This window comes from Carettochelys insculpta, chromosome 3 (genome assembly GCF_033958435.1).
Source record: "Carettochelys insculpta isolate YL-2023 chromosome 3, ASM3395843v1, whole genome shotgun sequence".
Classification (NCBI taxonomy): domain Eukaryota; kingdom Metazoa; phylum Chordata; order Testudines; family Carettochelyidae; genus Carettochelys; species Carettochelys insculpta.
Genome location: NC_134139.1, coordinates 164,116,976 through 164,261,154, shown reverse-complemented (window position 1 = coordinate 164,261,154; position 144,179 = coordinate 164,116,976). Strand labels below are relative to the sequence as shown.

The following is a 144,179-nucleotide window of genomic DNA, read 5'->3' as shown; positions in this document are numbered from 1 at the left end:
TCATGGGGGGGGAACACACCACACCCATCATCATCCTGCGGGACAGGGGATGGGGACCCAGCAGCAGAGGGGTGGGGGGGGTGGGCCACGGGTCAGGGCCCAGACTAATGGCTGTCTCTGCTGTTTCCCACGCTATTCTGCAGCCGCACCATCTGAGGGCCACAACAGCACAGGCGCTGCATCCGTCATGCCGGACAGCCCAGTGGGGATGTTGCACCGTGGCAGCCAGGTGCGGAGCAGGGACTGGCCCCCCCCCCAGGATGAGCCCCGCCACCTCCGGAGCCGGCTGCGGGCAGCAGCTGACCCCCAGCTCCTTGCCACCCTCTGGCATCAGGTGGAGGTGTCGGAGTGCTGCCTGCAAGTGGAGGAGCACCAGCTCCACTTGCAGGAGAGAGCGCTGGCCTGGTGCCAGGAGGCCTGGGGGTCCTTCATGAGACATTCGAGCGCATTGCTGAGCAGATGGCACTCACTGCCGCTCCGGCTGCTGTCCCTCCCAGCCACCCTCCACCTGCCCAGGAGCCTGCCGAGAAGGGGGACCACGGGGCTCAGTAGCCACCCCGGCCATACCTGCTGGTTCTCCCGGCCCCCACCCAGCCTCGACAGGGCCTCCGGCCCAGACATGGGTCACACCGCCCCCCCACACTGAGTGCTGGACATATTCCCCCCCGCATTATTGTACATAGTTTCCTTGTTCCACCCCCCCCCCCTTTAGTAGCTGTCCCCCCGCCAAGGTACATAGTTCCCCCATTCATGCTGAAGTTCATTGTTTGGTTTCAAGAATGTTCAGTTTATTTAAAACAAAACAAATGTGTGTTGTGTGCTCTTTGGTGCGCAGTGGGGTGGGCATGGGGGCAGTGTAGTATGTTGTGGGCGGTGCAGGGGGGCGGTGGGTGGCTCACCAGGCTGGCCCTGCCGGTGTTCACTCCACAGCCTGGTCGAAATGGGCCTGCAGGGCCTCCCAGACCCGGATCCCCTCGTGGTTGGCTTGGCGGCTCGGTGCCGCGGGTGGCTGGGGGTAGGCCAGCCCTGCACAAATGCTTCGCTCTTGCTCTGCACCAGGTTGTGTAGTGCACAGCACATGCCCACAACGTGGGGGATGGTGGGGAGTCCCACATCCAGGCAGGTGAGGAGGCACCTCTAGCGGCCTTTGAGGCGGCCAAAAGTCCTCTTGACCACCTGGCATGCATGGTTCAGGCAGGTGTTGAACCGCTCCTGCTTGGCGCTGAGGTAGCCTGTGTAAGTGCGCATGAGCCAGGGCTGGAGTCGGGGTAGGCCGCATCCGCCACAAGGCAGAGGGGCACAGTGGTGTCCCCCAGAAGAGGGATCTCCCGGTGGAGGGATGTAGGTCCCCGCCTCCAGCTGGTGGCACAGGCCCGAGTTCCTAAAAAACCTGCGTGTTGTGGGTGCTGCCAGGCCAGCCAACATATATGTCCAGGAAGCAGCCTCAGCTGTCCACCATGGCCTGGAGGACCACCGAGTGGTAGCCCTTCCTGTTCACGAAGTGTCCTCCGCTGTGCTCCAGCGCTGGCTGGGGATGTGGGTCTCATCCAGTACCCTGAAACAGTTAGGGAACCCCATGCCGGCAAACCCCGCAATGGCCGCATCCAGGTCCACGAGCCGCACAAGCCTGTGGAGCAGCAGAGCATTCAGCGCGCAGACCACCTGCAGGGGGAGGACATGAGCACCAGTGAGGTGTGTGCAGGGTGTGCCTGGCCCTCCCCCAGGGTTCCCCTCTCCCCTGGGCGCCTCCCAGGCTCCCCCTGGGGTCCGCCTGCGCTTACCCCTCCCCCCCGTCCCTCTCCCCCTCCCCCCGGCATCCCCTTACCTCCATGATGACAGCCCTGACGGTGGCCTTGCCCAAACCGAACTGCTGTCCTGTGGCTCAGTAGCTGTCTGGAGTGGCCAACCAGTTTCTTGAGGGTGAGGGCACGGCGCATGGGGGGGTGTCCTGGTGCCACAGGGCAGGAGTGAGCCACTGGCAGAGCTTGAGGAACCTCTGCCAGTGCATCCAAAAATTCTGGAGCCAGCGGTCATCGTCCCACTCCCCAAGCACCAGCCGCTCCCACCACTCTGTGCTGGTGGGGTACCTCCATAGCCGGCGGCGTGCCTGGAGGGTGGGTGGGTGGGGGAGGCTGGGAAGGCTACATGGTGGTCTGGGGCGGCTCCTTCATCCCCCGAGGAGGGCAGCTCATCTTCTAGGAGATGCTGGACGGCCTCCTCCATGGCACCGATCAGGGCAGCCACGGCCCCAGGGGGTGGCTGTGTGGGCTTCTGGCTGTTGCTACTGCTGCTACTGCTGGGGGTCCAGGCTGCATGCACAGGGTCTGCGAGTGGTTGTCGGCTCTGTGGACCTGTGCTGTGCAGGCCGAGTGTGCCTGGGAGGGGCCCTTTCAGGGAATGGCTTGCTGTTGCCCCGGAAGGGCTAGTCCGCCCTGTGACCCTGTCCGCAGGCTTTCCTAGCCCCCTTATTCAGTTTGGGGCTGCTTTTGTGTGTAGATGCTCCCCTGCGGGGCCTATTTCGATTTAGTGCTTTCCTACATTGACGTTGAACGTCGACAGCACCAGCCCTGGAGGATGTGTGGACGCAATGCCTCGAAATAGCTTATTTTGATTTCACTAAATCAAAATAAGCCATTTTGATGTAGCATCCCAGTGTAGACATAACTTCCGTGTAAGTGCATTATCTAGGTTAAAAATGAAGTGTGAGGGCTGGCTACCATCTTCTCTACAATGGCATACGAGCTGGAGCCTTGTAACTGTTTATACGCTGGAGAGGCGTCAGTCTGCCTGTGAGGATGATACCAGAGTCACCGGTTTTCCCAGTAGCAGTGTAGAAAGCGGCATATGGCAATTCTCACAGCTGGTAGATGCTACCAGAATGCGGATTTGCCAACAGAGTGTTCCCTGAGTTTACATGTTAACTACTTCAACTTAGCTTTGCCATCAATAGCTGCAATTTCACACAAGCGTGAGCAGAAAGAGGCAATGATTCTTATGCACAGAATTGATGGGGAAAATGATGACGGGTATGGGGCGGACAGATAGTCCGACCGACCATAGTTTTATTGTATCCTATGTTTGTTTATATGCTTTCATATTTAGCATAACTCATGAGATAAGAAAATTACAGAAGCAGGAAAATGTGAGAGAGGAAAATGATCAAATGCTTTAACTCCCTTTGCTCAGCAGAATTGCTCCTCTTGGGATCTCTCCAAATAAGTATCTGTGCGCGTGTGTTTGCGGCTTGTGCATGAGCACTGACACAGATAACATGTTTTCCCGGTTCTGCTTCAGATAGTTTGGAGGAAGCTGCTTCATTTTCCTCCGGGCTGTGGTATCTTCCTGAAGTGCACTGCACTAGTATGCGGAACCATGTGGTTACGCGGTGAAAAACATTCAGACCAGAATCTCATGAACGGATGTGGTTTGAAGGCTCCCACTAACACCTTTACTTAGAAAACAAACACTGTGCAGTTAGGGGTTTGCATTCTACTACCGGCCTCAGTGACAACACATACCAAACTGAGCCTTTCTTACAGTGCCAAGGCAGACAAAGGGTGGGAGGAAAAATAGGTACAGGCAAGCGGAGGGGGTCAGCAGCCAAGCCAGGAAGAGAACTCGGGTATTCAAATTCCTCCCTGTGCCCTATCCATTGGACAATGCTGCTGTCCTAATGTTACTCATAGCTCTCCAGCCTCTAGCTGTTTTCAGCCTGGTTTGTTTATTCCTTCAGACATTTCCGTCACTCTGGGTGATTTGCTGTGAAATTTCTCTTGCCTTTGAGCCCCTGTGTTGATTTTTAAGTTTGTCATTTTAATCCCAACTTTCATCAACACTTTTTCCATGTCTAACCTGCCATGTAACAATGTTTTCTTCTCTTTTGGTTCCTTTACAGGACTAGACAATCAGGCACTCTCTCCCTCCCTCTCTGTTATGGCCAAAATTTAGACTAATAGAAGGTATTGCTTCACTCACCTTGTCCCTCTAATACGGGGTGGGCGAGTGCTGGGCTGTGGAATGCATTCAGTCTGTCAGACTGGTCCTTATAAGCTGGCCCTCAAATTCCTAGTGGGGTCAGGGGCTTCCCCCACTCCAGTGCTCTATCTGGGGAGCAGGGTCAGTTGTCCTTCTCGGCAAGCACCATGGCTCCATGTAGTTGCTGGAAGCAGTGGCACGTCCCTCCCCGGCTCCTGTGCATACAAGTGGGCTCCACATTCTGAGCCTGCCCCAAATGCCGGCTCTGCAGCTCCCATTGGCTGAGAACTGTGACCAATAGGAGCTGTGAGGCCAGTGCCTAAGGATGGGATGGCAGGCGGAAACATCTAGCTGCACCACGGTGTAGCAGCCAAATGGTGGATATACCCCTTCTCTTGGGAGCTGCTTGAGGTAAGCACCTCCCAGAGCCTGCATCTCATCCAAGCTTCTGCCCCAGCCCTAGTCCTACTGCCACACACCAAGCCACTGCCCCAGCCCATAGCTCCCTCCTGCTCCCTAAAACTCTTCATTTCTGGCCCCACCCACAGAAAGAGTTCTCATCCCTTCCCATACACCAACACCCACACTTGTGAGCATTCATGGACCACCATACAATTTCCATATCAAAATGTGGCCTTCAGGGCAAAAAGTTCACCCACCCTGCCCTAACATCCTGACCCAACACAGCTACAACAGCACTGCATACAATTATGGATGGTTTTTAAAGTTGCTTATCTGTTAAACTGATTTGTACATGATGCTGCATTCCAGGCAGTAGAGTAACATAGATGCATAGAACAATTCCATCATGCACTGACTTCCTGCTCAGGGAGATTAGGGTCTTGTCATAAGCAGACAATGAAGTGAACTAATTAGCAGCCCTTACGAAGTAAGAGGAATCCCAAGTCAGAGAAGAAGTTACATTCAGTGCAATGCAGAAGTCATTGCAGGCATTTGAAGTCAAGTGCCTTTGAAGATTTGCTAGTTCAGAAAGAGTCCCCATGAGCCAAGAAGATCCATCATGTCCTCTTCAAGGCAAAAGCTTAAATGGCCTTACCTCACTTGATGGGGAACAGGGTTATCCTACATATAAAGCTGTGATACACTGAGTCACCTGGGAGCCAGGTGAGATCACTCAATTAGGTCATACTGCAAGAAAGGAGATGGCCAATCCCCAAAGCTGGTGGTTATTCAGATGTTTATATTCAGCAACCCAGCACAAAACAACTTCTCTATTACCTTATTGATCAATTGGAAGTCCAACCCACACAGTTCCCTTAAAAACCTGGCTCAGGCCATCACTCGGATATCCCAGCCAGGTAAAGTTCTACCAATCCCAGAGGATCAGACACATCACCTTCAGGCTAATGGATATTTCAGACCTGATCTTTACATGCTTACAGCCAATTCCTATTCATTAAACTTAAAAGTATTAAAAAGAAAAGAGAGTGTGGTTTAAAGGGTCGGTATACATACAAATATGAGTTCAATTCTTGAGGTTCACTTATGTGACAGAGATGACAATTCTGTAGCTTCAAAAGTTCTTTTGGCATCTAGTTATAGTCCAAAATCCATATCCAGGAGGATTCCAGCCAAGGACTTGGACCTCAGTCCTTGCAGCCTAGATTTCCCCATATGAAACTTCAAGCAGATCTGAGAGCATGTCAATATCCATTAAGGGGCACTAGGGGTGCGTCTACACTTGCATTCCTCTTTCGAAAGAGGCATGCAAATAAGGCTAAATCAAAAGTGCAAATGAGGTATAAATTGCATAATTAGCATCTCATTTGCATATTCTAATTTCAGAAGAGCTTCTTTCGAAAGAAGAAAGCCAGTGTAGGTGCTGCTGTTTCAAAAGTAAACCCCATCTTTGAAAGAATCCTTTTTCCCATTAAATAAATGGAAGAATGATTCTTTCAAAGATGGGTTTACTTTTGAAAGAGCAGCACCTATGCTGGCTTTCTTCTTTCAAACAAAACTCTTTTGAAATTAGAATATGCAAATGAGGTGCCAAGTATGCAAATTTATGCCTCATTTGCATTTAGATTTACCTCATTTGCATACCTCTTTCAAAGAGGAATGCAAGTGTAGACGCACCCTAGGAGATCCTGGAGTCTCACGTCTGATGGCTTGCAGATTTCCCCAGGAGCATCCAAACAGATATGAGCCAGAAGTGATCCTGTCCAAAGGGACTTTATACCTTTGTAGCAGCCTCTGGGCCTGGGAGGGCACCATGGGCTTTTTGACACAACCTTCTGGCCCCCCCAAACATCCGGGTAATTAGCACAAGATAATTTATCCATTAAACAATTCACACACAGTTTATCAAAACTTTCAAAGTGCCATATAAACAATACTACCCCTTCAATCAAGTTTCATCATAAAATTAATATTCCCTTCACAGAATCACAGAATCATAGGGCTGGAAGGGACCTCAGAAGGTCATCTAGTCCAGCCCCTGCTTCAATCAGGATCAACCCCTACTAAGTCATCGCAGCCAGGACCTTGTCAAACCAGGACTTAAAAACCTTGGGGGATGGAGAATCCACCACCTCTCTAGGCAACGCATTCCAATGCTTCACCACCCGCCTGATGAAATAGTTTTTTTCCTAATATCTAACCTACACCTCCCCCTCTTCAACTTCAGACCATTAATCCTTGTTCTGCCATCTGACACCGCTGAGAATGGTTTCTCTCCATCCTCTTTAGAGCTCCCCTTCAGTAAGTTGAAGGCTGTTGTTAAATTATCCCTAAGTCTTCTCTTCTGTAAACTAAACAAGCCCAAATCCCTCAGCCTATCCTCATAGGTCTTGTGCTCCAGCCCCTTGATCATTTTTGTTGCCCTCCGCTGAACCTGCTCCAGCAAATCCACATCTTTTTTATACTAGGGGGCCCGAAACAGGATACAATGTTCAAGATGTGGCCTCACCAGTGCCAAATAGAGAGGAATAACTACTTCTCTAGCTCTGCTTGAAATGCTCCTCCTAATGCACCGTAGTATGCCATTAGCCTTCATGGCTACAAGGGCACACTGTTTACTCATATCCAGCCTTTCACCCGCCATAACCCCTAGGTCCCTTTCCATCATACTGCTGCTGAGCCAGTTGGTCCCCAGCCTATAACAATGCTTGGGATTCTTCCACCCCAGGTGCCGGACTCTACACTTCGCCTTGTTGAACCACATAAGATTTCTTTTGGTCCAGTTCTCCAATTTATAAAGGTCCCTCTGGATTCTCTCTCTACCCTCCAACGTTTCTACCTCTCCCCCTAGTTTTGTGTCATCTGCAAACTTGCTGAGGGTGCAATCCAGTCCCTCATTCAGATCACTAATAAAGATGTTGAATAACACCAGCCCCAGAACCAAGCCTTGCAGCACTCTGCTTGAAACCAACTGCCATCAATATTGAGCCATTGACCACTACCCGCTGGGCCCAAACATCAAGGCAGCTTTCTATCCATCTTATAGTCCAGGGATCCAATCCATATTTCCTTAACTTATGGACAAGCATGTTGTGGGAGACCATATGAAAAGCTTTGCTGAAGTCAAAGTATATCACATCCACTGACTTCCCCATGTCCACAGAGCTTGTCACCTCATCGTAAAAGCTAATCAGATTGGTCAGGCATGACTTGGCCCTGGTGAATCCATGTTGGCTACTTTTGATCACTGTCCCCTCTTCCAAATAATCCAAAATGGATTCCTTGAGAATTTATTTTCCCAGGGATTGAGGTAAGGCTGACCTGTCTATAGGTCCCTGGATTGTCCTTCTTTCCTTTTTTAAAGATGGGCACTACATTTGCCTTTTTCCAGTCATCCGGTGTCTCCCCTGATCTCCAAGAGTCTTCGAAGATAATGACAAAAGGTTCAGCAATGACCTCTGACAATTCCCTCAGTACCCTGGGGTGCATTAAATCCAGACCCATGGATTTGTGTACATCTAGTTTTTCTAGATAGCTCAGAACTTGTTCCTTCCCCACAGATGGCTGCCCTCCACCTTCCCATACTGCACTGTCTAGGACTGTCATTTGGAAGTTGACTTTGTCTGTGAAGACTGAGGCAAAAAAGGCATTGAGTACTTCAGCTTTTCCTGCATCATCTGTCACTAGGTTACCTCCCTCATCTAGGAACGGCCCCACACCTTCTCTGATAACCCGTTTATTGCTAACATGCCTGTAGAAATCTAATCTAGTATCAAAATTATAGTCCTAGACATCATAAGGCCTGAGTAAACACCTACATTCCAGTGCTCTAACAATGCAAAATTGCATTTCAAAATTCTGTTCTTCCCTAATGTAATAGCCCAATTATCATTTACACATGTTTCTACTAAGTCATGAAAGGTCAACCCTGGGTCATACAGTGTATGAGCTGTTAATTCTTTCTGGCTATGTGTCATGTTTTAATCTGACAATGTCACAGAAGCAAACCCCAAATTGTTGCCTGCAACACCATCACAATGCTTTCTCTATATTATAATGCTCCTCCAGATTGTCTAGAAAGCATTGAACAAATGCTTTAGTTTTCTGTTTTATTTCATCATAATGACTTGCCTTGCAGACTAATGTTCAGCTCTTTATTTGAATGGAATATTGTGGGATGTAGACTACACAAGGATGTAATATATGAATTGTCTACTGTCTATTTCAGCAACTTTGTGCGTGTGTGTGTGAAGGAGAGAGTGTACCTGATAGTCCATCCATGAGTCCTTTCTGTTCAATAGCTAGGACCACTAAATTTGGCATACAGCTGCTTCTTATCATAACTTAAAGCAAGGTCAGGGTTTGGTTGCGTCAGGACAAGGGGATGCGCCTGGAATCTGATTGTTTTCCATAACACAATAAGGGAGGGGTCAGTTAGCAGTGACCATTTTCCTTTGGAATGATCACGGGGGCAGCAAGTATGGGGGACAGCTATACTGTACAGTGACCACAAGGAGGTGGCTGCACCTGTAACATAGTGTCTAGCCTTTGAGGGAGGGCTCTGCATGTTGCAACCTATTGTCCACAGGTAAGTGGCCCCCTTCCTCATAGCCAAAACTCAAACCTTCGGCCCCAGCACCACACACTGTAGGGGAGGGGAGTCAGTTGGCAGGCCAACCAGGCCACTCCACTGCCATGGCCACCCTGGGGAGCACCTGCTGGCCAGGTACCAGAGCTCTTGTCACGATGCTCAAAGGAAGAAAAGCATTGTAGACATGGCTCTTTCAAAAGTAAACCCCATCTTTGAAAGAACCCTTCTTCCAAAAAAAGAAAAAATAGGAAGAAAATCTCTTTGGAAGATGGGGTTTACTTTTGAAAGAGCCATGTCTACAATGCTTTCCTTCTTTCAAAAGAAACTCTTTTGAAAGACAAATATACAAATGAGGTGCCAGATATGTAAATCTACACCTCATTTGCCTTTTTCATTTCCCTCATTTGCGTGCCTCTTTTGAAAGAGGAATGCATGTGTAGACACAGTGACAGTAAATAACAGTTCATGCTGCAAAGAGCTTGTATTCTGAAAGAGAAGATGTAATAGGGACCTGAAACAATCAAGCCTGCAGGGTGAGGGCAGGAGTGATGTGGCAGCAAAAATTGTAATGCTTAATGAGTTAGTAGTATGGATTGCACAGAGGTGTGACGGAGGTGAGCTTTGCAGGGACAGTTGAAGGCAAGAGGGTGGTTTTAGGGATTTAACTGGGCGTTGCCCCCACTTGTAAGGAGTGGGACATGAAAAAGCCTAGAAGTGCTCAAAGATGCAGAGAACTGGCTTCTCCAACCTGATATCATTAACAGACAAAGGTGGGCATTGCTCTTGTGATTAAATATTAGGGAGATAGGCTGGATTGTGATGGCCTTTGTGAGTCAAGAGGAGCCTGTGACAAAATGAATGTCAGCTGAACAAACATGTATGGAGCTGGGAATTCACGTGTCACGCGCCAACTCTTAAAGAGAAGAGCCATGCAGGGAAGTTATTCTAGCAACGACTATGTGGGAACAAGGTACAAAGGAGCCTGGGGAGCATCTAGAGGACATGACCACCACCCGAGAGAGGCATGCAGAGCCCTCAGAAGGGCACACAGCATGTGCTGCAGCAGTCAAATTATTTTGATTGTATCACTGTTTGGCTCTGGAGCAAAGTTCACAGCTGTGCCCGAGTCAAGAGAACATGTGGGCTGCTGGGCTGAGCAAAATCAAATCAAGTCTCAAACTGCTTGGCGATTGTAATTTAAGCCTTTTGGCCTGTGTTCAGGCAGCCTTTACTCAGGGCTAGAAGTCTGGGTCCGAGTAGAGACTGCCCTGAAATACTCAAAACTGAGAGTGGGAGCCATTTTGTGCCAACCTCTGCTCTTCAGTTAGGGGTTTGGTCCCAGCTGGGTGCCAGGCTGCACTGTACTGGTACACCTTGATCTCCTGGCAGTAACACGAAGCACTCTTTACAAAGTCTATCTGCTTATGGATGCTGTTCATTTATTTCTCTCCTGTGGCCACTTCAGGCCTTTTTCTCCTCTTCCTCCTAGCCCAGACTCAGGCACCCCTTTGTCCCCTGAGCACCACCCCAATGCAGCACTGATCCTGACACAGGGAAGATAAGGCAGCATGGATGCTGGCCAATCTGAGTCAGTAGCCACCTCAACAAGGTGGTGGTATAATAGAGCTGCCAGCCTATTCACTGCACTACTCAGTCTGACTTGACCTGATTGTACGTATGGAGGAAGGCTGGGTTTGGGCCTTCTGCTAGAAGTTCCGAAGTTCATTAGAAGGTCGGGGGAGGAGAAAGGGTAGAAAAATGGGATAGGCAGGCTTTTTCATACGCAGGAGCTCAGCCAACTTTTTGTCAGCTTTACCTCCTTGGCTTGCTGGCAACTGCTTCCAGCAGCCAGCGTTTAGGGAAACTTGCTACAACCCAGACGGCACTCTGCTTTTAGTAATACTAGCTGAGAAAGGTGCTGAAAACTGGGATGGCATTCCCACTTCAGAGACCCTAAATAGATCAATCACTCTTCCTGGGGGGTAGATGGGAACCCTACAGTATTACAGTAGTGGATGGGCTGTTACGGCACCATCTAAGGAATTTTTTTGTTTTTGTTTTGTTTTTTAACTTCAGAAGGAGCCATCAGGAACCACAGCACTATGGGGAAGCCACTAAACCCACCAGGACATTCCTAGTAAGTCAGCTGCTAGAAGAGCGACAGAACAGCTCAGCAGAGTTCCGGACAGGCATGAGAGATGTGCAAGGAGTGGAGCCCGGCAGGAACTAGAACTGGGAGACTAAAGATGGCCAGGAGGCAAGGGAGGAGAGTCAGCACCTGAAAGCTTTTGGGGTTGAGCTAGGGTTTGTTCTGTTGCGCATGAGCAACCAGGCTGGATTTGAGTCTTGTTTTAAAATGGCAATAAGAGAATAAAGTAAAATGGTGTTAAAAGATGGAGATTAGTTCCATCATGTGGCTACAGCTGAGAGTTCACATGCTGAGTCAAAGTGATAATAATTAGAGGAGTGTGACTCAGTAGTTGGAGGCTTCCAATTAGCATGGGTCATCTCCTCGGAAGCTTGGCAATGGTAGAAGAGAGGGTGAGAATCAGTAAAGAATGGGGTAGAGTTGTGCTTTAGATCCATAAGAATACACAGTCTTACTGTGTCCCCTTCTTCTTCCCCCCTTGCCCCTCCCCCACCACAGCCCCCTATTAGCTGGGGACATGCTCCTGAAAAAATAATAAAATATTGCAAGTTATGGCTGGATCTAATACACAACTCAGCTTCCAGGGTACTGCTAAGAGAGATCAAGAGTCCAGCCCACCTCCCAGTACAGCAGTGGCTAAAACAGCCTGCTCTTACCCTGCTTGGCAAAGGAGGTTCCATTCTTCTCCTTTCAAAATTACTCCTTCACTTCAAAATAAGCAGGGGCCATACCTTGCCGAGCACAATATGGAAGTATGTCTGCACATAGCAATACCTACCCAACAGAGCAACTGTGTCACATTGTCTATGGAAAAAAAGAATACATTTCCGTAATTGGCAGGAAAAAATTTAAGGACTCCAGCCATTTTATGTGCTGTGAAACTACTTTCTGTACAATTCCCGGCAAATTTATCATACTGATACTCGTACAGGGCTTGATCCAAATTCCCAAAGAGTTGCTGGAAAGACTCCCATTGACTTTGGTGGATTGGGAAAGAGACCACACTTTATTCACTGTACTCTTGGAATGCTGCTTGCACATAAATGCAGCTTTTGCTATTACATGAACCTCGGGAAAAGGCCAAAACAGGCTCTGATCTGGGATCATTCATTTCCAAGGACAAGAGAGTCAACCCAGGGTGTCCTCTAAGTTTGCGTCTTGCAGAGCTCTTCATTTTCTGTCAGGATTACGTTATTTTTAGAAGGCACTCGGCCTGTGTATGACTTGATTTCTTAGCACTGGCCGCTGAAAGATTAGCCTACCTCTCAACAGCCAAAAACCTTATTGCAGTTCTGCAACTGAAGACCACTTCTGAGCCAGGTGCCAAGTACCTTTGTCATCATTATTCTGATAAAATGTTGCTGTACTAAATGTGATTTGATCTTTCATCAGCCTCCAGGACAAAGGTTTGCTTTGTAGGTGATTGCTCTACTGTGGTAAATGTTGAGCAGTCTTTCCTGATACCCAAGACGCTGTGTCCACAAGGGATTTGACACCCTGGCTTTTCAACAAATGCTAAAGTTATATCTGCACAAAAAGTTATTAACATGCAAGGTCAAAAGTAGATTACATAAAAGAACTTTTCAGAGTAAACTCATATCTTGCTAGCTTTTCCAGTTATTTTGTGGTGCAGCTGATCAGAATATAGGTTTTATCCTATGGTTAATGTCACAAATGAAAACTTGTAGTCTCAGAGGGGTAGCTGTGTTAGTCTGTAGCTTCACAAAAAACAAGCAGTCCTGCAGCACCTTAAAGACTAAGCATTTTATTTATTAAGTAATGAGACTCTGAAAGAAGTGGGTCTTACCCACCAAAGCTCATCATCTAATAAGTCAAGAGCCCCTTCTTCCCTCTACTAGCATTCAGAAATTGTCATGCAGATTCAGAATCTATACAGCCTCAGGCCCATACGTGCGGGGACGGGGGGAGGCGCTGTGAGGATCCCAACCAGGGGAGGAGAATGAATGTGATAAGGGTGGCATGTAATGGGAGTGCCTGGAGTGACTACAGGGATACAGAACACTGAGTAGGTGAAGGGAATGAGCATGGATAGTGGCATGTACTGGACAGGTGGTTTAGAGTTCATGGATTTTGATTTTTCAGCCACTGCTTCCATGATCTCAGTCTGCCCTGTTACTATCAACAGGACTGAAACATTCATTTGTGCTTGATTGTTCACTATATTTTCCCTCTACTCTCTCAGCTCTTGTTTTTCCTTTGTTGCCACTGCAAAATAATTCTCTGTCATTTCTTGATGTGATTTCTTCCTCCTCCACATTCCTGGCAACCTCATTTCAGGGGGACTGAGACCTCTACTTCTGGTTCCAAGGCCATTGCCTTAAAATAAAAAGTTGAAATTTTAAGGGCATTGTGAATAGCAATGTTTTTGTCTTTACTCGGAGCAATGAGCAGACTGACAGAATGGATGGCTGTCTCTATGGAAGAACACACTGCCACTGCAAGGTCGTGCTGAGAACTCCTAAGGCTGAAGAATACAGGATTTCAAGCAGAACGATTTAAGCTCTTCTGCAGCTGACATTTACTTTCAACACAATGGCAAATCTCTTTGGTTCCTGGGAAAAAAAGATTTCATCACCTGTCCAATTGGCTGCCAGCATGGCCCAAAGGGGAGGGAAGGGCCTGCCGCATGGGCTTCTTAAAACAGTGCCTTGACTGACCCAAGGGCATGCTGGGGGTTCCAGATGGGCTTCTTAAAGCAGCACCTTGATTTAAAAGCAGGCTGCTCCAGGAGTTAAAAAAATAATTAAAATCATTAAGGCTACATCTACATAGGCAGCCGCTGTAGCCAGAGAAACCTTGGCAATACATCTGTTGACAGATCACATTTACGCATACAAGTGGCCCTGTCAACAGAACAGCTGACCTCTGCAAACAGGGCTGCCTGGGGAACCAGAAGCCATCTCTGGCAACACAACTGTCTACACGAGCACTCTGTTGACAAAACACTAGTCAACAGAGCTGTTAGCCCCAATTGGGGAGAGGTATAACACTGCGGCTGAACAGCTGACTTTTGTCGACAGACTCTCGATAGAGTGCTTTTGACTGTGTAGATGCTTGTCGAGTTTTGTCGACAGAGGCTGCCCTTGCAGATATAGCCTAAAAGTCCCTAGCCTAGGGGAGTGAGGGCTTGCTATGCCATGATTTAAAAGCCAATCAGTGGGGCCATGATTCTAGATTACTTACTGGTGGCTTGGCACATCCACGGACATATTAACAAGCTGTCCTAAGGGAACAGGGCACAGATCCTCCCCACCCCACTAATCGCACCATACTATTACCAGTAGGAAAAAAAAAAAAAGCATGCTTACCAGAAATGCCCTTTCCAGCATCCTGGTTTACCTCCGAAGCCTTGTTTGGTGGTAAGGAGATGGGCTTCAAGCTGAGAAACATCTCCTGGCTTGCAGGATCAGCTTCTGCACTTGACTGGATTCTGCTGTTGTCCACCTCTTCCTCACGCACCAACTCATACCCTGCCTCATCACTCTGCTGAGCAACTCTGTTTAATGAGGAGTTGATGCGTCTTCTTTGGGAAGAGGTTGTGTCTGTCTTCAGAGTAGCATGAAGTTCATCATATCAACCTTTCTGGGGAGATACCACTGACTACCCATTAGCTTCTTTGCACTTTTGGTAGCTTTGCCTCAGCTCCTTGATTTTAATGCAGCACTACTTGCTGTTCCTGGTGTACCCTTTCAGAATCATGTCTTGCAATATCTTCACATAAATATCGGCATTTCTTTTGCTGGCTTTGAGCTGAAGGAAGATAGGTTCTTTGTCCCACACTGTGATTAAGTCCAAGATCTCCTGGTGACTCCATGCTGGGACTCTTCTGTGACCCTGGGAACTCATGGCTACTAGGTGTGCTCCTAATGTCTGCTCACCATGCTGGCCAGAGAGGAAAGGAAATGGATTCAAAATTCCAGGGCTGATGACCACTGCTTCCTGTCACCTACTCCCTGCTCCCCTGGACAGCAGTGGAGGTGAAGGGATGACCAGAAAGGACACACCAGGGGGCATTATGGGATAGTTTCTGAGGCTAATGAAATTGATTGTAATAGCACCGGCCTCAGCCCTTGCATAGGTCAACACTGTAAAATCAACTTTTAGGAGTTACTCCTGGTAAATTTGGTATTACAAAAGTCCAGCTTAGAGCCCCTTAAAATCAACCTATTGAGCCTATTGCATGGCCATTTCAAAGTTTTTGACTAATGTAGCCATAGCCTTTGTGTCAACCTGGCCTGAGTTTGCTGAAGTCTGCCTTTTGGAAATACATTATCTTTATTGTGCTGTTCTCCCTCCTACCATTGCTAAGAATTATGAACTCTAATCATCTCATGATCACTTCAAGTTGCCTTTCAAGTTCTCAACCAGTTCCTATATGTCAAAAATCAAACATAAAGCAACTTTACTCCTAGTTGCTTTCTCTACTTTCTAAAATAAAAAAATATTATTGCCAATGAATTCCAGTAATCTGTTGGACAATGTGTCCTACTTTTGCTATTTTCCCCACACGTCTGTGTAGTTGAAGTCCCCCATCACCAGGTACTGTGCTTCGGATTATTTTGTTATTTTAAAAAAGCACCGCCACCCACCTCTTCATCCTGCTTAGGTGGTCTACAGTAGACCTCTACCATAACATCACCCTTCAGCTTTTATTTCTTTTATTCTTACCCAGAGACTTTTATCAAGTCTGTCCTGTATTTTCGTTTCAACCTTAGTCCAAGTATAAAAATGAGAAGTCCTGTGGTACCTTATAGACTAACGGATTTTTTTGGAGCATAAGCTTTCATGGGCAAAGACCCACTTCATCAGAGGCTTCCAACAAACTGGGTCTTTGCCCATGAAAAGCTTATGCGCCAATATATCATGCATCTGACGAAATGGGTCTTTGCGCACAAAACTGATGCTGCAATATAGCTGAGAGTCTGTATCTACAAAACCAACAAGAAGTCCTGTGGCACCATGGATACTAACACAGCTACCCCACCCCCAACCGATACTTGCCATCAGTCCAAGTACATACAATCTTTGATATACAAAGCAAAAATCATACCTCTTTTTTCCCTGCTGGTCCTTCCACAGAAAAAACTTTCTAGTGCCAATAGAAGGTTAACTAATGAAGACAAGTTTGCTGCTTAGAGTGACTACCTGTGGAATCAACTGCACAAGGACTTCACCATGTTCTGGCCTCTGGTGCTGGACAACACCTGGCAACTGGCTGAAGATGGAATGATGCTATCAGTTGCTATTCCAATAAAACAAAAATGACAGCTGCGCCCAAGGTGGCAGATGTAGTTAAACTATTTCTAAGTCACATAAGCTATGTCTACACCTGTATGCTACATCGAAATAGCTTATTTTGATGTAGTGACATCGAAATAAGCTATTTCGATGAATAGCATCTACACGTCCTCCAGGGCTGGTGCCGTCGACGTTCAGCGTCGACGTTGGGCAGCACCACATCGAAGTAGGCGCTGCAGGGGAGCATCTACATGCCAAAGTGGCCCAAATCGAAATAAGGGTGCCAGGAACAGCTGCAGATAGGGTCACAGGGCGGACTAGCACTTCCGGGGCAACAGCTAGCCGCTCCCTTAAAGGGCCCTTCCCAGACACACTCAGCCTGCACAGCACACGGTCTGCAGAGCCACAGGCACGCACACCCCGTCGAGGCAGCATGGACCCCCAGCAGCAGCAGCCACCAGAGGTCCACACACCCGCCCCTGGAGGAGCAGTGGTTGCCCTGCTCAGTGCTATGCAGGAGGCAGCTGACCACCTTCTATTCACAGAAGAGGAGCTGCTCCCAGGGAAGGAGGAAGCAGCCCCAGACCTTGCTGCCCTCCGACCCCCGCCCCCCCTGCCGCACACGCCGCTGGCTGTGGAGCTACCCCACGAGCACTGACTGGTGGGAGCGGCTGGTGCTCGGCGAGTGGGACAACGACCGCTGGCTCCAGAGCTTTCGCATGAGCCGGCAGACATTCCTGGAGCTCTGCCAGTGGCTCACCCCTGCACTGAGGCACCAGGAAACCTCCATGCGGCGTGCCCTTACAGTTGAGAAACGGGTCGGCATCGCTGTCTGGAAGCTGGCCACTCCAGACAGCTACAGATCCATGGGGCAGCAGTTTGGTGTGGGCAAGGCCACTGTCGGGGCTGTCCTCATGGAGGTAGGAGGACCTGGGGCGGGGGGGAGCCCTGGGGTGGAGGGCAGCCCTGGGGTTGAGGGCCAGATACACCCTGCACACCCCTCACTAGTGCTGTCCCATGTCCTTCCCCTGCAGGTCGTCCACGCCATCAATGCCCTGCTCCTCCACAGGCTCGTGCGGCTTGGGGACCCGGATGCTGCCATCACGGGGTTTGCCAGCCTGGGCTTCCCAAATTGCTTTGGGACTCTGGATGGGACCCATATCCCCATCCGTGCTCCAGAGCACAGCGGAGGATGCTTCCTGAACAGGAAGGGCTACCATTCCGTGGTCCTCCAGGCCTTGGTGGACAGGCAGGGCCACTTCCTGGACATTTACGTTGGGTGGCCTGGCAGCACCCATGACACCCGGGTGTTCAGGAATTTGGGCCTGTGCCACTGGCTGGAGGCAGGGACCTACATCCCCCAGCAGGAGATCCCTGTGTGGGACACCACCATGCCCCTCTGCGTCGTCGCAGACACGGCGTACCCCCTCCAGCCCTGGCTCATGCACCCTTACACGGGCCATCTCTCAGCCAGCCAGGACCACTTCAACACGCGCTTGAACCATGCACGCCAGGTGGTTGAGCGCACTTTTGGCCGCCTCAAAGGGTACTGGAGGTGTCTCCTCACCCAACTGGATGCAGGCCCCACCAACATCCCCCAGGTTGTGGGTGTGTGCAGCGCACTCCACAACCTGGTCGAGAGCAAGGGGGAGGCCTTCTTCCAGGGCTGGGCTGTGGAGGCTGGCAGGGCTGACGTGCAGCCACCCGCTGCCCCCAGTCTCCAGGTGGACCCTGAGGGGATCCGGGTCTGGGAGGCCCTGCGGGCCCATTTCAACCAGGCCGCAGGGTGAACGCTGGCAGGCCCCCCACTGCACCCCCCCATCCTCCACAACACTCCCTGCCCCCACGCCCACACCACAGAGCACCAAGAGCACCCCCCCCCACTTTTCTTGCAAATAAAAATGGACCTGTTGTTTTTGGAACCAAAATCAGTGAATTCTCTTATATTAATACTAACAATATATATAAGAACAAAAGGGGGGAACTATTTACATGGGGGGGCAGGTACCATAAAAGAACAGGGGTCTAACACAAACTATATACATAAAAATATGATGGGGAATATATACAAAGGGGGAGGAGGGGGCCACGTCCTGGGCCCTGCACCCCTCTACTGTCCAGCACCCGGGATTGGAGGGTGCGACCCTCGCCTCGGCCTGAGCCCTGGCCAAGGCTGGGTGGGGGCCGGGCGAACCAGCAGGTATGGCCGGCGGGTGTCAGCAGGCCCCAGGTCCCCCTCGGCGGAAGGCCCCACGGTGGCGGATGGCGGTGGGACGGCAGGTGGAGCAGTGGGCAGGGCGGGCGGAGCGGTGGGCGGCACGGCATGGGGAAACCAGGTGTTCCACTATGCGCTCAAATGTGCACATGAAGGCCCCCCCATGCCTCCTGGCCCCAGGCCAGCGCTCGCTCCTGGAGCTCCAGCTGCCGCTCCTCCACCCGCAGGCGCCGCTCTGACACCTCCGGCTGATGCCGGAGGGTTGCGAGTAGCTGGGGGTCCATGGCCGTCCTCGGGTGGTGGCTCCGCTGTCAGCCCCATCCTGGGGCTGGTCGGTGCTCCACCGAGGGGCTGGCCTGCAGCGATGGCGCCGGTGGGCTCTCCGGGACCATGGGGACCTCGCCGGCGCTCTCTGGGCCCTCCGATGGTGCAGCTACAGAACACAGGGAAGGGAAGAAGAGTGGAGACAGCCGTTAGTGTGGGCCCTGAGCTGTGGCCCTTGTCCCCCCACACCTCTGCTGCTGGTTCCCCATCCCCGTCCCTGGGAGATGCTGCTGCTGCTGCTGATGGGTGTCCCACCCCCTCCCCCCACGGGGGACCCTAGGTTCCGCTCCCCCCATCTCCAGGGATGGGGCATGGCGCTGTCCTACTGGGGGGCAGGGGCTGATGCACTCTTCTGAGGGACATGCCACTGCTGTCCTTGGGGCCATGGTCATCTGGGCATGTGGGGGGCCCTGGGCATGTCTCTTGTCCCCGCCCCTTAACCCCAAGGCTGTGCACCAGGGGGGTACATACCTGACGCTCCGCTCCCACGGTCAGGGGACACCCTCTGGGTGGATGCTCTGCTGGAGCTCCGGGATGGCATGGCGATGTGGAACACCCCCTCGCTGGAGGAGAATTCCCCCTCCTTCTCCTCCGGCGTCCCAGGGGTGGGCTCCTGAGGGGGCCCCTGGGGTGCGGGACTTGCCTCCGGGGCGGACTCCGCCGCTGGGGCTCGTCGGCCGAGGTGTCAAGAGGGGAGGAGGTGTATCGGGGGCCCAGGATTTCCCTGAGTTCCCTGTAAAAGGGGCAAGTGGCGGCCATCGCAGCAGGGGTGGTGGCTTGGGGCTGCAGGGAGGCATGCAGGCTGGCAGCGTGTCAGTGCTGCCGCCTGCACGCACTCTCAGCTTCCTGCACAGGAACGCAGGGGGCAGGGAGATTTAAGGGGCCGCTGCACGCGGCGACCATAGAGCTCAGGGGCTGGAGAAAGCGTCTCTCAACCCCTCAGCTGATGGCCGCCATGGCGGACCCCACTCTTTCGATGTTGCGGGACATGGATCAGCTACACGTGCCCTACTTCGACATTCAACGTCGAAGTAGGGCGCTATTACCATCTCCTGATGGGGATGGAGACTTCGACGTCTCGCCGCCTTACGTCGATTTCAACTTCAAAATAGCGCCCGCCCCGTGTAGATGTGGCGGGCGCTATTTCGAAGTTGGCGCGGCTACTTCGAAGTAGCCGGCGCGTGTAGACGCGGCTATAGGGTGTATGATCAGGGATAGGTGAATCAGTTCATACCCAAAGCATAGAACCACCTTCCTTCCTCTTGTTCCCCCTCAACTTGTATCTATTTTCTAAACCAAATGCAAAAGGAACTTCTTTGGAGTTTCTGAAACAATCCGGTAATTCTCTGCCATGTCTCCTCAGGGCTGCACACTGCCATGATGCTTGGGAAAAGCTCAGCTGCCTGGCTCTCCTGCTTCTCCGCTTTCCTGACCTCCCTGACTTCCCCATTCACAGACCGTGAGGGAGAAACTGACCTGTTAGCAGAGGACATGTTCCCCCACGCCCTGCCAGGGAGCTGAGGGAGTGGCAGGGGCAGGCGCCAGCTGCTCTGTACCTTCTGGGTAGTTTCCCCTCATGGCCTGTGTGGTGAGTCAACAGAGGTTGGTCCCTGCCTTCCCCTTACACACCTCGCATGGGCAAACTGACCAGTAGGCGCAGTGTACCTTGAGCCACATTCCCACGCCCACCCCTCCACACCCCCGCCTCCACTGTTCTTCCACAGAGGGGCAGCAGGGCTGTGTATGGGCAGCAGGTGATCTGCCCTATTTCAGGGGAGCTGTTGCCTCTGCCCCACCCCTTCTGCCTCAGGCCTCTCTGCCTGCAAGAGCCATGAGCCCTCCTACCACTGCAGCTGGAGGAACCCCAGCCTGTCCACCCCAGGCTGGTCCCACCCCAGCACCACCATGGTCATTGGTGAACTGGAGCTTTCATGCAGCTTGTTTGGTCTGCACTCCCCAGAGGGCTCTAGGGTAGAGGGGAAGAGGGGCAGGGCCTCCCCCAAGACCGTGGGCAGGGCCACAGCTGAGTGGGGGGGAAGCTTAGCCTGTCCTGGCCTTTGATACCTACCAACCTTGGGGTCTAAGAGAGAAGGTTAGGTGCTTCTCTGCAACGTACTGTTTGAGGCTGCCATGTCCCTCATTCAGTCTATGCCCCTGGTGTCTGGGTGTGAGAACAGGGAGCAAGTTACAGAGGAGAACTCACAGCTGAACCCAATTAAATCTGCAGTGATGACAAAAGCACAACAACCCTCTCTATGCACATACCATTCTGCACGAGTCACAAATGATGCTCACCTGGCCGTCTCCATGGCACTCACATGCTAAGGCAGATCGCAGACTGCGTGCCTACTCTTGTTGGTTCTACCCACGTTGGATGAGAAGGAAGGGTGATCACTGGAATGCACAGCACTGATGTGGTGCCTGCTCTTGCTTTCAGAAGCTATTTTCCATTTCTAGAGCTTGGTCCATTCATCTCCCCTCCCCCCAAAGTGAATTCCCCCATCCCAGCATCCAAGTGAACGATAGCAATCCCTCAAGCAGGGGTAGCAGCCGTGCTAATGTCTCAACACTCAGGGATAGCCACAGATTCACACTGGCATTACAGTTACATTGCATTCCTAGGCAACTTGTAGGTCAAATGTAGTGCAAGTCAGGGAGCTGGAAATCGGACCAGTCACTTTCCTGGCTCTTCTGACTGGCAGAGCGCTGTGAACCAGGCAGCAGCCTAGTTCCCACCTCCACATCACTCCTTGGAGCCAGGGAAATTGAACAGCACACCAGTGGAGGGGAGCCAGGAGCCAGCCTGTCACCACATTCACAGCTCCCCACCACTCACCATTTCGACTTGCGTTAATCCAAGTAACGTGCAAGTTGAAATTGCGTAAATAGGGGTTTTACTGTACTGAACTCAGACCAGCATGTTCTAGGAATTCAGCAGCCGTTCCAGCCATTTGCTGTTTATTTACAAAAAGCACTCAAGTCTGAAACTAACCTGAAATGCAGCAAGATTTGGATAGCGTTGAAGCAATGTGACAAGACCACATGTATTTGCTATACAGAAACCTAACTCACTAGATGTTATTCAAGTCATTCGGTACAATTTCAAGTAGATGCCAAAGCACCATGTAGAACCCCTCGCCAGTACCAGCTGCGGGCCCCCTGCTATGTCCAGTCCACACGGAATCATCCACAGAAACTGGCTCTTTATCCCAAGTTGTTTTAGAGGTCCCCACTTAACTCCTTGCCAAGGAGGCACCAGTCACAGTTGCACCTCTTCTTAAAATTGAACTTAATTGCATAGCAGTGAAATCCTCATGATCCCATGTCACAAGCAGGACAATGGAGGCAGGCTGGTGCAATGACATATCTACGGCCACAAAACCCATCAGTAGCAGAGCTGGGAAGATGTACCAAATTTCCCAACTCTGCCTGCTACTAAAGTGCTAAGCTTTTCCTCTCAATCTGTTCACTGATCAGTACAGCACAGTGAAGACTGATAAGGTTCTACGCACCCTCTCAAACCTCACTCTACTATTGCCCAGCGGGAAATGACTGCAACAGATAGAGACCCATTGTGTACCTCACAGTGATTTAGTTTGCACAAGGAAACCTCTGTGTAGAAGGGGGCGGGGGAAGGACGCTGGTGTTCCCTGGAGAGAGTCAGCATTGGAGGTAGAGTATGGCGGTGAGGTGCCATGAGGGGCCATGTTGCTGAGTATCAGGATTGCTGTGTTCTGAACTAACAGTACTTTATAGGGTCAGTGGTTTCATACCTTGTTACAAAACAGCAGAATAATCAAGCTGCAGCAGTCATGACTGCCTGGTTCCCTGGGGCTTCATCCAATGCAACAAGAGAGAATGCAGCCTTGTGGCCAGCTGTCAGTGGAGGAAAGTGAAAATCAGAGCATTCCGTTTCCAGTTTTAGCCTTCATCTTGAAAGCGCTCCTTGGAAGCGGCTAGTTATTTGAGGGGCTGAATTGCCCTGTCTGATCGAAGCCTCCCAGTACTGCTACATTCCACACAATGAAACTGTCAACCTCAGGAGGAAACAGAGTTTGCTTAGCTACTGGCCCACAAACCTGGATCTCACTCCTGAAAGGAATCAGAATAAACTGGTCATTCAAAGCAAAACCCTTCATTTTCTTGATCCAACCTTCTCACAAAACCTGCCTGCAGACTGGAGGGAAGAGAGTTAGTGCTTGTCTATACATGCTTCATGAATAGCTCTTCCCAAATAACTCCAAGTTTAAACAAGCCCAAAAGTATTTTTTTTTTAAAACACCTTATGATTTTGTGAGGTGTCTAGAGATCATGGTAATGGGCATAGTGTAAGAGCAACTAAATGCTGTAGGTACAGCTAGGGCACAGAAAAATGAGCAGCAGAGACTAGGAAGGCTTTCCAAACAGTGATTTTGAGATAGGAACTATTGCTGTTTTAGACATTGGGTTTATCATTTAGGAAGATTAGCTGGCTGGGACTAATTTTTATTCTTTGCCATACCACACATCCCATTCTACACGTATAGAGGCAGTAATTCCTCTAAGGGGTTTAACTCCACACTTGTGGGTATCATTTCTACAATTCTAGCCATGGAACTGCTAAGTGTTTAGTTGCTGCCAATGTTTCCTGTGAGGAATTTGTTATCTGATGAATGTGCATGTTAAATTTCTAAGTGTTTGTAGCTCTCCCATATTTCTACAGACCATGAGAGTTCTCACTTGGCATTATACAAAATAAGGTGCAGTATCGAGCCCATAAAAAACCTTTATGGAATTCAGGCAGGGATAATCAAAGATGTTTTAATGATTACACAATGTCAAACATTAACAATGTAGGTATATTCAGATGAGCTAAGGGTTTATTTGTAGCACACTTAGCATTTTTTGAACATTACAGCTGCTGTATTGAAATATGTAAAGACTGTGCAAACCAGTACCTACAAATGAAGACACACAAGCTTTGATAATGTAAATGTAAACAGGTGGTGTGTCTCCTTCGAAAGAGGAAAGAAAACCCCTAAGGTTAACAGGCAAACTTATTATTTCCCTAAGAGATGTGCAAAAAAATTAAAAATGTTAAACATGGTAAAACTGGTATTTATATAAATATCAAACAAAATAATTAACACACAGACTTAAGCAAATGACCAACAAGATGTCTTGCATGATTAGTTAAATGTTCTCAGAGCTCAATGAATAAACATATTCATAATCTAAACTCCACCACAGTCAACAACATACCAGCTATAGACGTCTGCTTTGCAACCAACTCTTCACATGTGCAAGGCAAAAATTTTACATTAATGGGCATTTTAACAAGCAGTTCTAAACAAATCTGTAGATAACAAGCCAAAAAAGCTTAAGTTGTATAGATCACCTTTCACTCAGCAAACACACACTCATCTCCAGTACATTTCCATGGGTTTATTTTTTGAACTTTTTACCTGACAGTCTGTTTAATTCTACTTTCTGGGGGGAAAAAAAATATCTGTGCGAGCTTGGCACATTTTAAGAATGTCTTAAAATATGCTAGATGAATAGCAATACAAATGCCGACATATATGAATAACTATATTTGAAAAACATCCTTTATCTTCATTTTAAAATGAACTTTACTGAGATCATGGACTGTCCAGTCACTTTTTGAAACATGAACAAGGCTACAGTACCACAACACTTGAAAGTGGCATGGTTTCCAGTATTAGAAACTGCTTTGCAATTTAGCAAGTCACTGAAATAAAAAAAGGAGGTACCCTCGCTATATATTCCCTAACTCTTAGAGACAATTAATATTTAAGTCTTGCTGGACTGCTTAAGCATTAATGACATATGCAAAATAAAAAAAAATAAGATCTATTAAAAAGGTAAAATAAACTTCCATCTCAATTGTGACTGCTTAGTCAATTAAAGCCAAATATACAAAATTAAAGGCGCCATTTCTGATTTCACTGTAACATGTAGGAGATACTTAACATAATGTGTCACGTACAGTACAGTAAAACAATCAATGGATTTTTCTAAATGACTATTATTAAAAAGTCAGTCAACTCAGAGTTAAACATACTCTAATTTCCAAACCATTAATAAGCTTTGGGCCCTGCTTTTTAAAAAATTTTTAAGGCATGTGTGTTTACCTACTGAAACAAACATACAAATTACATTTACAGTCACATGCATAATCTACAGTAAAAAACATGAGTTTGGATTACAGTGTTTTGAAACTGTGAATCAGCACCTATTATATTGACTAGTAAGGCAACAGCAGTGTCATATACTACAATATTACTCCCTTCCACAGTCCATAGCAGGGTCAGTGATGCCCAGAATTAACAACTCTAACCTACTTTTCTATTCTGTATACAGGTTCTAGGGCGTTTGCACAGGTTAAGTCCTACATAAATCGCACTATTCTAGGCAGGAATAGTTACAGTAGCTGTTAGGGTGTCAGTGCACAACTCTTATTGTGCTTACAATCAGATTATTTTGTTGTCTGTGATATCAAGATGGCTCCTCATTTTGGTCTTCAATCCTTTCTTTGTTTTCTTTGTTTCACATTGTTCTCAAGGGAAGGAAAGCTGTTTGTGTACCCATTCACAGCAGCTGCAGAGCCATTCTGATATTCTTTCCTTCTGGAGGATGCCTTCTTTTTGTAAGTCTAAAAAACACACACATGCACACAGAGTTTTGCTTAAATTCAGCTCATATATAAAATGGCCCATTCCCTCAGAGCAATTAAACAGGACTTGCACATCCTAGCACAGACCCCTGATCATTGTGATAGGCACCAAGGCCCGAACACCTTCAGAGAGGAATTTTGCAGGAGGTATTATACTCAATTTTTGAACCAGAGGCTTAATGCTGGCCTGCTTGTGTTCTGTACTGGAGAAAAAAAGCACGTGTGAATGCAAACGTTTCCAAACAGCTTTATGCCTTTCAGTCAAAAAATAATTTTACAAGTCGAGATTTGGAGCTATTTCCTAAAGGCTGTTATGATCAGGCACAACATCGAGCCACTGCTTGTGCAGCTTTGATAATGCAGGATTCCTCTTTACATTGGTCCCTGGCAAAGTGACTTTAAGGGTCACTACTGTAATTTAAATTGGAAAGCTGCTCCTTGAACAGAGCACCATTCCCTACACACATACACTTTACGCTACTTTACCACCCAAAATGCTTAGCTATTTGTCAACTTCTTATCCAAATTCCTCATCCCCCTGAGCTGCACATTGGGCATATAGGGTTGCAATGAGCTGAAGGGCTGGTAAGTGTCAATAGTGAAGAAAACAACAGGGAAAAAACACATTTCAAGGCTTTCAGGTAAAACAGGTGCAATGAACTAATATTTGTGTTACCTGAATGTAGAAATTTGTGAAGAGGATAATCAAAGAGATCATATAGGAAATCTGGAAATACAGCCACCCCATAGGGAAGGCACACGGCCACACCACACCACAGCTTGTCTGGAAGATTGTCAGGACAAATTGAGTCTGAAAGAGGAAAAATAATAGAACACAATAGTGAAAAGAAGGGGGAAAAACATGACCGAGCAAGAACTAGTGAAATTATTTCTAAACAAGTCACAATGGTCACTAAAATGAGTCTGAAGAGACTTTGACTTTGTGCCAGGAATAAATATGTGATTAAGCAGTCATTGACAGACCTTTGTTTGGACCACAAATTTATTTTTGAAAGTTTTTCCTTTTATAAATATTGCCTCACCTCAAAAGAACTTAGAGAATCCTGGGCAGGAGAAATTATCTTAAATGGATTAAAGGGTAAAGGTTACCCTTTCAAAAGAGGTATTTAGGCTCAATGTTGGTGGAGAATGAAAGCCTGAGGACTGAAATCCACTGCGACGTGAGCTTGGTACCATGGCATGTGATGGCTGTCCTGGCATTCTCTTCCCTAGGACAACTGTGCTGGCCTACCTGAAGCGCACAGGAATCTGCTTGGTCTTCTCAGCCTGAGGTCGCTCCATGCAAACACTATTCATGAATTAAATGCTGCGGAGGCCCTGAAGCGAGTTTCATGCTCACAGGAAAGAAGTTAAGGATAATTGCATTTACAAACTGAGAGTTAGTTTTGTCTATCTTGCAGGGAAGTTGAGCATTCCCAGGCTGGACAGTGGAAATAAGGCTGCCTTTCCAGTCACCTTCAGGCAGGGTTGTCAACCCACAGAGATTTCATTTATGGACAAAATGGGAAAAATTTAAAAGCACAAGTTTTTTTACGGTCATAATTTTATACTATATTAAGACAACACAAATGGCCAAAAGTGAAAAGTAATCGTTGTCACTCATACATCACCAGAACAATATGCGATTTAACTCACTTTCATTTAGTCAGTTATGGTCCTGGAAGCTTTCCATTTTGTGATCATATATCTGAACACGGACGCTGTTTATTACAGCTGAAGTAATTGTCCCAGATCCATTTCTGACAGTTATTAATCCTTCAAGCATAGGAGTGGATAATTTCTTTATTTGTTTTGACAAGATTAACAGCTGAGAAAATGTGTTCCACTTCTGCAGTTCCATGGGGAAGTGCATATGCTATTTTTTTGAAATCTCGTCAGACATGGAAATTGAGGTTGCTTGTCATGCCTAGTAATTTTACTAATTCAAAGCCAATATTCATCAAAGGCATCTTGAATTATGGTCATAATATGGCTTAAATCTACAGCTTGGTATCAATAAACTCATTTTCTAAGTGATCAAAATCTGTGGCAAGTACCATTTGGGGAAAACCCTGAGCCAATTCCAAATGTTGGAAGCTTCCATTGTTGGTCTGTTTCCACGTTTGAACACCGCAATAAGCTTCACAATTCTGTTACCGATGGACATTCTCTTCTTCACCGCACTTACTGCATTCATACAGAATGTAACAACATCAGCCAGGAACTTCTTCGCCGCTTGTAAGTTATGTACATTTGTCAATTGTTGTCTTGTTTCAAATCCTATGAAAATGGATTCTGCTGGTTTAAAATATGCCCTATTCAAGTGATCGAAGTCAGTTAGTGACATCTCATCAAGCGACAGAAGCACTTTGGGTCTGATATAATGTCCCATTTGAGTTTTCAGCACCTGTGAAGCCTCTGAATGTAAGTCAGGTAGAATGGGAGAATTTGCATGAAATAGTTTGTTAAATTGTGTAAATAATGGCAATGTTGCCTGCAGAAATAGGAAATAACATTTGATGGCTGGATCTTGCAGCTGGCTGCTAATTTATTCCACTGCAACCAAACAGTCACTATCACCACTTGACTGAAAATAGCTTGTAAGGGCATTGTATTGATTTAATATGCAATTGATACAGTCCAGCAGACTTAGCCACCTCGCTGAGCAAAACTGTAATACTTGCAAATAGGCTGCTTCTACACTCGTCCCCTCCCATTGGAGGTGGGATGGTAGTGAGGCAATTTGAAGCAGGCCAATGAGGTGCTAATGTGCATATTCAGCACCTTATTAGCATAATGGCAGCCACATGAATTTCAAAGTGCAGACTTCGAATTGCAGATTGACAGTGCAGATGGGGGCAGCTTCAAAATACGTGCCCCACTTCGACATTCCCTTACTCCAATCTAGTTTTATGGGACTAAGTGAATGTCAAAGTGGGGCGCTTATTTCAAACTTGCCCCCATCTGCACTGTCAATCTGCAATTCAAAGTTTGCACATTGAAATCAGCACAGCTGCCACTATGCTAATGAGACACTGAATATGCACATTAGCGCCTCATTGGCCTACTTCAGATTGCCTTATTACCATGCCACCTCTGCCAGGAGAGGAACAAATGTAGAAGCCTCTAAAAACTCCTGAAACTCTTTGTAAACTTGCATTCGTTTGCAGCTGTGTGCAAAATGGTTATGAATCTCTCTGCAAAGCTGGTCAAGTACCTTTGGCAATGGTTTGTGTGCATCAGCTGCACATAAAGCAGCAACATGACAAGTGCAATGAATATGAAAAATATGAGGTTGCTCCGTCCTAAAATGTGAAAGCACTGAATTTCTGGTGCCCACCATAAACATTGGCTCCATCAGTCCCCACTGCCATTACATTAGCAATTGGTATTTCATCTTCAACAAGACACACCTTGATGGCATCAAAAATAGCTTCTGCCATTGCCTGCTCCAAATCGATTAAACAGTAAAATTTGTATTGAACTTTATCGACATCACTATCAAAATATACACTGACTAGAGCCATTTTCTCATTGGTAGATTTATCAGTTGACTCATCAACCAACTGTGTAAAATGGTGAGATTTCACCTGAGTACACAAATCCTCTTTGGTCTTTTTTTGCTACAATATTTTAAACACCATGGATGCTTCAGTTCTTCTGAAAGCAAAATCTTTTGCAATTTTGGAATCAGCAACATTATCCAAGATTCGTCCATCAAACTCAGTGGTGGGCGTGGTCTGGCTAACCTGGTTTGCTCTGTGACCATTTTCTGATGGATTAGTCGTTGCTGCATTTACGCTAGCAATGTAATTCATAATTCCAGGGCTACATCTTCTTGCAGGCATTATGCTTTTGTGCTTCCCACTTGCAGCATCGCTACAAACATCTTGCAGTCCACCAGAAGCTACACTGAACGCCTTTTTACACCAAATGCATTTGGCGCTACGCTTGCTTTCACGGTCTACGCAAATCCAATCTTTGAACTCAACAATCTGCTCGCCATTTGGATGAAAACATGCATGCTCTTTTGACTTCTTAGTAACTAGCTCTTCATGGCTGTGTCTACACGTGCCCCAAACTTCGAAATGGCCATGCAAATGGCCATTTCGAAGTTTACTAATGAAGCGCTGAAATGCATATTCAGCGCTTCATTAGCATGCGGGCGGCAGCGGCGCTTCGAAATTGACGAGCCTTGCTGCCGCGCGGCGCGTCCAGACGGGGCTCCTTTTCGAAAGGGCCCCGCCTACTTCGAAGTCCCCTTATTCCCGTGAGCTCATGGGAATAAGGGGACTTCGAAGAAGGTGGCGTCCTTTCGAAAAGGAGCCCCGTCTGGACGCGCCGCGCGGCGGCAAGGCTAGTCAATTTCGAAGCGCCGCTGCCGCCCGCATGCTAATGAAGCGCTGAATATGCATTTCAGCGCTTCATTAGTAAACTTCGAAATGGCCATTTGCATGGCCATTTCGAAGTTTGGGGCACGTGTAGACGTAGCCCATGAGGCAACAATTCACCTGAGTCAGACCTGTTATTCTCTTTGGCACAATCCATTCTTCTCATGGATTTTGACTTTGTAAATTTTAATGGTAAACAATATTAAAATTGAATAAATTGCCAACATGCTAACGCTAACTCGGCAGGACAATGTAGATAACATCATGTGGATCACATGATTCATGTTACGTCACCTCAACCACTGAGCTAAACAAACAACTAAAATGCCCAATTTTAGCTGCTCTGCTGTAAAATGGCTGAAGCAGCACAGAAAAAGTTTAATTGCTATAGAATAATTGCTGTTTTTTGAAATTTTAGTGCATTTTTTAACCAAATTTATGGGCACCTAAATTTTTTTTTTAAACTGACTTTATGGACATGTCCAGTTTTGGCTAGGGTTTTTTTTTTTTTTTTTTTCTAAAGGACTGTCCGTAAATTTACTGATGGTTGGTAACCCTGCCTTCAGGCAGTGGGCACTGACCACGCGGTCACAAACTTGAGCTCTATTGTCATCAGACAGGGATGAGGAGAAATGGTGCGTAATCCCAGGAGAAGGTTGGTGCAGTCAGCCTCATGCGACACAGCAATCGTCCACTGGATCAGGAATGAATGCTGACAAACAGACACAAGGATGCAAGCTCTGTCTCGCAAATATTCTAGCAATCTCTGGGAGAAACCCAAAGGGGCACAGTGCCTGTTTTCGCATTTTGGCAATGCTTGAACAAGTTGTCATATCAATAAAGTCCCACTGAACTGAGCTAGTGACAGTTCTGCCAATGACCTGCTTGGGCAAACCACTTCTCTCTAGTTCCTTTTCTATGCAGCGGGCTAATACTTGCCAGTCTTTCTGTGATGGTTTGATAGCTCCAGATACAATCTTACAGTGTCGCTGAAGGGTGGAACTACTTGACAATATTTTGAGAACCATTTATAACTGCACATAAAAGCCATGTAGGAAAACAGCTTTTTGCAGAATTAGAATAAAATGCCTCATTCACTGTGACTGAGTCACACGCATCATTCAGTCTGTCATCTCAGTACTGATCAATGACTAACAAATGCTTTAGAAGTATGCATTAGCTCAGAGTTGTTGCAAAGACACTTCATTTTTCTATGTATTCTCACTACAGAATCACAAAAAAATCCAGGAGCTATAGCACAGGAATAAATTTGGCTGCAAATCAGAGAAGAGTGGACAAAGCCACCACGAACTCTCTCTTTGCAAATTACCATTGTTACAATCACCATCCTGCAGCCCCCATTATTCTGGGCACAATACTTAGTCAAGAAATTAAAATTCCTCCCCTTTATTACATGCAGTGAAAAACAGCTCCGCTGGATCCCGAGAAGTCTGGCAGGGAGCCAAAATACTGAATAACTCACCAGCTGCCCCTGAGTAATGTATTTCTTCCACCACAGATACGGACGCATAGCTGGAATAGCAGACAACCCGTAGTAGGAGTACATGAGGACATGGATAAAGCTGTTAAGAGTGGCACCAAAGTATGCTAAAGGGAAAGACAGAAGGCATTTTAAATACCAAACACAAATCGGTGCATAGAACCTAAACAGTGCTTAGGAAGTGGGCAGTCAGAGATGGGGACATTTTTAAATGTTAGCAGGACCTTTTTAAATAATCATTTCCCCAAAATTAGGATGTCAAAGAAAGAGTCAGACTCTCAAAAACGGCAATAAGCGCAGGGCCCAGGACTCTTTGCAATTGTGCACGCAACCGGCGCATTTTGTGCCCACGTTCTCCACCTACTTATGAGGTCCACTGATCCAACCAAGTATCAGAGAGGAAGCCGTGTTAGTCTGTCTCTTCAAAAACAACAAGAAGCTCTGTGGCACCTTATAGATTAGCAGAAATTTTGGAGCATATGCTTTCATGGGCAAAGACCCACTTCATCAGATGCAACTGACAAAGCAGGTCTTTCCCACAAAAGCTTATGCTCCAAGATTTCGGCTAGTCTATAAGGTACCACAGGACTTCTTGTTGTTTAATCCAACTAAGGTTCTTGTGCATTTTAATGTTCAGGCTGCTCAGAAAAAATGAGGTGGCAAGAGGGTAGAGGTGCACAAACACATCCAGAAGCTAAAGTTTCACAAGACTACTTTTAGGGATATCCCCCTTAGCTAGGAAATTCCACTGAAACTAGCATCTGCTTTTGGTTATAAGAGACGAAGTTCTGAGAATTTTCAAACCCTTCAGAGGGCCCATTTTATTTGCATTTGTTTACAATGGCTTCTCTGTCAGTACAGGATTTAAATTTTAGCAGCTGATCACTAAATTGCAAACTGCTATCAAAGCCCAAGCAGAACAGTTAGCTTGACACAAACACAAAAACAAACCAACCCCCAAATCAACAGGGAGTAATTAAGCATTTTAAAGACCATTTTAACATGTGATATCTTAGCTTTATGACCACAAAAACCACACAAAGAAGTATGTGACTTCTCTCTAAAACTGTGGTTTTTAGACCCCTATGTTTAAGATTTCTAACAGGGTCTGCACCTCGATTTGAAATTTTTGGGAGCTCTGCAAATGAAAAACAGCTGAAACTCATTGTTCTAGAAGAGCTACACATGCACATTACTGCAGTTTCTGTCCTGTTCCGTTGTGCTCAGAACTCAGAGGAGGTTTGAAGAATGCAGCTTTTCTATACACACAGGTGGTATTTCTTATGCACACCACACTGGTAAGAGAGACTGGTCCTGTACAAACTTTCCTTCAGCAAAGCTATGCTAATGTCTATCAACACAGCCACTGGCCCACAAATAAACAATGTTAGTCCCCTACATTTTTGTCGCTTCCCCTGTATTTTTATGCTGATGTATTTAGGAAACAATCATCAGTTAAAAGCAACTGAAACTATAAAAAGAACCCAAGGGAAATTGCCAGAGGACAGCAGTATTTAGTAAGGTTTTAAACAAGAGGAGAGATGGGAAGAGAGACAAAAGCACTCCGTCTAGTTCAGGAGCACCCAAGAGACACAGACTTTAACTGAAATAGTTATGGCCACCCCCAGACAAGAGAACAAACTAAAGGGAAAGACACCCTGACTAAGGAAGTTTGATGGATTCAGATAATGGTTTGATTTTTAACAGTTATGGGCTTCCAAGCCTGAATTAAACTCCTCTTTCTCCCAGGAAAATTGGCTTGAATATTTCCATGTGCTGTCTAAGCAAAGCTGACACAGGTGTCAGAGCCACTCCACAGCAGAGGGCAAACGGACAGTACCTGCTGCAAAACTTATTCTCTGTTTACACTGAAACACTTTCACTGTTCAGCCATCGCAGCAAACTCCTACAGGCAGCGCCATACCTCCTAGTACTGGTGCTGCCTGTAATTTAATAGAGCAACTTAATTTTTGATGCGTTTTAAGCAAGATGGATCAGATCTTGAGACTGAAGTCAATGAGAATTGTATAAATTCTGTGGCAGAATTTAGCCTCAAGCAAATCAACATATGTCTGTTGTAGGTTCTCCCCACCACACTACTTACAGTGACCACAAGGCACCCAGTTCATAACAAACCACCAGATGTTCAGCATGGTTGCATGGTGATAGACATGAAGAACAGTGATTTGGTAATTATTTTTCCGCAAAATAAAAAAGAAGGTGTCCATGAATTCGATGAGTTTGGAGAAGTAGTACCACCAAAGGACACGTATAATCTAGACAGAGAGAGGGGAGGAAAAGAAAAACAAACAAACAGTCATAGAACACTTGAAGGGGAAGGGAACTCAAGGGGTCATCAGTAAATTCAGGGAGTTGTGTTCTACAGCTATTAGGTGTGGTTTACCCTGCAGTTCTCTGAAGTCAACATCATATCTAACTACTTTTAAATATTTAGGGTGATCCACTGGGAAGTTCAGCACGTTTCTTTTATCAAGTTTTCTTTAAGAGGCACAAGTCTAAGGAGGTCACTATCAGTGAGAGAGAGAAGGATATGAGAGGATATTTTTTATGAGGCAACTGAAATGCACTGAATTACAAGACGGAACGTCTAATCAACGTATTCCTGTTATGTTCTGTGGAAAACACAATCAGAAGAGACTCTACTCCACTTATCACAGAAGTGGTTTTCTGAGCATGGGGGAAAAACAATTCACACCAGGATGAGCAGGTAGGAGGAAGAGAGTAATTTTTAAACATCAGTTTATAACAACTTGAATGTGCTCAGATGCCACAGTAAGGGGATAGCATATGTTAAACATACACCCAGCCTGAAGATGTCTTTTCAAAGCAGGATTAGATCACAAGTTTTAACAAGTACTTCTGGTGCACTGACTAATGTGAGTTGGGAAGGGGGAGGAACTGCTTAAAATGTGGATATGAGTAAATATTGCTCTGCTCACCACTAATCTGCAGAGGCATTCTGAAGTAGCAACTGAGTTATAACAAGCAATGTTACCTTCATATCAGCTTCACCTCCACTGTGTGTGTCCTGACAGAAGAAATTGTATCTTCCTTCCCATACGCCTGTCACCAGCTGCCAAGATGAAAGAAATAAGGAGAAATGTCATGAAAATGCTGCAATTTACAATACACCTGAACCCTGCCTGCAGCTTTACTGAACAATTCTGGGACATCTAAAATGGGATATTGCATCAAAATTTATACTCCAAATAATGACGAAGTCATGGTAGCAATTAAAAACAAAAGTTCATAACAATTCCATCTTCCTCCCTGCCACCCAGCCCACTCCATTTACTCTGCCTGGGACTAAACAAACTGGTAAAGGTCCCATCTTTATCATCCGAAAGATTTCTGTGTGTTTTTGAATAAACCGATTTTAGAGTACAAAATCTTTAGACAAGTGCCACAATTCTGTAGAAAGCAGCCCAAAAGTAAGGTTTTTTCCTCCTGACTTTTTGAAGATACTAACTTCTGTGTGTACGGATTATGAACTAGGAAATGAAACTGTTGGAGTTTTATAGCCCTTATACTGCACTCGCAGTGCCTTCTGATGGCATAAGTACCAGATGAATGTTTCCTTTGTACCAAAGGTTGCCTCATGCCTAATACTCCAGAAGGAACTGAATTCAAATCATGATGATGGTTTTACTTGCTTGGAAATAGTTCACCTTTCCTACATTACTATTATTATTATTATTATTATTATTACTCCTCCTCCTCCTCCTCACATTTTCAAGGATTATGTATTGTCTGAACTCATGAAGAGTTAGTACTCTGCTCCATTGCGATTCTCCAAGATTACTTTACACACCAAATCTTCCAATGCTGGCATGTTCCAGCCAAGCAGATGACTACCTGTATAGCATGGGTGATTGTTCACCTCTTGGCATTGTGTGGGGTAGTAATTTGTGCCTACAACTCTTCTGACAAAAGGTCTGAGCACCCCCATCACATGTACATTAACGCTTTGAACCAGGCAGTAAGTTTTCACTCCTTTTTTCTGTGCCACTATGTTCCCATTACACCTGGTGAACTCTTGCATCTGATGTCTGTTTCTAGCCTTGTAGGGTAGGTCTACACTGCAACTGGACACTTGCAGCTAGCCTTGGCCAGTAACTTGGGCTAAGAGGCTATTTAACTGTGGTGCAGATGTTTGGGTTCAGGATGCAGCCTGATCTCTTTGGGCTCTCCCACCTCACAGGATCCTAGAGCCGGGGCTCCAGTCTGAACTCCAGGAGCCTGGATCAGCTGCCACAGACTGCTGCTTGCTGTATGGACATAACCTTAGATTCCCAGCAGTCTTCCCCATCCAACATTAATGTTTCTATTACAGTATCCACACTAGTATCAAGTTTGGCATTTTGGACACATTTTGAAATAAGAGTGATAATTAATTTAGACAATTTCCAGCTACAAAAAAAATAGTTCAACCCTATCTCAGAAAAACAGTTCTGAGCAATCATTGATGAACAACAGTTGTCCACTTCTGGCCCCAACTACTGGGTTAGCAACAACACTTAATCACAAGTACTTGCCAAAAAAATGCTAAGTTGAGAGTTTCCCCCAGCCAGTGTCACTAGGAATGACTTGTGTTTCAAGGAGTTTTACACAGCCGCTTAAAATGATGTAGTTAAATAAAGAGAAAGATAAAAAAGTGTTAATTTACTTGCACATACCTAAAAATTGAAAAAAAGGCAGTCAAGTAGCACTTTAAAGACTAACAAAATAATTTATTAGATGATGAGTTTTCGTGGGACAGACCCACTTCTTCAGATCCAAGTCCAAAGTAAGCTTGTCACCATTTTTGATATTCACCACTACCACCACCACCACCATTTAAAGCCTACACTTAGCTATATGCTAGTCTATTCTACACTTAAGAATCCTCTTATGAATGGCATGTATGAAAGCATCAAACTGAGCATCCCCATACCACAAATGAGAACGTCTTATTGGAGAAGGCTTCAGCCTTGCATGCGACTACAAGCTAAAAGAACCAAACACTACACCCATGTAATCTATTTCGTTAGCTTAAGCAATTGCTCTCCCTTCAGCAAAAACCACAAATCTACTGTTATACTTCTCACCAAAGAAGGGACCCCCGATCTCTGAGCGCACACACCCCCCGATCTCTGAGCACGCACACACCCCAACCCCCAAAAACATGCCAAAGAATCACACATCATTTTGGACAGTGAGTGATGCACTGAAACCATAAATTATGGCAGCATGAAATGAGCTTGGACTAACTGAAGCCTGAAAAGCCTGTACAGATTCTTCAGCTCAGGCAGGTTAGTCAAGTAGCATAAAACCTTGTAGCAGCACATTGTGTGGAAAAAGTTTATATAATTTTCATTGTTCAAAGGGCCATTAAAATGGAAGAATAATCACAATATTTACACTGTAAATATTTTAATAAGTGAAGATTTGCTTCAGTCAACAACCCTACATACCATAGCTTATTTTTTTCCAGTATGTTGAAGTTGTGCAATCCAAGGTAGGTTTGGTTTTTTTTTAACCTTGTAATTAAACCTGGTATAAAGTTTTTTTTTTCACTTATGTAAAGTAACCAAAGCATTAACTTTTTAGTCATTTGTTTCCAGAACTGCTCACAATACACTCTGCTTTTTTAAGCATGAAAAATAATTGGCCATGCTTAGTTTTTTCTAAATTACTCAAGTTTCTTTTAGCCACATTTATTAGCTCTACATTATTCCAGCACATATCAAAAGGACAATTAAGAAACTAGTCACAGCTGGGACACACTGACCTAACCAGTAATTGTTCCCAAATGTACTATTCATCTAGCTGCAAGCACTGAGATGACATGTTGTTTATATTAATGTTACTGTCTGCAAAACCTGCACAATTTTGTGCTATCATTTGATGTACAACAGCTTACTAACTCGTCTCCCACGCCTCCTCTTGGTTTACAGGAGACAAGACCAGTGCATCTTACTGCTGATATTGACTGGCTCTGTAATGAGCCTTGACTCACCTGGGAATCGCTAATGTTGTGCTTACAGCATAAGTAGGTTCCCTAACGGCTTAGGGCTCAAGATCCCTGTACTTCTCAGTTGTAACCAGGCAAGTCCTGTAGCTTTACCTTCAATTTGGCAGGAGCCCGAATGGTGTTCAACTCTCTTTTTCCCCTATGGGAACAGTCAATGCTGGATCACAGACATGTCTTTTCTTGGCAAACACTGCAGTGTACAATAGACTGACTAAAAGAATGAAAATGCAGTTACCAGCAGAAACAGAGAGTATGTGACGTTAGCCACTCTAACATGGGTCGTGGGTAAAGCTGCTGTTTGGGGAGACGAGCTCCCCAGACGTCGCCCTGCTCATACTCCGCCCCCGCTTTGCCCAGGCCCCACACTCTCCATTGTCAACCTTTTCTCTTCCCTCCCACCTCTTCCAGCCAAACCCCTGAACCCAAATGTAGCAAGTATCTGAGTGGTAGTGGTGGTGGTGGTGGTGCGGGGGGAACAAACACACACACACTCACTCTCTTAAAAAGTCTTTCTAAAGAAAATGGAGCATGTTTTCCACCGCATGCCAGATTGTGAAGACTGGATGTGCAGAAGGTTAAAGTACTGCATTTGGGAATTTAAAAAATGCCACTCATGGGTTTTTTGATATACACTGAAGTTGGTCAGATTTATTTGCAAAAACTTTGTAGTAAGGGCAAGTCAGTTGTCCTGCTGGATACATTAAATATTATGGAATACCTGATGCAGCACTTTGTTTTACATTTTTTCTATTTTAAACTGATTTTACATTTTAAATGTGCTCTTAAGCCCTCACAGAGATTACTATGTATTTAACACACTGAAATGAAGACATTATTTTAAATTAAATTAGTCCAAATGGTTTAGTGCATTCATCACAAAGTTCATTGCTTTTAAAAAAGGCCACACAAGTTCACCTGAAATTTCATAAGCTACCTTTGCAATGATTTTAGGTGTAACAAAGGATTTTCTCTCTTTCTAAAGGTACTGATTTTGGTGGAGGATTTGTTCCATAGTAATTAAAATTAAATCATGTGTTTTTACATAAGGGTGGTCTTTTGAAAAAAGTTATTTAAAAAACTGATTTAAGCATTTAAGGCTAAAGCTGAATATTCAGCTTGTGCATCTAAAAACCTACACAAGATTTTTTAAAAAAAGAGAGATGCAATTTTATAACCTTCAGCAACAAACTAGTGAACTATCTAAAGCCAGTTTTAAGCTTAGGTCCTGCAGATATAGTAATACACAAGTATTTTTGTCAGTAAATCAGGGTTGGCATATGCCCGTTAAATGGCTTCCGTACCACTTAATGGCGCCGACACAGGTTTCACGTTATGCTCATAGGTCTGGCACACTGGAAGGCTTTTCACTTTGAAACAGCTTCACTTCCGAGGAAGTGTCACTTGTCTGAAGGCTGCAACATCCTGTTGTGAGTGTCTTCAGGAACAGTCAGAATAGGGATAGGAAGAGGGGAGGAGTCCAACACCAACACCCTGGGGAGGCATTCTCTCTCATTGCCTTTTACACCTGCCACCCATGCACTCAAGCAACTTTTAAAATTGCCAGTCAAAATTAACAATACCATAAACCCTCTAGTTTCGCAGAGGTTGCACTGGGTAACTCAAAATTTTTGCGCGAGTCGAGGGGAGACTGGAACCAGGCTTGCAGGAGCAGAGAAACTGACCAAGGCAGCAGCCCTGGTCAGTTTTCTGGCTCCAAGGAGTGGAGGGGAGCTGGGGGTCAGGGCCTTGCTCTGCAAGTGGAGAAGAGCCGGGACCCAGGCTGCCGATTGGTTCGCAGTTCCCCGCCACTCCCGGGACAGGCAAACCGCACCTGTCATGGGCAGCAGCCTGACTCTTGCCACCCTGACAGGAGCAGTTTCTTGCTCCTGTCAGGGGCGGAAGCTGCTCCAGTCAGTGGCGGCAGTGAGTCAGCTGCTGCCACTGCCAGGAGCAGGAAATTGCTTCTGTCAGGGGTGGCAAGAGTCAGGCTGCTGCCCCCACAGGAGCCGTTTCCCACTCCTGTCAGCGGTGGCAGTCATGTTAACCCTGACACACACACACACACACAAATTTGGTTGCGCATAGAGGGTTTACTGTATGGTCATTTAGTACTGAGGAACCAGAGTAGAACCTTTATTAACATGAAGCAAACACCCTTCAGTTAAGACTTTGTTTCTGTCCTTACGTTATAGCCTGTACTTTCTCCCCATCTGCTTTCATTTTTGTTTTGTGTAATTAGGTTATTGAACTTTTTAAACTTGAACGTTGTAGTTTCCATTTGTGTCAAAGACCCCCTGAACAAAGTAAGAGTGTTCAGTCAGTCAATCTTCCCTGACAATGTCGGGATTGAGGCACCTTAGTGAGGCTATGGGTACGAACTTGCTGCTCTATTGGTACAGAGACAGAAGTTCAGCCTCCATGCTGTCAGAAAGCTTTTCCAATTAAGATAAGGGACCCAGTGACAGCATGTATTGGCAAATAAGGAGTGAAGAGGGGGACTTCAGAAAAATAAGGTTTCAATTTCTGCCTCTTCTCCATTTTTAACCTAAAATTCTTGTGATCTGATTTTAAGAAAGCAAACAGCAGGAAAGTCAGTAAACATTTGTCTTTCCCAATATAAGCATCTCCAGACAGATTGTTTCAAAACCTAAAAAGGAAGCAGTCACTTCTCTCCTTGGTTTACAAGACCTCATAAGCGATGCTGTCTCTTGAGTGCAAAAGAGAACTTTGCCTTTGCAGTAGGAGTCTCTCAGACTACTCACAGGCCCACCTACCAGTTGCTGACTGTATAAATCTTTTGTCCATCTTAGATAAATTAAAAGAACACCATGTATTGATTAAGGTGGTCACTTATACGTGATAGAGACTTCACCATGGACTAACTTTCTCTTATTTCGTTCGATTTGTCCATCACTTGACTCGTTTTGCCAATGAAAGCCAAAAAAGTTAACTAGCTAGTTATACAATAAGAAAACAGGCTATCAATTTAACGAAGGCCATGTCTACAGGTCTACTTATTCTGCTCCCCAAGCAAAAACCATGTACAGTTTTGCAGGTAGAACTGTGTATAAATTAGTGACTTCTGCTGCACAGCTCTGTCAATTAGATATCACACCTCCTCACATCCCTGACCAACACAGCAATGATGGAAGGGGTCTATTCTTGGAAAGAAAGGGCTTGGCGATCTACTGATGGAAAGTGGTACATGAATTAACTTCATTTTTATACAAGAAAACATACTATGTGAAATGGTGAAAATTTCTAATGCAGAAGGATGTTATAATTTAAGGGCGTACCCTGGGTCCCACTGAAATTAATGAAAATTCATAACTTGTAAAACTTAATATTTCACATTCTAAGAGTGACTGGATATTTTCTAAAAATTACAAAAATTTGCAGGGTAGCTCTCAATGACTTGTCACATTAAGCTTGTGTAAGTCCAAATGATCTTCAGAATGAAGCTGTTAAAATAGATCATGAAAAATAGAATATGAAAGATTTGCCTGCCCGGCATGGGGTGGGGGGTGGAATCAGGCATAAGGGGCTACTGACAAAGGGGTTTTTTGCCAGCAGAACCACGCCTACACTGCTTGATTTTTGCGGCAAAAATACAAAAACAGTCTCATGAATATGTACATTAGCTGCACAAATATGCACATTTTGTATTTTCAAGACTGTTTATTTGCATTGAACTGTTGGCATTTGGGCTCAGTGTAGAGACAGCCTTAGTGTGTATGAGTTCAGGATTTTATTTTCAAATATCAATGAAATTCAAACCTTTCTAAGCTATAAAATATTTTAAAATGTTATGATATTAAAGTGTTATAGCAACATATATGTCCTCAGTTCTGAAGAGCTACGTCTACACTGGTATGCTACATCGAAATAGCTTATTTCAATGTAGCGAAATCGAAATAAGCTATTTTGATGAATAGCGTCTACACATCTTCCAGGGCTGGTGCCGTCGGCGTTCAACGTCGACGTTGGACAGCACTACATCGAAGTAGGCGTTGCAGGGGAGCATCTACACACCAAAGCGGCCCAAATTGAAATAAAGGTGCCAGGAAACGCTGCAGACAGGGTCACAGAGCGGACTAGCACTTCCGGGGCAACAGCAAGCCGCTCCCTTAAAGGGCCCCCTCCCAGACACACTCAGCCTGCACAGCACGTGGTCTGCAGAGCCACGGGCACGCACACCCGTCAAAGCAGTATGGACCCCCAGCAGCAGCAGCAGCAGCAGCAGCAGCAGCAGCAGCAGCAGCCGCCGCCGCCAGAGGACCACACACCCGCCCCTGGAGGAGCGGTGATTGCCCTGCTCAGTGCCATGCAGGAGGCAGCTGACCATCTTTTATTTCAGGAAGATGAGCTGTCCTCGGGGGATGAGGAAGCAGCCCCAGACCTTGCTGCCCTCCCAGCCCCCTCCCCACCGCACACACCGCCGGCTGTGGAGATACCCCACAAGCACGGACTGGTGGGAGCGGCTGGTGCTCGGCGAGTGGGACAACGACCGCTGGCTCCGGAACTCAGAATGAGCCGGCAGACATTCCTGGAGCTCTGCCAGTGGCTCACCCCTGCCTTACGGCACCAGGACACCCCCATGTGACTTGCCCTCACCGTAGAGAAACAGGTCGGCATCGCTGTCTGGAAGCTGGCCACTCCAGACAGCTACCGATCCGTAGGGCAGCAGTTCAGCATGGGCAAGGCCACTGTCGGGGCTGTCCTCATGGAGGTAAGAGGACCCACAGTGGGGGGGGGTAGCCTGGGGGGGAGGGCCAGACACACCCTGCTCTCTCATGTCCTTCCCCTGCAGGTCGTCTGCACAATCAATGCCCTGCTCCTCCACAGGCTCGTGCAGCTTGGGGACCCGGATGCTGCCATCGTGGGGTTTGCCAGCCTGGGCTTCCCAAATTGCTTTGGGGCTCTGGATGGGACCCATATCCCCATCCGTGCCCCGGAGCACAGCGAAGGACGCTTCCTCAATAGGAAGGGATACCATTCTGTGGTCCTCCAGGCCTTGGTGGACAGCCGGGGCCACCTCTTGGACATTTATGTTGTCTGGCCTGGCAGCACCCACGACGCCCAGGTGTTCAGAAATTCGGGCCTGTGCCGTCAGCTGGAGGCGGGAACCTACATCCCCCGGTGGGAGATCCCTGTGGGGGACACCACTATGCCCTTCTGCCTTGTCGCAGACGCGGCGTACCCCCTCCGGCCCTGGCTCATGCACCCTTACACAGGCCATCTCACAGCCAGCCAGAAGCAGTTCAACACACGCTTGAACCATGCACGCCAGGTGGTCGAGTGCACTTTCAGCCGCCTCAAAGGGCGCTGGAGGTGTCTCCTCACCCGCCTGGATGCAGGCCTCACCAACATCCCCCAGGTTGTGGGCACGTGCAGCGCACTCCACAACCTGGTCGAGAGCAAGGGAGAGGCCTTCTTCCAGGGCTGGGCTGTGGAGGCTGGCAGGGCCGATGTCCAGCCACCCGCTGCCCCCAGTCGCCAGGTCGACCCCGAGGGGATCTGGGTCTGGGAGGCCCTGTGGGCCCATTTTGACCAGGCTGTGGGGTGAACACTGGCAGGGCCAGCTGCAGGTGAGCCACCCACTGCACGCCCCTATCCTCCACAACACTCCCTGCCCCCACGCCCACACCACAGAGAACCCGAGAGCACCCCCCACACACACTTCTGTACAATAAAAAAATGGAATTTTTTTAAACAAAACCCTGTAACCCTTTGTATTATTATTAATATGAAAAACAGAAAAATAAGGGGGGAACTATGTACATGGGGGGGGCAGTTACAAAACAGGGGTAGAACAAAAACTGTTTACACCGACATGGGGGGAATGAGTCCAAAGGAGGGGGCCTTGGGCGGCAACGTCCTCGGCCACGCACCCCTATTGTCCTGCGCCTGGTGTTGGGGGGGGCGCGACATACGTCTCAGCCGGAGGCCTGGTCGAGGCTGCGTGGGGGCCAGGAGAACCGGCAGGTACAGTCAGGTGGTGTCCGGAGGCCCACGGTCCCCCTCACTGGCAGGCCCCAGAACAGCCAGTGGTGGAGGGACAGCAGGCGGAGCAGCAGGGGGGGCCAAGTGCTGCGTGATGGCATCGAACATGTGCATGAAGGCCCCCCAAGCCTCCTGGCGCCAGGCCAGTGCTCGCTCCTGGAGATGGAGCCGCCACTCCTCCACCTGCAGGCGCCACTCGGACACCTCCAGCTGACACCGGAGGGTGGCGAGCAGCTGGGGGTCTGTGGACGCCCGCAGATGGCCCCGCCGCTGTCGGACTCATCCTGGGGCTGGTCCATGCTCCGCCGAGGGGCTGGCCTGGGGGGATGGCCCCGGTGGGCTCTCCAGGACGACAGACGCCGCGCCGGTGCTCTCCGGGCCCTCCGAAGGTGTAGCTGCGGAACAGAGGGGGGAAGAAGAGTGGAGACAGCCATTAGTCTGGGCCGACCCGTGGCCCTTGTCCCCCCACCACTCTGCTGCTGGTTCCCCATCCCCATCCCCCAGAGATGCTGCTGCAGATGATGATGGGTGTCCAACCCACCCCCCGCCCCGGGGGACCCTAGGTTCTGCTCCCCCCATCCCCAGGGATGGGGCATGGCGCTGTCCTGCTGGGGAACAGGGACTGATGGACTCTTCTGAGGGACATGCCACTGCTGTCCTCAGGGCCATGGTCATCTGGGTGTGTGGAGGGCCCTGGTCATGTCTCTTGTCCCTGCCCCTTAACCCCAGGGGTGTGCACCAGGGGGGTACATACCTGACGCTCCACTCCCACGGTCGGGGGACACCCATCGGGCGGACACCCTGCTGGAGCTGTGGAAGGGGAGGGCGATCTGGAGCCCCCCCATCGCTGGAGGCCCCTTCCTCTTCCTCCTCCTCCGGTGTCCCAGGGTGGACTCCTGGGGGGGGCCCCTGGGGTGCAGGGCTGGCCTCCGGGGCAGACTCTGTCTCCGGGGCCTGCTGGGGCTCGTCGGCCGATGTGTCAAGGGTGGTCGGGGGGAAGGAGGTCTACCGGGGGCCCAGGATGGCCCTGAGCTCCCTGTAAAAGGGGAAAGTGGTGGGGGTGGCCCCAGACTGGCTGGCCGCGTCCCGGGCCCAGGCGTAACCCTGCCGCAGCTCCTTTACCTTACTCCTGACATGGTCAGGAGTGGGGGCAGGGTGACCCTGGGCAGCCAGGCCCTCGGCCAGCCGAGCGAACACATCCGCGTTCCGCCTCTTGCTCCCCATTACCGGGAGCACCTCCTCCTCACTCCAGAGCCCCAGCACGTCCCGAAGCTCGGCCTCCGTCCAGGAGGGGCCCCGCTGCCTCTTCCCCCTCTGGCTGGCAGGCTGGGAGCCCTGGGTCCCCTTCCCCTGGGCTGGCTGGCTGCCATGGGGTGCAGGATGGTGGGCTGGGGCTGCAGAGAGGCGTGCAAGGCTGTGCATGTGGCTGTGCTGCTGCCTGCACGAGCCCTCAGCTTCCTGCACAGGAAATAAGGGGGCGTGGAGCTTTAAGGGCTGCTGCACGCGGCGACCATAGAGCTCAGGGGCTGGAGAGAGCGTCTCTCAACCCCTCAGCTGATGGCCGCCATGGAGGACCCCGCTATCTCAATGTTGCAGGACGCTGATCGTCTACACGTGCCCTACTTCGACGTTGAACATCGAAGTAGGGCACTATTCCCACTCCTGATGAGGACAGCGACTTCGACGTCTCGCCGCCTTACGTCAATTTCAACTTCGAAATAGCTGGCTAGTGTAGACACAGCTGAAGGACAGAGGCCCATAGTGGTTAGCCTTCATTGCACCTTAGCTGGAATGTATGGACTTACTTGTATGCTGATCTCATTATCTGAGGTTGTAGAAAACTCATTCCTTTAAAAAGGATTAGCAAGCAGCTTTCTTGTCATGACTTGAAAGTACTGCAACAAGACCCCTCATAAAATATAGGCAGAGTAACTACAAACTGCTAAAATTCTGTTGTCAAGCTGTAGTCATAAGTGTCAAATATGAATAGACAACAAAGTGTCCATAGTACATCACTGGTAAATTTCATATAAAAACACTGCATTTTCTAACAGGCTGCTGGATTGGACAAATATTCTGATATTATTTGCTCGCAACAGAAATGCATATAATGCAATTTAGCTTATAAAATGTTAATAAATAAATATTAAATGTGATGACTTAAAACATGCCCAGGTTACGGAGGCCAATAACATTGAATATAATGCTGAAGCTTTGTGGGTGCCAGTTTATAAGAATAGTTATATATTGTTCTGGCAAAAGACCTCCCGGACACCCCCAGTTGCGCTACAAAGATGTCTGCAAGAGGGACCTCAGGGAGGTAGACATCGAGCTGGACAGCTGGGAGGAGTTGGCAGACGATCGCAGCAACTACACAAGGGCCTTCAGAAGGGTGACATCGGGATCAGACAGCTTGCAGAGGAGAAGTGAGCCCACAGAAAGCACACTAAGGACCTGCCAGACACCCATTACACATGCAACAGATGCAGCAACGACTGTCACTCTCGTGTGGGCCTTCACAGTCACAGTTGACACTGCAAGCGATGATCCCAAATGGAACTACAAAGGGCGCAATCCATAGTCTACGTAGACTGAAGGATGCTACTACTACTACTACTATATATTGTACTCACCAGACAGGGTAAAGAAAGAATAGTAACAGAGAGAAAGCTGTGCTAGCCTATATACTATCAAAACAAAAGAGCACTAAAGTAGCACTTTAAAGACTAACAAAATAATTTATTACGTGAGCTTTTGTGGGACAGACCCACTTCTTCAGACCATAGCCAGACCAGAACAGACTCAATATTTAAGGCACAGAGAACCAAAAATAGTAATCAAGGTTGACAAATAAAAAAAAACAATTATCAAGGTGAGCAAATCAGAGAGTAGAGGGGCGGGAGAGGAGGAGGATTTTCACAACAGTCTTGAAAGAGAGGCTGCTGAACTCTCTTTTATATTCAAATTTGACACATTAACACGTGGTTTGAACCGGGACACAAATTTTCTGGGTCTTTATAGGGGCCCTTTTGCATACTTGGCTTAATCTAGTTCTTCACTCACTCTCTCTCTCTCTCTCTCTCTCACTCACACACACACACGCCGCCTTCTACTCTGATTTGGTCTCCTTGATAATTGTTTTTTCTGATTTGTCAACCTTGATTACTGTTTTTGGTTCTCTGTGCCTTAAATATTGAGTCTGTTCTGGTCTGGCTATGGTCTGAAGAAGTGGGTCTGTCCCACGAAAGCTCACCTAACAAATGTTGTTAGTCTTTAAAGCGCTACTTTACTGCTTTTTTGTTTTGAGGGTAAAGTAAGGTCACTGTCTGGCTAGCTGGAAGACAAGGGATATTATCCCTTTAAGGGCTCCTCTACAACAAGTACGGAGAAGGAAAGATTTGCAGTGATAGACAGGAAAGGCAATATACTGCTGAGGTAATGCCAGGAGAAGGCTACTGCACTTCCCTTCCTGCTGGCTGAAAGTGTATTACTGTGGTGAGTATGCCTATCCCCATGCAGCCCCAGAGAGCACCCTCTTTTACTGGGATCAAGCTGGCAACATCCACCCATGAACTTGACAGAAGGACCAGGTTCTGTCTGATCTGCTGTGGGCATTCTGTTCTTTGCCCTCTTCCTTTGAGGGGAGGAAGATGGGAAGGAATCTTTCGGTGCCAAAGTGTATGTGTGCGGAGGCTTTTTCTCCTTCCCCACAGTAAGTCTGGGACCCAGTCAGTGGGCACAGGGCAGCTTGGTGATAATGCTGTGCCCTTAGCGCACAAAACTCTTGGCAGATATTCTTTATTGAAAGGACACAGTTACTGGCTATGATGGATTGGGAAAGGATTTACAGGGAAGCATCCCTTAAGGAACTGAAGAAGGGAGAAATCTGGAGCACCCACATCTGAAACGGCAGAGAGAACTCTCCTCCCCGGTTCATTTCAAGCAAGGGGAGGGCAGTGGCATCCCAGAGCAGGATAGCTGGGACCTGGTTGGGGACTATTTGGATGTTAAGTAAAGGCTGTTGAGCTGCACTATGCTGGGCACTATCCAATATTTTAAGTGAATAAAGCTGTGCCTTGGCCAGACCATGCCAGATGGGTAATTTCTGTGAAGACAACAACACCGAAAACAAAGTTGCATTATACATGTGTTCAATGACATTCTAGTTTTTAAGTTTAAGCTCTTTCAACTGATTATGTAGCCTATAGGTGAGGTTTTATTTGTCCCTTCCCCATAGCAAAGAACTCACACTGACTGTGTGAATTTATGGCTGTTTTCCAAGCCACATGAGTAATGCCAAGCAAGGATTTAAAAGAAAAAAAAAAAACCCCAAAAAACCGAAAACATGCATTTGATTAAGCAGAGATGACAAGACAATTAGTGCTTAAGAAGTGGGGAGAGCACCATGTAAAACAGAGGCAGTTCCACTGCAATACAACTGTAGAAGCTTTATATCATATCAAGTTTATGAAATATTGCATATGGACTAGTGTGAAGGAATAATGTCTAAAGAAAGCAATAAATAATACCACTATGCATAGCTTGTATAGTGCTTTTCATCAGTTACTTGTTTTACTAAAGGTCACTATCACTACACCCATTTTACAGATGGAGAAGCTGACACACAAAAGTGTCAGTAAATTGTCCAAGGTCATTGAGTTGGCCAGTGGCAAAGGCAAGAACTGAACACTGGTCCTCTGAGTCTTAGTCCAATGCTCAAGTTTCACAAAATCAGACAGACATTAGTGATGAAAAAAGACTTAATAATTAGTAAGCCATCCTCCCATCCCATTATAAAAACTTCCTGGGGAAAATATTTTTCTGAGTGCTGGAAAGAAAGAGACCAACTGCAATGGGAATTTATCTATGCTTACTACAATACCAAAGAAATCTGCATTTGTGTATTTGTCTTAGATTAAGATCTTTGTCATAAGTCTTCAGTGATATTCCTTAAACTTAAATTTATCAGTAAACATATTTGCATGGACTAATCACATTTACATCATTATTTCCACAAACGTGATGCTTAAGATGTTTAATAAATTACTTCAAACTACATACTGAAAAAAATTAATTAACCTCAGCATACGTGAACATTCTTATTGACCTTGTTGATTTTGAGAAGAATGGAAATGAAAGTTTCTGAATCTTTATCTTTTTAAATAAAACAGTGGAAAGTGCCATTCCAAGTTGAAGGAATTATATTAACTAGTCTCAGAGAGGTAGCTGCATTAGACTAACTTCATAAGAAACAAGCAGTCTGGTAGCACATTAAAAAGACTAACAAATTTAATAAGTTACCTAATAAATAGTCTTGAAGGTGCTACCGGACTGCTTGTTTTTTGTCAATTATTATTAAATAATCCAATTTTAACTTTGTAAAAAAATGAAATCCTAAATGTGTTATTTCTGTTTTGGAACAAAAGTTGATTGAGACGAGGTGATTCTCAAAGGCACAAATGCAAAGATTAAGATGTGTATTTAAACAAAATTATATTCCACGTTTCCTGGTGAGATGTGATGTAACCACCCCCTTTTTAGAACAGCCTGGCTGTGGTTCTCTCATAGGTGAATAGTTAGGAACCACTCTAATAATGACAAGGCTTACCTGTAGGCTATCACACATCAAGAAAGTTGAGTTTTCCTCTTCTATTGTGAGCTGAGGGAGAACTGCACATTGCAGAACAACTTATTTAGCTGTTGAGCCTGTACAGATCTGCTATACCATCCTAGGGAAATAATGTAAGTGCCCATATGACATTAGTAATAATAATGGTGATACTCTTTGGAGAAGTGACCAATGTAGAACTGTTGCAACACTTCTGCACTTAATTTTACCAAGTCTACCAATATGCACAGACAGGTTTTTGGTGTAAGTGGGGGTTAAAAAGAATACTGCAAAAACAAGCCAAAACCCCCTCCTACCTCATAAAACATATAAAGTGACAGTAGCGTCAGTCCAAGATTATAGACCACTAGAATTCCCCGGCACGAGAAGGGTTGTTTGTTTTGCATGTACTTTGGTCCTAGCCATACGATTAATAAGTACAAGACAGAAAAGATAAAAGTAGGTGTATAGTTATCCAAAAGAAGCCATCCTTTTACTCTGGGATCTGAAAGAGAATGAAAAAAAATACAAAAATTACTCTCAAATTTACCAAATGGAAATATTTAAAAAACCTTGAGAAAAAATGTTTTCCTGACAAGACATACAGTAAAAAAAAAAAAAAACCAAAAAAAACCAAAACCACCAGATACAAAAGAAACAGCAAATAAACTTACTAGAAATGCTGATTGTTTTGAATTACACATTAGCTTTCATACATAACAAGGTTATATTTAATCAGAGTCTTGCTTAGAAAAATGCAAGTAACTTTGTTCTCAGTGAAAACAATGCTTTTTAAAATGGAGTTATTGTTGCTAAGCATTTTAAACTATTACAAAATAAATTTTAAAGAAGATCAAATTCAATATGCTGGTTTTCTGTTTCTTTTGTTTCCTCCTCTCTCCCTAAAAGTCTCAACATAGCTATCTTTGCAGAGTCATATCTGCTAACTGTATTAATAAAAGCAGTATATTCTTACCATTTTTATTTATGCTAGTCCTTAGAAGCCAGGATGGTTAAGAGAAGGAACGGGATTCCTTATTGTGCCTCACACACTGTATCCAATCAATAGGTTATACCCATGCAATGCTAAAGAGGACATTGACTTTATGCAAGCGCTAGCATGCTTTTGTTTTTAGAGATGATGTATAAGAAGAATGGACAAACATGTGACAAGCTGATTTGGGGCGGTGGGTTGTGGGGAGGAAGTTTACAGGACTGGCAAGCAGAAGACCTTTTTAAAACCAGTAAACTGAACAAATCTGATATGGATACAGCATTCAGACAAATGTGATGCCCATTTTACAAAATCACTATTTCAACTGAAATGCACCTAAAGAAAGGGGTCAAAAGATGGTTTAATACAAAATTTACACCAATTCAGCTTGGAGCTTCTTCATTGTCAAAGGGTGGCTGTTTCAGTGGAGTCCAGAAGCCATACTATAGTTTCAGGAGTGGGGGAGGAGAATCTAAACTGCAGTCATAGGATGCGACTGCATCTCACAAAGCAGCGTCATTCCAGCTGAACTAGCTGTACTCGCAAAACACTGACCCTGAAGCAGGACAGGCTACAAAAGCCCCCTGTTCCCCCACAAACCTTCAGCCACTATTCAGGCAGTTAGCTCATGTGGGTGCTGATGCAGCTACAGCTTCAACTCATCTGCTTTAGTTGTGAGATCCGGTACCAATCTCAGGTTTGCCCATATGAGTTGCAATCACAACCCACAGCTGAAGTGCAGACATGTTCCAAGATGAGGCCTTCAGGCTTGGTGGGGATTGGTTTAAAGGTGCTTCTTTTCAGAACACTGTTTTCAAACGTGACAAACAAATGCGCAGCATGAGTATCTCTCTCCTTTTGGCAGTCACTCAACAATGGAGTAGGATGTCTTCATGTCACCTTCCTATTTGCGAGTCCGTCGATGGCTGATCAGCCCAATTTTGGAGCCGCAGGTCTTATCACAGAAGGGGCAGGTGTTGGTAGTCCTTCTGCCATTGAGGACTTTTAGGATTGTTCTTCATTTGGACCCTCCCGCTTGACCTTGCTACCATGGGTGACCCTACTGGGAGTACAAGATTCCCTATAGCATTGCTCTTGCGTTCATTGTAAACTCGTCGTAGTGAGTGAGCTTGTGTGTTCCAATCTGGAGAGTGAGCATGAGTATATACAGATGTGTATAAAGCCAGTGCACAGACAGACAGACAGACAGACAGACAGACAGACAGACAGACAGACAGACAATCTCCCTCAGCTAAAATACAGCATTTTGTTACTTTATCTCACAAAGAAAAGAAAAAGGATCCAACAAAGCTGAGCAAAACTGGATTAGAGGCATGAGACCATAGTGATGTTAAGAAACATAGAAGATAAGAACTAATTCATTTGGAAAGGAAATGATCTGACCGTCATTTTAATTCATGAAGTTTACAGAAGACCAAAACACTTCAATTTATCCTCCATTACTACAAGAAAATACTTCATAAAAAGAAAACTTAAAGCAGGGTACTTTTCATGCAATATTTAATTAATATGTTGAGTCAATTCATAGAGTAAACCCAAAAAGCAGGTCGACACTTACAGGAACTGCAGTACGTTAACTCAAATAAGGTTTCAAGGCCTGTCATCCCAGGCTCTTCATTCAGTAGCATCAGGTGCACCCTTCTGTGCAAAACTGGTGTTCAGAATTTGGTATTTATGAGAACCAAAGCAGCCGACAGCAAATACTATCCTCTGCAGGATTCTAGAGAGCCACTATCTTACATTATGGAAGTTTCTCTACTCCAATATCTGCATTGGAACTTTGATTCTAGAAATTACATGTACATGTTTATAAAATGAACAATTTACCTCTTGGCCCAAGCCAGACATCCAGGTAGCTATTGATTGTTTTATCCAGGGATTCCATCATACAAGCTATAAAAAACAGAGAAAGTCAGAAAAGTGTAATTTCTGTACCCGACAATGTTCACAGAAAACTGGGGCATAAATCCACCAACACTAGCTCATGATGAGTTGAATAATTTTTTGAGGAAAAATGTTTTAAATTGGCTTTTTGATGGTTATTTAAATAATTATTTTCCTTTTAAAAAAATCAACCTGCTTAAAATTAAATATATTAAATCCCTTTAAAATAGTTCAATAAAGAATACACATGCTGAATCCAGGAGCCACTATGAAAAAAAAAAAACCAAGAGTTAAAACTGCTTTTCTATAATAAGCAGAAAAAGACATCCAACTTTTGAGATCCTGCTTTATAAATACAGCACAAAGCTTGTGTGCTGTATAAAGGACTTCATCCTGGTGTGTGTTTTGTGGTGTGTGGTGCAAAAGACTTGACAAAGTTACCACTGGTGTTGCAAACCACTCTCCGATTCCAGGGATCATCCCCTGATCTCACTTGGACTGCCTCATATTGCCATTTTATACGTTCTCCTTAACTGAATTCTGACTGGCTCAGTTCTCAGCTCATGAATATTTATGACTCTGCCCACTGTTTAACTTGCTCTTCAGCAAACAGGGGCTGGAGGGTGGGGGAATAGTGACATTAACATATGCCCAACATTTAATGATGCTTTGCTCAATAAAGAAATTGTATATGATGCTGTATGTATTTAATTAAATTCTAGTTACCATCCAACTGCTGCTTTACACAACTCATGAACAAAAAGTTCATTACATTATTCATAATTTTCTAACATACTATAATTAAATAAAAATCTTAAAATATTAAGCTATATAAATTGTTCATCTAAATTATATATAACAGCTTTTCCTCCAAGGTAGAAAAAAGCTACTTAGTTCAGTGCAAAGCTTCCATTAGACGACACCTAAATACATATTAGGGCTTCTCCACACTAGCTCCCTACTTCAAAGGGAGGATGGTAAGTAGGGTGTCAGGAGATTTTGAGGAGTAAAGTGCCCAGGCACTTCAAAGTACCAGCGGTTGAGCCACAGCTAGACACGAGCCAGCACTTCGAAGTTTAAACACTTTGGAGTTGCCGTGGGGGAGAATTAGCTTAATGAAGTGCTGCACATGCACCGCAGCACTTCCTTAATAATCTCCCGACACTCTACTTACCATCCTCCCTTCAGAGTTGGGAGCTAGTGTAGAGGAGCCGATTAATGTACTTGTCAGCAACCTTTTCAAGGCAGAGTGCTGACATTTGGACCTCCATGTACACTCCGAGTGCTGGTGATACTTTTTAAAGTCACTAGTAGTGCTAGTTACAACAGCTTCATTAACAACAATGCATTAACAACAACAATTAACAACCATTTAATAAGGGGCACATCTGGACCTACCTGTGCCCAAGACGTGCTGAAAAAACTTCCACCCTTACAGTCACCATATGTGCAAACCCCCCTCCCATGCCTAACAGATACAACTTCCCCTTGCATTTGTGTACAACCAGCTTCTTCTTGCACCTGCAATGCGTACAAACCAGCACATTCCCCCTTCTTACTTGCTGTACACTCCCAATATGTAATTACCTCAACTGCCACACATGCAAAATGGTTATTTGCAACCACAAACCAGGCAGTTATGCAACCAGCTCTCCACAAAGCACAATGCAAATCTCAGCAGAGGAAATACAGAAGGGAATCAACAAAGTGAAATAGTCAGATTTGGAGAACAGAGCATTGTTTGAGGGTGGGGTGGGGTTTAAGGGTCAAGTGCTCCCAATCCTAATAGTCCCCAGTGCCAAGTGGGGGGGGAGCTGCCCAGTTATATTCTCATTAAATGCTCATCTCAGTGGGGGGAGGGGCAGCCTAGTTACACCCCTTTCCTCGTTAACTGAAAACTCCAGCTTCAAAACGCAGGGGGAAGAGACGTGGGGCTGCACAGGCAGCATGCTCCGCCTCCCCACCCCGCCTTGCTGCGAGCTAAGGAGTGAATTACGCCCCCCAGCATGCGTGTGCACACACAGACCTCGTGCCCCCATTGTGACAAGGGAAGGGGACCTCCCTCCAACACTGAGGTCCCAGGACTGGGCCCAGCAGTATTGACTGGGGTTACCATACACCCTGTGTTTCATGGACATGTCCTCCCCTTCAGTCTTTAAACAAACTGTCCACCTGGGCTTTTAAAAAAAACATCTTAAAAGGTGTCCAGGATTTTAATATAGGTTGAACCTCTCCTATCCCCCGTTCTCTCTCTCTCATCCCTCTCTTATCCAGCAGGAGCACAGACATTGCTGAACCGGAGACGGAGCTGCCACCGCCAGGCGGGAGCACCAGGTGGATAAAACCTACAGCAGCCTGTGGGGGGGATACATAGGAGGAGAGGCAGGGAGGAGCCAAAGCAAATCACATGCCAGAGAAAATCAGCTCGCGTGCCGCTCTTGGCATGCATGCTGGGGGTTGCTGACACTTGCATTAATGGCGCTGTGAACCTATGAGAATACACTTTCCTTTAGAAAGTAACTACAGCACAAATGGAAAGAGGTTAGAAGCTTGTTATCTAAGGCTTTCCACTTGTTGATTTAAAATCAGTGATTTTAAAAAAAAATCAGCCTTGATTTGATTCAACCCACCCTCCACTAGCCTGCTGCAGATACAGCATCCTCACGGACCCTGATGAAAAGCACTAACAATTGCCTGGCATGCTTTTGTAACCCAGAGGCACGCAGACCACTGAGAGGGACAGTGAAGTCTGCAGCCTTCAGGGGTCAGCCAGTTGGCTTTTAGCTTATGCAGTAGAGACTTGTGGGTTTGATGCCTAAGGTCTGCAGACATTAAAGTATGGTCTACCTTACTTTGAGCAACCTGATGCGCCCTAAAAAGCTTCATCAGCAGGGTCTAGACCCGTGGTTCTTAACCTCTACTGTAGCCTGCACCCCTTTGGTTCTCAAAATATGTTCTCACACGCATCTCAAAAATGGAGATGGGGGGCCTATACGCTTTTAAATGTATATAAAACTATTTTACATATATTTAATGTTATTACTCTTCACAAATATAGTACATTAGGCCTCCAAAATTAGGCAAGTACTACCCAGAGATGTTGTGGAGTTTTGCTGTGGAAGCAAACTGTAACCCACGCGCGAACAGTTAGCGGCTAACTGAATTCAAACAAAGCCACTGCGCTGCCACATTATCATCTGCACACATATCAGGAAATGCCCCGCAATGAGGCAGTACACTGTATTTTGTAGTGAGATAATTTCACTACAATTAGCTTAAAAACTTGAACAAAATTTGTTTGTATATTACAGTAATCATTTAATAATGTATAATGTTAATAAATACATAGGTCTGATGAAACAAAATAGTTGTATTTACATGTCTGTGCTTAATTTGTGTTTGATAATTTACCTTCTTAAAACAATCTGGCATGCCTCGCACCCTCAGATAGGCATCGTGCACCCCAAGTTAAGAACCAATGGTCTAGACAGATACTTAAGAAATACATCTACACTACAACAGAACACCCATGGCTAGCCCAGCATCAGCTGACTGGGGTCATGAGTCTTCTGCTGCAGGCTATAAAACTGAAGGCTCTGGGATCTTTCTGCCTTGTAGAGTCTTAGAGCCCAGGTGCTATCCCAAGTGTAGGCACCTACACTTACAGTAAACCCTTAACATATGCACAGCTGGGAGAAGAGGATTTTAGGCAGCTGCAGGCAGCTAGGTGAGCTAAAAAGCCTTCCCCCAGCAGTGCAGCTGTCAGTCTAAAAGCCATGCCACTGGGGAAAGGCAGGGAGAAGCAGCCAGGAACCCGACCAGTCCTGGTGGGCTGTTTAGTTTCCCACGTTCACAAGCAGAAGGGAGATGGGAACCAAGTGGCAGCCTGGTTCCCCCATCTCCCACCCACAACTTGCACAAAAATTTGATTTATGCAGGGGTTGCAGGAACACAACCCCTACTTAACTTAATTGAGGGTTTACTGTATGGCCCCACAGCCCAAGTCAGCTCACACAAGCTACCTGTGGGTGTTTCACTACAGTGCATGCATATCCTCAGTGCATTGCAGGCTAGTGTGGGGTTGGCTCATACCCCATTTGTTGTAAACAAAATGTTTGCGTATATAAATCCACAGACTGCTTCCTTTGCAGAAAATTTTAAGCATGGTATTGTCAAACTCGTGTTCAAACACTGACTCCCACCCCAGGAAAATCATGAGATTTCTTCTCAATACCTTTAAGCCAAGAAATAAACAACTTTGGGGTTCTTCTTGTTGTGGGCCCTTAGCGTATATTCAGATCATCTTTACTCTGCAACCACAAGGACTAGAAGGCTAGATTCCCACTTTATTATTATCCTCCAGAAGTTGGAGTTTTATGCAATTTATGTGACACAATAAAAGTCACCAGAGCTGGCAGTATTAAGTGCTGCATTTTGGATTGACCTTACAATGCATCTGACAAAGCAGCCTTTGCCCATGAAAGCTTATACTCCAAAATATCTGTTAGTCTATAAGGTGCCACAGACTTCTTGTTGTTTTTGAAGATACAGACTAACCCGGCTACCCCTCTGACACCTTACAATGAAAGGCTTCCACAACATAGCCAGTCCCTTGTAACCAGTATCACCCCCACAACCCCACCCAATAACCCATGTAGAAAACAAATGGAACACGAGATAGTCTGTATCTTCACAAAACAAAAAAGAAGTCATGTAGCACTTTAAAGACTAACAAAATCATGTATTAGATGAACTTTCATGTAGTTGACTATTCTGGATCTGAATAAGTGGGTCTGCCCCACAAAAGCTCATCACCTAATACATGATTTTGTTAGCCTTTAAAGTGCTATATGACTGCTTTTGTTTTGTGACTGAACAAAGATACTCTCCCAGTCAGAACCGCCACAATAGAGAGGAAAAGCCAGAGACTCAATGGTGTCCAGTAAATCTTTACTACTGATACCAAAGTTACATGGAAGATGCTCAGTTTCTACTGTGATTGCAGCATAAATCAAGGCTTTTTTTCTGCCTGGCGCCACCATTTTGGCAGGCGGGTGGACAGCTATGAGCCCCATGTGGCTCTTTAAGGAGCCATTTGTGGCCCCTACTGCTGCTGCCACCGCTCTCTCCTGGCTCCCTGCCTGCTGTCCTGAAAGAGGATTTAATTGGTTTAATGGCTGTTAAGTCAATTAAATAGAGTCCTTTCATCACATCAGGGCCCTGGGACCTGCCCCTGCCATACTCTGTAAGGGGTGGGGGGAGAATGACCCAAAGGGCTGGGGAAAGCTATGCACCTGTGGTGAAGAGCAGACAGCCAGGTGAAGAAGCAGCAGCGGGCAGCAGCACATGGAGCTTCTGGTCTGGGTAAGGTAAGTCACTGAATCCTGGGTGTGGGGCAGTGTGAAGCAGTTTGGGGCTGTGGGGTGGGTCAGTGAGGGACAGCGAGAGGTTGAGCCTCAGGGTGGGAGTGGGAGCGGTTTGGGGCTGCAGGGAGGTCTGGTACCTTTCTTCCTCTAGGGGAAAAAAAAAAAACTGAGTATAACATTTATTTCAGTTAACTTTAGTGTGAAAGAACAGAATGGTGTGAAGGATTTTGAGAAGTAGTAAGTTGTCACTTAGAGGAACAAATAAAAGCTCCACTTCTTAAAAACTTCTACAATGGCAAAAAATACTGAGAATAAAGCCAGATCAGAAAGGGAAAGGGGTCAAAATGTAAAACATATTCCTAAATATAAAGACAGTGTTACTGGCATCTTATTGTAAAAGTAACACTTTACATTTCAAAGCAGAAAACCTGAAATCTGCACAAGATTTTGTTAACTGAACAAAAAAAAAAATTTTTAAATCAATAGAGTGTAATCTGCTCACTGTTTACCTGCTTTCTAAAGTAGGCTTTTCAACATTATTTCATAAAGGTTTCAAATTTCAATTTTAGTGTGAGCTGTCATGGGTGGAGAGGGAGGGAGAAAGAAAAGCCAGTGCTGGAGGGGATGCATTACTTGTTAATCCAGTAAGCATCTTTCCAAATGACTGCTTGAAGCAGCTATACAAGGACCAGTCCTTAACATATGAAGATCAAGAACAGCCTTACCAGAGATGGTTAAATCCCACTGCTTGAGGTCAGAGACAGGGTGGGGGGGGAGTCTAGTGGCATACTGTACGTAAACACTGAAAAAAATAATAAGAGACAGCCCAAGAGCAAGGGCTGATGCTAAAATAGCTCTGGCAAGAGAACTTCTAAATCAGCTAATAAGAGTCATCCCAGGAAATGTTCTGTAAACATTTAGAACAAGTCTATGTGAACTGCAAAGTTTACAAAACTTTCGAATATTTAAACAAATCTCAACAGGTGGCAGCATCTCATTGTGCTTTCAGCACCAGGCCTCCAAAATAGGGGAGGATAATAACCCAACAAGGAGGCAAATAGTGAGAAATCCTTTAGTGGTTTAGGTTAGTGATTCTCTTCCAACCCCAGCTGGGGAAAGTCATCTCTTCACCCCACTCAGCATGTTAAGTAATAGGCTGAGAGAGTGTATAAGTAAGATTAACACCTGCCTGTTTTCTTTGTTTTGGGGCTGCTTTTGTGTTTTAAATAGATTCTCTCTCTCCCTGATCCCAAGTGATACAACACTGCTTTTTTAACCAATAATGTTTCAAACCCAGCACTTAAGAGGGAAAAACACAAGTCTTCTCCCTCATACTATTCCAAAGAATGCTATTGACCAAACTGAGGAAGAACATGATATATGGGCTCCATCTACATTACAGAGATCCTTCAAAACAAGTTCTTCTGGAAGATCTCTTCCAAAAATAACTTCTTTCAAAAGAGCGCGTCCACAGCCCCAGCTCTTTTGAAAGAGGGGACAAGGGATTGAAATATCCAGCGCCATGAGGACTGATCTTTCGGAAATAAAAAGGACCCACAGAGCCTCTACATACACTTTTTTCGAAAGCAGCTCACAAAAGGAGGTGCTATTCCTGATCCCAGAATGGAAGCTGGTGTTCTTTTGATTTCAGATTGAAAGAGCACATTTTGTGTGTGGATGCTCCATGTGTTCTTTCAAGAGGAGCCTGCTTTTCTGAAAGAACTTGTTAGCATACATGCAGCCATGCTTTCTTCTGCCCCAAGTCCTGAATGCTGGTCCGCAAAACATATTTCAAACTAGCAATATCTGCTTAGAAGTCAAGTAGAAGCTGGAATTTCATTTTGACAAAGCAGCTTCTAATTCTCCTTTCGCAGAGGGGGAAAAAAAAAAAAAATGAAATTTGTCCTCTTCTAATTACACTGTATTTTCTTTATTCCAGATCCCTCTCCATCGTATGGCAGAAGAGTGGGAAGAAATCTCAGGTCTAACACACGCACGCACAATCAATTTTTCCCCACAGCCTCTCCACTGCACCACAGACAGTATGTTGTTTGAATATGGACCACATACAGCTGCAGAAGCCTGACTTGGATAAAATGATGGCTAAACTAATTTTAGGTGTTTAGAATGGCACTAGTTTCTCCCTTTTCCAGTAATATTTTGATGAGTTTTTACATTTCAATGCAATCTCCTTCAAAATTCTTGAACAAACAATGTTACTTAAACAAGCCACAAAGGTTCCTCCTCCAGAATTCAACCATTTTAAAATTAGATAATTTTGAATGTGCACAAATTACTAGTGCTTCTATAAATATCCTGTACATTCTCAAATACTGATTTCCTGTGAATGTTGTTTAAAAAAAATTGAACAGAAAGGTCAATATGTTTCTGATTCCAACAGGGATATAACACTCTGAAGGCTGTACATAATAAGGCCAGGATGATAATCAGCTGATGTGGAAAACCTACTGTCATTAGATGCCCCCAGGCATGGTATTCCCTAATGAGTCAACAATTTCATGTTTGAAATGTCTATTTCCCCTTCTGTGAGCCACTTCTTTGATCTAACAACAGTTGACCAAGTTATATAACACTATAATTGGTTAAACCACAATCTGCTTCTTATTTTGATCTTTTTAAAGAAAAAGGTTAAATAGAAGAGAAGTGTATTAATAGTAATAGATTAAGAACTGAACTCATACACAAAACTGGTTTGTCATACTTATGTTTTATCTTTACACAAAAAAGGCAGAGGGATGAGAGAACTAAGTAAATTTTAAAACTGCAAGTGCTGAAGTATAGTGATTGTGGGTTACTAAGGACCAAAGAAATGAAGTTGTTTTTCACCCTCCCAATCAAAACAGAAACTCATTCAACAGTAGAAAGTTTTCCTGCAGAAATCTCACCCAACAAGCTAGCTTATCTAATGTAACTTTTGTTCTATTGTCACCATGCAGTGGAATAAAAATATAGAAATCCAGGATGAGATAGCCTTGGTTTCAGTCTGCAGAAACAAGAAATTGTTTCTTTCTATTGTGCTAATGAATTTCTTTTCAATACAGTCAGCTTTTGTTTCAAAGGGTCATGGGAACATTCTTCAAGTTTCTTGCCAGTAACTATACAAAATTTAACTCTGCTTCAGCTATCGCAGTTTTTTAATTTAAAAAAAAAAAAAAAAAAGTTCACCAACTCAGAACAACTTCCTGGAGAAATGAAGTTAATTTAAAAAACTTCAATCTGTGTGATAAGATTTTGTAACAGACATTTACCAGCACCAAAAATAAAGATTTGAAAGACCATGAACACTGATAAAATAAAAGCATCATATACAGGATAGGCCATAAGCGATATTTCTGAATCCAGGAAATGCAAGTCCTGAACGCACTACACCTTGTGGCCACTCTCTACAGTAAAGAGCTTTACAAACAAACAGTAATTACTCCCTAATTATCTTATGTTCTAACATCCCCATAGGAATTAGGCAAACAGGGTGTAGCCATTTTACAGACAGAAAGGGCTGAAACCACAGAGGGAGTTGAATTAGAATCAGAATTAGAACCCAGAAACGTGATCAACTCTCTTGAATACCCACTTGAAAGTGATCACTTTTGCTAAGCTTCAAGGCCTGGTCTACCCTAGGGAACAAAGTTGATCCCACATACACAATTCTAGCTATACCATTGGCATAGCTTGAATCGACGTATCAGGATAAACTTTGTTCCCTGGTATAGACTGGGGGTCTTCAGGCTTGCGTCTACATCCCTTACTCCACATGATAGCGCGGAATACCAAGGTCGATGGCCTAGTCCACAGAGACCGATTTTGCTGCATCTTCACAGGTGTATCAAACATTGGACTCCGGAGGATCGATCGTTGTGCACTGAAACCCTCCAAGTACAGACATATCCACAAATCTTTGAAGACCCGTTAAGGTTCCACCTACACTATGAACTAAAAATTGATTTAATTAAAATAGATTTATTAACGCTGGGTTTTATCAATTCGATTTTAAACATCCTCAACTTCCCACATGCTCCCCACAAAAGCAACCTATTGCTGCCACACACAAATCGCCAAAAATCGACTGTTCCAGCAGTGTATTGTGGGAACCCATCCCACAGTTCCCTGAGCCTTGTAGCATTTTGGATATTTTTACTGGTGCAGCATGGGAAAAAGAAAAATGCCCAGCAAGCAGCTGGGGGTATCTTATGACATCTTTCCACATTTCACTTCCCTCATTCTCCTGCTGTGTTAACCAAACATCCCTTTTCCAGGAAAGGTCTGGCTTGCCTGTATAAGTGATGTGCTTTTTATAATTGGGGGTCGGGGGGCGTTGAAGCACAAGACTTCTCTGTGTTTAGGCGGCTAACGTTCAGCTTTACTGAATTCAATAAGGCAACAGATGAGCCAAACTGGACACTGGTAAAATCAGGTCCAGCAAGGCTGCTTGATGTAGCTAACTCTAGTATTTTATACCCTTATGCAAACAAGCCCAGCGTCAGAGGCAATTAGAGAGTCGTAAATCACTTTCCAAAGAGAAACCGTTTTCAGCAAGGAAAAACAGGTACAAGGGAGCTGGATCCCCAACTCCAGTTCATTAAACACATTCCATAGAGCTCATCCTCCCAGCCATTCCCAAACAGGTCAAGGAAAGGACAGGCTCCTGTGTGCACGCAGAAGTAAGAGATGTGAAATGGCTTCCACAGGGGGCAGTAAAGCACTTAGGAAAGGTTAGAAAAAAGATTTTGGGTTTCCCAACTGACAGGTTTGAATCTTCGGAGGCTTAGATCTGGATTTAGACCTGTCAAAGACGATGCTCTGATTAATAATTTTGTCTCAAAGGCCCAAAAGCCAGCCCTGGGCACCAAGAGGTGGGTCCCTCCTAGACTGGGTGAAAGATGCAGACCCTCTTGGACCTGTGGGGCAAGGAGGATCTCCAAGACCCCAAGGTAAAGTGCCGTAATGTCCAAGACTACGCCGGATGGCCACCACCCCTGGCAGAATGAGGCCATCTCCCGCTGCAGCATGGAGGAAGTCCAGACATCAGCAGGACTACACCCAGGCCCATTATGCCAGCCAACACTCTGGGGTAGGACTCTGTACCTGCCCCTATAATCAGCTGGCCTCAGGCTTGGATCTAGGTTTAGGCCTCCTGGCAAAAAAGACCCTCAGAACAGGAATTTTCATCCTTGCAACTACTACAAACCCTGGAAATGCACGTGTAAATAGTGGACACGAGTACAAACACTGGAACATCCCCCGGTGGCTGCAAGTCCCCTGAATAGCTGCCAGCCCCCAAATATTAGCTGCTGAGGGAGACTTCCCCCAGCCGGTTCCAGGATCCTCACCGCACACAAGCTGCCTGGCACCTTGTGAGCACGTCCTTCTATTGGTTCAGTGTCAAGCCATGTGATGAGTCTGGGTGTGGGAAAGTTCCAGACGGTGTGGCACCTCTGAGGGGAGAGAAGGGAGGGGATGTGTTGGTCAGGACAAAAACGTTACTGGCTGAAAAGAAGTTTCTCATTCAAGCACAACCTCCCCCTTCCCCCAGCCTAGCTACCACATGTTGGAAGGGGGCAGTGGCTGGCGCCAGGCAGTGCAACAAAAGGCAGCTAGCAGAGGTAGACACAGAAACACAGAACCCACAGCCACACCAACAGCAAGGAAAAAAAAAGATTTTTCGGCCTCTCATACAAGCATGACCTCACAGCCACGAGCTTCCAGGTGCCAAACTGAAACGGTCTTCCCGTTGCCTAATGCCTCCGCACCTGAGAGCGGTGGAGATGGCAGAGGGCAGAGTGGAGAACTGTGGCACACATATGGGATACCTCTGGAGGCTAATGAATTCAATTTAAAGATATGGTGTGTCCTCACTGCCCTTCATTTGGGATTTTAAATACGAGCTCAACACTACACCCGTCAGGTTACAATATTAGGATATGAATCGAGCTAATGGAATTTACAGTGAAGACAGGCACTTGGTAAAATTGGGCTAAATGCCTTAAAAAAAAAAAAGATAATCTCCTACTGTAGACATAGTCTAAGAGACATTAGGGCCATGTCTACACTAGCACTTAAATAGGCAAAACATTGGTCACCCAGAATCATGTAACAACAAACCATCACCCTGAGTGATATAAGTTTTCTTTGCATAAGTGCTCATGTGCACAGCACTATACTAACACATCTAATACTACTCACTGAGCTGGTTGTATTATGTTGACGGGAGAGCTCCCTCCTGTCAGTGTCACATAGCTACAGGAACTATCTTACAACAGCACAGCTGTGTAAGTGTAGATATAGCCCAAATAGGCTTTTTTTTTTTTTTTATGGTGAATTTTTACAGAGAAGAGAAATTATTCAATAGGTCACATGAAACAGATTTGCCCAGCAACACTCCTAAGCATTCATATCAAGGGACACAATGTGTCCCAACAAACAATGGGAGTGTAGGCAGGGAATATCCACTATTTATGTCCTCACAAAGTTATACTGAGTCCAAACAAATTACTGACCCAAGAATGTTTACATCCTATGTTTTTGAATAGAGATCAAAGACCCAATGTATGTATATAGTCAAATCTGTCATTAATACCAGGCTTGCAGACAGAGAAGTGATGGGCGGCAAAGGCTCGCCAACCTTTCAAGAAGGGCAATTGTAAAGGAAATACTGGTGAAGGACACTGAAGGAACATTCCCAGAAAAGTTAGAGTAAAACTTTAAAAGAATTGATATCTAGCAGTATCTGTGTCTTAAAAAAAAAAAAATTAGTGCAGCTACTAACAATACTCGTATGAAGTCTAAACACTGAAGGACCAGACAACATACCACAGATTGTGCCTCTTAAGTGGAAAAATTGGCCAAAACCAGTAACATTTGCCATAGCTGTGAAAATTTACAGAAGTATGTGAACGCATCATGAGCGATCTGTGAAATATCCGATAGATTTCAGTGTAGACAAACATATGGCAATTTAAAACAAGCAAAATCACGAAGAGAAGGAAATTTGCACACTGCTGGCAAAGAACCAGAGACCATTCACAAATATGAAGATTCACGTTAGCACAAACGTGAAGATGGGAATTCATTGTTCATCTGAAGAAGTGATATTAAACAGGGTCCTAAAATTGCATGAGAAGACTATTATCATGATTGTGAAGCACCATCTGAGTAGCACAACATTTTTGGATACATAGGGAAGAAGGCTCAAAGAGACTTCTAGCTCAGAGGAAAGACTTAAGTAGTAATCTCCTTCGATTTATGGACAGAATAATTTATATTGGTAGTTTTCTTTTCCCCAGAAGGAAAAAAATTGGTCACTACAGCCCAGACACAGATGGTGCAATTTGGCCAGTGCAAACTTCTTCATATATGAGCTCCTTAGTTTACAATTATTCACTTTCTGTGCTTTGAGTGGCAGAGCAGTACTGACATACTCTACAAACCCATTTGGGCAAGACTGGTTATAAATGGGACATGAGATAATGCAATCTAAAACCAACCTAGCTTTTTCAAAAAGGAGACTAAACTTGGGACCCAAGCCAAGTGAGACTGGGAAAACCAAGGTCATGACAATCTCTACTGCTGTCTCTGCTGACCACTTGTGCCAAACTCTACTCAATCAATAGGAGATATTGAGTACATCTAGATGTAGGGAATGTGGCAGAAGGAACACAATGCTGCTGAAGGCTGGGAGGAATGCGTCTCCCAGAGGTCATCTGCATGAGAATGCAAAGGGCGGCAGGTGTGATACTGAAGGTGGGAGGAATGCGTCTCCCAGAGATCATTTGCGCGAGAATGCAAAGGTGTGCATGTGCGATACCTTTTCAGGCAAAGCCTAATGGGTAGCAAGTAAGCCATGAGATTTAGTCTATTGTAAACATGTAGTTGTGAAATCACAATTTAAGCTGACACTTAGTGCGGGAGTTGTGAGATCTCACCAATGCTCTGGGTTGTTGTGGGGGACAGGGCAGTCGCCATAGCTGCATAAGACATTGATTACACAGGGCTCCCTGGTTTAAAGCATTGTAAAGGAGAAGAGGAGGGGTACTGGTTGAGCCAGCTTGTGATGTGCCTTGGCCCTGCCTATGCCTTGGCCACATAGCTATAAGACTGGCTTGACTAACCCTCCCCACCTGTTGAAAGATAGAGCTGGATGCTACGGTGTTTGTGAAACCCCACACTAGAGCTATCATGAGCTGAGATCACAGAGCGGCAGCTGGGGCCACGCAGAGCTGAAATCACAGGGTTCTGCTTCAGGGCAATCCCAAGCAGTGGGGTTGGAAGTGACGATGGTGACTGGCAGGCAGCCGGTAGGAGGAGCGGTGGATGACGGCAACCGGCAGGCAGCAGCAAGGGGAGGTTGCAGACAAGTGGACAGCTAGTACTGCCCTGGTGATGTATCTGTGGGCTTTGGGTTTGGGACTGCACTGCAGAAGGTACACACTGTAACTCTGTGTGGGGTAAAGGGCCAAGAGCCCCAGCAAGAGACTTGGTTCTACTGCATATGGGGATGGTATCTTGATAAAGCGATTTGTCTCTTCTTTGCTTAGATATACTGCATCTGTCACTGTAACCTTGGGGTAGGTTATGGTCATTAAACAAACCATTTCTATCTCAGACTCTGTGCTTGCGGTGGGGGGCGGGGGGGGAGAGAACCGCCTTACAGGCACCCAGCATGGGGGTGAAATTGTCCCAGGCCACTGGGTGGGGGCTCGAGCCGGTTGGTTGCATCCTTGACAGGAAAACCCCACAGGAATTGAACCCGGCCCTTCTGGCAGGCATCTGGCATTAATAGAAGGGTTACATACATGAGAAGTCTGTCGATGGAAGTCACCGTGGGAGGGGATTTCCCAGCAAAACTTCTGGTCGATAGATTGCATCTGCACACAAAAGCAGATTGAAAGAGCAATCCACGCTGTTAGGCGAGAGCAGCCAGACTGGCCGGCCCTCTCTTAACAGAATGGCTCACTGGAAGCTCTGCAAACAGGGCTGCCTGGTGAACTGGAAGCTCAGTCTGGTAACAAAACAGGCCCCACAGCTTCTACAAGGCTGTTTTGTCAACAAAACACCATCAAGAGAGGTGTTATACCTGAACTGGAAAAGGTATAATGCTGCTGACAGATAAGCTGGGTTTTGTTGACAAAGCACATTTTGCGTATAGAAGCTCCACGGTCCTTCCTGACAAAAGCCCAGTTTTGCCGGAAAAGACTCTTATGTAGACGTTAGCTAACGTGTCAAGATCACAGAAGTTGTTCAGAAGAAAATATCTGGAGCAGTTTACAAACCTTAACCAAGTTGCTGTAAATATTCCAGTCTTTTCAGTTTTGTTTTGTTTTTTAAATTTCCTACAACAGTTAATACTCCGAACCTCTTTATCCTCAGTGGCTACATCTACTCTAGCCCATTACGTCGAAGTAGCAACATCAAAATAGGCTGTTTCAACGCATATCGTCTACATGTCCTCCAGGGCTGGTGCTGTCGATGTAGCAATGGGGAACGTCGAAAGGAGCTGCCCCGGAAGGAAATGCGGAGCGTCCACACACACAAGCACTCCCTGACGAAATAAGGGGCCGGGAAAGCCTGCGGACTGGGTCACAGGCTGGACTAACTCTTCCAGGGCAACAGCAAGCCGCTCCTTTAAAGGGCCCCTCCCAGACACACCCAGCCTTCACAGCATGAGCTCTGCAGAACGCTAGCCACACTCTTGCAGACCTATGCATAGCAGCCATGGGCCCCCAGCAGCAGCAGCAGCAGGAAGCCCTCCACGTAGTCACCCAGGGAGCAAGAGCCCTGCTAGGTGCTGCACGGAAGGCTGCCCAGCAGCTCCTGGCAGAGGAGCCCTCCCAGGGGGCAGACAGGGATGCCCCTGACCACCAGGCTCCCTGCTGCCTCTGGAGCTACCCCACCAGCTCCGAGTGGTGGGAGCAGCTGGTCATGTGGGAGTGTGATAACAACCAGTGGCTGTGGAACTTCTGCATGTGCCAGCAGACCTTCCTGGAGCTCTGCCAGTGGCTCATCCCCGCACTAAGGCGCCAGGACCCCCAGATGCAGCACGTCCTCCCCATTGAGAGGAGGGTCGCAATAGCTGCCTGGAAGCTGGCCACTCCAGACAGCTACTGCTCCGTGGGCCACCCAGTTTGGAGCGGGAAAGGCCACAGTCGCGGCTGTAGCCGGCTAGTGTAGACGCACCCAGGAAGAATGAGACAGTCTCAGCATAAATCAACAAAGCTTCATCACTGGGGGAGAGAGTTACACCAAATTACACTAGCGGGTAGTATGGCCAATATTAACTATTTCCTTCCTACTACAACCCTTTCCAACTACTACTAAGTGAAATACTGATACCTGGCGGTAAGGAGGCCTGGGCACGCACCCACTGGGGGGAGGGCAGGGGGGCAGGGATGGGAGCCCAAGTGTGGGGCTGGGGAGGGAGGGGCTGACGTTGAACGTCGGAGTAGGGTGCTATTCCCATCTTTGGGTAGGAATAGAGATTTTGACATCTCGCCACCTAACGTCAATTTCAATGTCGAAATAGCACGCAGCGCATGTAGACATGACATGTGCTATTTCGACATTGTGACGGCTACTTCGAAGTAGCCGGCTAGTGTAGATGCACCCAGGAAGAATGAGACAGAGTCTCAGCATAAATCAACAAAGCATCACTTGGGAGTACATCAAATTACACTAGCTGATAGTATGGCCAATATTAACTGACTATTTCTTTCCTACTACAACCCTTTCTAACTACTACTAAGTAAAATACTGATAGCTGCTATGGGTTCTATGAAATTCAGAGCATCCTGTGCCAAGAGCTGGCTTTGTTTTCTGAAAGAATAGTCTTGGGTGACAGAGCCTCTTTTATGCAGTCTTCCAAATGTTTATGTTAACGAAGTAGACAAGGAAAAAAAAAAAAAAAGACTTTTGGATGGAGTGTGTCTTCTAAAACTCTATTCCATATGTTTCAGCTTTAAAAAAAAAAAAAAAAAAAAAATCAGACAGGGAATCGCTGACAACACTCCAAGAAGGTAATATTTAAATTATTTTCTTTTTGCGGTATGCATCTTAATATGATCCTATGCATTTAATTCTCCTTTCTGCACTTTTACGTTCATGCAACATATAATTCATGCTGGTACAGCCTTAAGCATAAAAGCATACTTTTCTGGAAGCATTTAGTATCATAAGTGGTTCCTGTATTACCAGAAAGGAAAGGTAATGTTAAATACATTTGTCACACAGGTTGGACTTCTCAAGTCCAGCAGCCTCAGGACTTGACCTGTGCTGAACAAGAGAAGTTGCTGAACCACAGGAGATCTAGCAGCACTACAAACAATTCCACTGCTTCCTAGGGTCTTAGGAGATGTTTAGGGGAAAGGTAGAGCTAAACTACAGCACAGAACACGGAGAGCCAGGAGTTGAGACTGCAAACAAACAAAACTTCATGGAACCGTGAGAAACTTGGCCATATCCATGATAAGTGGAAATCCAGCTAACTAAAATCATGCCAGATGTTCCCACATGAGAGTGCCAGACTAGAGAAGTTCAACCTGTACTACAGATAATTTTAAGTACCGCTTGTCCCTCTTCTTCCATAGGTGTATATTTTTTTAAATAAACTAAAAGAAATATTCCCATTGAGCATATTTCTTTGGTCATCTTTCTATTATTTGCATTTTTAAAGTTAACAGTATCTTTGGGTAGCACCCATCTTTAAAAAATTTACCCAAATACTTTTTTTAAACCTGTAACTTTCCAATTCTGTTATTAAAAAACCTCTATGGCCAAAGGTTTTATTTTGAACAAAGAGGTCAAGGTGTTTGGAAATTTCCCTATTAAATAAATACTGTGTCATAGGCAGAGACCCTTCTACTCACCATTTCCCCTCTCCCAAACAAAAAAATAAAAAACCCACAAAAATCACACCAGTTCAATTTTGGAGATCGTGCCAAGTCATGCAATTCCTGCAATGTATTCGAAGTGAGGCAATAAAAACAAAGTAAAATATGTCCAATCAAGCATTTTGTGTTTCATCATCTCATTCTATTGTACTGTATATTGAACAATGAGGGTACACTGACATAATTGCAATTTAATCTAGAACAGAGGAACACTGACTTGCCTTCACCCACATGCCAAGTGAAAATGTAGATGAAAGGTTACACTGTCATCACAAGCTTTGGTTTTGTACCCTGGTCTGTGTGCATACACTTTACGAACAACCTCAGTCAGCAGTAATAACATCAAACATATGCTTCTGTAACAACTCAAAGTGCAGCTGGGTTTGTTCCAAACTGTGCAGATTCAGCATTTCACCTCCTGCTCATATGTCCCTGACTAAACTACACTAAGTGTGACAAAGTTTCTTTTCCCAATACTTTATTACAACAATTTCTCTCAGTATTTTCAATCATAATTTGTATTTCTACATCAAATATGTTATAGTCTTGATTATGCCATAATAGTTACTTCAGTAAGTGTTCCCAGGTACAAGGATGAATTCAGATTTCTTAGACAGCTAAATAATTGGTATATCCAGTACAAACCACCAGAGTAAGGTCTCTGCTTTAAGTAAGTGTTTGTCAGCTGTGTCCTGTATATTGTTCATTCTACAGCTGCAGAATTCCCCCTTTGTCTCAGGAAAATATAAGAGGCTGGGGGGGAAGCAATGTGTCCCCTGGGTCTTAGTGCTCAAACTGTCTTTATTCTGACAGTTCCTGAAGGCTCCCACAGCAGGCTGTTGCAGCTTGCAGACTGGTGACTCTTTCTCCACACCCCCCCCCCCCCCAATTCTTAAAGTGAAAAGCCTTCCAGAACTATTAGCCTAAAACAGAACCTATGAAAGAGCCATTTTAGTAGAGGCTGAACATCTCTCTGATTTGGAGCTCTTGTGTGGAAAACTCTGTAATCCAGTATGATTTTGGTTAGCCAGATAACCCCACTCTATGGCACCACAGTAAACTTGGCCACACTGATGAGAGAGAGAGAGAGAGAGAGAGAGAGAGAGAGTGTGTGTGTGTGTGTGTGTGTGTTACTGCCACCAGTCCTGTCGCTCAGTGTTCTGTGATGTTATTTAGCTGTAATTTACCCCTAACTATCTTCTAAGAGCCCAGTAACCTGTGGACGTCTTGGTAACGTGGTTCGGCAAATTCTCTCATCTGACGCTGGTCAGGTCCCAGGCATGCAGGATGAGAGGCGTTCAACCTGTAGTAATGAAACCATTTAACAGGCATATGCCAACTGTATCTGCAGGCAAGAACAGTTGTGCATGACTATACCTACGGAACCTTAGTTTAAAATTTGCTTTAAATATTTTCATTAGTTTATGGCTGAAGATTACAAAAATCACAGCTCTAAAAAACCCTCAGCATAAATATTTAGATGCACAGTCTGAGTATATGGTTTTAGCTTTAAATATTTGGATCTTCAGAGACTTTTTTAAATAAATTCTTCTGAAGACTATGGTTATACAAAACAACGTCACAGACCACAGAGAGCCAGGACTGGTGCCAGTAATACACCCCCACACCCTTATGAGTGTGGTCAAGTTTACCGTGGTCCCATAGAGTGGGGTTATCTGGCTTACTAAAAATCATACTGGATTACAGAGTCTGCCACACAAGAGTTCCAAATCAGAGAGATGTTCAGCCTCTACTAAAATGGCTCTTTCATAGGTTCTGTTTTAGGCTCACAGTTCTGGAAGGCTTTTCACTTTAAGAATTGCTGGGGGGGGGGGGGGAGGAAAGAGTCACCAGTCTGCAAGCTGCAACAGCCTGCTGTGGGAGCCTTCAGGATTCACCAAAATCAGTATCTACAAGATAAAAATCTTTTGCTATGCCTAAAATCTTTGGAAACATTTTAATGTAAAAGAAATGTTAAACTTCATACACATTTTGTTATGAAAGAAAAAAAGTCACACAAAATAAATTAGTGTTCCATTTTTAAAAAAAAAAAAAAAAGAATAATTAACACACTAAACTGCTCTGTCAGGTTAACTTAAAATAATGTCTTTGTTCCAGTGAATTTAAATATTTAGAAATCTGGAATGATTTTAGGAAGGCTTTCGTATATTTAAAACATAAAAATCAGCTTAAACGTACTGATGAAGAAAACGTAAAACCAGAAGGCTGTGTCATGTATTCCAAAATATTTAGTGTGTTCAGCAGGACCACTGACTCACCCTTCCGAGAAAGTTTTTTGCAAATAAATCTGACAAGCTTCAGGATATAACAATCCTGTGACTGAAATTTTATTCCCAAATGTAATGCTTTAATTAAGTACCTGCTGCATGTCTAGTCTTCACAATCCTGCATGCAGTGGAAAACACGCTCCATTTTCTTTAGGGGAAAAAAAGTTAACAGTCTCTTCTCCACCCTCGCAAACATCATTTGCTACATTTGGGTTCAAGGATTTGGACAGAATGGGTGGATAGGTAGAAAAGGGAGACAATGAAGAGAGAGTCTGGGGAGGAGGGGACCTTGGCAGAGCAGGTGATGAGTATGAGCTGGGCCATAGGCTGGGGAACTTGCCTCCCCAACAGCAGCTTCACCCACCATCCATGGCCTTTGGCACAGAACTGTGCTTCAGATTCAAGCCAGGATGAGATTTCCAAAAATCAGGGCATAAAGTCGGACTCTTAATTTTATCATTTTATTTATTCCTAAACTAGGATTTAAGTGACTTTCAGGAGTGTTGAACAGCCAGGCACTGGCAAGGTACGCCTACACTGTGGTCAGGGCAGCTTCCTAGCTTGCTTAGACAGACATGCACTAGCCCTGCTCAGTCTAGAATGCTACAAAAGAGAGGAGACCAGAATAGCTACACTGAGCCCAAGTACACTAAATTCTTTCATTGCCCGATATTCAAATGTTCTGGATAATAGAGAGGCACATCTAGCAGTGCATAACACTGATGAAAAACAAGATTAGATATTCAGAAACTAATAAAGTACTCTGCAGACATTTTTACCAACGACAGTAGTACTGTACACTTTAAACTTACTGTATTTATTTTTATTTACTTTCACTATACTGTACTTACAGAAAACATAAAACTAAGATTTACTTAGGGTTAAAGTGTAGGATGAGGAGTTCTGGATGATAGAAAGCCAAACAACAAAGAGTTTATTGTACCTACCCAAGAGGTCGAGGCACATGGCTAGCCTAACCAGCTGCCAGTGCTACCCACACCTACAAACGTTGCTACTTTTAGGGCCTGTCTATCCAAGCTGGGGAGCACACTCCCAGATGCAGTCTAGATGTACACTCAGCAACTTCTGTGGGGGTGTCTGGCTGCTGAGCACTTATTAAGTGCTTACAATAGGATTTATGGACTGATCTCTGTGCACCTGTGACAAATGTTGGAATTTTGGTGATACTTTTGGCATTCTGTGCATGCCTCAGTTTCCCTCCAGGTTTAGTATCATTATGCATGGAGTGTAAAGGGAAGAAACAAAGCGTTGGATTCAGATATCCACCTAAGTCCTCACAGGTGAGTACAGGCTATGGAAACGTCAGTGGCTGTAACATTCACACCTAGCAAACAACAGCCAAAAGGATGGAGATTTCTTCATAGTTCTCAGCATGGAAGCAGAGCAAAGACTCTGACATGGATAACAAAGGGAAGAGCTGTGTTAAGAGTTGAGCTCACACAGACACAGGATTTGAACAAAAAAGTGACAGTTCCAACAACAGCATGACTCAAGGGAGCCCTCGTATTGGCCAATCTCAACCTATGCACCTCTATGCTAACTTAAGTGTAAGGCTGACAGACCCACGTTGCCAGCACCAGGGACTCAACCTGCAATCGTTGGCACTAAAGCTCTGTGCTCCACCACATGAGCTAAAGCCCAGCTGGCTCTCAGTCAAGGCTGTAGAGCAGAGACTTCACTCATCATAGTATGAAGTCCAGTGCCTCTGGATACTACCTAAGGACTTTCAAATTCTGCATGCCTGGTGACTAATACATTGTCACTTTGCTTTGGAAAGGCTGTCCCTTGTCACTGCAAATACTTCCTCAGAGCCCACTGCTCTGACAGGGTAAAGAACAAGCCTCCCACAGAAGCCTGGCTTGGCTGGACTCAGTAGGGAGCCAGAGAGACAAGACCATGGGCCTTAAAGACCCTGTTTCAGAATTGTGGAGGTCAGAGGCCAGCACCTGTGTAACTATGGGGATTCTTAATGTACAGCGCACCGAACAGCTTATGCACAAACCATCAGTTACAGGAGAGGGAATGGCCATACTCCATGAATCCAAGTTAGCACCTAATTTTGAAAACTTGCCATGTTCCTAGAGCTCATAGTAACAAAGATAACCCCAAAAGTACAACTGAAGTAAAAACTAATGTAGTGTTACCATCCTGAGTCTGCAAACAGCCTGAAACAATACACTGACAATTTACCACAACCGATTTTTAATGCTGAAACAGAAGAAAACCACAAACATCAACATTAAATCTTTGCTGGTGATTTAGTACTCCCCCACCACAATCGTAAACCACCTCTTGTATGAAGCCCCACAACCCTCCTCTCCAAAGCCTCCCATTTCCACCTCAATTTATACAGTGCAGCTTGGCAGTGGCAATAAAAAAATATTCCTCGTAGTTGGAAATCAAAGTGTCACATAAATAAATATAATGTGTAAGCAAACACCATGAGATATTACTTAATTTTCATATTTAAATTGAATGAAAAAAAAAAAATCTTAAAAATTTATTCTGCTACTAAACATCTACCAAACTGCTGCAGAATTCTGATCCACTTTTCCCTTGAAAAATCTGTTGATTGGTCATCTTAACATAAATTGGGGAAGGGGGCGTGCTGCTGAGCTTGTGCACTAACCGAGACATTGAAGAATAAAAACATAAAGGAACAAAAAGGTGGGTTCAAAGGCATATACTTGTGTAAAATATAAATAAATAAATAAAAACAGTACATCAGGACAAAATTTATATGCTGCTGAAACTGTAGATGAAGAAAGAACAGGAAAGGGTATTAGATAGGGGCATATAAGTGTCTCCAGGGTTAAAAAGAGCAGGGAGAATGATCTAAATCTTGTTAGTATAAAACAAAGATTCTGAAACTAGAAAACATCAAAAGTTTTCCTACGTCCTGGGCTGAATATCAAGTGTGCCCTGTCCTTCATGTAGTCAGAAAAAGAAAGAAATTTAGGAAAATTAGTTCCATGTCATTTTGCCTGTTTATCATCTGCTTATTATTTACATTTCTTCTAGACAGAAAATTGCAACCACTCTATCACTGAAGGCTTGTCTCGAGATGCTCAGTGACTGACTAATGTCTTTATTCATTTCTTCTATTTATTTAAAAAAAAATCCCATTTCAACAATTAGTATATCAATCACTTATGACAATGATGGTATGTCTATGCCGCAATTAGACACCTATGGCTGGCTGGTGCCAGCTTATTCCAGCTCTTGGGGCTTGCGCTAAGCAGAGTAGTCCACCTACGGGAAGATTAGAAACTAATGCAGATCTATTTAAAAATACTAAGAGGAAGGATTTCAGAATCCCTGAGAGTTCCCCTTCTGCCTTCAGGAACAACCCCTTCTAGTTTACTAGATACTTACTAGCTAGATACTCTAAAAATTTAGCCCCTGAGAAAAACAAAGCATCCCCCAAGGGCTGGGTATTTTGATTTCTCACTAGGGTGAGCGTGTTGTCCACATATGGCCCTCTCCTCTTAGTTTAACAGCTCAACGATTATAGTTGTACAATAAAGTTTTCAAAGCTTTATTGCTTTATATGCAGAACAGTAACTAATTTTCTTTAAAATGCCTAATAGAATGTTGACAGGCACTACAATTAAACACAATGGAAGCTAAACAGACAACTGTTTATCCCGTTAAAGTCTAACACCACAACCCTGAGGATGTTTCACAGCAGGTATTATTTACCCTACTGCTAGTCATCTTAGCTCTCAGAATAGCAGATACTAGGTGCATTTTCTGCTTAGAGTTTGTTTTTTTAAAGTAGGAACATGCCTACCTTTGCACAGCCCTTAACACATTAGGGCACTTGACACGATGGGAACATCTGGCTATTACCATAATAAAAAATGGGTAACTACCTGCACGGAATGATGCTTGATTGTAAGACAGGCTAATACTTTTAAGACCAAAAGGATCACAGGCAATAGCTGTTAGCAAGAGAGGACAAAAGAGGGTACGTCAAACACACTTGGTCAGGAGAGAAGCTAAAACCAAAGCGTATCAGTCTTATCAAGCTCTGTTTCCCTCCCCCAAAAGCATGGAAGTTGATAGACAGCGAGCAATTTAAAAAAGGTTTTGCAAACAGTTTTAAGATACAACAGACCAATTGAGCCTCAGATTGGGAATTTCCAGGCAAAACACCCTCAATCTTCAACCTCTAATAAGAGATAGCGAAGAAGGGCGTCCTGGAGTCTGCACCAGTTAGGGATTCTCAGTAAAAAAAATGCACATGCTAAAGAGCCCTCTTCCACAAGGCGCACAGTTCCATGGCACCAGTCCACAGGCATGCACAGAGAATACTTGCTGAGAAGTGAGCTTAAAGGTCCAACCACTTGAGAGAATGTGTGTACCTGAAGTTAGGGATGTTAATGGTTAGCTGGTAGAGGTGGGAGCAGTTCCCCATATAGTAGGCAGAGGGTTAACTCCAGCACCATGGGGCTGCAGCAGGCAGGGACACTCCAGCCTGGCTGGAGTAGTCCCCATCTGCAGCATCTAGGACGGGTGTGGGTGGGGGCAGCTGGACCGACTGCAGACAGGGGCTGCTCTGTCCAGGCTGTGGGCAGGGAAGCTCCAGCTGGGCCCCCAGCGTGCCGTGAATGGTGGACAGCCGAGGAGACCACTCTAGCAGCAGCCTTCCCAGCCACCCTTCCCTTTAATTGGTTACCCAGTTAAACCTACCATTAAACCCATTTTTACATCCCTACCTGAAAGGTACACTACAGGTAGCGTTCTCTGTGCCGCAGGGCAGTTGCCAGTGCCGCTGTTGGGGCAGTTCTGTGCTTGGAAGGAGCACAGCTGTCAAGGGGAGTTCCAGGCCTACAAGGAAACCGACACAGAACAGCAGATCTGAAAACTGCCACACAAGAGGACACTTTTTCCTCCATTGTACATAATAAATCTACATCCTTTGATTGTCTATTAGGCTGCTGGAGGATTTCTGATGTGAGTGTTGAAGGAGGGAGGCGGAAGAAGATTACAGCTATGCAATGCCCAAAAGCAGTTTGTTCCTATGAATAACATAAAGCAGGAGTGTTCTAACAGCTCTGAAAGGGCACTCATTAGCAGTGTGCCCCTTTGTTACTGCACAAATATTGCTGTTACAACTGCAGAATGGCATCTTGCCAAGTCTGAAACAGAAATGCATGTAAAAAACATCTGAACAAGTGACGTCCAAGTACAAAAGCCAGACCTTAAAGCTTTAAATTTAAAATTAAATACTGTAGCTTTGATTTCAGGTTTTGCGTTACTCAGGGCTTTTGATTTACTAGTTTAAAAGTTGGCATGTTTGGATTGGTCAGAGACTAAGAGCAGTTATACTGCTGCTGGACAAGAGAAACACCAGGTGTGGCAAGAATGCTCAGAGGATAGGTAGCCAATAAACAGGATCAGTTAAGAAGAGCTTGCCCAGGAATCATACAGTGACTGGATACACTAATCCAATAAAAAAAAAACAAAACAGGGAAATAAAAGAGGCAAGGAAGGAAGCTGATGGTGACAGAGGAGGTTGATAGTATGTTCACCGACAGGTATATAGCAACAACAGGTACCCTAGCAAAGATGGTAATGCTTGTGCAGACAGTTGTAGTTATGGATCCAGGGGTATACGTTGAAAGCCTAACTATAAGAAATGCTCTAATATTCCAACATTACAATACAACTATTTAACTCAGTAATATCAGGGTCACATCACGGCTTGCTAACCTCATTCTAAAATGCAGACATTGTGCCAGTGGACACTCCTGAATACAGAGTGTTGAATAATGGAGAAAAGTGAAATATTTTCTTATACACTTCTGCTGTGCAGAAACAAAACCAAAACCCACAAGAAAGCATCAGATCATCAGCCAACCCCAGACAAAACATGATGGAATAATCATGGGAGAGGAAGGGGAATAAGGAACATGGGATTAGGACTTCAGTAACAAGTCTGTGTCATTGCCATATGTTGCTCAGAACACAGCCCTGGAGCTGATAGTTTCACTAAACAAACTTTTTAAAAATGCCAAAAATCTGTGCCATTTTGAAAAACAAGCACACTTCTGTAATAATGTGGCCTCACAAGCTCTTCTTCAGAAAGGTACAGGAGAGATCAAACCTTATGTACCGAAGGACAATGACAATCGTTACAGATAGCGTGTCAATCCTAGCCTATCAAAAAAAAAACAACATTATTGCTTAATTCAGTCAAGTGATTGGAAAAAAAACAAAGGCCAGAAGGGCCTCGACTGTGGAAGTCATTCAAAGTTATGAAGGCTGAAATGAATGATAGTTTCCTCTTTTTGTTCTCTTCACCAAGTGTCCTCATATTATGAAAATTAGTGGCCAAAGTTTGAAACCAAGAAAGAGAAATATTACTGGGAGCAGCATGTAGTCAACTCATGAAATTCACTGCCAAAAGTAGTTCACAGTCAAGAACTACAGCTAGATTTTTAAGGAGGACTAAGTTCTTCTATTAGCAACAATTATTACTACGCAAGATAATAAAATAGCCTGATCTCATACTAGTGGGTGTGTAGGGTGATCAATCACCTGTGGAAACTTCCTGTATTCCGAGGGATCATGCAGATTAGTTCTTTCTGCAGACAGCACATATCAACTAGAGAAAAAAAAAATGACAACGCAACTAGTGGAATGCTGTGTACAATCATAATATCACAACTTTAAGTGTAAAAATTTGTAGCCAAGAACACTGAAGAACATGTTATGCTTAAACGTTATCTAGGAGTTTCCAAAACACTTTTATCCATCAGTTAAAACATCCACCTAAGTTTTCCATTTCTCTCCCTCCCTGTCTCCTGGGGCACATGAGTAAAGTCACATTGCCAGTAAAAGATTTCTGAAGCAAGCTATTGCTTTGAATGAGCATGTGGGTGTACAAAATGAAGTCATATTTTAACATTTGCCAAGCTTTTGAAAACTGACTCCCCACCCTTTAAAAACAAAACAAATACATACCTTCTGCAACCCTGCCAAATGTTGCATAAATTAAGATGTCAGTGTTTAATTTTTTTTTTCCCCCTCTGGGATCCCTCAACCAAATCTTTTATACCCGGTACTTTGGAAAAGTACTGCCTTATGGGAAAACTTGAATTTGCAAAATATGTTCTGGTCCTCCTGTGACCCCCCGCCCCCAGAACTCAGGATTTCAGAGACAGGATGGGCATTCAGAGGTTCACTGGATGTCAGAGACTGGCAACAGAGGGGTGTTTAGCCAGCAGAGCCACGTCCACATCGCCTATGCAGTGCCAGCACCCGCTTCTGTCAACCCCACACTCTTGTGTGGCTATAGTAGTGAGCTTTGGGACTAAGCAAATGGAACACCATTTGCAATCCTGAGAAGCTCACTTTGCATAGCTCTGTTGGCAGAGCTGCTGGGCAGACCAACAGGTAGACATAGCTTGGCTGGCTAGTTGTGATCCACAATAAAGGAAAATCTGCCCAGATTCCCACTGAGGAATACAAGCAAATGGATGTGGTGATTAGAGTCGTGAACTGATTGACCACTCAAATAAATGAGAAGTACAGTAAACTCTCAAAATGCACGATCATGAGTTAAGCGCAACTCATAATCCTGCTCCTCTGGCTCTGCGCAGCCCGGTTCAGCCATCCCCCGTCCCAGTTCAACCCCCCTGCAGCCTGGCTTACCGCCCTCCCATAAGCTCTGGCTCAAACCCCCTGCCCCAGTTCAAACCTCCCGTGCACAGCTTGGGCTCAATGCTATTTCCCCTCCAGCCCTAACCCACCCCAGACTTAAACACCCCTCCCACAGCGCCAGCCCACTGCCAGGCTTAACCATCCCCAACAGCCCTGCCCTACAACCCCAGGACCTTCCTTTCTGCTGCTTCCCTGGCTGCAGAACGTGTGTTCTGCTGGAGGAAAAGCCGCCCCCCTCTGCCCCAACTGACATGAAATTCGAGTTATGTGAGGGTGCATGGGAACGCAACTCTCGCATAACTCAAGGGACTAGTGTATACAGGCTCACAGGAATCCCTACTACAAGAAAATACAAAAACTGAGAATAAAACTCAAAAAAATGATCCTTTCCCCATTGTGACATTTAAAGAAAAGCCAGCGTATCACACTGCTTGATAAAAGTTAACAGTTTCAGCTAACAGAAAAACAGTCAACACGTACAAATCACAACAGAAGTTTTTTTCCCCCCTTAGTTTCCCCAGCTATAGTTAACACCACCCATGTTCCCAGTTAGAGGGTTAACAATGTCACTAACCTGCTCCAAAGTGCTTCAGAGTGAGGGAGACCCCCCGCTGTCTGCTCCTAGCTCAGCTTTCCCCAGCTCACACAGAGCAGGTAGCCTTCATAAAAGCAGCTGCCTTGACAGCTTCTTCCCCATGAAGTCTGACCCCACCAACAGAGACAGAACTTACTGGAGCAGACCCCAAGCTCCCACACCCAATTGCAGAAGCTTCAGGGTGTTGAGTGCTAAAGTCAGCCCAGCAAAACTGACCCGGACAACTTACTCTTTATTCCCCACCCCCCAATGGGTCTCTTTGAGAGATATCTCCCTAATAAGTACATGTGCTACATATGCAAAGATTATCTTCTGATTTATTCCAAATTTTGTTTCTGTGAGCTGAAATGCAATAATTTAGCTTTCCTTCCAGTAGTTGGGTACAATGAATAAATTCCTACATTAGTCATGCAACACCACAAAGCAAAGCAGATAAGAATTTTAAAAGAATCCAGATGTTCAAAAATACTACAAAATGATCATTTTCATTCCAAACGATAGCATCCGATTTCCACAAAGATGTCAATTATACTGAAACCCAAATTCTTAAGTCTGGATGGACGAAGTGTACCACTTTAATGCATTTATCCAAAAATTCCATGTTTTATGGGGTAAACACTGCCCTTGGTACAGAAGAGCTTGCTCCAAAAAGGAAGACAGTAAAAACTAGCCCGACATATAAAAAGCAGAAGAGAGACCTCAACTCATCTTATAGCCATTCTGTGTCCTGCAAGAAATTCTTCACACTTCAAAGTAAGGTGCACCAGCCTAAAACATCTTGCCTAAGTTTTGCTACACAGATCTAAGGTTCTACACCCATAGGCCGTGTCTACACTCGGCCAAAATTTTGAAAGGGCCAAATTGGAGAATACTAATGAGGCGCTGAAATGAATATTCAGTGCCTCATTAGCATGCTGCTGGCAGCAGCACTTCAAAAGTGCCATGTTTTGATCATGTGCGGCTTGTCTATACAGGGCACTTTTTGAAAGGACCCTGCGCAGCTGGGAATCCCCAACGTGTGAAGGGACCTTTTGAAAAGGACCCCGTGTAGATGAGCCGCACGCAATCGAAACGCGGCACTTTCGAAGTGCCACGGCTGGCAGCATGCTAATGAGGCGCTGAATATTCATTTCAGCGCCTCATTAGTATTCTCCAATTTGGCCCTTTCAAAATTTTGGCCAAGTGTAGACATGGCCATAGTCTGACATTTAAGAGATAATGAGGCTGTGTCTATGCTGACAGGACTATGTGATTCCGTAACCAGAATGCTAGTCACACCAACATAGCCCTGTAGCAGCTGTTCATGGCTGTTCCAGCTCTGGCAGGGAGAGGAGGGGGCAGGGACTGGGAGGGTGGGGGAAGGACAAAGAAACACGGTGCTCCTGTGCACAAGAGCTGGGTGGCAGAAAGGGGGCTGACAGGTTCTGCAGGCTGCAGGTTACTCACCACTGGCCTACAGCAATATAAAGCCTTGTCTGTGTGTGGTATAGACAACCCCTCTCACCCCCCGCCCTGTAGATCTAACCTATGCAACTTCAACTATGCAAACAGTGTAACTGAAGTTGATGTACTAACCACAGTGTCTTGCACACGTAAGATCAGCCAAAGCTGCTCTTCCATCAACTGTGGCTATTCTTCTAGTCCTGCTGGAATACTGGAGTTGACCACAGAGTGCATGGAAGTTGACTTATTGTGTCTCCAACTGCCGGTGGATAAACTGCTGCAGTGTCAATCCACCACTTAGTGGATTCTGTCATTGTAAGAGCCTTTTCCTGTCCCTATAAAGACCACCACCTCACTGCGGGATGGAAGTGAGGTCCAAGCCCTTTACAAGGATTTTTCCATTGACCTAACTCGGAGTCAGTGACCAAAACAAGCTTTTTTTTTTCCTCCTCCCAAGTTTGGTTAAAAAAAAACTCATTTCAAGAGCTGCAATACATGTGAATACGAAACATTCCCTAATAAAGGATGTCAAACCATGCCTTTTGTAACCCCTATTTTAAGAACAGCATACACACAATGATTTGTAATAAGATATATGTTTACCGCAGGAAGCTCAAACTTTATACATATGCTATTTCATCACGTCAGTGGTACAAAACACATGTATCTTCCTGACTTTCACTCCCAAACCTATTTTAAATTATGCCTATTTTACTTTGCATTTAATTTCTGTTTTCTTGAAATGAGCACTGCCCTTCACAGCAGGAATGCCATAAGCTTCCTTTTCAGGATACAGTATCATATCCCACAATTCACTGCACGTACAGTAAACCCTCAAAATACATGGCTTCAAGTTGCACTTAACTCCTGCACGTGAGTTAAGCACAGCTTGAAGTTGCTCTGCAGTCCCTTCTCCCTGCCTTCCAGCAGCCTCACAGCTGCGCCATGCGGGCGGGGGTGGAGGTGGGGATGCTTTTAGCTTGCCTAGCTGCCTACAGAAAGCTAAGAGCCCCTTCTCCCTGACAGCACCGCTGTCAGGGGGAAGGCAAGGAGAAGCAGCCAGCACCCCTGGAGAACTGGTCTGTTTCCCAGCTCCTGCAAGGCCAGGGAAGCCAGGAAACAGGCTGCAGCTTGGATCCCATCTCTCTCTCAACTTGTGTGAAAACTGAGTTACGCAGGGGTTGCAGGAACACAACCCCCCCACATAACTCGAGAGTTTATTGCATTAAAAGGGGGAGTTATCCAACATCTCCAGATCTCACATTGTTTACCATTTAGATACAAGTTGCTCATTGTCGGGCTTTAAGACGTTCATCATTTATCAAATATTCAGGAGGATTCTTTTTGTTTTACTTTGCAATTATAGCACTGAGAGCCACAAAGAAGTCCTTAGAGAGCTACATGCAGCTCCAAAGCTGCAGGTTGCAGACTGCTGACCTAACCAATGTCTACAGCAGGGAGAAGGTTGAGATAAAACTATGGCTCTCAGAAACAGGGATTTTTTTTGATACCCCTGAGCAATGGTGTTGGAAGAAACAATTTGTATAGCAAGGGGGCTGAAAACCATCAAACAAAGCTATAAACCCTGTACATGGACAGAAACATCTTCAAGGCATGGGGCTGCTCCCAGGACCTTTAGTTCCAAGAAACTATGCCCAAGTCCTAGAGCTATACCACCTTAAATTTTAAGCAAAGACCAGGTGTGATACCATAGCAAAACGGAGGTTAAATATAAACTAGACCAGGGGACTTCAACCTGCAGCTCCAGAGCCGCATGGAATTCTTTAAGGACTTCTTTGTGGCTCCTGATGTTCTAATTGCAAGGTAGGGGAAGGTGGTGGGGGGAACCCCACACACACCACCTCCTGATTAATTTTGATAAATGGTGAATGACTAAAAACCCCAAAATGAAAAAAAAACAAACAAACAAACCTCATATCTAAATAGCAAATGATGTGATCTCAAAACACTGAACTCCCCCGGCAACCTCCGGACAGCGAAAAAGTTTGGGAGTGAAAGTCAGGAAGAAAGGGGTACAGACACATATGTAAAGCACGAGGAAACAGAATACAGCAAACCCCCAATTTAACAGGCCCCACTTAAACAGACCCTGGACATAACAGATGCTGTCTGCCAGCCAGCCAGCCGCCACCCCACCCCCGCCCAAATAAATGTCAGCAACTCACCAGAGCCACCAGACTTGCCACCACTGTTGGAGCTGCCAGGGCAACTTGGGCCAGGCCTCAGGAGAAGCTGGTGTCACTGGGGCCATGAGAGCCAACCATTGAGAACGCTGAGAGCCGCAGGGTGTGGAAGGAGCCAGGCCGGCATGCAGCTCCTCTCCCAGTAATTGGGAGATGGAGAGCGGGGTGTGAGGGGCAGAAATTGGAAGAGAAGGCGGGGCAGAGGACAAGACTAAGTGATGGGCTGGTAAGGTCAGGGCCTCATCATATAGTATATCCACTCGGATATAACGGACTTTTGCCATTAACAGACACCCCTTCCCCCCCCCCCCCGTTAGTTTGTTAAATCGAGGCTTTACTGTATGCAAAAAGTTTGGGAATGTCCTGTATCATATGACACACCCTTGTGTTTGTGCTATTCTTAAAATAGGGGTTACAAAAAGTACGCTTTGATGTTATTATTAAGGACCATCTCATATTCACACGCATTGCTGCTCTTGAATTACTGGAGGGTTTTGTGTTTTGTTTTTAACTAAATTGGAAAAAAAGCCTCTTCTTGCAATTTTTCTTGCTGACCCTTGGTCCTGGGGATCCATTAATCTATTCAGTCTTTCGAGTGAATCACTATATTAAGTTATTAGTTTTTCTTTCTGTGCTTTGATTTTTCATTAGCCATGTTTTTCTTGGAACACATACACTGTTTTTTGGGCTGCACTAAAATATTGGAAGCTGTCTTTCTTTTAGAAGTCTTGCAAGGTATTTGGCCTTTTTCACAACCAACATTATCCTGTTCCTTCACATGAATTCCCATCCCGTCAAAAATTTGATTCCTCAGTCAGACACATCTTTCTTGTCTGTTTAAGACAGAAGCAAAGTAAAATGCCAATTTGTTAAAAATGTAATTTTCTTTATTCTTTTGACTACTCCATCAGGTTTGGCTCTTCTTTCTCCCACTTTCACTTCACCTTAAATATAATCCCAAAGTCAAAACTATTTAAACTATGTGACCTTCCAGGTTTCCTTTTACAATTTTTAACATTTTTTATCTCAATTCCACAGTTCACTCAGTCCTTAGCTAATCATCCATATTTTTAAAAGGTATGTATAATACATCTGTGACCATGCTATTGGACAGAAGCTAATGTAAGTACTTCTGCTTTGATTTCTGGCATTTGTCTAGTTCAGAGGTGTCCAACCAATTACAGACTAAGAGCCAAAATAGCTGTGGATATAATGCAAAGTGCCAAGTATGATATATGTATTTTAATGTAATAAATGGCTAAATGCTCCTCCAGACCCTGGTACCCCCAGCTCCTCACTCTAAACTAATCCTCTTCCCCTCCACCAGAGCCATGCACCCCCAGCCTCCCTGCTTCAGCCCAATTCCCTCCCCCTCCCACAGAGACAAGCTTTCACTGGGAGTCTGAGATAGTGCCATGACAATATCAAACATCAACAGTGAACGCAATCTGGTGTGCCCTAGTGCGGCACACCGGCAAGAGACTGGCTGGCTGGGGGCTGGGCTTTGGGTGCTGCTGGCACCCTGGGCTGCATGACCATGACAAACACAGGCTCCAGCCCTGGTGCTTGGACAGTGTGGTCCCCACCACCCCAGGGAATCTGGCAGCCAGGCCGGATGGTGCCTGCACACCCAGCCCCTAGCTCTCCCCTTACATATCCCCAAGTCCCCCGTTCAGAGCCCCTCCCACCTACTCCACCCCTTGCCATGACTCCTGCACCCCCTCCCACTCCAGAACCTTCTGCCTTCACCTTCCCCATAACCATACACACCCCAACCCCCTGTCCTGAGCCCCTGCACTACATCCCACACTTACATTTCTTATAGATACTGTTTTATTGTGTCCCCCCCAAGGCACACATAATTTTGACCTCTACAAAGGGAGGTGAAACAGGACACTACCTGCAACAAGTTTAAGTTACTTTCACCCCTGCCAAGCACCAAAACTCTCTGCTTAAAGCTAAATCATTAAACTGACACTGACACTGACACTGACACTGACACTGACACTGACACACACACACACACACACACAATCAATTACAGGCAACTTTTATTCATATCTATTGTAGCAATGGAGAAATAGGGTTTGTCTTTCATTAAAAAAAAAAAAACTTTGCTGTTTCATTCCACTTTCCCATTTACCTTTTTCCATCACTGCAAGTCTGCCACTTACCGCTTCCTGAATGGTAAAAAAAATCTTTTGGCTCCATCCCCACTCCCATCCCCGCCCCGTATTAAGGAATAAAAACTATGAAGTAAATTCCAAAGATCAAAGCTTCTTCCAAACTGCCTATCACCACAGTTCCCAATCCCTGTACATAAGTGTGCTATTTATGAAACAACCATGCTAGAAAATAGTGGTGTTATTCCAGACAACTAGGACTAAATCACCCTTCTGGAGAGTTCACTAACACACACACACAGGAATTGAGAATTTGGTGGGAGAACAGGGAAGGTGAAAAAAAAAACAAACAAACAGATTTGTCCATAGTTTTATTTAAATTAGCAGTAAGAAGAGAATTTTTAAAGCTACACCCCAATGATTTTAGGATGCTTGACAGAGAGCTGTACTTCCTCAATGACCATTCTTGACCCCTTCCCTTGCCTACAGGCTGAAAATGGGGACCCCCTCCTGCAGCTCAGCCCAAGGTTAAATTGTGTACTATCTGTTTTGGCAAGACAAACTCCCAAAGAATTCCCAGTAACTGGGAAAATGGGTTTTAGAAGTAAAATGTTTGAGATGGAGAGGAAGAGGGAGACACTGGATGTAAAAAGGCAAGAAAAAGAACATCCAGGAAAGATGAAGGGGTGGGAGGAGAGAGCAGGGGAGACTGACAATCCACATACTTAATGGTCTTGGAACAGCCAATGACATTGTTCTGTATAAATAAAGCAACAAACCACAACAAAAGTTCTTGGACAGGAAAGTGGGCTTGCATCCTTTTCTTCTTCCCTGAGTAACCTTAACTTCTGCTCCTTCCTCCAGCCTCTCTTTTCAGCAATAAAGAGCAAGTAAGTGGATTACTGTCAACAAATCACCCTGTGCAATCTTAGCTGTGGTCTTGCAACTGCTCCATGATTACACATAATCAATAAATTAGACAGCATTAGAGTAGAGATAAACCAACTGGAGAGTTTATTTGAGGCAGAGTTCTAGGGAAAAAAAAACCCTTAAAATAACACTAGTGTTTCACTTCACACACATCCCTCCATTACAACCACCCAGTAACGAGAAACTAAGAAATCAATAGAAGGATAAAAATGAATACCTAACACAAGCTATTTTTGTTCCACAAGGCACTGTCAGACCTAAGATAGAGTGCCATGTTCTTGCTCTGTTTTCTCTGTTTCAAAGGACAATTCTTATTGTCCTTGAAAGGCCAGAACAAAGGGCAAATGAAGATACAGGTTTCAAGAGTCTCTCACAAAGGATAAAGGATTTGAGCCCTGTCTTACTCAGGAAGCAGCTCTGAAGATTTCAGAATTATATAGGTACTCGGTGAAAGGTTCAAAAGTCAGGCCAATGCTCTTTTGGCTATAACTAACAAGGTGTCTACTAGGGATGTAAAAGTATGTTTATTAGCTAACCAGTTGAACATTAAGTTTAATCAGTTAACCAAAGTAAGTGGGGGGTGCCCGGGGGAGCACCTCCAGTAGGAGCGTGCACACACGCATGCCTCCCCTCCACCTGGGCTGGAGTGCCCCTGCCCACAGCGCTCCCAGGCCAGGCCAGGTCTGCTGCAAACCAGGGTTACTCTGGCCACACTGGAGTGAGCCCCGCCTTCAGCATGCCCTGTGGGGCTAGAAAAGCCCCCTGCCCATGGCCGCTAGCCTCCACTGGTTAACCAGTAAGCCTCACTCTAAATGGATGAGGCTAACTGGTTAACCAGTTAACATCCTTCGTGTCTATATACCTTCAATGATGCAGCTGACTACAGTCTAGATATAGCTTCCTGGATACACGTGTCATCACCTTGGCCAGGAACGCTTCTTCCCAGATCAGTGTGGTAGGGCATGGCAGAGTGAACCGCTCCACTGTCTACTGATGCTGCTCTGTGTACAGTGCCTGTTGTGGGAGCATGAGCACCTGGTGGCCGGGCCTCACTCGCAAGGCAGAATGACCATACACTCCATTGTGGAACGCTATCATACAACAGCAGGAAGGTCTGAAGTCAGGCCAGGAGAAAGAAATCAGAAAGTTGACAAGTAGTTGGAGAGTCCCCAAAGAGAACATCCTGACAAGCAGATAGTAAGCCCCCAAAGAGAACAGCTGGGGCTAGTAGCTGGAAGCCCCCCAAAGAGAACATCTTGGTTGTACAACATCAGAGGGTCCCAGGGGAGGTTCAGAAAAAGACCAAGGACAGAGGAAATCCTGTAACATGTTCTGACAGGCCGGGAAGATAGAAAGCCCAAATTAGGTAACAAACGCTTTAATTGGCCAGGTATCGAACCCCCAAGTAAGAAACAGTATAAAAGGTGATTTAGCAGGAATAAGGGTGTGGGCTCCTGGACACAAGGCGGAGGCTAGCAACTTCCAGTCCAGACAGCAGACCCCGGCCTGATCACCCGGACGTCACCACCACGAAAGGTCCCAACCAAGCCGTATCTCTGACTTGAAGGGCCGCTGTAACGTAGTTATTGGTGAGATGTGGGAGCATTGGATGTTATTGGTAAGTCACATGTAATTATATATAGTTATATGTAACCTAGTATTTAGCCTATGCCAAATAAATAACTATATATATATAACAAGTGTTAAGTAATTGTAGTTACGAATAAATGAATAAATCACTATCGGTAAATACCACTAGCTGGTCTAGCTGGGTCTGTATAGAGAATTATTGGGACTTAGAACAGCCACAGGGCATTGTGGTGTTCACAATCGGAGTGTTATTGTTCCTGGTACTCATAATACTGTGGAAACCTAGGTTTTAAAGTGGATACACTGAATCACATATTGCTGCTACACTATATCAGGCTGCTATAAAGGTGGGGTGGTTGGTCCCGGGCCACCCAACTTCCCCCGCTGTATCACACCCCACGTGCACCCACGGGACCCGGAGTAGGTCGGCACATCGTCACCTGTGAACATTTCCTCATGGAAACTCTACAGGAGAGCTGCACAGACTGTGAAAAGAACAGCTGTGTGGGCACGGGTTGGCCTTGTTTGTTGTAGCTTTCAAGTCATAAGGTCATGAACCCAGTACAAAATGTAGTTACAGATACTGCGTAGACAGACATTAAAAGGAAAAAAAGTATAAAAAAATCCATCGCATTATACTAAAACAACAAGCATGGAAGAGATGGTCAAAGCTACTAGAGCAGATTGTGTAAAGAAGTTTATGGCTAGACATTTGTATAGGTAGGGAAATGATGAAAAAAAAAAGAGTGACACAGGAGGAGGATAGTGGATGCAGACCTAAAGTTGCCAGGCTTGTCGATTAATGTCAGTTTCCTGTCCAGAAAATATATATTTGTGATGTGAACAGGAAATTCTGATCTGTGACAAACAGAGCTGCCCTTTCCTATAATCAAGAGTGATGCAAGCAATGAACTGTGCTCATCACATGACAAATGTAAAGCTTAGCAGAAACTAAAAAGCTGTTGTACAAGGATGGATTGATAGACAGATCTGCTGCCCTAGTCTGAGACAATTCAGAGTGGTTATCAGCAAACAGCATTTGTGGTCAGAAAATAATAAAAAAGTGTTTTAAGCCTGTCCTTCAAGAAGAGAGGAAAAAAAAAACACAACAGATTTTCATAGTAACCATCTGCTACTTAAAGACTCATAACACTTAAATATAATAAAAAGCAATATGAAATGTAACAACATTTAGAGTGGAAGAAAGGTAAGAAACTTAATAGTTTACTGAAATGAATGGAACTTACAATGTTATTTCGATCTATATGTTGGTTTAAGAAATTAAAATGTTTCCTCATCTCAGTACCTGTCAATTTGCCTTAAACATGTCAAAGTATCAATAATACCCATGAGAACTGTGATACTAACACAGAATATAGAGCATGGGGGGGAGGGGACTTTTTATTAAAAACAGCCAGAACATCAACTGAACTAAAGTTTGTCCTCTTACTTCCACAAACAGGAGTTCTTACTCTATGGGCAGAGAGCAAGAAGACTTACTTTTCCAATCACAGAGGCCGTGTCTACAATAGCAAGTTCCTTCAAAATATTTTTCGAAAGAAGGGGACTCTTTCGAAATACCAGCAGAGCATCTACAGACAAAAAAAGTGTTTTCTAAATAAAAATCGAAATAACGCAGCTCTCCTTTCAAAAGCTCTCTTCCACTCCTGTTTCAGGAGGAGTATCGTCTTTTGAAAGAAAACACGTGTAGATGCTCCATGGGCACTTCTCTTTGAAAGAGCAGTCCTCATAGCACTGGATTTTTTGATTTCTAGGCTGTTCTTTCAAAAAGTGTGGAGGCTCTATGGATGCTCTTTCAAAAGAGAGGATGACTCTTCTGATCCGCTTTTGTGTGCGTGGAGGCACTCTTTAGAGAGAAGTTCTTTTGGAAGAGATCTTCTGGAAGGACTTCTTTCGAAAGATCATTGTAGAGTGCATGTAGACCTAGAGAAGGCAGCTGCTTCAAACACTCTTGCCCTCCCATTGGAGGCGCCATGGTAATGAGACAATTCGAAGCAGGCTAATAAGTTGCTAACATGCATATTCAGCAGCTCATTAGCTTAACAGTGGCCATGTGAATTTCAAAGTGCAGACTTCAAAGCGCAGATTGACAGTGCAGATGGGGACAACTTCAAAATAAGCACCCCACTTCGACATTCCCTTACTCCCACAAAACTAGATCACAGTAAGGGAACGTTGAAATGGAGAGCTTATTTTGATGCTGCCCGCATCTTCACCATCAACCCGCAATTCAAAGTCTGCACTTTGAAATTCACATGGCTGCCATTATGCTAATGATCCACTGAATATGCACATTAGCACCTCATTAACCTGCTTCGAATTGCCTCATTACAATACCACTTCCGACTGGAGAGCGAGAGTGTAGAAGCAGCCAAAGAGTGCTACTTCTCTGCTAAAGATAGTGAGCAGAGATCCTTGGAGGTAAGAACAGAATTAGCACCTCATTTAAATCACTGCAGAAGTGGCACAAGCATACTGCGATGTGGGACCACAGAGACAAAGTGGCTGGATTTTAGATCATGGTAAGAAAAAATTAAAGACTGCTGCTGATCTATAATTTAGAATTACATCACAAAAGCAAAAACAAGCCAGCTCCATGTAGCGCAAGCTTTACTGTAACTTGAAAAACCAAGCCATAATTTAACAAAACAGGTATTTAGTATATTAAACTAAAGGTTAATAAATCCAAAGAAACTAGAGACCGTGTGAGATATTTGTATTCCTATGCCCTAGAAACACAAGAGATCACTGAAGAAGCTATCATTAACGAAGCATAGCCATTAAGGAAAAAGTTTTGTTTTTAGTAAAAAGCATGCACAATCTCCAGATGCAATGGAACTGATACAGTCTTTGGATTGATTGACTGTTGTTCTAACTTGCAATACTGAACTCAGGACAAAGTCTTATTCACTTAGATAATTATCTATTAAGGCTGGAGGTCTGGTAAGGGAGAGCATTGCTCTGCTGATTTGCTCTCTAAATGCCTTGACTCTGTGTTTAATACACACTATCTTACAGAAAAGACAAATAATTCTGTAATAAACAAAGAACACAGGGGAAGCTTTTACAACTCAACTACTTTGAGCTAGTCCAGTATTTCCCAAAGTGATACACGAAAGGATTTCAAGTGGTATGCGGCAGAATATAAATTACTAAAAATCAGCAGATAAACACCGGGATGGCACTGAGAGAGGGGTACACAAATAATGCCAAAGTCCCGAAAGGGGTACATGCATGTTTTGAGTTTGGAAAACACAACTAGTCTAGTCGAACTCCTGTTTTAAAAGGAAACCAACAGAATGTATGTCAGGAGAATTAATTTTACTAATTAACAGAGAGCATCTATTTGTGTAAATCTGTAAGTCACAATCCCAGTTCAATTTATCTTTAGAGTAGATTTCAAGGAAGCGTTTATTTCTATTGTATGAGTCTAAACATGGGGAGCTACTATGAAGTTGTAGCAACAATCTCACATGCATTTAAAGAAGAAAAAACCCAACACAAATCTCATTTACACTGATCAAAGCCAGGGAACCTTAGAGAAGGCAATCTAGACAACTCCCTTCTCCTCCTCTTGGATAAGTCATCCTACTGATCATACTCCCGAGGTAGTACAGCATTTAGATGAATCATTTTTAAGTACACTCACTGTGATGATTTGAATGCAAATCAAACTAGTTTTAAAGTTTGGAAAAAAAAATTGGTTAAGCTTTAGATGTGGGCATTGGCTAACTCATTTCATGACAGCAATTATTTCCAGAGCTAAAATACTGGATTCTACCTGATAACATTGCAAGAATCTGCAGGGGAAAGGGCCTTTGCAGGTTTTCAACAACTAATCTATTTGAGAAGCCTGAAGCAAGCAGGGTAATTTATCACATGCACGACAATGACAATCATAAAAAATGGAAAGAATGATGCTGTCACAGTTCAGGGCCACTAAATCTGTTTTCCTTCACAAGGTCCAGCAAGGGCACCTGCTGCGGCCCCAGCTGTGGACTCTGTGGGGACCTGCCTCTGTCTCCTTGCTCACTGGGTGTGTCCAGGCCACTTTCACTGTATTATTCCCAGCACAGACCAGTTGCCCAAGGACACATGCTTGCTGTCTCCTTCAGAGACACTTCACAGGTGTAATTGCTACAGTTATAAATACCACACAGTTCTGTCTATGCAAGCATCTTTTAATATTAAAAAGCATTACAAAGAAAACATTAAAAACAGTGAGGCTGTGTCTACACGACCACCCTCCGTCAAAGGAAGGATGGTAATTAGGGTGCTGGGAGTTTACTAATGAAGTGCTGCATATGCACGGCAGCACTTCATTAAGCAAATTCCCCCCCGCGGCAACTTCGAAGGATCGGGGCACGTCTAGCCTCTGCTCACCCGCCAGCACTTCAAAGTGCCGGGACAACTTCAAAGTGCTGCATATGCAGTGCAGCACTTCATTAGTAAACTCCCAGCACCCTAATTACCATCCTTCCTTCGAAGGAGGGTGGTCGTGTAGACAAGCCCTGAGATAAGCTACATGTGTGCAAATAAGCTCACTAAAGTTAACCAGAGCCCTAACATGGATTCTGGCAGAAGTCCTTCAAAACCACACCCAAGGGGTATTCTTTGTGGGTAAATTTCATCACCATTTCACTCATAAACCAAGCACAGTCTTATCCTCAGTATGCCAAGTTATTCCAACCCTTCCCAAAGGACTGGGAATGTCTGTGCACCACGGTTCATGATGGGGAAGAAGGCCCTGAGGCAGTTTAAAACCAGGCTATTTAAACACCTCCCACTTTGTCTGCTTAAAGTTGGATTCTCCAGAGAACATGAGTATATGCAAAACTGTTCCATTGAAAAGGCTTTGCTGGAGATTTCACAACTTAAGTGACTGATGCCCTTCCAGCCTCCACACACCCCCCCATTCCTGCCCATGGCCAATTGTTTTATTTACCCTTCTAATAGAAGTCATACAGCTACTCAAAAACACACACACACACACACACACACACACGTATTAGAATACAATGCACACCATAAGTGTTAACTCTAATGCAATACTGTTAATTCAATAACATTTATCTTAATTCCATCAAGTTTGTTCAGGATACTGTCAATCTATCACTGATGCTTATTCATCATATGAAGAATTTTGAGATCTGTGGATGAAAAGTACTAAGTATTGTCAATTTCATAACATTTCCCTAATAACATAGGAAAAGCCATATTGGGTCCGACCAAAGGTTCCAGTATGCTGTCTTCCAACAGTGGCCAATGCCAGGTGCCCCAGAGGGAGTGAACAGATAATCATCAAGTGATCCCACTCCTGTCATCCACTTCCAGTCTCTGACAATTAGAGGCTAGGGACACCATTCCTACCCATCTTGGATGATAGCGACTGATGGACCTAAACTCCATGAATTTATCTAGCTCTTTTTTATACGCTGTTCAAGTCCTGGTCTTCACAACATCCTCTGGCGAGGAGTTCCACAAGCCTACTACGCACTGCATGAAGAAAAACTTTTGTTTGTTTTAAACTTGTTACCCATTCACTTTGGGACTCGTAGTTCTTGCATTATGGAAACAAGGAAATAATTTTTCCTTATTCACTTTCTCCATACCTGTCACGATTTCATAGAACTCTATCATATCCCCCTGTAATCTCCTCCTTTCTAAGATGAGAAGCGCCAGTCTTTAATTTCTCTTCATATGGCACCCATTCCAAACCCCTGATTATTTTTGTTGCCCTTTGCTGCACGTTCTCCAATGACAGTATATATGTATTTAGAGGAGGCAACCACATCTGTATGGTCCACATGCTAACTGACCCCCTCCAAAGTGCTCTTGACATGATTTCCCTTTACAGAAACCATGTTGACTTTTCCCCAAACAAATTATATTCAGATGTGTTTGACAATTTTATGCTTTACTATCATTTCAGCTAATTTGCCTGGTACTGACATTAGATTTAACAGTCTGTAATTGCCAGGATAACCTCTAAAGCCCTATTTAAATATTGATATCACATTAGCCATCTTCCACTCATTAGGTACAGAAACTGATAGGTTACAAATCACAGCTAACAATTCTGCAATTTCATATGAGTTCTTTCAGAACTCTTGGATGAATGCCATCTGGTCTCAGTGACTGGTTACTGTTTAGTTTAATCAATCAATCTATCACTACAGTAATATTCCACCGTTCAATCCACCCTGTAGAGATTTAAATCAAGGTGAACCAATCACAATGTAAATCACCAACAAAAAATTAAAAGACAGACACCGATTTAAATCAAGTTAACAAAAAAGCTAAGATTGACTGCTGTGTGTGTTTCTTCTTTGCTGTCCTCTTCATTGTTCTTTTCAAGACCATACTTTTACATTGTTCTTTTCTGCCTCCACCCTTTCCTATACACTGTTTTAAAGACAGACTGACAATGTCTTAACTCCTCTGCCGTGCTTGACCAAGCTCCACCACTACCTAAGCAAAGAATAAAATCAGTCCTATCCAGCTTGTGTCTCTCTTTTCAGATGATCATTTTTAATTTGCTATGAAACAAAATTGATAGGCCCAGAACTTTGAAAAAGGAAGAACCAGTAGTTAAGCTGGCCACACTAGAGCCATTAATTCATTTTTATGAGACTGGAAGGACATGTCTAAAATCGCAGGCTTCTGTCAGGAGCCTGGAAGTTCCCTAACAGAAGTCTGCTGCTCTGGGAGCCTTCTTCCAACATCTCAGTCATTCTCGTTCCACAAGGAAGGGATGCTTCAGAAGAGGGGGTTTTCCCCACCATTTGGCCCTGTGGAGACAGGACAAGTGTCAGGAAAGCCTTCTCCCAAAAGAACCCTCTGCAGGAGCTACGCAAATTGCACAACTCTTTTGCGTATCTTTTGCTAACAGATCGCTTCAATCTAGACATATGCTATGCATACACTCAGGCTATTTCTGACGAGATGTAATTGTAACTCAATTTTTTAAAATCATCAATAAAATAAAGTCTGAATAAAATAATTGTTTTGAATTTATTTTTTAAAAAAAAATAATTTTATCCACCCTGAACAACAAGCACATCACAAATACAGAAAAGAAAATCTAAGCACTACCCCAAAGAGCCCGAACTAATTTCAGAAATGAAATGAACAATGAAAGGTTACAACACACACAGGCTACATTGACACTAGTGAGTTTTTTCAAAAAAGCCAGGGATCTTTCGAAAAAATCCTAAGGAGTGTCTACACACAAAATGTATTCTTTTTACATTAAATTGGAAGAATGCATCACTTTTTCTGGTAGATCCTCTTCCCCTCCCAGATGAGAAAGAGCACATTTTTCCAAAATATTCTTTCACAAATAAGAATGTGCAGATGCCCCAAGATTTTTTTTTTTTTTGAAAGAGTAGTCCCCATGGTGCCAGAAATGGACAATGGAACATTATGATCTTCTCAACCCATCTCTTAGTGGTTGGCTAAGAGTAGCAAGAGGCACTGATGCAGTTTCCTCAAGCTTGGCTGAAGCAGAAGCAAATGGGCTATGAAGTTCAGGACAATAAAGTGACAAAGGAATGGAAAGAGGAGGTGTTCAGAGTTGGAAGACTCGCAATCATCATCTGAACCCCAACAGGAACTTTAGAACACAACCAACTGCAGTTAACTCTTTCATAACCAGCAGCCCCAGGTTGCCAGATATTCAAATATTCTGGACAATAGAGGTGTACCTAGCAATGCATAACACTAAAGAAAAAACAAGATTGGATATTAAAAAACAAAAAACAAACATGTATGCAGAGTACTTTATTTACCAAATAGTAGTGTTGTACACTGTAAATTTATATTGTATTTGTATTTACTTTCACTATACTTTACAGAAAAATATAACTAAAGATTTACTTATGGTTACAATGATGATTATTTGAGAGCTCTGGATAATAAAATGCTGGATATTAAAGAGTTTACTATACTTTAAAGATCCAGATCTATTTACTGTAACTCCCGTTACTTAATGCAAAGATGCTCACTTTAGGGATCTTAGCAAGCACAATAGGTTTGCCATTTTAACAAAGAAATTCTGATTTTTAAAATCAAGAGTCTTCAACCTATTTCCAAAAAAAGGAAATAGTGTGGTGCAAAAAGATTACCCACTTTGATATATTCTGGTCTGGAGTCTCATCATGTGGGATTCTTAGCAAATTAGATATTTCTTAATAGACATAATTGCATATTTAACTCAACTAATCACTTCTTACCTATTAAATTCCTCATCTAGGCAACATAAAATGAAGGTCACAGAGAAAAAAAAAAAAAAAAAAAAAAAAGTGAAGTTCTCCCCGAAAGTTTGATTCTGAGCCTTGTGTTAACAAGGCTCAAGTATGTGATATGAGAATTCCTATGACCTTGTTCACACTTCTCTACACCAATGTATGAAGAGTGAAAGAACATAACAAGCAACATACTTGATTTATCTAAAGATGGGACGCACAAAATACAATATACAAAGTGTTACATAACATGTAACAGTTTTAAAACATAGCATACACTGTATAGAACAAAAGGACAATTTGTTTGTCTCTTCCTAACCTTATACAACCAGAAGTTATTTTTGCTACTACCCTCTTCTGCAGTTAGACTTGCACACAAACGCAAATGATTTACATTAAGTCATTTTCAAAAAGACATTAAACAGACACAGAAATACCCCACCTCTCAACTTTTCCAATGTGTTTTTAAACACACACACTTACAAGGAATTCAGTTACATAAGCAAAGTGACTTCTGCTGCAAAATTACTTGGCCCATGAGTCTTGCTATCCAGTAATGAAGTCTTCCCTAAAAACATTCTTAAAGTGTAAGCTTGGTAAATTAAGTATTATGTCCTTTTATCAGGCTCAGGCATGCTACAAAGGTGGAAAGTTATTTCCACTTAGACCAAACCATACAGTTTATGGCGTCAAAAGTCTTTAGAAAAATACCGACATTCAGACATTTGCATCTGGCCTGCTTACCATTAACACAGGTGCCAATCACGCAGGTCAGGTACAAGTCCCCAGTTGGCAAACGTCCCAACTCCCCAGCAAAAGATGCTGATCTCTTCCCAGCCCAACCCTGTGTAGTCTCCTATAGAAAAAAATAGTACTCAACAGGACTCTAGATGTAGCTGCTGAACAATGTTAGATGACAGTGGTAAACACCTCATTTAATATCTTTATTGCAGCTTCCATTACAGCTGTCATTCACACCTTATAGCCATAAAGCTTACTCATATACACGTAACCCAGTGAGGCAGTACAATGGTGCAAATGGTGTCTAACATATAGACAAAGCTCAGATGTTTTACCTGCCTCTTCCCTCCATGCAATCTGAACACCTGACTACTGTTTACTCTAGCCACTACATTAAAACTTTAAAGCTGTAAAACCTCCAGGGTGGATTGACTTAAATCACAAAAAAGAAAAAAAAAGATCTAAATCAAGTTACCATAAAAGCTAACAGAGAGATAGCCTTGTTAGTCTGTACTCTATTAAAAAAAATTTTTTTTGCGGGGGGGGGGGGGGGGGAGGGGTGGACCTAAGACTGTCTGCATTTAGAATGCACTTAATTTTGGAGTAAGCCCCACTGAACTCACTGACATTTCTGTTTTTTGAGAAAACAAGCCCAGAATGGGGTTCCCTTGGAAAAGCTTGAATTATGCTGGAGTATGTAGGGAATAGACACACGGCATCACCATCATCGTCTGCAGCCATGATGTTTCAAACTAAGGGGCAGGTATGTAATATAAAACAGGAAAATGACAATGGCGACTAGCTACTCTAGATTTCTCTCACTGCAGCTTTCTGTATTGTGTACTTGAGTCGTAAATTCTATATCTAGTTAGCTAATTAAATAAGCCATAAAGATGAGCTAAACAATTTTTTTTCTTGTAGCAACATCCAACACAACAAATATATTGGTAATTTACTTGTCAAATCACACTTAAACTAAGAGGCACAGAGGGAGTCTTTAAGAAAGATAATTCACTTTGTAATGGATCAAAGTTACCAACTGGTCAATATACTCAGCCTTATATACATCATTTTCTCCCAATAAGCAATTTTCCTTATAAATGTTTTTCATTCTTGCAACCAGGCCCTGAAGCTCCTTCTTGCACTGCTTACACTTGACCTGTTTTCCTTTTTATCCAGGCAATGAGTTCATTCAAAATATTCCCAGATAGGGCATCTCTGATGTCCAGAAGCCATGACAGTTCTCCTGTGGCAAAAGCATGGGGGGAAATATAGGAAGCTCTGCATGTATCAAACAACATCTTCCTTTTGTCTTTCCAGCCCATTCCACTGTTTCTATGCTGCTTCTGTCCTTTCCTATTTACTGCCTCTCTGTCTTTAACTATCTCCTCTTCCGTGCTTGGCTAAAATCTGCCAGCACATAGGCACAGAACAGAAAACACTCCTATCCAGCTTGTGTCTTTCTTTGCAGAGTTTACTTTTTAGTTTGCTGAGAAACAAACTGAAAGCCCAATCAAGAGATAGCAGCTAGGCTGGAAGACTAGAGCCATTAGTTCACATTTTAATGAGACTAAGTTTATGTGTAGCATATTTGCGATGAGATTTGATCTTTAAATGAGAAAATTTTATTGATTATTTAAAAAGAAAAACACAATTTAATTTTTTTTTTTTTAGAATTGCTGATTCTTTTTCGTTCACCCTGCCCACAGGCCAAGTCCACCAGTGCTAGTAGTGCAAGCCAAGTGTTTAAAATATTAGCAGTTACCAATGGCCCGTACACACTAATGCTCCAACAGTTACTGCCATGAGTAATGATGGGAGATTTTGTGGAAAATACTACTCTAGACAAACCCTTGCTGGAAGTTACTGTAACACAAGTTCTGATTTGCTCACTCATTTCCTTACTACTTCTTTACGCTTGGCATAGCACAGACTCATTTTTACTGGCTTCTTACTCTGTGCACAAGTGCTTTATATAGCTAGAATAGCATCAGTTCCCCCCCGCATCCCACTCATATGCATGCATATACCTACTCTGTAATAACCCTGCTGAGCCACTTGCACTGCACTATTACCAGCAGCCATCAATGCTTTACTAATCAGGAACAGGCATCTGAAGCTCTTCCCCACGAACAGATGCCAGTTAGGACACGGGAAAGGCATAACGATCGCATTAAGCACTCCCACAACAGGCTAGACTCTCTGTACTACCCTCTTGGTCTTTGGACTGAGCGTGCTATGCAGCAAACATGCTCACCTTTGGAGAGGGTGAATCTTTTGACAGCAACTATGGTACTTTTCATCTTCAATTGAAAGGAGGCTGGCAGCAGTATGGGATTTTTCACTTCAAGAATCTTAACATGGACATAGGCAGGGTGGCATACTTAAAAGTCAGAGCAGGGGCTCTGAAAACTACCACGTTTAAGGAAGGAGCTGGAGAAACTGAAATAGAGAAGATGTAGAACTAGCTAGGCGGCTTCCACAAATCTTGTTAATGCACAGTTTTGCAGACATCCTTTCCTTTCTGTGAAATACAGTCAACCTGTGGAACTCCTTGCAGAGGAGGCTGTGAAGGCTAGAACTATAAAAAGGTTTAAAAAAGAGCAAGATAAATTCATGGAGGTTAGGTCCATTAATGGCTATTAGTCAGGATGAGTAAGGAATGGTGTGCCTAGCCTCTGGTGTCTGTCAGAAGCTGGAGATGAATGACAGGAAAGAGAGATTGCTTGATCATTACCTGTTCAGTCCACTCCCTCTGGGCACCTGGTATTGGCCACTGTCAGCCAACAGGATGCTGGGCTGGATGGACCTTTGGTCTGTCCCAGTACAGCCGTTCTTATGTTCTTAATACCAAAACCAATATTATACTTTTTTAAAATGCCCCACCTTTCACTGCCACATCAATTCCTTCCAGTGATCTAGTTTCTCCTAGCTGTACTTTCACCTTAGTTCTTATGTTACTTAACTAAATTTAAATTTCATAATATTCAGGACAGGTACCTAGTCTCACATTTTAAAAGAATTTGATATCACTGTGGGCTATGGCTAAATGTAATATAATGGTTTGTCCCCATACACCTAGAACTTCCCAATTCAATTCTTATTTACTGTTCCACTTTTTTTTTTTAATATAATTTATGTGATTTAAGGATGGCCAGAAAATAAGAGATTCCCCCTTTGGAAAAAAAAATTGGGTTTTAGAAATTATTTCAGTCTGCATCAGAATAAAAACAAAGACCCTTTGATTCCCACCCACCCCCCCATGAAAGACCAAGATTTTTCTCTTACTCTCTCTCACACTCATACGCAGAATAGCCAGTGGCCAGAGAGTTCACCTAGGACTGGAGCGGCTGGGGGATGGGGGGAAGCAACCTTCAAACCCTCACTCTCTGCCTAGCCTAAAGAATATTTACTAAGTCCTTGTTCTGCCTGATTCAGAGCAGGGACTGGTCTCCTACATCCCAGATAAGTTGGTTTTTGGCTTATCTGGTTTGACTAGTACATCTGATAAAGCACGTCTTTGCCCAGGAAAGCTTATGCTCCAAAATATGTTAGTCTATAAGGTGTCACAGGACTTCCTGTTGTTCTTGTTTTACTAGAAATTCCATTCTAGACCTCAGAACCCTTCCCAATGAGATCTTCATAGAAACCCCATTTCCATAGAGCATTTCAGTTTTGATTGGAATTTTATGGAAGAAAATCAATTAAAACTTTTCCCACCAGCTCTAAATCTAGATTACTATAAAAACTCTTCACAGTCAGTCACCTCTGCTGAAATCCTACCTGATCTTATATTTGTGTGAAGGTGCACATCCTTCTGATCAAAATCTGCGTGTTGTCCTTATTCATTAAATATGTTCAATGTGAAATTTGTTTCTTTCCATACAAATACTTTATGGATTGGTACTATATCACATGGAAGGGGAAACACCACAGAAAGCTTCTTGTGCCATAACAGGACATAGCCTTCCCTCAGGAGCAGTTCAACACTTTCAGTGGTACCCCTGGGGACATTTTACATATGAGTGTAATTCCTTTATGATTAACACCTTCAGGGAACAATTCCTCCCTGCTTTCCAGTCTATATTTTGTCACCTTTTCGACTTATATGTCAAGCAAGTGACAGGAGAAAGTAACCTGCAGCTGAAGCACAAAACGGATGCAGTAGTCATGGTAATGAACAATTGCATTATAGTTGAGTATGGTTGTCATCAAGAAAAAGCTTGGAGTGAAGGTCTACGTGCTAACCCCTCCCCCGCAACTTGCTTTCACTTCAGACATCACTAAATCAGCCTATTTTCCAGTCACAGCCAGGGCAATACATCTGCAGACCAGAAATAAATCCCCAGGAAGGGTCAATCTGGTCAATTTCCTCGTGACTCTCTCTCTCATATATATATATCAGGGCACAGCACTTTGCACTTGCTCAGCTCCATCCATATGGGGAATCTCAGCCCGCACTGCAAGCCCTCATTAATCTTAGCGGTGGGGGGAGAGCGAGGGGGTAGTCCCCATGCTCGCTGGGGACTGAAAAGAGCCCCGGAGCTTCCACGGGACTCAGAACCCTGGCATAAGGTCACGGCTGCGCCCCCCTGAACGAGCAGGGCACTGGCTGGCGGCAGCTGAGCCCCCCAAGAGGCTCCCTGTGTAGGGGCAGGTCGTGACCACGCGCAAGCAGCTGCGGGACACCAGAGGCGCCACTTGTTGCAGCTCTCCCGGCCGCAGGAAAGCTGCCGCTGCCCCCCAGCCCCTGGGGCAGCTCTAACCCGGGAGCCCGCGGCAGCTAGTTGGGCCTGGGCTGCGCTGGGCTGGGCTGGGCTCGGCAGCCCCGGGATGCGTGGCGGATGCGCCACGCGCCCTTTAACGTCCCAGCTCTTCTCCCTTTCATGCAGCGGCATATTTGCATGAAAGCTGCCTGGAAACAGCACTAGCCCCAGCCCGCACCGCCCGCCCGCCGCTACTGCTGCTGCCAGGGCGCGACGCGGGAAGCCCGGGAACAGCGGGGAGGCGGCCTGGAGGCGCTGGGGAAGTTGCCCGGTTGGAGTCTTACCGTCTCCTCACTCCGCCGGCAGCTGCAGGCGGGCAGACGCTAGAGGGGAGCGGCGAGGTAGCGGCTGCCGGCCGGCGCTGTCACACTACGGAGGCGGGGAAGGAAAGGAAGGGCTGGGCACGGCACAGCACGGAGGAAGAAGGGGGAAGTGCGGTCCCGAGTAGACCGTGGGCTGATTGTGACGTAACAATGGGGCTGGGGACAAATAAGAAGCTGCCTGGGAAGGGGGGGCGCTATGACGTCATGACCGCCAGGGCCAATCCAGGCACAATGGAACGTTCGGGACCCGCAGCCCGGGGGGAGGCAGGGGCAGCCTGTCTGCGAGGGGCCCCGGGGGCGGTCACACCAGCCTAGGGGGACGGCGGGGTGGTCTCACCCGGAGGCGTGGGTTGTGGGGCCGGGATTGTGGGGCCCGATCCGGAGGAGGCGGAGAAAAGGTTGAGCCCCGTAGCGCCTGCCCCTTCTAACCCCCGCCCCAGAGAAAAGCCTCGAGCCCGGTCGGGACCGTTATGTCTCTCATCCTGGGAGGGGGATGCCCTTCCGACGCCCAGAGCCCCACCCGCACGGGGGCGGGTCCGGGCTGAGCTAAGGGCTCGCAGCCGCTGGAAACCCAAACACCCGGCGCATCACCCCAGCCAGGCGGCCAATCAGGGCGGCTGTGGGGCGGTGCTGGAGCCTGACCCCAGGCGCCCGTTGCTCGCAGCTAGTTCTGGTCTCGGAGCAGGCAGCTCCCGGCGGAGTCAATCAGGGGCGCTGCCTGCCCCTCTGCCAGGGTGAGCACGTGTGAACCATCAGGACGTTGTGTGTGGGGGGTAGGGGCCTATAAGAAAAGCCCCTGGTAGCTGGGGACAGCTGTAGAGACGTCCCTCCCAATGCTGGTGCCATACGCAGCCCAGCACCTGCAGGCACACACGTCGTGGGACGTGTATTCCGTGGGGAGAAGGCTGCAGGGGCAGAAGTTCGGGTTGCCAACACCCCTAGACCAGACAGACTAATGCCATTTGCTGCAATTGCGTCGGGTCTGTCCGGTCCGGGAGAGCTGACAGTCCTGGCGCAGGGCCAGGAGAGAGTCTCTCTTGCAGCCTCAAGGGAGGCGCAGGGAACAGCGGAAATGGGCTGGAGGACTCGGGAGGAACAGAGGGTGACTGCACAGCAGGCTAGAGAGAAATTGTGCTTTCAAGGGGAAACCACTACTTCTCTCCAACTGCACAGCAAACCCTTGCTTCATCTGAGTCCTCCAGCCTGTACTCTGCCTGGTGAGCTGGAGCTTGGCACAGCCCCCAGGGTGGGGCAGGACCTGGGTTAGGGGCTGGGGCTGGGGCTCTGAACCTGCTGGGGATGGGGTGGGGTGAGGACAGCTGGAGCCCAGACATCACACAGTTGCTAGGGCATCCTGAAATTTGGGACAGTTTAGTACCCAGGGCTGCCAAAGCCTGGGGCTGGGCAAAGGGGGCAGTTGCCCCAGGGCTCTGGGCTGCTGCAGTAGTATCAGTGGCTGGAGCCCCAGGCCATTTAATTCACCGACAGAGCCCTATCAGCCTGGCTTGAGCAGCTCTGAGGGTTGGTTGACTATAGGCCTACTACTTTTAGAGCCCCTGGAGCTGAGCCCTCCCAACATTGCTCAGGGCTCGAACCAGTCTGTTGCCAGCCCTGTTGGTGGTCCGAATTTTGTGATGCCCTGTGCAAGCTGTATGCTTTGCCTCTCAGTAGGGATGACCCTGGACATTTATCTTTCCCCTACAGTAAAAGTGTTTGCCAGAGTGGGCCCCAAAATGGTACAGAAGATCACTTTGCTGAGCGTGGCTTGTGTTCAACATACTGCATAAGGGTTAATGACCCAAAGCTCCTGGCACTGGCAGTGTGCAGAGAAAAGGGGACATTGTATTTCTCTCCTGCTCCAGCTAACATGCAGGGCAAGACAGGACTGTGGCCTAGCCAGACCGCTTGGAAGTAATCATCCTGTGTATTCTCCCTTCACTGCCTCCTGTAGAGTTCTCTAATGGCATTAGGACTTGTACATAGTGAGGACTTCTAGAACAACCTGTTACCTAGCTTGTCTGAGCCTTCCTGGCAAGTCTTTGGAGCACTTGTACTCTGGTCATTAGCCCAGCTGACAATTCTACAAGGCTTTTGTTACCCTTGCTACCTACATTAAATCTAGCATGGGAATGCATACCTGTACTACACTTGCACCTTTACTTGCTTTATACACATACCTCATAAGACCCTGTTTTTAGTTGCTGATAACTGTGCCAAATGTCAACAGTTTGGGCTAAAATTTCCCATGCCCAATGTCTGCGTTAGGCTGAATTTCTGGGGAAAAAACTTAAGCCAAAGCAATTCAGCTTTTTTGGCGAACAAGCTGAGGGGAAATACGTTCTCCTTCCATGTAACTGAGACTGTTTGAAATGTGGTAGCTTGTGCACTGAGGCATAGGTCCTGTGAAAAAATAGCATGTGATCACTTAAAGACTATTACTGTTCAGAGACATAGGGGGTTGAATTAAGGCTGTCATTTGCCAATGGCTGAGTGCTTGACTGTGTAACCATCATTACAGTAGTTTAATGTAGTTTTTGCATACGGTAATAAATCCAATTTTAGATAACAATCCTCACTTTTTCTTTCTATCCAGTTACCCAACACCTCACCAGAATATTTGGCTATCTACCAAAGTTAAAGTATTCATAGTAAAGTATATTCTTGGGTTTCTGTCCAGTGTGGGGGTTTGGATGGCCTGGAGAAGGGGCACTAGTGGGAGAACCTGGTGTTTGCAGCAGGGATTTGCCCCCACCACGCCCCCAGCATTCACTGGCAGTGGCAGGGAGAAGCAGAGTAATGTGGATCTGTTCCCCCAGCTGTTGGCTGCATCACTTGCGGGAGGGATGGGACCAGCCACCTGCACTCACAGGCGGGAAGCAGAGTGACACGGCTAGCTAACAGCTGGGGGAATGGAGAGAGTTGGCCACATCACTCTGCTTCCTTGGACCCCACTGCTGCCAGTGAGTGCAGCGTGGGGCTGAACCCTGCTGCCAGCACCAGCCCCCACCATGAGCAGCATCACTGAGGGGGGCTGTAGGGAAGAGGTAAGTCAGGCAGAGCAAGGGTGGATAAGAGGCAGAGCCTGGGGCAGAGGAAGGGTTATCCTGGCCCTCTCCTGAACTAACGATGGCGTAGGGTGGAGGCAGTTGTGGTTGGGTGATCACATGCCTTCCCTTCTCCATGTCCTCACAAGTCACCCCTGGAATGTAGTGAACTGAGATAAGCTATTAGTACTGTGTAGATGTTCTCTCTTTGGTAATAAGATAATATAAAGTTTGGAGCCAGTGACTGGGTTAAAGAATGGAGATCAACATTTACCTGATGTGTGTCTCCCACCTCCACAAGGGATTTCAGAAATAAAAGTTAATGACTACTTCTTCCAGCTGGGCAATTGAAATTGATTGAGTGGTGAATGAGCTCTCCTGAACTGAGTAGGCTCTGAATCCTTTTGCGAGTGAAGATAAATTAAACGAAACATTGCGTATTCCAAGAGGAGCTTCACTTCATCAGGCATGGGAGAGGAGCAGACTTCATGAAATTCACTAAGGAGCCAATTCACCTCAGAAGTATTTAAGTGCAGATTCACAAAGGCACTTGTCACAATGCCTAACCCAGGGGTGGACACACACAGAATTTGGTAAGTGGTCAAGATATTATTGGAGGAGGTGCGGGGTTTGGGGTGGAGGTTGAGTGTAGAAGGGAGCTGGGTAGGGGTATGGGGTCTAGAGGAGGTGCAGGATCTGAGGATGGGCATAGGTGCAGGAGGGGATTCTGGGCTGGAGGAGAGGTGCAGGAGGGGATTCAAGGTTTGGGGGGGAGTTGTGATCTGGGGCAGAGGTGCAAGGGATTGGGTTGTAAGGAACGGCAGGAGGGGGTTGTGACCTGGAGTAGGAGATGGCAGTGCAGAAGCAGAGGTGTAGAGTGTTTGGGTTGTGACCAGGGATGGGGGTGCAAGAGGGTTTGGTTTGTGATCTGGGCCAGGGAGCTGGTGTATGAAGGTGTATGTGGGATGGGCAGGTGGGGTCTGGTGCAGACCGTGGCTGGTACATGCTTACCTTAGGCAGCTTCCACACAGCAGTCCAGCAGGACCCTCAGGTAGTCTTCCCGCCTGCCCTGCCCCCTGTATGCCGCTCAAAGACCATGGCTGTGGCAGCCATGTGCTGTCTGCATGCTGCATGCCTCTTGTGGCGGGAGGGTTAGGCACGTTGCCTGCATGACCCAGGCGGCTCCCTTTGGCTGGGTTCTTATCAATGGAAGCTGGGAGATTGTGCTAGGGTAGGGAACACTGTGCAAAGCCCCAACCCACCCCCGGGGTGCACAGAGAGGCACACAGCCCCAAAGCCATCCAGCTTGAGCAGCACATGGGGGTGTGGCAGGCAGGAAGCCCACCCGAGGCTCTTGCTGGGCTGCAAGATGGATCTGGTGGTTTGGTGAACTGTATTTTGCCAATCCCTGGCCTAGCCCCTGCTCCTGCACCCTGCTCCATCATGGAACGTTCCGCTGCCAATTAGGTACCCAGGCTCCCCTTTCATTGCATGCGCGGGGAGAGGCACCTAAGCAAGGGATTCGCAGTGACCAGCAAACTGAGCAGGAAGTCGCCTATGACAGCTGCCAGAAGTGAAATTCTGCGCTAAGCAGCAAGAGCTTAGTGCTAATGTTCCCTCTAATTTTTTTCCATCAATGTGCAGAATAAATTTCATTATGTGCACCATTGGTAGAAACATAGGCTGCCAACCGTAGACACTGTGTGTGCTCTGCTGAACAGCAGGGTAGTAGCTAAATCTCTCGTGGGTGGCCACCCAATTGCTCAGCTTACAGTGGATGCTACTGAGGGCCCTGATCCTCCAAGGACATTGGGGGCTCTAACTCCCCTTGATCTGGGTATTAGCCATATGACTGATGGACCAGAGACAGATGCCTGCTGCCAGATGGGATCCTTGGCCATGAACCCTCAGGAAAAAACGCCGTTTAGAGAACTTACTTAGAGAAGTTTTAATCTCTGCTGCAATAATTACTTACATAAAGCAGAACAGCACCAGGGGATGCTGAGAAAGACCCATCCCAAAATACCCAATAGCATAATAGTTAGGGCAGTCCTTGAGTTGAAGTCTGAAGCAGGGACAGGAACCCATATCTCCAGAACCTTAGGTGAGTGTTCTAAGCACCATGATGTGAGTTCATTTTTCAAAAAAATTGTTAACTTGCCTACCTCAGGCTATCTTTTGTACAGATGCTATGCTTCCCTCCCCCCAGGCCTGCCATGAGTGGTCTGCATCTAGCCCTCTGGCTGTGAGAGGTGGGAGGTATTAGGTCATAGGTATGTTAAGGTGTATTAGGTCATAGGTGTGTGTCTGTGTCCCACCGATAAGGAAGCCTGTCCCCCATCACCATCAGTCTGAGAATCCCACTTTGGGGCCACCAGAGCATTGGTTTGTTTGTAATGTGGATGGGACAACAAGGCCATAGAACCATTAGGGAATAATCTTTTCCTAATGCTTCTATCACGTGGACTGACATCGTTACACTTGTACAACAACCCCCAGATTTGGTTTCAACTTGCAGACAAACAAGGTTATAAAACAGTTTGGTTGGCTTGAGTGGCAGGAGCCAATCGTTTCCCACCAAATAAAAACAAAACTGTTTTGGCAACCCATTATGGATAATCTACATACTACCTGCAAACTATCTGAAAAACAAACATTTGAATTTGTGTGGACAGTAAGAGAGGGTGTGTCTATACTTACCGCACCTTTGACGTGCCACGATCGGTCCTCCAGAGTTTGATTTTGCCGCATCTCTGAAGATTTTGATGCGGCAAAATCAATCTCTTTGGGCTCAGCCATTGACCCTGGTACTCCACACTATCACACAGGGAAAGAGATGTTGGCACGAGCCCAAAGACCCCTGATCTACACTGGGGAACGTAGTCGATCCTGATACATCGATTCCAGCTACACTAATGGTGTACCTAGACCTGCATATCTGGGATCGACTTTGTTCACTTCTGTAGACCAGGACAGAGATAACAACTGCATCTTCTGATAATTGCTTGTTAATTAAGAAACTTAAAAAAAATCTGTAACTTTGAAAACCTGCTTAAATGATTTGTATTGAAGTAGTTTTACTTGTGTTATTTTCTCTGATTTAGTTACCCAGTTTAGATTTTGAAGTTAGTAACTTGAGGTGTAATTCCTTTAGAACTATAATTATAAAGTGCCCTTCATGGCCGATTTTCACCAGTACTTTCTCTATCATGACTCTTAGCTGATGACATAAATTGCACATTGGTAAGATTCCAAGTTCTATTTGCCAAATTCCAATTCATGTATCAGTACAGGACTGGATTATCACCATCAATCTCTTTATTTAATAAACTGCCAAAAGTAATACGGACTTCACATTCAGTTAGTATTTTATTGTGAGGAATAGAACGCAGGAAAGAAAAAAGTGGGATGGAGATGTCTTTCCTTTTAAGATTCATATACACACACTTGCTCACATGCTTTCTCTCTCTGTATATATATAAAATCACCAGCCCCTGCAACATTGATCACTCTTATATTAGTGGAAAAAAGGAAACTACAGAGAACATTGCCAACGTAAGGATTTTGGCTTGAACCTGACATTCACATGGCACATTATGGCTGAAAGATCAAGGCCTACATTTTCAAGAGTGCCTCTTTATGAGGCTCTTTACTTAACTCTTAAATCCATTTCTTTTAGATCACAGAGGAATATTCATGTCAACTTCTGGGCTGAATCCTGTGGCTAATGAAGTCAATGGGCCTATGTCTACATTAGAGAGTTTTGTTCACGAAACTGGCATTTTGCCAACAAAACTTTCAGCATGTCCATATTTCCAAGGTGTTCAGTCAACAATAAATCAGCACAATGTGGCACTTTTGTCAACCACATTCTGCTATCACCCCATGAGCCAGAACACCTCTTTGACAGAATCTGTTGGCAGAAAGCAAATATGGATGCTCCGGGGAACCCTCTGTCAACAGACAGGGCCCCCAGGACACTGAGCAGCCCTGTCTGCTCTGCTTCCAGTTGGCCAGTCAGTTGAGAGAGTGGCTGGGCAGCCTGGCTGCTCTCTGTCGACAGAGCAGGTCGCTTTTCTGATCCGCTTTTCTGTCTGGCCTCAATCAGTTGACAGAAGTTTTGTTGAAAGATATCTTCCAACAGCAACTTCTGTCAATAGATGGCTGTGGTGTAGACATAGCCTGGGAGTTTTGCCACTGATTTTAAAAGGAGAAGGAGCGGGACCATTTTCCCACATTAGCTAAGTTGTCTGTGCATGTTGATAAAATGGGAACAGAATTAGGTGTTTTCACATGGGCAGAGCTAAAATTGGCTTGCATAATGTGGTTTAGGTAAACATACTTCCAGGCAGTTTGCTGTCTAACACATTTGTGTCTGGTTTAGGGAGGAGTTATCAGTCCTTAAAGTGATATGTTTCAGAGCCAAAACAGCTTTCTAAATATGAAAAATGAACAACCACTACAGATTAAAAAAAAATACACACACACACAGAGTAAAAGTACTATCCCAGAACTGCACATGAAAAGGAGTGAAGCAGAAGGCTGGGGAGTAAGCAATGTTCCAGGTGTAGATAGTTGTAGATAGATGGAGGTTGGTAATGCCCTCCGGGGCAGAATGAGCTTGCTAATTTGAGTCTTCCATAGCAGATCTATAAGGTGTGAACTCCATGTCAGCCGTGCACCCAGTCACTGTGGTATAAAGATACTGAAAATGACTCAAAACCCACTATAATCAACTTGGTTTTTTTATTGGCTTTGATGGGCTTTGCATGAGGCCCTGCATGCCAATGGAGCGGCTGGTTGGTTCCTTCTCCCACAGCCGCTAGCACACAGAGGAAGGAGTGACAATTAGTGGTTCATGGAGGCAGGGAGGAAGACAGGGCAGAGGGCTTTTGGTTTTGATAACGGGTTCCCAGTGCAACAGCAGACATTTCCCTGATCACCCAGACATCTCTAGAGGGTGTCCAAGCCCACCCTGTTATCCATCAGACACAGAGGGCAAGGTCATTCAAAGTTAAATACAAGCTCAGAATTACCTGGTAGTCAGAACTAAGTATTCAAACAAATAGTGTTTTAATTACTTAAGAGCTTTTCAGATTTGGAATATAGCTTTGGTGTTGAGTAATACTATAACCGAAGGGTCAGGGAGAGGTCAGTGCAATTTTGGGCTATGTATATTGAGGCGTGACATCATAGTTCAGTGTGTGGAATACACCTCACAGCTGCACCATGAGTGAGTGAAGATGCTATTCTTATTAATGATATGATGCCCCTTGGTGCAAAAGTCTAGTGACATTGGAGTTTGAATGCTGTGTTCTAGCTTCTTGGCACCTTGTTATCAGAAAAATGTAAATGAAGTAGGAGGAGGTCAGAGCACAGCAACAAAAATGATCAGGAACTTGGACGGACAGGGTGAGGAAATATAAAACAATACTTTGCATTCATACAGAATCTTTCATACGAGGATCCCCAAGTACTTCATATACATCCATTCTGACAACACATGTGAAAGGCTGGGCACTTATAGAAATGAGGAATAAGTGACTCACCATAGCTGCAACAGCTCTCCAAAGCAGTGATTCTCAAAAAAAAAAAAAAAAAAAGTTTTTTTCTGTTTGCACACCACTTGAGACTTGCGGAGGGTCTCGGTGGACCACTTAATGATTTATCCCAATGTTGTTTATATATTTAGCTATTTTAAAGCACTTTGAATAAATACTCTGTAGTAAAACAATTTTTATTCTACATATAAAAGCGCACAACTCATATTTTAATATCAGCAGGGTCTCCCTTCTGCCACGGCCATGGAGCTGCAGCTGGGAAAGACAGCCATCTCTCCCCAGCAGCTACAACGCTGCAGCTGTGGAAAACTGCCTCTTCTCTGGCCACCACAGCTCTGCATGTCCCTAATTCTCCACACCACCTCTTCTCACCCCACTGCCCCCACCTATCTTCTCTTTCCCCCACTTCGTCCTCCCACATACTTTCTGTTGCCACCACCTCACTTTACCTGTGAGGTGGCACCTAATTAGTGGACCCATGCTTGCAAGCCATTAATTAGGTGGGCTGCCCAGGTGCACACCTTTGAAGGTATTAGCCACAGACCTCCTCAATGGAGCTTCAGACCACCACCGGTGCTCTGCAGACCACAGTTTGAGAACCTCTGCTCTAAAGTCATAACATGCTGTCCACTATTCTACTCATTAGACACACTCTTGTGTTAAATATGTACTATAAAGCTTGGCTAAATGAGTAGTAAGGGAGAACATAATAACTAATAATTATTTAAGGGTATAAATACCCTGGAGGGAGAGGAGTAATTTGTTAATATCAGAGGGAAAGCTCTGACAATAGAAGAATCGCAAAACTATACAAAAAGTAGTGAAAGGCCCATCCCCAGAGATATTTAAAATAGAGTGGACAAAGCAATGGAAAGATATTTCAAGTCACGCCTTTACATTGATATGGAGGTGGATTAATAGATATTTTACATCTGCTACAATTTTATGCCAGTTTGAAGCCCTAGGAACTGCTAAATGGAACACATACAATGCTAAATAAATTTTTAATTCCATTATATTTTATTTGATTAGAAAGTCAGACATCGCTATTCATTATTAGCCACAGTCTTGTTTAGTCCAAAATTTTCAGTCTTGTGTTCTTACTGAGGCAGCTTCAGGTTTTTTATCAGCAAGATAAATAAGGAGAATGTGAATACAGCTCACTCTGAATCAAATATTGTGTTAAGTGTCTCAGGTTTACATTTGAAGTTTAAATCTACTCCCTTTACTGAGTACGGTATTTTCTTCTTTTGTACCAAGCACAATGCTTCTCTTCGTGCTTTGTGTATAACTGTGTCCACCTACAAAATCACTTGATCCTCATGGAAAAAAGCTTCTGACCAAGTTTGCTTCAGTGTTTTTTGCTTGGCAGATATTATAAACAAATGGTTGGCTGAAGTTTTGTTTTGACCATTTTAACACCTTAGCACAAGACTAGTTGTGAGCACGAATCTTCCTTTCTTAGAGATGAGCTAATTACTGGCATTTATAGCTTCAGTATTTTCTAGGGCTGTTGATTAATTACAGTTAACTCACAAAAATTAACTCCCATTAAAAATTGTATTAATCGCACTGTTAAGCAATAAGATACCAGCTGAAATGTATTAAATATTGTCAATGCTTTTCTACATTTGGAAATATATTGATTTCAGTTACAAAACAGAATACAAAAGCATATGGTACTTACTTTATCTTATTTTTATTACAAATATTTGCACCAGAAAAACAAAAAGAAGTAGAATTTTTCAGTTCACTTCATGTAAGTACTGTAGTGCAATCTCTTTATATTGAAAGTGCAACTTAAAAATGTAGATTTTTTGTTACACTCAAACTGCACTCAAACAAAGTAATTTAAAACTTTAGCACCTCTAAGTCTACTCAGTCCTACTTTTTGTTCAGCCAATTGCTAAGACAAATACATTTATTCACATTTACCGGTGATAATATTGCATGCTTCTTATTTACAGAGTCACCTGAAAGTGAGGACAGGTGTTTGTATAGCACTTTTGTGGCTGTTGTTGCAAGCTGTGTTCCTTGTAAACTGGGCACTTGTGTGGCCACTCAGGAGAGATTCACATACCACCCAGCTGATTAGCAGAGCACACACAGCTAGGTTTGTGTTTCTTCTTGCGGTGTGCCTGTACATTACTCAGGGCACATAAAAAATATTTCACGCATGGATGGAAACAAATAGCACATGAATGAGTAGCAGGAACGTTGATTGCAAGGTATTTATGTGCCAAATATGCTAAACATTCAGATGCCCCTTCATGCTTTGGCCACCATTCCAGAGAATGCAGATAATGCTTGTTAAAAACAGTGCATTAATTAAATTTGTGATTGAACTCCATAGGGGAAAATTATAGGTCTCCTGTCCTGTTTTACTTGCATTTGGCCATATGCGTCATAGCAGTCTTGAATGATGACCCAACACATGTTCGTTTTAAGAACACTTTCACAGCAGATTTGTCTAAATGCAAAGAAGGTACCAATGTGAGATTTCTAAAAATAGATACAGCTGTTGACCTAAGTTTTAAGAATCTAAAGTGCCATCCAAAATCTGTGAGGAAGGAGGTGTGGAGCATACTATCACAAGTATCATAAACGCAATGCTCCGATTTGAAAACTGTAGAAACTGAAGCATCAAAAAAGAAAATCAACCTGCTGGTGGCATCTGACACAAATGGTGAAAATGATCAGGCATCACTCTGTTCTTCTTTGGATCATTATTGGGAAGAACCCATCATCAGCATGGACACACATCTGGAAGAGTGGTTGAAGCACGCGGAGACACACGAGTCTTTATTGCATCTGGCACATACATATCTTATGACACCTGGTACAACATTGCCATGTGAACGCCTCCTCTAACATTCATATGACATTATAAACAAGAAGCAGACAGCATTACCTTGTATAAATTGCAGCCGAACTTGTTCGTCTCAGTGGCTGGCTGAACAATAAGCAGGACTGAGTGGACTTACAGGCTCTAACGTTTTACATTTTAAAGCATTTTTTTTTGTACATAGTTCTACATTTGTAACTCACAGCTGTCATGATAAAGAGATTGTACTGCAGTACTAGTATTATGTTAATTGAAAAATGTTATTTGTTTTTACAGTGAAAGTATTTGTAATCAAATATAAATATATGAGCACTGTACACTTTGCATTCAGTGTTGAAATTGATGTTGATATATTTGAAAATGTAGAAAACATCTAAAATATTTAAACAAATAGTATCTCTTGCAATTACTGACACTTTTTAATTGCATAATTAAAGACAAATAATTTCTTTTACTCTCTTGACAGCCCTAGTATTTATGCCATACTGTGAGAGTACTTTTGTTATCCATCTCAGTGCAAATTAATTCATGCCAGGGCTAGCTCTGCAGCCACAAAAACCAGTGGCCAATTTTGTGTTCTGTCATACACCATCTGAACATTTCTAAGCTAGTTCTTGTAATTCATAAGAGAAACTGAAGACTTACTGAGAGGTTGTAATGGGATTTTCATTCTCATCTATTCTTTTACACCTCACCACAATGCTCAGTGCTGTAGGCAAGTGATTACTCTCTAAGGCTGTGTCTACACTAGGAGATAAAATCTATCTTTATTTATATCGATTTTCTAATACTGAAATTTATACATTTGATTTTGACCATTCTCCCTTCCACCGTGCTCCCCACAAAGTCAAGTCATTGCTTGCCACACACATCAGCTAACATTGACTGTTGCAGTAGTGCTTTGTGGGAAGCTATCCCACAGTTCCCTCATCCCCGTAGCATTCAGGGTGTGCTCACTGGTCTTGACGTCATCTTCCTCCATTGCATTTTCATCATTCCCCTCCCCATCTCTGAACATAAGTCAATCCCTGGAAATAATGCAGAGACACTCAAAATTAGGAAAAAAGAATTTTTGGTTTCCCCACACACTATATTGCCAACAGGGGTGCAGTGACTGTATTCTCAACTGGTCATCCATTGATGATTGCATGAATGTGATCCCTGAAAATAATGCAGGGGCCCAGAATGTTTTTTTAATTTGATAGGAATGTAGGAAGAAAGAATTTTTGGTTTCCCCATTCATTATGTTGTTAATGGAAAGGGTATTTGGATTTCCAGAACACTGTAAGACTTCCATGCAATGACTGTGTTCTCAACTGGCCATCCACTGAGTATCCCACCTCCCATCATTGCAGAAATGTGATCCCTGAAAATAATGCAGGGGCCCAAAATGTTTCTTATATTGAGAAGAATGTAGGAAGAAAGAATTTTTGGTTTCCCCGTACACTATATTGGTGTTGGGGAGAGTCTTAATGCAGGGTCCTGGACTGTTTTTTAAAGTTAGAAGAAAAAGGATAGAAAAGTGTGGGAAAAAAAAGAATTTTTGGTTTCCCCCCGGTGTCAGCAAGCCCCACTGTGGGTGAAGGGGGAGTGTAGTGGGGGGGCCAGTTGAAGTGTTTCTTCCCTGGTGGCAGCAAGCCCCTTAGCCGCCAGGGGAGACTTTTCCCCAGCGGCAACAAGCCCAGGTATGGGCCAAAGGGGGCGTGGATCACTGGATGACCAGTTGATGTGGTCCTCCAGTGGCAGCAAACCCTTTAGCCGCCGGGGAAGACTTTCCCCTGGTGGCAGGAAGGATTGGTATGGGCGAAGGGGGTGGAGGTCAGTAGTTGGGGGCCAGTTGAGGTGGTCCTTCCCCAGAGCAGCAAAGCCCCCAGCATTTTAAGTGCCAGGGGAGACTTCCCTATGGCAGCAGCAAAATCCCCAGTATCTTAACCGCCAGGGGAGACTTCCTCATGGCAGCAGCAAAGCTCAGAATATCTTTCCCACCCTTGAAGCCCTAAATGCGCAAGTGACAGCATTGTCAGCACTGAACAGCGTGCACATCCTTTTATTGGGTTGGGTTGGGGGCTACCCATGTGATGTGGCTCAGCACAGGAAAGACCCAGACTGCACGGCACCTGTGGGGAAGGGAAGGGGGTACGCACACAAATGTAAACCGCTGAGAAGTTTCTCAGCATGTTACGCAAGCTCGACCCCTCCAGCACAGCCTTGTTGACACGTGGTATGGCGGGTCAGAAATAAATAGCAAGTGTGCAGACAGAGCCACAAACTCCCTGCAGGGTCTATTGAATGGGTAGATGGATGCACACTGTTAACAGCGTAGAAAGAAAAAAGCCATTTCTCAGGCTGTCGTACTAACATGAGCCCACAGCTAAAGGCTCGCTGCTCCTGCATGGAAATTCACGCTCTTCCTGTTACTCGAGAGCAGCAGGCAGAGCAGAGCACTGAAAGGGGCATTGTGGGTTACATATGTGACACATGGGGAAGCTAATGCATTCAATTTTAAGATGTGGCGCTTCCACGCTGGCCTTTACTCAAACTTCTGAATTCAAGCTTGACACTATACCCATCAGGTAACTGCGATTTTATAATCTTGAGATTAGTGCACCCAAAATCGAGCTAATGGTCTTTAAAGCGAAGACAGTGACAAAGTAAAATTGAGCTAACGCCTTTAAATTCAATTTTATCTCATAGTGTAGATGCAGCCTAAGGTGTGAATTGCACCTAAATATTAGGTTGAACTAGCTCTGTTGCTCAGACCTAGGTGGAAATACCAAACACACTGTGGATTTCTTGAGCCACCTCTACCAAGTAGGTGGAACTGGTAGCACCTAGCAACAGAAAAATACATCAATACAAGCCATTGAAAATCCAGGTCAAATAATTAAACCTCTTTCCCATTCCTGCTCATAAATCTTCTGCTCCTGTTATTCTGCCTTTTCATTGCAGTCTATAACTGTAAATAAAAAACCTCCCAGTTTTCACATTTTTTATCCTAACCACTCAGGGGCACATACATATTTATTTGGCATCAGTGTTAGTCCTGCCACCTTGTGATTACCTTCATCAGAGAAAATAGCAAGCTCTGTGGATCTTTTCATCTGATACAATCCCTGTGGCCTTTGCTGGCAGCGAGTGAGGCTGCTGGTGGAAAACCCAGAAGGAGAATATTAAAGAAGGGTGGCTAAAGCCAGAAAAAGTCAGAAGTGGCATGAAGATAAAACAAAGGATGAAACACAAAGAACGATAAGACCACCGAGCCCTTGTCATCACGAAAACATTTTACACACATTAAATTAAACCTCTCAGCACCTCTCTGAGATCACTGGTTTTTCTATCCACGTGTTACAGAAATAGCATAGAGAGGATAAGGGGCGTCACCTAGGCAAGGGTATCACCATCTTCTCTGGGACTGGCATTCAGGAGCTTGTAACTCATTGGCCCGTGTTCAGCCTCCACCTCTCTCTCAGGGGAAATCCTGTCTTTTATGTAGCATGGAGTCTACCTTGGCAGCAGAACTGGTGTCATTCTGTTTTTTCGCAGCACAGTGGAGGAGGCCAGAATTCTAGGGGCACTTCATCTCTGAGGCCAGAGGATCCTCGTGGAGCTTGCCATGCTCCCCTCCCCTACCCGCTGGAGAAGATGATCAACAACTGGAGAAAGGCAATGAAGCTTTGTCCTACTTTTCTACTGCCCTGCCTTTTATTTGCTTGTTCGCATCACTGTTGTTTGACATCGACGTTTAGATTCCAAGCTCTCCAGAGAGGGACCATGTCTGTAATTAATGTGGAATTCAGCCTCTGGGTGATCTAATTGCAGTAGCAAAAGGGGGCAACAATGTTTAAGTTGTCACTCCAAATAACTTTGAATTTTTGATTGGAAGCCTGATCCTTGAGCTCATGCTAAGGGTACAGTGCCTGGATTGCAGTGTTAATCAAACTCAGCCCATGGAAAGAAGAATGATCTTAAAAAGATGCAACGCTGTAGCCGTGGCCTCTGAAATTCAGTCAACACTTGCTTCACCTCCCCTCCTTTTCACTTCCCCAGCTCACAACAGTTGCTGAAGTAGGATTTGTCGACTGCATTACATAGACTAATTGGGTAGGAATGTATATGACCTGATATTTCCATTGAGAATATCAGCTATTCTAATTCATTCTCCAGGTGCAATTAGTTATAATATTTGCTTTTAACCAACACATCTCAAATCAAAACTACATGCCTCTATATTTTCTTCCTATTCATATTTATATAGTGCCATAGGTGAACATAGTTTACAGATACATGTGAAGACAAGATCTTTGCCTTTACAGTCTAATTGGGAAACCAACAGTAAGGCTGCGTCTACACTAGCAAGTTCTTTCGAAAGACTTTTAGAAAGATCTCATGAAGCGTCTGCACACAAAAAGCATTCTTTCAAACATAAATGGAAAGAATGTGGCACTCCTTTCGAAATCGCTTTTCCACTCCCACATCAGGAAGAACGCCTTCTTTCAAAAGAAAACGTTTGTAGACATTCTGCAGGCCCTTTTTTTTCTAAAGAGCAGTCCTCATGGCACCTGATTTTTCGATCCGTGGCCCATTCTTTCAAAAGAGCAGGGGCTGTGTGGATGCTCTCTTTTGAAAGAGCAGATCACTCTTTTGATCTGCTGTTTTGTGTGTGGATGCACTCTTTCGAAAGAAGCTCTTTCAGAAGAGGTCTTCCAGAAGGGCTTCTTTCAAAAGATCTCTTAGTGTAGATGTAGCCTAAGAGATCAAGCACAAAAAAGGATGCAGGAGCAGAACTCATCAATTAAAAGACATAGTGGGCCTAGACCTGCAGCCACTGACATCAGTGCTATTGATTTTGAAAGGCATAGGATCAATCACGTCATTCAGTGAATACTCACCAGATACGGAGAACTGTGTTTTTCTGATCAGAAGTATTTCCTTCTGAAAGAACATCCGTCTCAACTTTTTCCAAAATTTTCACTGTCTGGCTTTTGGAAGTTGTTTCCTAGAGACTGTAAGGCTATGCCTACACCAGAGAGTTCTGTCAGCAAAACCCAGGGAGCGTCCAGATTCCCAAGGCGTTCTGTCAACAGTCAACTGCTAGAACGCAGCACTTTTGTTGACAGTCTTATCCCGCTCCCCACAAGGCAGAATGCCTCTGTCGACAGAGAGCTCACACTTGCACCGCTCTCTGCCCCCTGGGGGATGGGGATGGGGGTTGCAGGAGCTGGCACACAGCCAGCCATGGGATGCCCAGAAGTCCCCTTAGGGCCTCCACCTAACTCCTCACACTCCTGTAATTAAATCTGCCTTTCCTTAGCTCTTAGTCACAATATTATTGTTTTTCTGTTTAATTAGTAATATTGCACCAGGATTGTTTTCTACTATTTGTCATTGCAAATAAACCGTTTCAGCTACAGTATGGGTTAAATAGGATTTTGTGTGCTGAACCAAACCTGGGAACCTCACCCAGGAACCTCACCACCATTTATAACATTGTTTCAATGGGAAAATGCATTCTGAGTTCCAAACAACCCACTTTCCAATGAACTTTGGGAGCACACCCTGTTAGTAAGCTAAGGGCTTCTTATACATGAATAAAGATCCTTCTGAACTTTGAGGTTCTTTGTGTTTCTTATTAGGATGTCTTGAACAATCTTGCATTTAAAGACTAAACATCAGGTTTTTCAGATCTCTTGCTCATCTTTGCACTTTAAGGTACTATACTGTGAGATAAGCGCAGCAGGCATTTGTCTTATTTGTGTGGCAGCTTTTTGTGATTCAAACTGCCTGTTCATTCAGCTTATTTAGTTGTATTAAAAGCTTCCGTCCAAGCTCTAGTTCTAGGTTTCATGCCTAAATTTAGTCTGTTTTTAAGACCTGTCAGTTTCCTCAAACACCTGAGAAATGTATGTAACTATGATCAGGTGCCCAGACCCTGCAAACTCATAAAGGTAAGCTTAGTTTTAACTTTTTGAGCTGTCCCACTGACAAAGGTATGCACTTGCAGGATCAGGACCACGATTCATGGCCTGATTCCTTCCTGTGGAGACTGAGACTATGTTTACACTGCAGAGCTATTTCGGGATACTGAGGTATCCTGAAATAGTAACGCAGCAACTAGGAAACATACCCGTTATTTCGAAATATTTTTCTAAATACCGGGTGTGCTATTTCGGCATCCCTCTACCCCTTATTGTAGGAGGAATAAGGGGTGCCTCGAAACGGTGCAATATTTCGAAATTTGGTGCTGTGTAGACAGTGCCAAATCCTGAAATAGCCTATTTTTAATTGACTTGAAATAGGGTATACGATTTGCATAGCGCAAATTGTGTATTTTATTTTGAGTCGTGGCACATTGTAAACATAGCCTAATAGAGTAAAGTGCCAAGGGCGTGGGACTATTGCATCAGTGTCTATGCATGCCAAATTGCAAAGTCAATAGTACCACTCGTAAGCAGGTGCTTGCAAGTGGAATAAAAGTTTTACAATCTAGTCCTTGATCTTGGGCTGTTCTTGTCAGTCTCTCATGTGACTCCATTATTTAAAGGCCTTTAAGAGGCTTCCTCTTTCTCTGGGTATTTAGTATAACATTTTAGCCTTAGCCTATGAGGTTAAGCACTTCATCTTTTGTGTTTATATATATTTACCATTTTCCAGCCTTAAACATCAGGCTTTGATCCATTCCGTTTTAGTGGTGGTCCATACTTCCTGACATACAAATAGATGTCTGGTTGTTCCAGTTTTAGAAAGGGTTTATTGTTCTACTTCTTAGGCTTGTCTCACTGTTCGGTGTCTTTTAATGTAGAGCACTTTGGCTCACATAAAAGGAAGTTTTCTAAAACTGAAATAAAGAATTAAGGTTGGCAATTGCCTTTTTTAAAAAGAAAATTGTAACCAAATCCAACCTGGGTCTCTGTCTTGCTTTTTCCTCATGGAGTTCAATGGAAGGGGAATAAAAAGATGTATTGAAGCAAAGGTAGAGGCTTACAGGAATCACTCCTTCTGACATTGACAAAGTAGGGTTAATTAGAATCAGGGAGGCAGCATTACTTCTAAAACTACAGTCTCTGTTCCTGTTTCACTTTAGAGCGTCTTTCTAGATTGAACATCACCTTCCCTACAAGAAAGCACGTGTGCTCATCCAGTTACATTCCCCAGCTACTGATACAAAAGAAACAGTCATAGAAGAAAGTGTAACTCTCACAGCTGCAGACAACCCTGGATGGTGCTAGAAGCTCTTCTAGTCAACAAAAAGAAGGGCTTCTGCATTCATAACTGTAACATCACTGCCTGATGCTAGAATTACACAAATGGAGTCAGTACACTCCAGTTGATTGTTGTACTGTACTACAATTTGGACAAGGTCATTGCTGGATCATTAAAAACTTAAAACCTGCTGCGTCAGTTCACTCTGTGCCAAAACAGACCACTTCAACCGTTCACTTGAATGCTGCTTTTGATGAAAAATTAGCACATGTAGCTGCTTTTAGTAAACAGTATTTGTTATAGGTTATTGTATAACGAGGTGTAATGGAGGCTCTTCAGAGAATATACTCACTTATTAATGGCATTAATTTTAAAGTGCCTGTGTTCTTTATATACTCACATCTCTAAATGCACCTCACTTGTGCCTGCAAGGACTATAGAAGAGGAAACTCCAGTATGTTTTTTTGAACAATTATTGATTGATCTCTTTTGCTAGGAGTGACAATTTAGGCTTCTTTTGAGGGGGACATATGCTTATAGGGAAGTGGACTCACATTTATTTCCATAGGTTGAATGCCAGCAGATGTTAATAAAAACTCTCATTAAATTATTCCAGTCCTTCTGCTTGCTTTGACCAACATTAATGTAGTTGCCTTAGTATATTTCTAACTTGGAGCACTGATCATGTCGGTTAAAAAGATAATGTTTGATCCAGCTCTGTGTTGAGTATTCTGAGATAAAAAATCCCCACAAGTCAGGACATATGCTTCTGGCCTATGTCTCAGGTAGCTAAGCATATTCATATCGAAAGACTCATCCAGAAACCTCAGACTTCAAAGACCATTTACTTATGCATTGGCAGATTTATGAGCTTTCATCTGAAGACAATCAATCAATCCACCACAAGCCTTGAGCTAACTGGGTTTTTCTCCCTTCCAGAGCAGGTCATGGGAGAAACTCCATCAAACCAATTTAAATGTATGCCATTAATTTGATTCAATAACTAAAATTAATCTTGTGTCAATTTAATTTTGGCCTTTGAATAAGGAACTGGAATGATGAAATGAGCAGCTAGTAGAATGAATATGGAACTGGAATGCAGAACCAACTCAGCCTCTTCAGTTCCTCTGTTCAATCAGTTATGCTAAGAACCAAGGAGTCCTTAAAGCAAATAAGCACTGTGACTGTCTTCCACAATTTGAATTTGGACCTATCCTTGGCAAACTCCCCTTAGCTGTTAAAGCTATGACTATCACAAAGTTGACAGGGAACCATTCACACAAAACAAAGACCAAATCCATCTGACACTTCACTGCAAGGGCAACAGCACCAAGCCCCGAATTTGATAGGCTGATAGTAACAATTAGAAAATTCACTTAGCTAACCATTCTTGTGCAAGCTTAGAATTGTTGAACTGATGCATGTGTCACCAACTATGTGGTAAGCAATACAGTAAAATCCCGACTTATGTGCAGGCTGCGTTCCTGGGCAACCAAGCTTAAGTCAAACTTCATGTAAGTCAAAAAAGCAGTCCAGTAGCACTTTAAAGACTAACAGAATAATTTATTAGGTGATGAGCTTTCATGGGACAGACCCACTTCTTCAGACCATAGCCAGACCAGAACAGACTCAACATTTAAGGCACAGAGAACCAAAAATAGTAATCAAGGTTGACAAATCAGAAAAATATTATCAAGGTGAGCAAATCAGAGCGCAGACGGGCAGAGGGGGGAGGGAGGCAAGAGTTAGATTAAGCCAAGTATGCAAAAGAGCCCTTATAATGACCTAAAAAAATGCCCATCCTGGTTCAAAGCACATGTTAATGTGTCGAATTTGAATATAAAAGAGAGTTCAGCTGCCTCTCTTTCCTAAGTAGTGTGAAAATAAGTCAGGACAGGGACAGGGAGGGGGCAAAGAGCTAGCCCAGGAAGCGGGGTGCCCTACTGCCTTCGGGTCCACCTGGGCTGGGACTGCAAGTGGGAGGGGCTTGGCAGCCGTGGCGAAGATGGTGGCGGCTCTGTTCGCCAGCTGGCTGGTGCAGCAGTGCTACTCACTGCACTCACCCTGCTGCTCTCGCCACACTGGTTCACAGCTTTGCAGCTCTGGGTGCCCACTGGCTGGCACAGCGGTGCTGTGAGCAGCTCTCCCCCTGCTGCTCCCACCACCCCAGTCCGCGAGACCAGGGTGGCAAGAGCAGTAGGGTGAGTGCCGCAAGCATCCCCGCCACACCAGCCAGGGGGCGTACGGAGCAGCCACCGTCTTCACCGCAGCTGCCACACCCCTGAAGTTTTCAGATGGGCAGCAATGAGCGGAGAGGGTTAAGGGTGCAGCAGGGCCCCGCAGGAGGGTGCAGCAGCTGGGCAGTAAATGTTGATTTTGCCTGGAGTTATTCCAAGAAACGCGCAAGTCAAAACCGTGTAAGTTGTGGGTCTACTGTACAAACACCAGTGTTAATATCAGTCCCATCCTCTCAATGCGTGATTGTGAAAAGATGGGTTGTGTATCCAGTTCAATGAGAATCAATTCCCATGAACTCTGGATTTACTAAGAAAGTTCTTTAATTTCACATTTCTAGATACCTTAAAGATTTGATGGAGATTATACTAGATACCATCTGATGGGATAGGTCTGTTTTAACTCAGACCGCTGTGAGTAAGAAGTAACTCCAATAGATACGTAATAGTATGCAGCACAATTTAGTACATCTCAGTGCAAAACTGATCTCAGAAACAGAGAAATCAGAAAAGTCCCACTGGCTTACGCACCCCACCTCTCTGTATTAGGTGATATACTGGCAGTGTTTGGTGGGCAGACTGTACCCCTCTGATTGAGTTGAAAAGTTCAGAGCTTTTGCAAATTCTGGTATTCTGTGTGTAATCCCTTTTCTCTCCTCCCTGGGTTACTCAGGAGCAGGCAGTACTCACTTGTGTACCTGATGGGTTTAATATAAAAGGAGATCCTGCACGTCCCAGTGGCGATTTTGGCTAGCTGGGAATCCCCTTTCTACTCCTGATTTCTAAATCTCTGTAAAATGGCAGTGCCTCCACCTGGCTGGCCCCGGTACACACTTAAGGGTGTGTCTTGGGAACCTCCCAGAATGCTTATTCCAGTATTAATCTGGATTTAATTCCCAAACATCAATTATAAATAATATGTATCTAATAGCTCAAATTAGAATTAACACACTCTTTTATATAGCAACTTAAGGAAATGGGGTACAGACTAAACATGAATAAAAACAATTAACAATGTACACAGAAATGAAAGAAACTGGCGTGTGCACTGCCGTCAGTTACCCCACCCCAGAGCCTACACGCTTTAGTTATCAAAGTTACAGGAACTGGCTCGTGTTGGTGCACAGCTATTGTTCACTGGATTGCAGACAGCTTGGTGAGGGTTCTGTGTGTCACTCCAGGCAAGGCAACGAGCTGATCGGCCCCTCTGACCTGGAGTTGGCCTCTCCGGCACTTCAACAGGCACAGATCAAGTTCCTTCCCTGCAAGGTATGGAGATACACATATCTCATAGAACTAGAAGGGACCTTGGGAGGTCATTGAGTTCAGTCCCCTGCCCTATTGACATGAGCAAGCACCATCCCCCCTTTAAAAAAAATCTCTCTGCCCCAGATCCCTAAATGGCCCCCTTTCCTTCCCTTTTCTTCCCAAAGCCTCACGGGAGTTGTAGTCTCTGAAGCCAGATGGCTGCACACAGTAACAGTCAGAGGTTCCTATATACAGAGAGGCTTACGTGTCCTACCTTCATGTCTAAAAACCTGCTGTGATGACCCAGTAGGGTCTACATTGCTCTGCAAGCCGTGGCTGGTTGTGGAGGGAAAGTGGAGTGGGATGAGGGGGGCGGGGGGGGCAGGGAAATAGAACCGGTATGTAGGTAGCACTGATAGGTCCAGACTTTTGGGAAACCCGATTGTTTACATCCCTCTGTGAAACCTGACACACTGTTGACACCCCTTTGCTACAAGCAACATATTGACATGAAAGCCTCTGTGAGAACAGCACCCAATGTAGAAATCACAAAACCACATTAGCGCACAACTTACTGATAGCGTAACGCATTTGTGTAACTCTTATCAGAGCTCCTAGCCTTATTTTATGACTCTGCAGTTTTGCTGATAATTCATCACGAGATACAGAAAGAGTCTTCGCACCCATTCTAACCATATTCAGTTGCTTATCTCAGGTGGAAAACAACTGCTTTCCACCAGTGTGTGCTTGTGGTCAAGACCCAAAAGCAGTGCTCCACCAGCTGAACATCATCCTCAATAAATGCATGGATCCAACTACTGCAGTAGTGGAGTTTACACAGCCCTTTGCAATGAACTATGGCTCGCTCTCTGTAGGTACCTGCAGTGCACCTCCACCGCCTGGCAGCAGCCACTAACTGGTGTTCTAAAGCCCAGCAGAACCTAGAGCAAGAGCTGACCATGCATCCTGCCCTCCCTTTGGAGAAAAGGAAAGCAGTAGAAGTACCTGTTACATTAATTTCACTAGAGACCACCCCAGGGTTACACTCAGACGTGTCAGAGAGGTAGCCGTGTTAGTCTGTAGCTTGGAGAACAACAAGAAGTCTTGTGGCACCTTATAGACTAACAGATATTTTGGAGCATAAGCTTTCGTGGGCAAAGACCCGCTTCATCTGATGTAGGAGTCCCCACTCATGCATCTGATGAAGAAGCAGGTCTTTGCCCACGAAAGCTTATGCTCCAAAATATCTGTTAGTCTATAAGGTACCACAAGACTTCTTGTTACTCACACATATGTTGTTAAATGTCACTTTTGGATTAAAGGAAAAGGGAACTAGCATTCAAGCACACACCCACCCACACACACTCACAGCCTCCCACATTCACAAACTCACACAGGCAAAGAGTTGCACAGAGACAGTGGAGGAAACCAAGACATAGTGGGGCTGATGTGTCTGCCTGCAGTCATGAATCCGGGGCTAATCATATGACCCCCTTGTCAGCATGGTACTCAGCAGTAGTCAGTGCCATCCATCCTGAGAAGACAGGGTCTTTTCATGCCTCTCCAGCCAGCTGAGACTAACTCCTGCAGAGTGGTGATGGCAAGAAGAACCCCGTTATAGCTTTGCACCCATCTTTTTATATGATGCAGTCCATAGCTCTTGTCCTGTCCCACTGCCCCAGGACACTGTAAGACCACGATTCATCAGCTAAGAGCAGGTGGGTCTTATCTTCTCTTGACGGGTGTCTTTCTCTTTCCTGGGTGGTTCTTTTGCAGAGCTATGATTCTCTGGCCATGAAGGTGATGCTGGCAGCAGGTCATCCAGACAGGCTGGCTTCAGGGACTGATTCCATTGAACGCACATCCACATTCACACAAAGGAAAGATCACTTTATAGGAAGCAATTTCTTTTACAAAGGAACAGCCAGGATTTCTTACAGACTTATAGCATCAATACACAATTTCTAACTAACTTATACTTATTATAGATCTAGCAGCAGCTCCAAAACAAAGCTTACAGAAAGTAACAGGACTTCAGAGCAGTGATGACTAAAAGTTACAGAATTTACAACTGCTTTGTACTGGACTGAGTGGAGGTTTTGTACAATAGTATCCAGGGAATTATGGGAGTTTTTACTGTGGTTACTGTACACCAAACCCCCAAAGGGAGGTGACTGTACACCAAACTGAAACACCTGGGCAGGAAAGTGCCAGATAGGCCACAATTTGGAGAAGCACTGCCTGCAGATGCTTGAGCAGCTAGGCCTTCGGAAGGGGAGGACACCGGAGCAAAAATTTTCAAAATCAGAGTTCAGTGTGACACTCCAAGCTGGAATTCATATGCACAATTGACAGTCTCCCCTTAGACTGGGTCTGCATAAAGGTCGGGAGTAGCTAGTTCATTACCAAAAGTAATTTTCCCACTTTTAGTATTCATACCGCCTCTTATGCTATTGGGAATGGGCCACATCCACCCTGACTGAATTGACCTCATTAGCACTAGTCCTCTGCGAAGTAATATAACACAACTATCTTTGTCTGTGTATACGTACCTGTCAAACTGAGACTTCCAATTCATGCAGCTGATGAAGTGGATTACAGACCATAAAAGCATATGTGTTAGCCTTTAAGGTACAACAGGACTCCTCTTTGTTTTTGCTGAAACAGGCTAACATGGCTACTCCCTGAAACTTGCCACCAATTTCAACCATTCTATTTTTTGTACTCGTGCTGAGGAGCTGTTTAACTGCTATATTGTCACTCAGGCTGGAGTTGGAGATTAGGCGCTAGGAGTCTGTGAGGGTCCCAGACCACGAGCTGAGCATGCATCCTGGCCTCCCTTTGGAGAAATTCCCTGGGAATTGTGGGAGTTTTATTGTGGTTCCTGCACAACAAGCCCCTGGAAGTTTCTAGAACTCTGTGAGGTGGGGCGTTCCCAGATCTCAGGCTCCAGCCTGAGCCTGAATGTCTATAAAATAACTAAACAGCAATTTAGCCTGAGTTCCATGAGCCCAAGTTGGCTGGTAAGGGCCAGATGCTGGCGTCGAAGTGCAGTTAAAAGATACTCCATCTTGTGGCAGTCTCAGTTCATACCTCAGTCTCAGCACCACTATGTTGGGGTAGCCTCCAAGATCTCTTCCACTTGGTTCCCCAAGAGCTAAGTTTGACTCTGGTCTCGTCACTCAAGTTCCTTTGTGTGGCATACAGCAGAACTAGGCTGAGTTAATCAGAATCAAGCTTAGAGGGTGTGCATAGGGTGTGCCACACAGCCAAAGCTACATAAAACCTCTCACCCCCTACACACATTTGCACATCACGTTACATTTATAACGCACTGCATCACGTTTTAAGATTGGCTTGTTTATGTTACATCTCCAGCCCACACCTTGATGCTGTCCAACTTTGCTCTTTACTTCATCTTTATGATCCCAACTTTTCTTGCCTATTGCTACCTTTTTCTCAGTAGATGGTGCCCTTGTTAGCTATGGTTGCCACGCATCTGTTTTTGACTAGAACACCCAGTTGAAAATGGCCACTCAGCTGGTCGAGCTGTTAAAAGTTCAAAGAGTGGCAAAGCAGAGTCTGGGGCTAAGGCAGACTCTCTATATACCCGGGTTCTGCGTGTCTCCCAGAAGCAGCCATCAAGTCCCTGCAGCCCCTGGGTACAGGCAGGCTTCCTGTATAGTCCCCACCCTAAGTTCAGGCTCTACAATTCCCATTGGCTGGGAACTGCGACCAATGGGAGTTGCAAGGACAGAACTTGCAGGCAGGAGGGCAGTGCATGGAACCTCCTTGCACCTAGGCCTAAAGGGGCCTGGGAGCTGTGGTAAGTGTTTTTCCACACTCCTTCCCACACTCCCTCCCATACCCCAACCCCACGTCTCATGCCGTAGCCCCCTCAGGTACCCAAAAGCCTGCACCCTGAGCCAGAACCCTCAGCCCCTTCTGTACCCCAACACCCTGCCCCAGGTTGATGAAAGTGAGAGGATGAGGGAGAGCAAGTGACAGAGAGATGGAGGATGAGGCAAGCAGTTGGTAGAGGCTCCGAGAAGGGGCAGATCGGGGCGTTTGGTTTCGTGTGATTAGAAAGTTGGCAACCCAATAGCAAGCTCAGACTACTTTTAGCTTATTAACCCACTTGCTTCGCTTAGCACAAACATTCCATTTTCAGCTTGCTGATCTAGTTACCTCCCTAATTCTCTCTGCCAAGAAATGAGGCCTCCCCCACATTTAATTAATTATGTCAAGCCAGGCCTAAATACTGTAAAGGGTTTCCTCAGAACTGCTGACAGGTTCTCCTGTTTTTCTTGTCTCCCATTGTTGAAAGCTGCTCAGGATCTGTGGGCCATTCCAAAGGCAGCTGTAGGGTATGTTCGACAAGTGCACATTCCTCTGAGGTCTCATGGTTAGTCTCTCAAACACTCCTGGGCTTTGCCTTGGAGCAGCAGGGCAAGAAAATCCAACTGGGTGACCTCATCTCAGCTCTTTATTTGAGCAGCTTGTTTACAATGGTTGATCCAGCTGGATCAGATGTGGCAGACCCCAGTATAAATTCCATGAATGAAAATGGACCACTGTGACTGTGTCTAGACTAGCCCCCAACTTCAAAGGGGACATGTTAATTAGAGTGTTGGGAGATTACTAATGAAGTGCTGCGGAGCATGTGCAAATCCGGGGTGCAAATATCTAAATCTCCCCCACGACACCTATGAAGTGTGAAACGTTGAAGTGCTGGCATGCGTGTAGCGGCAGGCCAGCCACGGGTACTTCGAAGTGCCCGCGCTCCTTCCAAGTCCCTTTACTCCTCAAAATGTTGAGCAGCAAAGGGACTCCGGAGTAGCGTGGGCACTTCGAAGTACCCGCGGCTGGCCCGCAGCTACACGCAAGCTGGACACTTTGAAGTTTCACACTGCCATGTTGCCGTGGGGGAGATTTAGCTTAATGAAGTGCTTCATATGCAGCACAGCACTTCATCAGTAATCTCCCAACACCCTAATTACCATGCCGCCTTCGAAGCTGGGGGCTAGTCTAGACACAGCCTGTGTGTCTCCACCTGCCCAGCCAGTCTATTTCCACTCTCGGGGCCTAGGGGGACTCAACAAGCATCAGAGTTGTTCATTTCTGCCAAGCACGTAACCCCTGTACTTATGGGACCAATTTCTTGAGCTCTGCCAGCCAAATTTGCCAGCTGGTCTGCCCCCAGAGTAATTATTGTGGCTGCTCAGTACCCCAGACCTCTAGGGTGCCAAGAGCACACAGTGTACCACAACACGGAGGCAAGCAGTGCAGATGTTTCAGCAGCTAAATCGTGTGGCCATTAACCTTGGTGGGCCCCCCATGCCCATTCAGACACATGGCTCAGTGAAAGGTATGTGAATAGGGGTGGCAGGAAAAGAGAAATGTTACTAATACTCTAGGCACAGAGGCCTACACAGAGTCAAAGTGAGTAACAGCAGTTCCTTGGCTGGCCTCTAGGGAGCCAGTCATTTACGTCCCCCGGGGCCAAACAGTTTACTGTCAGGACTCTTTGGGCCTCATGCCCAGGGTGGCCTCCACTTTAGTCTCTGTTCCAGCAAATAGGTACCGGCAGGATTCCAAGCCAGGTGTGGTTAGTGTCTCTCACCGAGACTTCCTGCTCAGCCCCAGCTGTTCCTCCGTCTCACACAGAGACCTGCACCCAGCTGTATCATCCCACAGTGACAGTACATTACACAGACAGGTCTGTCCACAGTTCCTGGGCTTCTCTCCAGCTCTCTGCTGACAATCTCCTAAAGAGCACTCAGACACTTACTGAGTAAGGACCAGGGGAAGCACAGTGAAGAGAAGGGAGCTTATTGGTGTGGAATTCTCCTGGTTTGCAGCTCCATTACAATTTCTCCTCGTGTTGTTCTTTTGAGGCCTTATGAAATCGCTCATAAGCCACTGCTTCAAATATTTGTGCAGGAACTGGGAGTGGATGAATGCAGGGTAGGGAGGCAAAACTGCGAGTAAAGGAAGATAGCTACTGGGAGTACACGCTGCACAGTTATTGTTTACATCAGCAATGCTATCTCACCACTAGAAGTACCAGTGGTGCAGTTCTACAGTGTCAATGTAGCCTATCTGTTACAAACTCCAACAAAGAGTCACAGCACACAATGGGCCTTTGAGAGCTGAAGGCTACAGCTAGACTCTAGCATTCTGTGCTGCTTTATCTCTCCAGGCCTCTCAATGGTCCTCCAGAAAAAAAAAGGATGTCAGGGTCTGATATTTCTAAAGTGCAAACAATCTGAAAATAACAAAACCACTACAACAACAACAACCCACAAGCGAAACAGAACCCCATTGAATCTATTTCTGTACATCCGAAAGGAACAATTAAAAGCATGGATAATGTCGATGTTGTTTGCAGTTCACCTTTCAAATAAAGGGGAAGAGAGGGAAAAATCTTAGCTAGCGAGAGCTTGGTGGCCGGTGAGCAGGAAACCACACCCACATGACTGAGGAGAGAGAAAAATGAAGAACTAGAAGAAACACACAGGAAAAGACCTGTGAACAGGGCCAGATGAATGCAGGGGCTTTAGGGACTGCAGCCCAGGGTCCTGGATGAAGGGAGGCCCCACAAAAATAAATGCATACATTTTGCAGTGGTCACCAATTGTGATACACTGGGCAATCCTGGAGCCTCTGACAGGTGATGGCCATCTCCAGGCCACTAAAAGTCCAGAACCACACCAGGGCTCAGGCAGGTTGCCTGTATACCAGGGCTCTGTGCCACTCCTTGCAGTAGCTGGTTGCTGGTGTAACTGCCCACCAGGTGGGTTCAAACCTGGGATATCTAGAGCGTAGTTCAGGCACTTCTACAGGTTGAGTGAAAGGCCAGCTGGCACTCAGCTTAGGCTGTAGAGGACACTTATTCTGTCTCTGTGTGGTGGTCTCGGTACCACTACATGGGACAGTTAACCACACCCAGGTGTGTGGCTTACACCGGCATACCTCTGTCTCCCCTAGCAGCCGGCAGGGGGAGGGAGGAAACTCCACATGCTTCTCCTGCCCCCCTCCCGCCCGGTACCCTCCCTGCAGGAAGCTGCAGGGTCTGTGCTTGTGGACACAGATGGTGAATGGAGCCATGCTGCCCTCTCCCCGTTGGAGCCCATAGACATGTGCCAGCAGCCGGCTGCTTCCAGGAATGGGTGGGGTCACAGCCTGAAGGCAGCCTGCTTGAGCCCTGCTGCATAAGTGCCTCTTGGCCAGCACCAACACCTCACACACCTCAGGCCCACCAAAGGGAGGTATGGGGGGAAAGCAGGTGGTTGCTCCCAGGCCTGCAATTTCAAAGGGGCCCAGAGCTCCAGCTGCTGCCCCAGGAGCAGTGGTGATGGGTGGAGCTCCAGGCCCCTTTGCAACACTGTGGAGCACTGTGCCGCCACTCTGCACACAATGTGTGAGGGGGCTAGGGCAGACTGCCACATGCTCCGCCCCTTATTCCCTTGGTCCTGCTGCTTCTGGGGGCAGGGCCCCCCTCCCACCTTGCCTCCAAGCCCATGGCAGCTGTCAGCACCACTGCACCCTTGCCTGCACTTCAAACCCCCAACCCCAGATCAGCATTTCCTCCTGCACCAAATTCCCTCCCAGAGCCTGCAGCCTTCACCCTCTCCTGCATCCCAGCACTGCCACAGCCTGGAGCCCCTTCTCCTCCCAAACTCCCTCCCAGAAATAAACTAACAGAACAGCTGAGTTCTAAAGTAAGAAGCAGGCTCTTTTGAATCCACCATATTCTGCATGTTTTAAGACTGAAATGTAAGCCACAGAATGGCTTTATGTTAATTAAAAGGCAATTTTAGTATAGCATTAATGTCCATATACTGTAACTTTGATCTTTTTGTTTTAAATTAATGTAACAACTTGTGTACAAGGCCTCACAAATCTAATAGCCCAAAGCCCACAGGAGAATTAATCTGGCCCTGCCGTAGTAACTGTAAGTCAAGGACTTCTGAAGGATGGTGGAAAGGAATGTACTATGTGCAAGAAATTGCAAAGAAATTACAAAAATATTTCAGCTCTGGGGCAGTAAAAAGGAAAAAAAACTTGCACAGAAGGGGAGATGAAATTTAGACTGTCTGAACCCCTAGCAATCTGCTAGAGACACAGACACCACAGTGTGCACATTTGCTGTTATCTTTTCCAGAATAACAGTCTTATATACAGGATTATTTTCAAATAGTAACAGAAATTCTAAGCTATAGTTACTTGGATACCTACACCCAATCCCAGTGCTCAGAGCTGCAGTCAGCTGAGGAAAAATCTTGCAAACCAACTCTCTATGTCTGACCACCCTTTTCAAAGAAAACTAAATGAAAAGCTAGTAAGAGATTACACTGCACGCAACACACCCTGTCAGCTTCCAGTGACCTTGACCACCCTCAGTCATGCTTTGTCTAGGGCATAGTGTCGAGAAATGGTTTTGCTCTGGGGTATGACCTCATTGTGCCCATGGAAAGAGAAGTACATCCTTGCTTCTCCTGCTAGATCTCTCAGAAACACTAGGTACTCTGCTCCTGCTGCTCTTTTTTAACCTTCCAGAAGTTGCAGGAGTGAGAACAAACCCCTTGCAGTGGCTCAGGCTTCTCCTCTCAGGCCTCTCCTCTCAGGCCAAGCTTGGAGGCTCAGGATGGGATCATAGGTCCTGTCAGGGAACAACAACTGAGTCTCTTACCGCTCAGTCCTATTCCCCAAGTTACACAACCGGTAAAATAACGCCTGCGGTATGTGGACAATAGCCAACGCTACTCATCCCTCTCCCAGCTTGCTCGATGGAGAGACAAAGCCAACAGCTTCATGAAGAGTGAGCTGGTGCTGGCAGAAAGAGGGGAGTGCTTAATTCTCTGGAACAGCTCTTCTGGCATCTTATGGTGAATGTGGTTGTCTGTTTTGTTTTATAAGACTGATGTGTGAAAATATATGTCCTTTCCAAATGCTGTTCTGTCCAGGAGGCAGGGACTTCTACTGAACAGGTCTCTGTGTGTCTGCATAATTCACAGATGTAGACAGGGTCGAGCTGATAGGATTGAAAATATGGTCCTCTGTATTCGCGGGGAGATGGTAGTTAATCAAATATGCCAGGCCATTTGTGGCTATTAGGGATCCCACAGCACATTTGCAGGGTGCTAACCAGCCTTCTGGCTATCTTCCAACTTCCATAATTACGCTCTGCCTGCTCAGATTGTCCCCAGCAGTTTTGCCTGGATTTGGTATCTTTCCTCATTTCCTGATCTGAACTGGTGTAACTACGAAATGCCTGCAGCTTTCCAGCCAAGAGATGAATTTCAGTTCTGGGAGGTGCATCCTTCTTTTACTTCGCATGCATGTGACCAGGATTAGTTAGCTAAAAGTTGTAAAAATGCTTTGAAATTCTCAGATGAAAGGAACCATAGTGGTACAAAAACAGGGGTCCAGCCATGCAAGGAACTGAGTGCTCTCAGTTCCCAGTGACCTCAGTGAAACCACTGAATATAGACAGCTCTTAAAGGAAGCTCCCAGGGTCATGGTTATTAATATGGATAATGATAAAGCTGCTGGAAAGAAGGGCCTTGTAAGTTTCAAGACAAAACAGCCCAGACTTGATGGTGTCCAATCAGAATACAATTCACAAAGACACTGAATTGAGATCTTCTCTTAGGTACACTTAGGTAATCACACTAAGAGGCAGGATCTATCACTTAATCTTTAAACAGACATATTAGCTACCACTTCAAACTGCTGCAGCTGAATTCTCCAAACACAAGCAGCTTTTCATGCTGAATGTGCATTAAAAGACAAGGAAAAGGCAAACCAGACAGGTGGGCTCAGTGGTCAGAAGGACTTCATTGTCTCTCTATTTTTAATATGCAATTGAAGGTGCCATGTTGCTTCTACTCTTTAGTGAGGAACAACTGCATAAAAAGCTGGAAGGAAGCAACCATGAGTGTGCAGAAATGAAACACAGTGTACCTGACCAAAACAAATCGGATCCCTTTCTCTGTCACATTTGAGGAAAGTTGTATATTTGAAGCCATTAACAGCAACTATCTATTGTTTCCAGACAGGTTTGGGTTTTTCTGTTTTAAATTATGGCATTCGGCCAGGAAAGAAGTATAAGTTAACACCTGGAGCAGAGAACAAAGGATCAGAACTTCCTGCCTTTGTCAATGATTGGCTCTTTGGCCTTGGTTAAGATAGAAAAGAGGTGATCATATTAGCTAAATCTCGGTTCTAATAAATCTCAGTTCTCAGAAAAGAACAAACACACACTTCCTTCCCTCACAGGGAAGATGCCAAAATTAATAAAAGCACTTGGAGAGCCTTGGGTGAAAGGTATCTGTTATATACAGCATATTGTATGTGCTCGTAAAACTAATGCAGTGATACCTTCTAATGCTATAAAAAATATGCTAACGCTGCATGCTCTGCCAGGCTGCAATGGCAGAAGCCAAACATAAGATCTGGTTGCAAGTGTTTACAAGTCCGTAGTGTGGATATGTTTCTGAAACCAAATGAGATACTGTTTAAAAACATTTGCTTGTGGGGGTTCTTATTCTCTCTCCAAGGTCTGATGAGAAATTTTGCTCCAAGTGGCCTTACTGTGAAAATAGCGCAACTGATGTTTATGTCAACGTCCTGAACTATTCACTCATCTTAAGTAACAGATAACACCTGAAAAGAATAATCCAAAAGAGGTGGGTTTGGGTCTGGTTCTCATTTACACTAATACCCTTTTGAACCTGTCTAGTGGCATAAAGGAGCTTTATAGAGGAATGCATTGCAGAATGCAAACAATTGCCATTAAAGAGACATCATCATTTTGTTGTTGTAGTAGTTGCAAATAAACTTTTTTCCAAATTCCTTGCAGACAAGGCAATTAAAAACAAGTTCTAGGGGTAGCCAAGATACACCCCAGAACTGGAATTTGCAAAGGACGTTATGAAAAAAAAGCTTTTCAGGATTCCCAGGTATCTCCCTGCTCACTTGCTAAAAGACAATTTTGCTCATGTGCTATTTTGTACATTTTGGGACTGGGACAAAGAAGCACTTCAGAAATATTTCTGTTGTTCCATCTAAATTACATTAATTTCTATTCCCCGTTCCTTAAAAAGTGGGCAGTAGGTTCCAGTTCTCCTTGTAAGAAAGTTAAGCACAAAAATGGAAATCAAATGAAGAAGCTTTTCTTAAAATAAGCAACAAAGTTTATGAACCTGCTGCTGTTGTATAAATGAACCTTGAACATAACTGTATCGTACATAACTGCTGGGGACAGTATAAGCTGATAATAATAGGAAAGAGCATCTATTTCAATTACATACAGCGCCTTCTGGAAGAAACACCTTTTCAACTCCACTGGCATAAATCTGTGGTAAGTCTTTAAAGTCAGGTTCACTCAAACACAGATAAGAGCAGAATTTGGTTCGCTGTCTCCTTCTGATATAAAACTGTAGACATCAGAGGTGAATTGTAAGTGTATCTGCACCATACAATTTCAGGAGAGGACAGGGGCTTCAGGAAGCTCTCCATCTTCTTCAAATAAACACAGGCAAGGAGGACTTGCATTTGCTCTTGAGAAGGGGGAGTCTGCTCACAGCAGGTAACCGGGAAAAGGCACCAAGCCAAGAGGAGAGAAGGCTTCAGAGTGGACTTGAAGGAAAGAGTTTGAGGTGAGGCACCTGTTCTGAGGTGGGCACAGGTGCACACACACAGCACATTCCTGAAGCAAGAAAAGCAAATACTTGAAGTGATCAGCTATCCTTTGCCTCTCTTTCCGTGCACTTAAAGGTACTGCAAAGCCAGGCCTGGTATCTCAGGGGGGAAGCATGAGATCCCCTAGAGATATCACTTCCTTCATTCTCCATGGTTGCTTTCCCCACTGGAGGTTTCTGTCCTTCCTTATTCCCACTCCAGGAGGCTCCTGCTGCTGTCACCTTCTTTCTCTGGTTTGCAGTCATGCTGCTACGGCTGTGATGGTCACGCTGGGCAAGAGGCTGAGGGAGCCATTTGCACATTCTTTCTGCTCAGCACTCATTTCACTGCGACTTTCAAAGCTGCCATCTCACGACTTTAGTTCAGGTGTAAACAGAGAAACTGGCTACAAGAGAGACTGGCACCGGCCAATGCCCATTCCCTGCCAAGCACAGGAAGCTGATCATACAGAACCGTATGAGATGATCCCTGCCCAGGGCTTCTACCCAGGCACCACAGCTGCTGGAAGAAGATTTCTAGCTGAGTAAATTCTGCTGAGTGACGTTCAGGGATCTTGTAATGCTTTCCTTCCTGTGCAGAGAAACGCAACACACCCAGACAGATGCAGAAAGTGTTACTTCCTCCCCTCTTGCTACTTTGCCACAGTTTATTCAGCCACGCTGATGATGATTTTAGTTGTATTTTACGATGTGCTTAGGACGGAAGAAGCCCAGCACTGCTACAGGCTAGGGACTGACTGGCTAAGCAGCTGTTGTGTAGAAAAGGACTTGGCAATGATAGCAGACGAGAAGCTGGATATGAGTCAACAGAAGGCTAAAGGCATACTGGGCTCAGGGCTGTCCTGACAATTTATGGAGCTCCATATGAGACACCTGACGCCCCACCATGTGGCTTCTGCCAGGGCTTGGGACTTCCCCAGCCCCCCACACCCTGCAAGGTTTCTGACAGGCCTCAGGATTTCCCTCACACTCCCTCGTGGCTTCCCTTATGCCCCATCCCCTGCCAATGCAGCTTCTGCCAGGGCTTGGGGCTTAATTGGGGCTAGCGTGGAGCTGCAGAGGCTGAGGACTCCTCTCCACTCTTAGCGTGGAAGGAGGGAGCCCTCAGCTCAGTGGTCAGCTGTCAGATAGGAACATGTGGGATGGTAGTGAGGAGATGGGGAGAAGGCAGCTGTGCTGCCAGTGGACGAGAAAGCAGCCAGGGGGAGGGCCTGGACCAGAAAGGTGCCAACAGATGGTGGGCAGGCTATCCGCAGACACGCAAGCACACAGCTGTGTAGGGGCACCCTCAACAAATTTGGTGCAAGAAGTTTTCATGTGTCCTGTGCAACCTAGAGTGCTGCATAGGCCTAAGGATGGCCCTGATTGGTCTGCATTAGTAAAAGCTTTGCCAGATCCAGGGAAATAATTATACCCCACTATTCAACACTGGTGAAGCCTCACCTGGAATTTTGTGTCCAGTTTTGCTCCTCCTAGAGAAAGGATGTGGCTGCATTGAAGAGTAGGGGGCAATAAAAATGATTACAGTAAACCCCTGAGATACATGCAACCAAGTTGCACAAGTCTCAGCTTAACACAACTGCCACCCCTGACAGGAGTAGGGAAACTGCTCCTATTGGTGACGACAGCCAAAAGTCAAGCTCTCAGCTGCTGCCACTGACAGGAGTAGGGAAACTGACCTGGGCACTAGCCCTGGCAGTTTCCCATCTCTGCAAGTGAAGGGGATCCGGTAGCCAGGCTATTGCCTGGTCCCTGGCTCCCCTCCATTTGCTGGAGCCAGGAAACTGACCAGAACTGGTGCCCTGGTCAGTTTCCTGGATCTCCCAAGTTGCATGGGAAATTTGACTTATGCAGGGGTTACGAGAATTCAACCCCGGTGAAACCTGGGGGTCTACTGTAGGGGGCTGGAGCACAAGACTTATGAGGAGAGGTTGAGAGAACTGGGCTTATTTAGTCTGCAGAAAAGAAGAGTGAAGTGGATTTGATAGCAACCTTCAACTACCTGAAGGAAGAGGATGTAACCAGGCTCTTCTCAATGATGACAGATGACAGAACAGAAAGCAATGATCTCAAGCTGCAGTGAGGGAGGTCTAGGTTGGATGTGAAGAAAATCTGTTTCACTGGGTGAGTGGTGAAGCACTGGAATAGATTGCCTTAGGAGGTGATCTGGTCTGCATCCTTATAGATTAAGAATAGGCTTGACAAATCCCTGGCTGGAATGATTTAGTTGGGAACAGTGCGTTGATCTAAACAACCTCCTGAGGTCTCTTCCAACCATGATCTTCTGTAATTCTTCCAAATGGTGCTGCTGACTATCTGGTGGTGTGGGAAACCCCAGGGATGTCAGCCGAACACTAGTGTTGCTGGAAGAACAGAAAGCTGTGGATTTTACTTTCACTGTGCACCTGGTATTCCAGTCAGAGGGAACAGCTGCTGCCTCCCTCCAAGGGAGAGGCAGTGACAACGCATCCTCGAGACATGAGAATTGTCATTTTCAGCTGCAAAAGCTACTTTTCAGGCCTTCTGTAGCAAGCCAGACATAAATGGGCAGTACCCTACCCATGGGAACTTGTCATACTCAACACTGTGCTTCTCCCAGTGAGCCCAGCCCTGACCCTCTCAGGCTTGGCCCATTTGCTAGAGCTTTCAGGTTTGACCATCCTCCACAGCTGTGAAATGCGGCTCAGGTTCTGAGAGGGACATGTACTAGCGAGGACAGCTTCACACCCTGGAGCCTTAAAAATCCCCCTGTCCTGTGGAGAGTTTCCTGTGCTGCAGGCAGAATTCCTCTGACTGGGTTCCAACGTATTAGCTTTATGGTCCAGAAGGCTGAAAATTGAGCAGTAGAAGGTGAGGCCATGAATTCTGTGTGGGAAGAAGCCGGCTTCAATAGATGGGGGCAATGGTCTTCATATGGGCCTCCCCTACCCACCCCTGCAGAGAAAGGGACGGTGCATTCACTTCTAGGAAAAGAGATGTAAATGTAAATGTACAAATTTGGGTCAGTCTTTGCAGTCTTGGTGTCACCTGTGCACATTTTAGTGCCCCGATGTGTGGGCATTGCTGAATGATGGGTTCTGACAGTCATAAAGACAACTGTGCAAGTAATGAAATTGATCAAATATCGGATGTGTATTCAAGTTAAGTAAAGTGAACTTCATCTTTCCACATTAGCCCCGCAGCTCTCCAGTCAGGTACCCAAGCAACCTTTGGCAGTAGCAAATGCCTGATGTTTCAGAGGAAAGCAAAGATACCCTATAAGGCAATGTGGAGCACAGGATCATACAGTAAATAAACAGTAACAGAGAGGGAGCCATGCTAGTCTATAGACTATCAAAACAAAAAAGCAGTCAAGTAGCACTTTAAAGACTAACAAAATAATTTATTAGGTGATGAGCTTTTGTGGGACAGACCCACTTCTTCAGACCATAGCCAGACCAGAACAGACTACTTGACTGCTTTTTTGTTTTGATAGTAAATAAACATGTGCTAGACATGAACAAAGCACTTTCCAGAAGTAGGAAGATTGATGAGCTCCTTTTTCCAGATGGGAAACGGGCACCAGGAGGAAAACGAGGCTGCTGAAGGTCACCGAAGAGCAAGAAACCAAACCCAGGTCTTCTGAGTTCTTGATCCCCATCCCCACTGCTAAGCCACACCACTTGTAGCATAGCACAGTCTTGGGGAACGGATTCCTCTCCCTAGCTTGAGATCTGCTTGTCGTTTCTTCAGTTGAAATTGCTACCAAAATATATATTGTTATACAAATCTGTATGGTACAGCAAAGAAGGAACAGTACAGTCGTGTATCATGCTCCCTGTGCTTGGCTCCTTTGTTATGTGGATTCCCACGTAGCACTTGTTTATGTCATTTAAAGATAAAAAGAAAAATAACTTTTTTTGGATTAGCTTTTGGTTTGGGATCCAGGGGAAATGTTACATGCTATCTACTGGTGATGTGGCCAAATCAATGACATTGTCGAAAGCTAGACTTGAGGCCTTGGAGACTGAAAAAAGAGCAACAGAACTCGCTCAGCCCCATAGCGTGTGTGACGGGGGATTCTCCACATCACATCACCTTGACTCTCTTAAGAATTTGAAGAAACTTAAGATAAAATGGAAACCAACATCAGGTAGGATTTTCAAATACACCAGAGTGACTTAGGAGCACACCTCCCACTGAATTCCAAGATTCCTTTTGGTGTTTTTGAAAATCCCCTTCATGTTTCACAAAATTTTAGTTTTTCTAATTGCAACTGGTTGTTAAATATAGACACATAGGGCTAAAAAGGACAGTAATGGTTATTTGGCTAACCCCTGGCCAAAGTACAGGATCTGTTGTGGCTAAGCCATCTATGACAGATGATTAACCAGCCTCCTTTTGAAAACCTCCAGTGAAGAAGTTTGCACATCCATCCCAGCAGTTTGTTCCATTGGTCCATTGTTCTTAGATTTAGGAAGTTTTTCCTAATATTTAATCTAAATTTTCTGTGCTGTAGTTTGAACCCATTGTCTCTTGTCCTGACTGCTCTGGCGAAAGAGAACAGCTTTTCTGAATCTTTTTTATAGCAACTTTTCAAGTAGCTGGAGACCACTGTCACGTCTTCACTTAATCTTCCCTTTTCCAAACTAACCATACCCCGTTTCTTCAGCCTTTGCCCAAAGGCCTTTGGTTTGCATTCCACCTCTTTGATCACCTTTGTCACTCACCTCTGGATCCTTTCCAGTTTCTCTACAGTTTTTCTATATATTGGTGACTTAAACTGGACACAGAACTCCAACTGAGGCCTAACCAGCACTGAGTACAGTATCATTTTCTGTGACTTGCACATTATGCATCTCTTAGGCTACGTCTACACGTGCACCCAACTTCGAAATAGCTTATTTTGATGTTGCGACATCGAAATAGGCTATTTCGATGAATAACGTCTACACGTCCTCCAGGGCTGGCAACGTCGATGTTCAACTTCGACGTTGCTCAGCCCAACATCGAAATAGGCACAGCGAGGGAACGTCTACACGCCAAAGTAGCACACATCGAAATAAGGGAGCCAGGCACAGCTGCAGACAGGGTCACGGGGCGGACTCAACAGCAAGTCGCTCCCTTAAAGGGCCCCTCCCAGACACACTTTCATTAAACAGTGCAAGATACACAGAGCCAACAACTAGTTGCAGACCCTGTATATGCAGCACGGACCCCCAGCTGCAGCAGCAGCAGCCAGAAGCCCTGGGCTAAGGGCTGCTGCCCACGGTGACCACAGAGCCCCGCAAGGGCTGGAGAGAGAGTATCTCTCAACCCCCCAGCTGATGGCCGCCATGGAGGACCCCGCTATTTCGATGTTGCGGGACGCGGATCGTCTACACGTCCCTACTTCGATGTTGAACGTCGAAGTAGGGCGCTATTCCCATCCGCTCATGGGGTTAGCGACTTCGACGTCTCGCCGCCTAACGTCGATTTCAACTTCGAAATAGCGCCCAACACGTGTAGACGTGACGGGCGCTATTTCGAAGTTACTGCCGCTACTTCGAAGTAGCGTGCACGTGTAGACGCAGCCTTAATGTAAACTGAAATTGCATTTGCTTTCTTTGCAACAGCATCACATTCCTGACTCCTGGTGAAGTTGTGACCACCACAATTTCCAGCTACTTTTTAGCAGTGCTGCTGCCAAGCCTCCATTCTGTATTTGTTTTTCTTCCCTAAGCATAGCACCTTACCCTTGTCTTTGTTGAACTTCATTTGGTTGCCTATAGCCCAGTTCCCCAATTTGTCAGGGTCCCTCTGAATTTTAGCTCTGTCCTCCAAAGTACTGGCAACTCCCCTAGCTTGTGTCACCTGCGGACTTGATCCATATGCTCTCTATACGTACATCTAGATCCCTATTAAACAGCAGCCAACCTAGAACAAATCCCTGTGGAATCCCACTTGAGACCTCCCCTCCCCAATCTGACATAATTCCATTAATAGTTGCTCTTTGTTTGCAGTGGGTTAGCCAGTCATGGATCCTGTGAAAAAGTAAGGCTGGGAGGGGGTGAGAACAAGAAGGAAAAGCAGGGCTGGTAAACCAACAAATTGTGAGCACCTATTGGAGGCCGGGGGAGGCCACCCCAGGGCCAATTGGGGCCAGCTGGTTCTGCTTAAGCCTGCTTTTAAAAGAACCCTTTGCCCAGTAGGAGAGGAGGCAAAAGGAGTTTTTCTAGAGGCACCAGAGGTGAGGTGAGGTGAGGTGAGGTGAGGTGAGGCGAGGCGAGGCGAGGCAAGGCGAGGCAAGGCAGTGCTCAGCTGCAAGGAGCTAAGGCCCTGCCCAGGAGGCCCTGAGATTTGGGTAAGGCCAATCAAACTGATGTCGCAGGAGGAGCCAAGCCAGCAGGGAGAACGTGCTGCTGCTGCCACTGCCACTGCCCGGAGGAGGTACGGGGGCGGGGGGGAATCATCTGGGAAAATGGCCCCGGGAAGAGCTGCGGTGTTCATGATGAGGGGAGCCTTTCCCCACCACTAGCAGCCATACAGGGTCCCTGGGACGGAACCTGGAACGAGTGAGTGGGGCCTGGGTTCTCCCCAGACCACCATCTCTCCACCCCCGTCTCAAGAAGGGCAATGGTGTCCGAGCCATGGGATAGTGGACTAAACAGAGGCCCGGAGCCCAGGAGCGAGGCAAGCCTTGCCACAATCCACATAATGGTAGCTTCATGGACCCCATATTTTTTGAGGTTACTTATCAGAATATCATGTGAGACTGTCAAAAGCCTGTCTGAAATCCAGGTATATTCTGTCCACCACATTCCCAACCACCAACTCTGTTGCCTTCTGAGAGAAGGAAAGCAAGCTAATTTGGGGTGATTTTTTTTCTTGGTGGATCTGTGATGGCTGCTAATGATTACTCCTTCATCCTCCAGATAGTTACAAACTGAATGTTTTATACATTGCTCTCTTGGCTCCTCGGGTATCAAAGTCAGACTAACTGGCCTATAGTTTCCCTGTTCTTTTTTTTTTTTTCAAAGATGGACAGTATTTTATTCCTTCTTCAGTCTTCCAGGACCTCTCTACCGCTCTTGTCATCCATGAGTTTGTAGCCATGAATGCCGGTGGCTCTGAAATTTCTTCAGCCAATTCCTTCAGTGTTCTGGGGAGAAGAAAATCCAGCCCCACAGACTGGAATTTATTTGCATTGGCCAGATGGTCTCTAGCATGTTCTTTGCTTTTCCAGTCCATATCCCTTCCCCTTTACTGTCTATGGTAGCAGGTCATCCAGTCCCATGTTATTTTTTTGTGAGAAGACTGAAGCAAAATAGGCACAACGAGCAGGAGGTGCTGGAAGGGTCACGTGCCCCACCCCAAGTGCCATAGAAAGTGCAGGGGAAAGAGCCAGCAGCTAGGGGGACCAGAGCTGGAAGGGAAGAGGCAGGACCAGAGCCTCTCCTCCTCCAAGTCATGCTGCTGGGCTGTTGAACTGTCCCAGGCAGCCTCCAGCCACACTGCCTGCGACACTGCTAGCTGCCCTCTATAGTGCCGCATCACAGGGACACCCTCCCGCCATGTGCTAGATAACATGGGATGGAGAGGGGACAGAGCAGCAGCTTTCTCCCAGGCAGTCTGTGGCTACCCTGCCTGGGATGCTGCTGGCTGCTCAGTGCAGTACAGTGGAAGAGAGACAACCCTGACCCCACCCCCTGGTCATGTGGGATGGAGAAGGGACAGGATGAGGAAAGTGTGGGGGCCCAGACTAGGAGCAGGGTGGGGAGGAGTCATGTGGGGATGACACATGGGGAGATCACATGCCCCTTCAGCTGGTTAGCCCAGTCGTGCCCCTCCCACACCTTGCCCAGCATTACCAGCTTATCTTCTCCCCTGAGTAGTGAAACCTCACTGTCCTTGCTCTTTCTTTTTTGTCTGATGCATTTGTCTGACATATATGAAGAACCTCTTCCTCCTGTCTCTAGCGCTTCTGGCTGACTCATTCTTTGCCTCGACTTTACTGATATTTTTTGTCTGTACACACTCGTGCTATTCCCATGTATCGTTCCTGGGTGACATGTCCCTCCTTCCATTTCCTGTATGTATCCCTGTTG

The 144,179-nt window shown here is 45.1% G+C and overlaps 1 protein-coding gene across 6 annotated transcripts; it reads right to left on the bottom strand.

The window, feature by feature from the left end:
* Positions 1-23,721: 23,721 nt before the first annotated feature.
* ELOVL5 (ELOVL fatty acid elongase 5) lies at positions 23,722-102,596 on the bottom strand. Of its 6 annotated transcripts, XM_074988892.1 has the most exons (10): positions 102,235-102,595; positions 99,442-99,626; positions 97,188-97,299; positions 51,989-52,054; positions 49,464-49,651; positions 34,518-34,595; positions 33,606-33,777; positions 31,484-31,608; positions 26,286-26,420; positions 23,722-25,588 (listed from the first exon to the last, which is right to left on the bottom strand). In XM_074988892.1, exons 4-10 carry the CDS (start codon positions 52,047-52,049, stop codon positions 25,457-25,459), a joined length of 891 nt encoding a protein of 296 aa, XP_074844993.1. In that variant the 5' UTR covers positions 52,050-52,054; positions 97,188-97,299; positions 99,442-99,626; positions 102,235-102,595; the 3' UTR covers positions 23,722-25,456. The 6 variants fall into 6 exon arrangements, with proteins under 6 accessions (XP_074844993.1, XP_074844995.1, XP_074844994.1 ...); XM_074988894.1 differs by lacking the exons at positions 97,188-97,299; positions 99,442-99,626 and adding an exon at positions 78,167-78,233 and having other exon boundaries at positions 102,235-102,596; XM_074988893.1 differs by lacking the exon at positions 99,442-99,626.
* Positions 102,597-144,179: the final 41,583 nt, after the last annotated feature.

Coding starts and splice junctions, on each gene's coding strand:
- ELOVL5 (XM_074988894.1), bottom strand. CDS start 52,049: ATGATGGAATCCCTGGATAAAACAATCAATAGCTACCTGGATGTCTGG. Junction 49,652..51,988: donor TGTCTGGCTTGGGCCAAGAG/GTAAATTGTTCA, acceptor ATTCTCTTTCAG/ATCCCAGAGTAAAAGGATGG. Junction 25,589..26,285: donor TCACAAATTTCTACATTCAG/GTAACACAAATA, acceptor TGTGTTTTTTAG/ACTTACAAAAAGAAGGCATC.